General features: G+C 39.7%; 2 protein-coding genes and 1 long non-coding RNA gene across 4 annotated transcripts; 1 reads left to right on the top strand and 2 right to left on the bottom strand.

Moving 5' to 3' along the window:
* Positions 1 to 3,943: 3,943 nt before the first annotated feature.
* Positions 3,944 to 54,335, bottom strand: SLC9A6 (solute carrier family 9 member A6). 2 transcript variants are annotated; one of them, XM_019714667.3, is made up of 17 exons: positions 53,977 to 54,335; positions 44,559 to 44,758; positions 43,101 to 43,178; positions 42,743 to 42,819; positions 42,142 to 42,254; positions 39,776 to 39,881; positions 33,120 to 33,261; positions 31,453 to 31,558; positions 31,073 to 31,161; positions 27,911 to 28,024; positions 24,802 to 24,913; positions 23,441 to 23,594; positions 19,257 to 19,346; positions 18,039 to 18,069; positions 15,701 to 15,780; positions 10,204 to 10,309; positions 3,944 to 6,513 (listed from the first exon to the last, which is right to left on the bottom strand). In XM_019714667.3, the coding sequence occupies exons 1-17, from the start codon at positions 54,308 to 54,310 to the stop codon at positions 6,241 to 6,243; spliced, it is 2,205 nt and encodes a 734-aa protein (XP_019570226.2). In that variant the 5' UTR covers positions 54,311 to 54,335; the 3' UTR covers positions 3,944 to 6,240. The 2 variants fall into 2 exon arrangements, with proteins under 2 accessions (XP_019570226.2, XP_019570228.2); XM_019714669.3 differs by lacking the exon at positions 19,257 to 19,346.
* An 8,156-nt stretch (positions 54,336 to 62,491) lies between these two features.
* Positions 62,492 to 73,776, top strand: MMGT1 (membrane magnesium transporter 1). The gene is made up of 4 exons (XM_019714670.2): positions 62,492 to 62,807; positions 66,686 to 66,738; positions 68,980 to 69,083; positions 70,685 to 73,776. The coding sequence occupies exons 1-4, from the start codon at positions 62,729 to 62,731 to the stop codon at positions 70,842 to 70,844; spliced, it is 396 nt and encodes a 131-aa protein (XP_019570229.1). The 5' UTR covers positions 62,492 to 62,728; the 3' UTR covers positions 70,845 to 73,776.
* Positions 73,777 to 119,618: 45,842 nt separating this feature from the next.
* On the bottom strand, positions 119,619 to 123,596 carry LOC148754682 (uncharacterized). Its single transcript, XR_016019959.1, has 2 exons — positions 122,631 to 123,596; positions 119,619 to 121,243 (listed from the first exon to the last, which is right to left on the bottom strand). It is a non-coding gene; the product is annotated as an uncharacterized LOC148754682 (long non-coding RNA).
* Positions 123,597 to 124,075: the final 479 nt, after the last annotated feature.

The following is a 124,075-nucleotide window of genomic DNA, read 5'->3' as shown; positions in this document are numbered from 1 at the left end:
GGAATGTTTAAATATCCACCTCTTGATGCCCCTTAGAAAATGGAGCTTTGATTGTTGAGGGTTCAAGAACGTGTTAAAAAAAAAATCTGTAGCACTGTCAGGGGTCCAATTGCCATTATCTTGTGTTCTCACACTAAACCAGCTCTAAGATAGAAAAAAACAGGCATGGTCCATTATTTGACAGAAGCCTTCCAGATTTTTCAAATGAAAAAACAGCTCACATGCTTTTTGCCTGGTCCACATGGGAACACAGCTGTATAGGAAATTCAAATGAACAAAAGAAAAAAAAATTCATGCAATAAAGCCTCATGACTCCCAAAGCAACCGCGAATTGAATATTCTCAAGCAATTTTTGTAGGATTAGTATTTAAACACACCGTGAACCACTTCAGTTCCAACAAATCTGGAGAAATTAAACCTTGTTTCCAAGAAGTGCTCACAGTGTCCTCAATGCATTTTTCCATCACTGCAAAAGAAATAACATGCACAACTAAGCTGTGTGCCTTTAGTGGGTCCCAGTGCCCATCAGACAGCACCAAGTGGAAAATGAGCAGACCCGGTGTCCAGCCAGGACACCCAGGGCAGGACTCCCAAGCTGCAATTGCAGTGTGGGTGTATGGTAACGGAGAGGGGCTCTTTCACTCAGCAGACAGAATTGGCCAGAAACTCGGGTCTTATGGAGTTCAGACTCCAGCCATGACAGCCCCAGCTAAGCCAGTTCTCAGAGTTCAGTCTTTGCCATGGCAACCGCTTGGGACACCTCCAACTTGCTGAACCGGAGATTCCAAAGGAAAGCAGCCCAGAGTAGAAGCATGGTCTGCGAAGAGTTTTCCATATTTTATTTATATAGCACCTCATCAGCAAAACCTTACAGAATACTCAACCTGTTTCACGAGCCTTCTGAATCCTGGTCAAAATGCTTCAGTGTTCATCACTTCATCTGATCCTCTGAACAGGCCTGGCAGCTACTTGTGGCCGGAATCATAATCCAGTACCTACCACAGTGCTGGCACATGACAGTAGCTCAATAAATGTTTACTGAGTCAATGAACTGTCATCATTTTATAAAGGAAGAAACAGGCTCAGAAAGGTTTAAGTGGCTTCCTACAAGCATGCAGTGGCAGACAAGGCTGACTCTAGCTTATCACTCCTCCTCTGCTACCATGCTGGCCTTCGAAATCCAACTCAATAAAGGACAGGAGGACATTTTGCTCCTTTTTAACAAACATCTGTTGAGCCTCTACCCTAAATCAGACCTTTCCACCACTCTTCCTGTTCTCTGCCTGCCTGGCTTCTTCAAGCATTGGTTTTAATGTTACCTCCTGAGCAAGGCCTCCTGACTAGCCCTCCCACACCCACCCTACCCCCGCCTCCTACACCCATTACCCTCTATCACATTTCCTATTTTTAATTATCCCAATCCCTTATTTTATGTGTATTTGTTTATTTATGGTCAGCCTTCCCTGACTGGAATGGAAGCTCTATGAGGGCAGGTGGCTGGCCCAGAGTTTCTGGTAACAGACCACTGTAAGAAGAGGGGAAGGTGGCCACTAAAAAAGCAAGCCAATGTGGTCTCAGGCATATTTATAAAAATGTCTAGAACAATGGCCTTCTCGTGTGTGTCTGCAAGACAGGAAGAGAATGGGGTTGTTAGCCTGGGGTGGAAAGACTCCAGGAAGACATATCAACTCCTTTTTCCAAATGTCTGAAGGCTGCACCTCAGAGGAGGGGCATGGGCTTGCCTGAGAGGTAGTGGGAGAGGGCTGCAGGGGCAGAAGTTGAGGGGCAGGTTTGGGCTCCAGGTGCTCCTTGTTGATTGCTGGGTGCTACCTCCTTTCTTCCACGTGTGAGTGCCAAGAGTGGAGCCCGCATCTATTTATTCCTCTGTATATGGACATAGCACAGCACATGGTATGTCCGTCACTCAGTAACTATGTGATTGCATGCTGTGTGGAAGATCCATTGTAGGTGGAGAGCTGTGACTCTTCACTCTGCCCGGCGAGTTCCTCATCCTTAGTCATTCCATCGGGTTGCCCCTTTGCTTACTTTTGAGCGCTAAGCTGAAATATCACCTGATCAGGAAAATCCTCCCTCTTCCCCTACCCCCAGAGCGCAGTCCCCTCATGGCCTCTCGTAGTTTCCCATCATAGCCTTACGACTATTGTGTTCTAAGTTATTTGCTGATTATTTAAGACAGATATTCCCTTAACAGAAGGCAGTCTTTCTTGCATGAATGATTCCGAACAACCTGATAGCTGTTAGCATCTCCTGTAGAATATGCTGTGAGAGAAGGGGTTGTTGTCTGCTGCTATATCCCCTGTGTGTGGCACAAAGGAAGCACTCAAATATTCCTTGAATGAACTAACTTTACGGCAAAGTCAAGTGACTGGCCGATGGGACACAGGAAGCAAGTAGCAGAGTCTGGATTTGAACCCGGGTCTGTATAACGCCAAAGCCTGCATTTTTTTCTGCTACGCCAAATTATGTGGCCACAGAGCCATTGTTCTGACCACAAGCTCTGCCATTAGACATGGGCTCCGTGGTGAAAACATTGGAAAGCGGAGTGTGAAGGCGTGGTGCTAGCCAGGGTGCCCTGCCCACGGGCTCAGACACACAGGAGAAACTGAGAATTTGAGATACATCCCATCCGGGGAACTCGTGTCTGCAGGCAACAGTACAGCAAGTGGAGGGACAGAGTTGAGACCTCATGCCCTAACCTGGCCTGATGCCAAGCAGGTGGTGGGCAGGACAAGTCTGCAACACCCTTCACCAGCCTTGTAGGTTTCCTCCAGCTGGGTTAGCCTGGAGCCTGCCCCTGGAGCCAATACGGGAAGGGTGAACAGTCCAGTCTTCCGGTCAAGACTGGGTTTGAGCCCTGGCTGTTTCACTTACTAGCAGCGTGACAACTTCCCTGAACCTGTTTCCTAATCATTGAAATGAGAATAGAATGTACCCTCACGGCATGATTATGATTAAATTAAAATGGAGATTTAAAAATACCGCATATACACATTGTCTTATCTAAGGAGGGGCTCAAAAAAGAGGAACTACTGTTACCATTTCCAAGTTACTTCAAGCCTCATTCGTCATACTGCATCCTATCTGTGGGGGGGTACTTCCTATCAAGGACTTTCCGATTAAGTCTAAACATCACTGCTTTCACCTCCTTACACTCCTGCATTGAGTCAGGTTAACGAATGTACTTGCTCAAATCTAACGTAGCATTTGATCTGAGAATTAGGAAAGAGCGGTTTGGTCAAGAAAAGAAGCTGTGGTGTGCAGGCCCACCACCTATGCCCAGGACCACGAACGAGGAAGCTGGAGAGGATGGCAACGAAACAGTACGAGTGTGGTTGGTGCCATTACTAGACTGGATAAAATTACTGTCAGCAAACTCTAACCTACAAAACTTCTCATTTACAAAAAGAAAGACCTAGCTTTAACTTGGAAAAAGGACTATTTGTGTGATCATGCTTTCAGCCAAACTTTGAACTGCCTTTCTACCTAACTGGATACAGAATTTACTCTCTCCATAGAATGAAACTAACATTTTCATGACATTATCCATTACAGAGCTAACAGGCTACAAATCAATGCGACAGGATTCGACTGCTTTGAGTCACATTGCTGAAATGGTCCAATCGTGACCATAAGCAAATATATCCAGACTTACACATAAGCACCAAAAATTTGCCACCCCATAAGTTACGTTCTGTTAGGTTTCTGTTTGTTTCTTTTTTAAACATCAGTCTTCCTCCTTTCCCACTAGGTATATAGGTAGAAAAATAAATGAAGTCAGCAGATTTAGTTCTCACTAGAATAAACTGTGACTCAAGTACGGTGAGTGGTTATTCGCAAGGCTATAATTTTTTTTTAATGACAGATTTTCCTAAAAGAAACCACTATAACATCTGTCCAAGCACTCCAAGGGGAAACAAAAAAATACATAAAGATTAAAAGTCTATTATTTTAACAGCACATTGCCAAACACAGACAACTAGGATAAAATGTCAAGGAACCTCAAAAAATAACTTTAAAAGATGCAACGTTCAAGTCATTCAAACGTGTAGGGTCCACAAAGAACAGAAAAACAAGTCCGAGAGCAGTTCTACTTGTGCATGATGGCAACTCAGACTACTTCATGTAGGTTCATTCAGGTATCTAAACCCAGCAGATGGATGAGCAGTTTGGTTTTTACTTCTTTGCTTGCAGATGTGTGCACAGATTAGAGGAGAGGAGAATCTTCCAGGTGCTGATGGAAGCACGGCAGGCTTGGTTCCCCTTTGATAATGTATGAAGGCAGATTTAGTTGAGTCAAGCGTTATCAGTTTCCCTAAGAAACAGTCTTATGCATGCTGAAACAGACGAGTTACTGAATTTGTCATGCTAAGTATTTACAGTCATTTTCATAAAGTTAGCTCAGTAACCTGACAGAATAAAAAAGGTAGTTAATTTCTTGTATAACCTTTTACAACGTGAATAACTTCATGGGTAAATGACGGTGAAGTTCAAAGCCCCTCAAACATACATTAACAAGAAATTATTGACTGCATGAAGAGGCACACATCATATAAAATGCACACTTCACAGGTTCCTGCATAGCAGGAAAGTCGCTACCACTACATAACAAATGGCTCTGCCAACAGTTAGAGCTGCCACTCGAGGGTTCAACTGTAGAATTCCCTTAAAATCTCAAGGTGTGTTTGGAACTGCACAGATACCTTTGGGAGAATACGTACATTTTGGGGGGCAAGTTATTTTTCATTGGAAAATTTGAACATCATGTAAATAAACCAATTTTTGAACTGGGTACGATTTAAGGCAATGCTACTAAGACCCGAGCAGGGGGGAAATCCACAAAAGTTTCTGTTTTCCTCCTGAAACATTAACAGGTCAGAATCAACATCAGAAAGTATCCCCCTCCCAGGCGTTCAATGCCCCTTTAGGTATTTTCGGCATTACAAAATAGTATCCACTTTCATACTCTGAATATGAAATGGAAAACTGTTACGTACTCTTCCTGGAAAACTGTAAAAAACAAAAACACATGGCAGCTTAGGTATTTCGTATTAAAAAGTAACACAAAAATGAAGACAACTACACTGGTACGCAGACGCATCATGGCTCTCAGGATAAGCTCTCCGGAGCACAGAATTTCTCTTACGACAGACTTCAGTGTAGTGTGCAACGATCATGGATTCATAAATTAACTTTTAACATCAACTACAGACTAACAAATGACAATTAGACACAGTAAGTTCAAAATTTTTCCATTTTGCTCCTGTTGGCTGCTAAAGAGCAGCGATTTAAATTGATATAAAAACTTCTGACCACAAAGCTTACTATACAGATAAAATACAGAATCAAAAAGTAAGCAGCAATTGAGTTTCTTATTTAAACTTATCCGGTATAGAATATTTACATATTTGGGAAGAAACCTCCAAAACCGTCATTCTGTTTATTCCCCTCCTGCCCTCCCAGCCCTTCCAAATTGAAATCGGGTACCCTGAACTATATACACCTGTCCTTTGGCTAAGCTGGCTGGATGCGTCTCCTCCTATGGTCTTGGTCTGAAAGCAAAGAAACCAAGTCTTGGAAGTCATCTGCAGCCTTCTTTTCCCAACAGCAGTGTACTGTCATCAGTGGATCTGGTCTTTCAGAGCAGGGGGTGGGGAAAGGGTCCTGCACTCCACTCCCCAACCTGAACAGGGCAAGATCCGAATGCCATCAGCTTCTTGCGCCACAACAGGTCACCAGAGAAAACGGAAAGAAAAAGGTCATGACAAAGGCAGCAGCAATCAACACTGAGTTTCCCAACAAAGGAACCTCTCCCCGCTGGGCTCCCCCAGAAATAACACTCCCTCGTTCCTCTCCCCCGCCCTTCCCACAAAACAAAATTAATTTACATCACAAGAACATGGTACTCTGGTTAAGTGTCAGGTAAATACAACAAAGAGTGAATCTGTCACTTTTTATACTTTAACTGAGACATAAAGCTAATGAAACACACAACATCACTGTGAAAATAACTTTCTAAAACAGTGCAGCCAAGAAAACATAAAAAAAGAGTTTGTTCACAATCTGCCTTGTACAGGATATTTATATTCTTTCGATGCCATATAAATAGCATTTATATAGCTTAAACATTCAGAGACATGCACTGGGACTTTTTAGGTAGTACGAATTTCTTCACAATCACATGTGCAAATTTTACAAACCACTAAATGAGTATTAGTAAGTTTAGGCTGGACTGTGTCTCGTATTATCTAACAAATTTAATGGGGGTTCAGAATCATCCATAGGAAGAACCAGGCGTGTTCCCCGAATGACCAGTTCGTGGTCTCCAAATGCAACCTCCCGATCCAAGGCATCTTCAGAACTGTTTCCCACAAATCTCCTTGGGGCACCAGCTGTTGCTGATTCGGTGTTCACAGTGGAATCCCCATATGTCAAACTAATGTCGCCATCATTGAGAATAAGATCAGAGTCATCATCTTTCAATTGTTCCTGGTTCTAAAAGCAAATAAAATACGTTTTAAGAATTGTTGTGAAATTCAAGAAACATTTCCAATAGGAGACTTTTTAAAGACTCTCCATGTGAACCCCTCAGGGGAGGCCTTCTGTCCTCGGGATAGTCTAAAGTCCTTGCCTTGGCCTAAAAGATGCTGTTGACTTTGGCCTTCAGCTTCATCTCCCACCACAGTCTGCTTCCCCTACCCCAAGAGCCCCACTGTGTGCACGCTGGACTGAATTGCTGACAGCTGCTCACATCTCTCAAGCTTTCTCCTACCTCCTGTCCCTTTCGCCCTCCTCCACATGATGAGGTCTTGGCTTAAAAGTCACTTTCTCCCGGAAGTCATCCTTAATCTTCCAAGGCTCACTCAGGTGTCCCTCCTGTGTTCTCCCCTGGCATCCTGTACTTACCCATCTCCCTAGAGTGGCCCTCGCCCATGTACCATAACTGCACGGGCACTGGTCTGTTCTGTGTGTCCTGCCCTGGTACTAGGCTAAGTCCCTTCTATGCTCTAGTACAACAACCTAACAGTTTGAAGCATGCAGAAAGTATTCACTAAATGTAGGTTCAATTGATTATTGGATGGATTTATATAAATGAAGCTTTTACTTCTGTATTAACAATGCCTAGGAATACAATATCCTCCAAATACTGGGGGTGCCAAAAAAATGTATACACATGACTTGCATTCATCTTTTGTTACTGGTATACATTGAGTCTTACAATTTTAATATAGTTTCTTTCCTTTCTTAAAATGTGTACACATTTGTTTGGCACCCTCTGTATACTGAACCCTCAACTGCATACTTGTCTCCCAGCTTGATAAGCTTTGGTTCTAATGGAAACTTTATGGCCAAAAGAGTATAATTAAAGTTCTACAAAAGGGAAATAAGTCAAGAATATACAGTGCCATTTTGGTTAAAAAAAAAAAAGTATGTGTGCACAGAAAAGTGTGGAAGGCTATTCAACTAAAATGATTATAGTTAGCTGTGCGTGACAGGATTGCTACTGATTTTTATTTTCTTCTTTATGTTTCTGTACTATCTGAAATTTCATTATAATAAACACATACTATTTTTTAAAATCAGAAAGTCATTTTTTAATGTAAAGAGTGATAATGAGTCTAAACACTCATACTGACCGAGCAAAAACAGTCTGTGACTACACTCCTTGAGGGAAGCAGAGCTGATAGAAACATCTTACATCCAGCTCTCCAATCCTATGTGTGTTTGAACATTTTACATTTATCCAAGAGAGTCAAACAGACTGCGAAGACCATTAGATAAAAATAACAAAAACACAATTTGTTGTTGCTAGAAATTTGCTTCAATACTCAAACACATGTGAATTGCAAACTAAACCCATAACCATAATCCCTTCCTGCCCAACTAGTTAGAACACTAAGTGTAACTAGTGTCTGTCACTTGATTCATCAATACTCACAACAAAGCTCTGTGGCACCTTCACACGTCAGCAGGGGCTCTTTACCACCTTCTCATGTCTTTATTAAGTTTGAGGTTTGGGGCAACAGCAATCAAATTTTTAAATGCATATGCCTTTTCATCCAGCAATTTAACCTTTAAAATCTATTCTATACACCTTTATATACTTGAGTAAATTTATATGCACAAGGATATTCACCATAAACACTGTTTGCAAAAACAAAAAAGAAAAGGAAACAGCTTAAAGGTCTATCCATAGGAGACTGATGAAATCACTTTCGGTGTAGCCACACAGCGGGCCACTATGGAGCCACAAATAGAGAGAAGGTAATGCGTCTCGTGTACTCATAGAAAGGTATCCATTATCCATGATGTATCATTAAGCAAAAAAAAGCAAGCATCAGGACAATACACTGATTGTGATCTCATTTGTGTAAAACAATAATAAACAGCTGTATATACACATATAAGTCTGTGACCATAAAATATATCAGGAAGTAGCCACAATAAACCCTTAATAAAGACTGCGTCTGGGGGATGCAGGTGGGAGAAGGAGGGCAACTTTTATCTCTCACTGTACATTCCATATTGTTTGAATATTTGACCACAGCATATTACTTTTATAACTAAAAAGAGTCATTAACAACAAAAGTAACATTAAAAATTAAGTTTTATGGATGTCGTGAGTTACACTGTGTCCCTGCAAAAGACGTTGAAATCCTAACCCCCAGTACCTACGAATGTTAACATCAGGTCGTTAGCATGGGCCCTGATCCAATATGACTGACTGCTGGGTGTCCTTATAAAAAAGGGGAAATGTGTATGTACACACACCCACACACAGAGAACGCCATGTGAAGATGAAGACAGAGATCTGTGTGGTGCATCTATCAGCCACGGAATGCCAAAGCTTGCGAGCAAACCAGTAGGAGCCAGGAGAGGAGCATGAAACAGGTTGTCCCTCACAGACCTCAGAAGGAACCAACCCTGCCCACACCTTGACCTCAGACTTCTAGCCTCCAGAACTGTGAGACAATCAATTTCTGTTGTTAAACCATTCAGTTGTGCTACTTTATTACAGTAGCACTAGGATACTAATACAATGATGTTGTTTTGCTTTATTCCACAGGACACACAGTCCTTGTGGAACTCTTCTGGCTTTTTGTGATGGCCAAGTGGGTCTCTGGAATCCAAGGGCAAGCCTCACTGACTTACCAACAGAGCCGGCTGACCCCTCTGCACAGAGCCACGTGGGCTAACAGAGCAGAGGGAACGGAGAATGTGCTTGGGGGGAAGAGGGTGGGCGATGAGGGAGGGGGAGACAATATGGGGTGTTCCCCTTACCCCACCAGTACAATCTGTCGGAAATGCGCATGAGTCAGTGTAACACAAAGCTGTAGCGGACTCCTCCCTGACCCAGGGCGCCATCCCCAGTAAGTCCACTCTTCACCACACCTTCTGTGTGGGGTCTGCACTAACACAGCATAGAGAAGGTCGTAGGGAACTGAGGCGTGCAGGCCTACACTGCTTCACCACAGCCTCACCTCTCTACTCAAGGTGTTGCCTCAGAGTAGTCAAACTGGTGGGTTTTGTTATCATGGGCACTGTCTTTGATGCCAGATTACTTTTGAAGGTTGAGTTAGAAGCAAAAGTTTTTTAAAAAGAACTTGAAAAAATGTTCATATTTTAAAATAAAAGCTGGTTAGCATTTGTCATTCCTTTCTTTGTTGCAATACTTGCTGAATCACCAATCATATCTTGGTAGCTAAGAAAAAAATGTGGCATGTAGATTACATCTAGATATGCTCTCACCTCCCAGCAATGTGGAACAAAGGTAGATAAACCTTTCCTAATATCCAAAGATGGAAAGTATGAAATAAAAGACCATCTGATTAATAAATTGTTTTATTAATCCTCTCAATATGACTGTGACAATCCTAATTTATAGATTAAAACATGCACATATAGTACTGAGCTCAGGCACATACTGCAAATCAATGAAAACCAGCATGGAAACAGAAAAAAAAATCGCCAACAGCAAGATGAGGTACTATTCTAGATCTATTTTCAAATGATGTTTCAAAGGCTATGATTTATAGATTTCAGTGTATTTTCTGGCTGAGCAAAACATGGATTTTATACCTTAAAAGGCAAGCAAAACAAAAGAAAACAAAACTAGTAACCCAGACACAGAGCACATAAATTCAACCTAATCAAGAACTCAGGTTTTGGATAAAACCCACTTACTTCATAAGCCTGGGGGCTGGTTAGGCATCTCGCAATGGGTCCACAGCAGGCAGGCAGTGTTGTTGTAAGAGGAGGCCCACTGTGTGTGAGCAGAGGCTTCAGATAGCTGTGCTGGTTAAGGAAGAGCTCCGTTCCTTTCTTCATAAAAATTTAAAAGAACAACTCATTTGACACAGCGCATCACAGTGTATCAACCATTTCAGAGGACAGCAAAGGGCTTTCACATATGTTGTCTCATTTCATTACCACATTATGTCCGTGAGCTAGCACAGGGAGATTTATTATCTCTATTTCACAAGTATGGAAACTGAGGCTCAGAGAGGTCCATGATCTGCCTAAAGTCACACAATTAAGTAAATGAAGGACCAATACTCAACCCCAGATTGGTTTGATTCCAAATCCTGTGCCCTTTCCACCACGTCATGTTTCCTTTCTGGCTTCACTGAAACCAAAAAGACAAAACCTCTCCCAATTTAGCACTGAAAGAGATACGAAGAAAGTAAAGAATGATTAACAGTCAGAAAAGAGATGAAATATTCCAGTGGTATACAACACACTAATAAATGGTTTGAATCATTTATTGTGGATTTAGCTGGCCCTTTGCATGAGTTGAAACTTCAGTATTAAAGGAAATTAATTCTATTTTTAAAAATTATACAATATTTTAATTCTATATGAAACATAATATACACTTGGATAAGCTGGTTTAATTTCCCCAGTAGATAGTTTATAAATATTTGTTAAACTGATATAAAATACATACTATTTTCACTTTAAAAAGATTGTTTTATTTAATGTTATTTACATTAAATTGAATAGTAATATTTTAATTCATTTGCAGTTGAATATACAACTGTCAATAACTTATGTTGCTGATTATTCAGATTTAATATTTAGTGATTTAAAATTTTTAATAAGGCTTCCAGCCAAGATGACACAGCAGGTAAACGCTGTATTTACTTTCTCTCACAACCACATCAAAGTTACAACTACAGAACAACCATCATTGAGAAACACCTAAAATCTTCCTGAACCGAAGCCCTACAAGTTCAGTATTAAAGGAAATTCAATTCTAAAAACATTGTAAAAAATTATGCATCACTAGTTCCTCTATCATAGACCCTCATTTCAGTATTTGTTTATTCTCCAAAAAGTAAAAATAAAAATAGACATGATAATATATACAATACTCAGAAGAAAAAAAGGAGTGAATCACAAGAAAAAGTAAAGAAAGGGAGAAAGACACATATATATTCCCACTTTCTAAAATTACAACCTAAGGTTTTCAATTAAAAATGAGGAAGTCAGAGAAAATAATGAATTCCCGTATTTATAAATTCTAAGTAAAGATTAAACTACATAAATGCACTTCTGTTACTTTATAAAACATCTGGCCATAAAAAAAACACTGATAAAGTCCACTGGTGCACTGTGTATAGAAACTACCAGATCTTAGTCTAATGGTACTTAATAGGGTAGTAGTGAGGCTATCAAGCCTTGGTGTTTAACTCTATATAAACAAATTCCTTAAAAACCAAAACTTACCAAAGATTGACAGAAGAAGAAAAAAGAAAATCTGAATGGTCCTATATCTATTAAAGAAATTAAAAACCTTCTTATACAAAACACTTCAGGCCCAAGAGGCTTCACTGGTAAAAATTTCTCCAGCACTTAAGGAAGAAATAACACCAATCCTCCAGAAAATGGAAAAAAGAGAAAAATTCTTCCCCACTCATTTTATAACACCAGCATAATCTTGTTATAGAAACTTGACAAGACATTACAAGGAAAAATATCACAAGCCAGTATCACTCGTGAAAATACACAAAAATTGGACACAAAATATTAGCAAATTAAATCCAGTGTCATATAAAAAGAATAACACATCGTGACCAAGTGGGACTTGTTCTAGCAATGCAAGATTGGTTTAACATTCAAATAATCAATGAAAATCAGCACAATAACGTATTACAGGAGAATAAAATAAATACATGATCTCAATTGATACAGAAAAAGTATCTGATAATTATTAAATATCTGCTCATGAGAAAAAAAAAACTCTCAGCAGACTAGAAATAGAAGGGAATATTCTTAATTTGAAAAGGACATTTCAACAATCTACAGCTAATATCACACTTTATAATGAAATACCGAAAAATGTCCCCCTGAGGTCAGGAATAAGACAAAAATGTCCACCATCATCATTTATATTCTACACTGTAGTGCAGAGGTCCAGCTAGGATAGTAAGACATGAAAAGGAAATACAAGGTATTTGGGAAAGAAAGCATTATTATTCACTTGTTTGTATGTACAGAAACCAAAAAGAATCCACAAATTATTAAAAATAATAAGTGAACTTAACAAGATTGCTGGATACAAGGTCAATATCTAAAAATCCAACTGTGTATCTAAAATACCACAAACATGTAGGAAATAAAATAAAAAACCATTTGCAATAGCATAAAAATATCAAATACTTCGGGATAAATCTAATGAAAGATGTGCAAAGCTTGTTACTGAAAACTACAAAACATTAATGAGAGAAATTAAAGAAGGTTTAAATAAATGGAGGGAAATATTGCGCTCAAGGATTGGAAGACTCCATGTTGTTAAAATGTCAGTTCTCTCCAAATTCATTTATAGATTTAATACAAACCCAATAAAAGGTTTGCCAGTGGATTTATTTTTGTGTGTGTGAGTATATGGAAAATTACAAGCTGTTTCTAAAATTTAGATGAAAATGCAATGAGCCAAAAACAGCCAAAGCAATACTTAAGAATAACAAACCTAGAGGATAAAGTACAATAATTAAGAGAGTTTGGTATTGATGTAAAAATAGATAAATAGGAGTCCAGCAACAGATCCCCACTTGTATGGCCTTAGTGATTTACAACAAAAGCTCCTCTGCAATTCAGTGGGTTAAGGACGGTATTTTAAATAAATGGTACTGGGTCAGTTGAATACCCATATAGAAAAAAGCAGATCTTGACCCATACTACACACCATACACAAACTCAAATTTGATAGCTTAGAACAATCACATTTTTAGAAGAAAACAAGAAAATACATTCATGACCTTGGGATATAAAAGATTTCTTAAGACATAAAAAGTACTACCCATAAAAGAAAAAGTCTGATAAAATGAACCTCATTAAAATGAAGAATTTCTGTTCCTCAAAAGACAGGATTAAGAACACAAAAAAAATGCGCTATAGATGGGGAGAAGATATTTATGATACATATAACCAACAAAGAACCCATTCAGGAATATAGAAAGAACTTCAAATCAGACAAGACAACTCAATAATGGGCAAAAGAACTGAACAGACACACTTCGCAAGTGAGGATATTCAAATGGCCAAGGAACTTAGGAAAGGATGCTCAACCTCACTGGTTATCACAGAAATGCAAATTAAACCACAGGAGGTATCACCACACACCCATCAAAATGGCTAAAAATTAAAAGGCTGACAGATACGAAGTTTTCCTGGAGATGTGGGACAACTGGAACTCCCTTGGCTTGCTGGTGCAGGTGTAAATCAGTTACAACAACTCTGGAAAACTGGTTGGCAATATTTATGAAAGCTAAATACACACTTGCCCTAAATTCCACTCCTAGGTATCTAACTCAAGAAACGGGTGCCTATGTTTATCAAAAGATACATACTCGCACATGAATGTTTAGCTTTATTTGCAATAGACAAAAGCTGGAAACAAACCAAGTGTTTATCAACAGTAGATGGTTAAAAAAAAAACCCAACCCTGTTGTATATTCATACTATGGAATACTAACTAGCAATGAAAAAGAATGAATTACTGGCACAGGCAACAACACGGATAAATTTTACAATGTTGAGAAAAAGAAGCAAGGCATAAAATAATACATAATATATTATTGCATTTATATGAAGAACAAAAAGAGGTAAAACTAATCCATGTTGCTAGAAATGAGAATCGCGGTTTTCCTTTGCGGGTGGATGGGGAAGGCATTACTGACTACAAGGGAACACAGGGTGCTTTCTGGAGTGCTGAAAATGTTGTGTATACTTTATATGCATGGCAGGCACACAGGTGCATACGTAGGTCAAGATTCATTAAGCTGTACACTTAAGATTTGTGTACATTACTGTATTTAAGTTGTATCTCAATTAAAACAAACAATCTGGCTACACGAAGGAACTGTAATCTAGAATGAGGAATGCTTCATTCCACTAGAGCACTAGGTTTTAAAATTACCAGGTCGTAGTATTTAATAGGGTAGTACTGAGTCCAACAAGTCTTGGTGGTTAGTTCTATGAGAATACACAGAAAAAATGAACTATTATTCTACCCTTTCTCTACATTAGGATCATTTCATTGTTTTGTATATTATGCAGAAAATATACAGAACAGTTTATGCAGGAAACACTAAACAATTTTTGTTAAATCAGAGGCATGAAAAGTCCCAAGAGAGATGGGAGTGGCTTATACCCAAAATGCTGAAAATGGAGCCAAAAGTAATGACATAATCATTAAGCAATTTTAAAGAGCCAGGATCTCTTTCCCTAATGGGAGCCTTAATACCACAGATAGGCTTACATTTTTATTTCCATACAGTAATTTAATTTTGAGTACTGTAAAAAGTGAACATAAAATTCTATCCAACAGACTTCAGTAAGTAGTAGATTCTAGTAAGTTTCAAGTGCATTTTTCTTAAATATACAATGCTTTGATCAGAAAGGCGAAAGCAGGGGAAAATGTTGTGGTTGTCCCAAATTTGCTTCAATGGAACATAAACCAGGTTTTGATTCACTTACTGATAAGTCTGAGCCAGAACTCCATGGTACATTTTACTAGTTCCATTTTCAAATAAACTAATTTTAATCGTGTAAAAATGTTGTTGTTTTTTTTAAAAAGGCATAATTTAAACAGGTTATAGAATATAACATGACCCAAAGTATAGCTATGAAGAAGACTGTTACAAAGAACAATAAAGACACTGGCAAACAGTGAAACACGGGCGTTCTGAGTGGAGAGGAGAATCTGCCGGTTTTTGGAAAGGTCAGAGAAAAAAGGCCTATCGCTGACTGTTGTGGCATCTAACATTACGTGCTTTTTCCTAAGGCAGTCTTTCCTCTCTTATTCTAACAAGTACACTGACGAGAACTGACAAATAGTTTTTTTAGGATTCACTAAATTAGCTACAGGACAACAAATATTCAAGTTTGCTCAGTAAATAAACCTATATAGCAAGGAAAGTCTATCATAAGGGCTCCTGAATCCCCTTCACACAGGCAGCTTCTGCAATAACCAATCCCTACTGGTTTCTTGGGTTTTTCAGAGGAATTCATTTGTGTGGGTTTCCTTTAACGACCTTCTCCACTACACTGAAGGGGAAAGGGAAGACCAAAGGCAAGTTTTATAGTCTGCTTCAGGAAGGGAATGGCCAAAAGAGTCGCTCTATTGAACTATAATTGTCCATGTCCATACTAACATGTTTTTCTCAGTTAAGGATACTTATGATCAAAGTTGTACCATATCCGGAAGAGCCAGGCACTCTCCGCTTTGGTAGTTCTTCTTTCATTTTCAGGAATACCCTGCAAACAAATAATGAAGAAATCAATACATACACAAAGATAAAAACACATTTATTTAGAGTCATTTCTTTATAGAATCAGAAATATAACGCTTTATGTATGAGATACTCTCCAACATACAGAACACTAGAAGTTTAATAGCTTGTATATTGTGGTTTTGGAATAAGAAATTCAAATGTTTTTCTGAACACTTCCATCACGTAGGCTGCTTGCTGATTTGTGAGATTACCGTCATTTTAAAAAATCAATGTGAGATAATTCACCCTTTAAATGTGAAAGGTCTACACCCACAGTGTGAATTGCACCTTAAGTAGAAAACATCACACTGACAACCCTATCTTGGGGAGTTACCATGGGTCCCAAAAGTAATGGACGTTTTCAAAGTTGCTACTATGTTCTTAGAACTCTAGCAAAATGAAAGCAGACACATTCCATGGTAAGCCTGACTGGCTAGGAAGTTTGAAAACTAACATAGCAAGCAGGCCTCTTCAAAAACAGCTTCTAAAAACATCAGCTGGGTCCTTATCTGTAATATGGTACTGTCAGTAGCGGGGCAGTTAGGCAATCTGGTTCATCTGAGCTCTGACATGAACTAGTTAGGCAAGTCCCTTTCCCTCTGTGGGCCTGAATTTCTTCATGTGTACAATGTAAGGGTTAGAGGATTTCGAAGGCCCTTTCTAGCATGAATGTTCTATGGTTCCATGATTTTTGAAAAGCACAGAGTTTAGATTCTGGGTTGTGGGTCCTTCCTATCCCTCACGATCCTCGAAATAAATGACAGTTCCTTTCAACATGTATACATAATATAAAAATGTCTGAGAACACTTCATGGCCTTACAAGAGCCGAAAATTACCTGCATTTCCTTTCACATCAGCAGGCCCAGGTTTATGTTTCTGGCTTCTTGAAGATCAATTAATCTATAAATCTCACGATCCCCTCACCACATAAACACCTGCACACCCAACCTCCACACACTCCATTTTTACTATACTGTTTCTCTGTGCTGCCCAGTGGATACTCAAAATACTGAGTTAACAATATAACAAACCAAGACACTCACAGGGTTTTCAAGGCAAGGGAAAAATGTTATTTTTTTCTGTATGTCACAGGTGGTACTCAGCAACCTGGCTCTCTCCCTGTCACTCTATTTTCATTTCTCCTCTGTGGTGATAGCGGTGGCATATGTAGCAGGTGGAAACTTATGAGATAGTGATCCAGCATTTGTCTGGTGGGCTGCATGATAACTTTGCTTTTGTTTGGATACTGAGTGGGCCCTGACGCGCTATTACCGCCTGGGGAGCTACCCCCAGCAGCTCAGCATCATGGGAATTTAGCCAGCCTGGTTTGTTCAGGTATTTCAAGCCCATGGAATTACACTTTAAGGTCTGACCACAAAAGAGGCAAATAATACATCACATACACAACACATCACTCAACAGCTAACAAAATTTGTATTTAGGAAATGAGCCTGGTGAAGGTTTTCTTGCACCACACCCTGAACACAAATAGACCAGGGCTTCTTTCAGAGATGAAACAGAATTGTATTTCCAAAGAGATGCTTTCCATCTTCAAAAACCTGATTTCTGTGATTTCCCATCTAAAATCTAGGGCAGAGCCATGTATTCAGTGGTGCTCAGAAATCATTAAAAAGTGGATAGAAAATACCAGAAAAGAATGGTTAGTCTAGAGAAGGCACCGAGTCACACTGCGCTCGGTCTCCCAGGTCCAGGGGCAGAGGAAGAAAGTGACACACAGAAGCAGGCAGGGACTTGTGGGCCAGGCTGAGCACAGGGCAAGACAGTGCTGTCTCCTGAACAGGCACAGAAGACTGGCTGAGGAGTCCAAAGCTTCCAGGCAGTTTTCAAGGGCAGCTGCTGGTCATCCAACTTGAAAGCTACACAGGAACAGCAGCTGGAGCGGGGCTTACATCAGAGACAAGCCTTCATGCGCAAACCAAAGTGGAAAAAGGCTCCCTGTGCCAGAGAAGTCACTTGAAAACCCAGGAGTGCTTATGGGACTGCTCTCCTCTGTAGCCAAAGACCATGCTGGTCCACAGATACGAGAGCTGTCATCCCCGATAATGATACGCTGTCTAAAAGTTGGTTTTGTCTCTATCGTGCCATGAGAAAAGCCAGGAATGATGCTAGTTAAAAGCTGATGAAAATAGGACAGGGATCTAAATAATAGTGGCATGTTTTCTTTCCAAACAACTGCACATTCGACAGAAATGCCAGGGACAACACAAATGCATATTTACCAAATGTTCTTGGTCTGAATCAACGCCAACCCTACAGGAGAAACACAAAAGGCAAATGAGATTTTGAAGCCAAAAAAAATAAAGTCTATTTACATATGTATATTGTCAGGCAACGACTTTTTTCATTGCAGAAGCTATGGAATGGTTAATGTTTTCTTGCTTCTCTGGTTGTTGACATAAAATTTTGGCTCCTGCCACTTTCCTTAGCAACAGCTTGGATCCTCAGACAAGCAGGGTCTACTAATGACTCTCTTCTTGCAACCCCACTTCCCAGTTTCAGAAGAATACCACTTGCTTCTCTGAGTATAAGTCCACTGTAAGAGGGTTGGGGAAGGCAGCATTGCCCCAGCTATTGAATAAGAACTCCGGGTCGTTCCAAAAACAAGCCTGGCACAATGCAGTTCCAAGAGGGAGTTGTATGTTTTCAGATCCCTCAGCTCTCATGGTAACATTCTGTTGTGATGACTGAAGAGAGGGTCCAATTACAGTTTTGTTTTGTTTTCCCCCCACAGGCTAATGGATAGACATTAGCCTTGGTTCTTCACAATTCTTTTTCATCTGCTTAGAATCCCTGCTTTCCATATCCCAGGGAACAGCTTCATTACAAAGAAGTTCTCTTTGACTCCCCTCTATCTCCTCAACACGAGCACTCACCAACTCTGCTCGTTCTTTCTCTAAGCTCTCTCCGATCCTGTCTCCTTTCCACTCCAACTGCTCAGACTCAGGCCTCGTACTGACTCACGGGGTCTGTAGCAACTGGATATAAGGTTTGTCAGCTGCCAAGCTCTCCCCTAGATTTAGCTGTCTAAAGCACAGAGCTCACTGGATTATTCCCTTGACAAAAGACTCTGAGAGTGGCTTCCCACCAGGAGGGTCAAGTCTAAAGTCCTTTGTGTGGCATTCAAGACTCTCTACAAACCAGCACCTGGCCACTCCAGCCTCCCTTTCCCCTCATTCTATTTTACACACCCTCTGTTAACCATACCCGACTGACTACTCCTCTCCCAAATCTGTCCTCTCCCGACCCTCCATGCCTTCGCTCATGCTGCTTGGTCCCTGTATCTAAAATGCACTGTCCCTCATTTTTTTCTACTCCTTTTCGAGTTCCAAATGAACCATCCTATGACCCCTTCAAGCAGAATCATTTTTTTTTCTTTGTGCTTTCATCGCACTTTCTAGATTGCTCTTTATAATATTAAGCACAGTATAGTTATTTACCTGTCAGTCTCCCCAAATAGACTGTGAGCTCCTTGAGGGTAAAGGCCATGTCTCAATTCATGTCTGTATCCCCAGAGTCTAGCACAGTACCTGACACACAATAGGTGCTCAAATGTTTATCGATTAAGGTGACTACTACAGACAACACAGAAGAAACAGCAGTGTGAGAAGCTGTAGCAGTAGCATCCCAGAATACGAATAACACCGAAGGGAAGAAAATGATACAAAACCTCATCTGGAAGGCAAGTGAATCATGGTCAAGCACTTGAAAACAGATGGCCATGACCAGATTCGTAATTCCAAGAAAGGCTTATTTCTTCTTTGTTAAAATGGCCAGAAGCTGTTCAGTATCTTCTTAGCCACATTACACTCTAACCACATTTGTGCATCTAAAGTGACACCTAGTGGTCCTGGAGAGAGCACATCTGTAATGCTCGGAATAATGTAATAAACACTTAGAGAGCACTTATTATCTGCCAGGCACTGCGCTAGGCACAGGGCACAGACATGAATTAGACACAGCCTCTGCCCTCAAGGGGCTCTCAGACTAGTGGGGAGGCAGACACAACTGGAGCATAATCCATCCCCACGGGCTTTGCAATCAGGAAGAGCTGGGTTACAATCTGACCACAGCTCCTGTCTAGCTGTGTCAAGTTATGCAGCCCAATGAACCGCGATTTTATCACCTGGGAGATGGGGATAATATCCACCGCACAGTGTTGCTGCAAGGATTAAATGAGAAAATGCATCTAAAGATTTTAAGAGCGTCTGATACATTGTTAATACAAGTGGTCACTTTTAACAATATTGTTACAAATCTGATACCCTGTGTTAAACAAATGGAAGAGGGCAGAAAGGGGTATGCACTTGAGCTGTGTCATTTCTTAGGAGTGAAAGAGAATTCAGGCAGAACAGTAGGAGCAAAGGCTCGGAGACAGAGAAGTGCAAAGTATGTGTGGTAAATGACAGGGAGCCAAATGTGACTGTCACAAACTATGCAAGGATACAGGGATAACTAGCTGGCTGGTTGGCTCTAACTCACTGAGGATCCTTTGTCCACACAACAGCTGGAGTGCTGCTTTTACCCTGCAAAATAGATCATATCACTCCCTTGCTTTATAATCCTACAAGATTTCCAGTTGGATTTTCAAATCCAAACTCCTTACCATGTCCTACAAAATCTGAAAGCAGAGGTCCACAAACTACGGCCCACAGGACACATCTGGTGCACCTCCGTTTGTGTAAATAAAGTCTTGTTGGAACACAGCCACACCACCTGATTTACGTACTGTCTGTGGGGCTTTCTCGCTAGAGTTGAGTAGTTGAGACAGAGACCATATGGCCTGCAAGGCCTAAAATATTTGCTCTCTGGCCTTTTACAGGGCGCGCTTGCTAACCCCTGCCCTGGTAGGATTTTGCCCACCCCGTTTCCTACCTACCCTTCATCACTGTATTCTAGCTATGTGGGCTTTTTTCCTGTTCGTTAAACAGGCCAAGTCTATTCTTGCCTCCGGGCCTTTGCATTTGCTTTCCCCTCTGCCCGGACTGCTCTTCTTCCTGCTCACTGTTTAACTGGCAATACCTTGTCCATCAGGTAGGACTGAACTTAAATGGAACCTGAGAGAGACCGTTCCTGACCTCTCCTGACCTCTGCCTATAAAACACACTTGGGCCCCACTTACTGTCACAGTACCTTCTTTGTCATCACAGCATTTATCATCATCTAAGATTGTCGTTTTTATTTATTTACTAGTTTATTGTCTTCTCCCAGTAAAGTATAGACTTTTCGAGACCAGGGACCTTTTCTATCTTACTACTACCACTATACTTCTCTAGAGCAGGGTCTCAACCTTCGCATTACTGACATTTTGGCCCAGATCATTCTCTGTTGTGGGGGGCTGCTCTGGGCACTGCAGTGTTTAGCAGCACCCCTGGCCTCTACCAACTAGATGCCAGTAGCAGCCTCCTTTGATTGTGACAATCAAAAATGCTCCAGACATTGCCAAATGTCCCATGGGGGAAGGGCAAAATCACTCCCAGTTGAGAACCACTAAGTTAGAGCTTAAAACAGTGCCTGGCACATGGTTGGTGCTCAATTGGTATTTACCAAAAGGATGACGAAAAGGCACATTTGCAATGCTGTGCTAGAGCTTTACAGACATTAGCTCACTGAATCCTTACAACAACCCTAGAAGGTGGGTACTACCAAACACACATTACAAATGAGGAAACTGAGGCTTAAAAAGAGTAAAGAGCTTGCTTAAGATCACAGAATTAGTAAAGGAAGGAGTAAGAACTCAAAGTCAAGTCTAAGTCTGCATTAATCTTAAATTTTAAGGACTTATCAGCATCCTCAAAATTGTACTAGAAAAATTTCGGGGGAGGGAAGAGAAACTTATATTCCAGTCTTTCGTGGCAAAAGGGCCAAAATAACCCCAAAGAATAGCAACAAGAATTAACCTAAGACTGTAAGGTAATGTACATAACTAAGTACCAAACTACACTTACAGGACAGGCAAGATGGGGCCAGAAAGCTTGCAAAGCTGGTGAGGGGGATTCAACTTTATGTGAGTAGAGGGGTTTTGTGGGGTTCTTAGCGGGGAGTAAGAGTGGGTATTTTGTTTCGTTTGTGTGGAGGGCAGTTAGGGCAGAGAACTGATTCTACTTAAACAATGAGACTCCGTTTAAGAGTATTATTTTCCCTAAATCATCTTACATTTAATTTTGTTTTTCTTAGTAGAATAAGGAAGAGTCTTCATTTACAAGCTCTTGAGAAAAGGAAGGAGTTTAATACTTCCAAAATTTACTACCCTCGTTTCTTGATGAGGCTCCTCTGTCCACCATTTAATTGTCTATATGACCTTGAGCAACTTAGCAATTTTTTAGTATATGTGCTGCCGAAGCGAGCACAACTTAGTAACTTTTTAAGCCTCTATTTCCTCATTTGGAAAATGGAGCTATTGTGATTAAATAAACGTGTAAAATGCACTTAGCACAATGCCCAGCACATAGTAGGTGCTCAACAAATGTCAGGTCCTCCCTGAAATAATAATCAGGGTTATACGAACATTGTTTTATGTATTTTCGGTTATATACAGTAACAGCACAGAAACAGTGATAAAGGGATTTGAATAGTAAAAAGAGAAAAAGAGAATAATAACAAATTCAAAGTGTGATTTAGGGTTGGTTGGGCGTTAGAATGTTAAAAGAAAGGTATTACAGGACGAAAAAATCGAGAACAGATTCTATAAAATGTGAAATAGTTGTTTTCTCTAATGAACTCTACACATTTTGAAAGCTCAGTAGCTCTTAAGGTCTATGAAATTTCAGCCAAACACAGAACTAAAATCTACAAAGGCCTTAGCAACATAGGCTGCTGTATCCATGGAAACACTGCAGAACTCTTGAGATACAAGGAAGCTTTCCAATTGAACACATTAACTAGTGTGTATTTAAGATGGAGACCTTCCATTCTCTACGTTGGATTGGCAGGTTAGAAACTGTGCTGATCACAAAGATGAGAAAGAATGATAATATCTAGCATTGATTAGGGATGGGATAAACAGGACTGTCTCGTGGGCTTCAAATAAAAGAAAAAATTTTGATCCAATCTGGTGATATGGATCAAAAGCCTTAAATACATACATATTCTTTGACCAAGAAATTCCACTTCTAGGAATGCATTGTAAGGAAATAATCAAACAAATGCACATGGGGAATGCATTTACAAATGTTCACATTGTTAATGGTAACAGTAATAGCAAAATCCTCGAATGCTCATAGTGATAGCAAAATCCTAGAAACAATACAAAAGTCCAACGGTAGGGATTTGGTTAAATAAATTATGATACATCCAGCCATTAAAATAATGATTAACATAAATGTCCATGCTATATCATATTTAAAAATCAATTCACAACAGTACCTGTAGTGTTGCCCCTTTTTGTTAAAAAATATATATAATATACCGCAAGAGGTCTGGAAAGGCATCCCTCAAAGTGTTAACATTTTTTATTTTCCTTTTGCATATTTTCCATTTTTTCTATACTACATATTATATACTTTTTAAAAGGAAAAAAGTGAAAGATAATAGATTTGTCAAAGCTTAAAACTTTTTCATGATTAAAGAAAAATAACCTGAATTATAATTTAATGTTAAAATGAGGTCCCCGCTCACAACTTACCTTATATGCAAGCACGACAGCATGGCAGTGGTGCCACCCCCAAATACCCACACAGTAAAAAACACAATCAGAAGTGTCGTGCTGAACATCATTTGTCGGGCGTAAGTGGCAGTATCCCGAATGGCCAAGGCAAATGCCATTGCGCCACGAAGACCTAAAAGGGAACGGAAGAGGTATTTCTTTAGTAACTCATACCAATGCGAGCTTTGTAAACTCAGAGAAATACAGCACATTCTGAGAACTTAGAAGCATGTGAACAAATACGTAATATACCAAAAAATGAGTACCAAAAAATGTACACATTTTAAGAAAGGAAAACACTATTAAAATTGTAATACTATATATAGGTAACAAAAGATGAATACAAGTCACGTTTGACTTCTGCAATGACAAGAGATGCTCAAAGTGGTTCCCATCAGCGTCCAGACACTTCTGATTATGGCAAACTACTGCCGGAGTAACGCTGACCAAAGTGTCCACTTGTATACATTTTTTTTGGAACCCCTGGTATATCATCATATGTAAGTATATACAAATACACAGAGACTTAGTAGATAATACTGACATGCATTCTTTTAACAATATTTTGAAATTTATTTTTAAATTTACATACAGTAAAATTCACTCTTTCTGGTGTACAGTTCCACGAGTTTTGACAAACACACAGAAGTGTGTGACCACGACCACAACCAAGACACAGAACCGTTTCATTACCCGCCCCCCCCCAAATTCCTTTGTGCAACTTTTTAGTCCAACCTCTTCATCAAACTGCCAAAATCCTGGCAGTCACTGATCTGTTCTCCCTCACTATGCTTTAAAGTGAGGGACATTTATAGGACATTCTTCCTGAGAATGTCCTAGAAGAGGAATCACACAGTATGTGACCTTTTGAGACTAGCTTCTTTCACTCAGCACAACGCCCCTGAGGTTCATCCACGTTATTGTGTAGATCAGTTTGTTCTTTTTAGTGCTAAGTAGTATTCCATGGCATGACATGCCACACTTTGCTGATTCATTCACCCATTGCCAACACAGACAATTGGGCTGCTTCCAGATTTTCACAATTGTGAATAGAACTGCCATAAACATTCACATACAGGTTTTTGTGTGAAAATACATTAATCTTTATCTTCTCCACTTATGTGTGACATATTTCTGAACTGGGAATTTGGAACCAGCACATGAAAAAGTTCCCATAGAAAGGAATGGGTCACTCTAAAAAAGTTTTCTACTGGCAGTTGCAATTTCAATGTTTAAGGGAGTCTTATGTTACCAGCATATCATTTCCATTTAAAAGCAAGCTGGCATATGTATTGTGAGTGGTTTCTTGGAGTGAGCAAAGAAGGAAAGGGATAACTTACCAGCAAACATCATCATGTGTTGAAAATTTGATCCAATCTTACTTCTTCTACCCAAGTTAAGTAAGAGGGACAAGGGGTAAATATTGGCAGCTCTTCCCAAAAAAATAGCAATCTAAAATTATTAATAGGTTAAGGATAATTTCTTTTCACTATTAATATTATTTAGAGTCTACATTCAAGATTGTGAAAGACTACCTTAGGAAGCTCCGTTTCTAACACACAATCTTTTGATCCCACTGTCTGACACAGAGCAGTCCAATGGAACTTTCCGTACTATCCAACATGTTGTGTACCTGAAATGTGGCTAGTGTGACCAAGGAACTGAAAGTTTAATTTTATTTCATTCAAATTAATTTAAATTTAAATAATCACAAGTGGTTAGCTGCTACCAATTTGGACAGTGCAGATCTAACATACAGAAAACTCTGAGATGAAAGGAAATATGTTTAAAAGCAGAGCTTCTTTGTTGTAATCTTAAGATTATTAATATAATAAGCTAATTCATTTTAATTGTCCATGTTGGTAGGAGGAAACTTGCCTTTGCTTCCTCAGAACACAGAAAAGAACAGCTCATGTATACCTGAAACTAATACAATATTGTATGTCAACTGTAATTAAAAAATAAAACATTATTTTTAAAAAAGTAAGAAAAGGCAGCTCAAACACCTCTTATCACTGAAATTTCTGCTAGTCCCAATGTGTTCCTCTGAGTCTGTAACTTCCACCCTGCTTCAAAGGGAAGACTTAATGGGAATTCAGAATAGTTTTAACTAGAAACCAATGCTAGTGTCTTTTCCTCCACTTTGCTGTCTATAGACACTCCTATTTTACAATTACTATGTTTATTTCAGGGGTTACAATATAGCCTCCACCCCATTTTATGAAAGGAATATAAAGGAAAGTCTAAGATTAAAAACAAAACAAAGTGGAAACAGAGCTGTACCTCTGGAAATGGGTAGCATCTGTAAGAGTAAAGCAAAAGGAACTGCACATAAGCATTGTATGCTCTTTGATGAACTTCTATCTTGATTAAACCTTGGTTAATTTGGGTCTTTGTCACATTAAACTAAACACATATCCTAGCTAATATAGTCACCAAGAGAACAAGTCTCCCTGGTCAGGATAAATTTTCATGGTAGGATTTTTGTATTAAGGAACTTCAAGTCCTAACGGACTCAGAAACCTAGGGAGAATATTTAGCCTCATTCCCGGTTAAGTATAGTGGGTCAAGCCACTTGACTGCTCAACAATTTCTCAAACACTAGCAAGGTATATGAAGTTACTGATCTCATGGGAGTCTTCCAGCTAAGGTTCTTTTATTAACAGGGCTTTATCTTTTTTGCCTGAAGTTCATTCCCAGAAGACTAAGACTCTGCAGAATGGCATTTCAGTAATAACTCACTTTCTAACAGAGATCCTACTTAGAGTTTTAATTTAAAAAATATTTCTGCTATTCTCTTTGGCAGAATATGCATTCTTAGGTGGTTTTCAAAAATACTTCTTTTGAAAAGCACGAATTCAAACATCCTTCTTTCTAACCACAATCTCTCCTTTTTCACGTTTCGTTTTCTATCCCACTCACAAAATTATTCCACGTCACTGGGACCTCCAGTCCAAAGACCCCACTACTTTTCCCTCAGTTAGTCCTCTCCCTGCTTCACTTCCCTTCTTAGCCACATCTCAGTACTCTCCAATACCTAACATTCACTCGCCCCTCTCTGTGCTTTCTTTGTACCCAGTTGACAAAACCCCACACCTACACAGTTTTCTCCACGCTTACAGCTAAGTACTCCAGAACAAAGTCATCCAGCAGGGCAGACTGATTCTACTTTTAACAGCTATTCCTCAGACTCAAATGGGTCCCTAATACTGCTCAGCAATCCCACTGCATGTCTTTGATCAACTCACTCTCCCACTCTCTACAACTATTTCCAAACCTTCTCCTTAAAACTCCTGTCACCTGTGGAAACCTGCCTCCAAGATGGTCTCCAGTGACCCCTGCCTGCAAGCACTCATAGCCTTATTTAGTCTCTGCTTATACTGTACCGGGGTCTGTCTGCGTGACAGACAGAATACAGCAGAAGGGATGATGGTATATCACTCCCAAGATTAGGTTATAAAAGGCACATTGGCTTCCATCTTGAGGCTCTCTCAGCTCACTCCCTTTGGGGGAAGTTGTGTTGTGAGCTGCCCCAGTGGAGAGGTCCACGTGGCAGAGCTGAAGCCTCTAGCCAACAGCTGTGTGAGTGAGCTTTGGGTGGATCCTGCAGCCCCAGTCAAGTCTGCAGAGTGCAGTCCCAGCCCAGAGCATGACTGCAACCTCATGAGAGATCCTTGAGCCAGAACAGCCCAGCTAAGCTGCCATTGGATTCCAGACTCTCAGAAACTGTGTGAGATAACACATGATGATTGTTTTTAAGCTGCTAAATTTTAGGGCAATTTGCTACATAACAGATAACTGATAGGCCACCTGCTCCTATGTCACTTTCAGCAGATAACCTCACCTCCTACTTTGCAGATTAAAATAGAGGTTACAGAAAGGAATACCATCTCGCAAATGTACCTTCATCTCTACATAACCTGTCCTGCCCTGGAACCATGGTGGAGCGGTGCCTCCTCCCACTGAAGGCCAATCCCTCCTCGCATGCTCTGGATTTCATCTCCTCTTGCCTTCTCATGATGCTGGCAGTATTGATTGCTCTCTTTCATGTACTCAGCCTCTCCCTTTCAACCGGGTTTTGAAGACTCAACGAGAGAGAGAGAGAGAGAGAGAGAGAGAGAGAGAGAGAGAGAGAGGCAGCCTCCTTCCGCCTTTTATCATCTTTCAACTACAGCCCTGTGGCATAGACCGCACTGCTACTCTTTCTTCCGTTTAGTAAGAGAGGACAAACAGTTTTATCTTTTGGGGTTGGCACAATGGTAGGAGATTTTTTTTCTGTCATTTCAATCTGTCGGTATGATTTGTGCAATAAACAAAAATGAAAATAGAATAAATAAAACAGAGTAGGAAAAAACAGTTAAAATCCTTACTTGTTATACTCAGAGGAAAACACACCTGAATCTCAATTTTCAAAAAAGTTTTCAAAATTGAACACATAATAAAGGATACGAATGCTCCTACTATAAATGTTGGATTAAAGACATGGTTCTGAAAGGTGAACAGTGTCAGTCCCATGTAGGAGAAGATGAAATTCTCTGCCAAGAAATTTAGAAGCTCAAACAACTGGAACGAAATTTTAAAAGGTTAGTCCAGTAAATAAGTTACATAATTTGAAAATATGAGTATTACTAAGATAATGAAACACACTTCAAATATGTAAAGTTCATATACATCCCCCAAAATATATGATTCAGAGGGGAACAAATGTAGAGATGTCACGTCCAGTCCCACAGAAAAAGCCAGAAATGTTGCCTCTCACTTTCCCCAATCAGCTTTCCTTCTCCCCTCCCCATATCCAGTCATTCTTTTCCTCCTCCTCCAAAACCTGTCAGTTTTTCTTTTGGAACGTTCCTTGTTGTCCCTGCCACTGCCTTCGTCTCCCTTTCACTTCCCACCCATCGTGCTACAAAAGGACCCTAACTGGTATGCCTGCCACCCATCTTCTACACCCCATCCAATGAATAGCTCTAAATATGGCAGTTTCAAGGCACTTCCCTCTTCACGAGCTGTAAGATCCAGTTCAAATTCTTTTGTCCTGGCACAGAGTGCTTCATGACAACTCTCATATTGCCCCATCGCTGTGTGATTTCACTTTTTCCGTGAAATCTTAGCCCTCATTTAGGGAGTAAGGGCTTGTGCATTATTGTCTTGTGCTGTCCCCTGTCCAGCTGCCTGCTCACCCCCCACCCATTCACATCACTGCCTCATCAAGTGTTAGTAACAGGGCAGAGATATGAGACTTGATGAATGAATGAATTCAAGGACCCCGTGACCCGACATCCCTCTATCCACCAGAGTTATCTACCACTGCTCTTTAGCACGAGCCCTCTGCCCCACAAAACAGGGTCAGGAGTCAAAATGTCTTCTGCACTTGCTGTGTGGCTTTGGGCAAGTTAGTTAGTTAATCTTTATAAACCAGCGTTGCCTTATTACTGAAAACTGGGAATAAAAAATAAGTGTACATTTAATTTACTTTAAATGACTTAATATGCTATTATTACTTACTTATTTGTTTAATGATAATAGCTAAACTTTATCCAGTTTTTACTATGAGCCCAACACTATGCTACGAAGTTGACGTGCATTATCTCGTTTTAATCTCACAGCAACTCTGTGAGGTAGGTACTATTATCATCCTCATTTTCAAGATGACAAAACTAAAGCACAGAGAAGTTACGTAACTTGCCCCTGGTCACACAGCCAGCCAATAGTGGAACCAGGATCTGGAACAAAACAGTGACTCCTGAGTCCCTGCTTTAATCCACACGAGGGATCGGGAAACTTTCCTTGTGAAGGGCCAGACAGTACATATTTGAGGCTTTGCAGGCCACACGGTCCCTGTCACAACCACTCAGTTCTGCAGCTGTAACACAAAAGCAGCCACAGCCTATACATTACAAAACAGGCGTGGCTGTGTGCCAATAAAACTACTGATGGACACTAATATCACAATTTCATATAACTTTCACATCTCACAAAATATTCTTCTTCTTTTGTTTCCAACCACTTAGAAATGTGAAAACCATCCTTAGCTCGTAGACCTCACAGGGAGGCCTGGCTGATGTTTGCCAACCCCTGCTCTGCACTTCACTGCCTTCCATTCGAGAACGTTAGCTGCCTTTTTATTCCTGCTGGTACCAGTATTGTTTCCCCTAGGCTTTTCTGAATCCTTCCCAGCTTTCTAGGCTCACCAATTCCTCTACAATAACTTTCCAGCTTCTCAAGCTTCAAACCATTTCCCCCTTCTCTGACCTCTTATATGACATATAATCTGAAACACACAACTAAAAGTTCTATTAGTGTTTTTTTAATGTACACAAACTTCATATCAATGAGACTAAATATGCCTAGTTTTTTTAATTCCCCATCCCACTGCCTAGAAAAATGTGAACCTACCCCCACCAGCTGATTTTCTTCTCTATACTTATTGTACTGAATTAATTTGTAGAAGGGATTTGTAATCTCAATGTATATGCTTGAGGGGAGGAGCCTAATCTCTTTTGAGGTATTGAGAAAAAACACAAGTTATGCACTAAATTTGTGGCTACAGAAAAAAGAAAAAGTGGGCCAGCCCAGTGGCTCAGGTGGTTGGAGTGCCGCGCTCCTAACGCCGAGGTTGCCGCTTCGATTCCCACATGGGCCAGTGAGCTGCGCCCTCTACAGCTACAATGTGAACAATGGCTCTCCCTGGAGCTGGGCTGCTGTGAGCAGCGGGCAGCCAGTGAGAGCTGCTGTGAGCGGCTGACCGACGACTGGTGACCGACTGTCTCAGCCGGGGGGAGTGCAAGGCTCATAACACCAGCAGGGGCCAGGGAGCTGTGTCCTACACAACTAGACTGAGAAACAACGGCTTGAACCAGAGTGGTGGGGGAAGGTGAAAGAAGGGGGGGGGGAGAAAAAGCACCTTTGCTCCTGCTTTATCATGAGTCCTTTCCATGCTAATGTCACTGTGTTGTAATCATGTGGCAAAACTTAAAGCTTCTAACTCTAGATGTAAGCATAATCAAGTATGCACCTGTTTCTATTGCAGACATTACATATTTGTCATGTCTTTGTCCCATAAACCTCATAAGACTAGAAAATGCTATGCCTATTTCCTTTATAATTCCCTTCAGGTACCCTGCACGGCTGAGCATTCAGTACCATATGAAGCCCAACCACTGATGTTTTGACATTTCTGGAAACACAGCAGCTTCGAAGTGCCTGAAGAAGACTGAAGGAAGTTCATCTTCTCTGTTATCACCCAGCAGCAGATCTAGTCAGATCAGAAGTTAATCCTACCTATGTCACACAGCAACAGTTCTAGTCAGACCTGAGTGAGCTTCTAAAACATTCCTCTTAAAAGCCATTAGATTAGCAAAACAGGAAAGGAAGCTAACTGGAGCCACAATAGTAACAATAACCCCTGGCTATTCTGCTGACCTATGTCTACCCGAAAAGCTGTCACCCTTCAACCTGCCAATCCCATTTACTTCTGGAGTCAAAAGAAGAGGAGATGAAACGAGTAGACATCATTTTGAACAGATCAAGAATTATTTTTTCAGTATTAAAGGACTTCTGTTTTGCTGCAGGGAGGAAAAGTTTATTCACAAACTAGAACATTTCTCTTACCTGTTTAGTTCTATGCTGAGACTCCGTGGACAAATTATTATATGTATAATGGGCCTGTGTGATGCCACAGAACAACACTGCAACCACACCTATAAAGACAACGAGTTCGAAGTTCACATAAAGAAAGTTGCCGAATTTTCTACTGAGGCTCTTCTTTTACAGAAGTGGATTATTTACTCAGTGTTGACATTTTCAGTTGTGACTTACTTTGTTGAGAGGAACCACTTCCGTTGAAAATCTTTTTTACATTCTAAAGTGACAGCATAAATCCTAACCCCAACAAGTGTGTTCAAGTACTTGAGGAGTTGGTCCACTTGCAGAAAAAAATCACTGGCAAAGTCGGTATAAGGGTTTACAATCAAAAGGAGGAAGTAACCTACCTGTGAAACCCCATGCTTCGGCCAAGAGGAAGGTACTCCAGGACATCAAGAAGAACAAGCCTGTCTCCAACAACTGGAACTCCCGTAACTTGGTGAACTTTGTCACGTAAGACTGTCAAGGTTGGTAACAAGATCTCATAATACAGAAGTCTGACTAGAAAAAAATAATAGGCAAAGCAAGCCAACCATGAAAGCAAAAGAAGGGTTCTCCAGCCTCTAACACAAAAGTCACAGAATAATGGCATCAGAGTGAAGAAGCTCTTCAAATGAGCATTTTACTGAGGAGTGAGCAGCCATACCTACTAGAAGGAAGTCTTACAGCTTAGTCAATCCAATTGTTTTATGGATATCACAAGCCTTGCCAGAAACCATGCAGGAAAGGATGGGTAGAGATAGGAGCAACGATGAGACACACAACATGCCAACTCGGACTATAAATGTGTGACCCAAAGCAAGACAGCTTCCATAATTATAGCAATTTACATTTATTACAATTTCATTTAGATGAGATTTCACTTTTATTTGATCCACTAATAGCTTTGTGATGTGGAGCACTCCATAATGAAGAAACTAAGGCACGTCACACACTTACAATAGTCCAAAAAGTATTTTTTAGTTGACAGTGGAAGGCCCTGTGTCAAGCTGTGACAAATCTCGGGCTGAATTTTACATTCACTTCAACAACTGTGTCCTTCAACAAAAAGATTAATAAGATATACTTCCTACACTCAAGGAACTTGCCATCAGGAAGAAATACTGTCCTGGCTCCTCCTTCAGAATTCTTGATACTGCCGCTTTGTGCCTCAGTTCATCTGCAAAAAGTCATTAGACAAATCTCTTCCAGCACAAAGGTGAAGTATAGCAAACTTATAGATCCTTGAAAAAAGTATTTGTTTTATATGAAAGTATCCTAGAAGTTTTAGAGCTGGAAGTTCTTCAGAGATCATCCAGTTCCACTTATCTTCCCTGCTGTCCCTGCCCTCCACTTTCATACACCAAGGTCCCACGAGGTGAAATGTCAATGCTTCTATACTAGAAGCTCCAAGAAGGTAGAGACCATGTTTGTCTCGTTTATCTTTGATATCCAGAACATAGCATCTGACATGTAGCAGGCAATCAAGAAATGTTTTTTGAATGAATACAAGAATGAATTACCCAATATTTCAAATAGCAAACTAGTGGCAGTGCTTAGGACTCTGGAACAGAAGGTTAAAAATCGGTGAGAGCTGAGATGAATTCCCATCTTCCCTAACCCAGGAACCCTATCTTGTTCAGTTGGCGACATGGTCATGTTTTCTATTTGTCCTTTTAAACAAAGAGCAAAAGACTGCCAGGCTGAACAGTGGCACGGAATACACAGAGGCTCTTTGGAATATTTCTACCTTTATATCAATTTAGTCTAAAACCTTAAAATTCACCTCAAAGGGTCCCTGTGTCTAATTAGACTTTTGCAGTGAAAGTTTGAGGGCATGGAGCCCTATGCAAAACAATTAAATTATTTTATTTCTTGGTCAAGATGATTGCCTAATGTTTTCAAACCAAGTACTTGGCTATAAGGTTAATAATTATAATACAATGCCAATTATGGAACTCAGAGATATCATGGAACACAGCATTCAATTACTTTGTTAGGTTAACAAGAAAAGATAAGTATAATAGAAGGATATTAAAGCTGTCACCACTCCAGTAGCAGCACCCATTGCAAAAGATCCACTGAAGATCCCAAGGAAAATGCCAATGGACTTGAACATGGCTGTGACATCAAAGGTGTGGCTATTGTCTCCTGCTGGCTGGTACGCCACTATGGAGCTGCAAAACAGAGAATATGCTTTCACTTCTAGAAGCAACTTCTACTTTAAAAACATGATTTGAAAATAAGAAAATGAATAAATAAAAACATTATCTAGTGTATAGCTTAAAAGGTGAAACCAGAGGGTGGTAAAACAGCGAAACTTTGGATTCAAATTGCCAAAGTAAGCACAAAAGGTTACCAAAACACTCTGTAGTGGATCCAGCTAGCAAGAATATTCAGCTTTTACTTAAATGACAATTTCAGGAGGTAGAACATTGGAAGGTCCTTTATATGAAAGTTGTACTGAGCCTCTTTCTCCAGCCTCAAGATACTGTGCAGCGCTATTCTTTTGTGACTGTTTAAGATTTACTAGTACTGAGTGCCTAAAAGCCCTAACACATGTGAACAAGCTAATGAAAAAGTCCACTTGATTCCAGCACAGGCATAAGAATATAAAGAATATTGTTCAACACTCAACCCAGTCACATCTTGTTTTTTTTTCCTATGGGAAAAAAAGATGACTGAAGTACCCTTTCAATTTTTAGAACACCAGAATGGGCCCCATGCCTAATATCTATTCACTCACTGAAATGGACTTTGACAGGAAAAAGGGCTTGAAAGACCTTCCAAGGAATTAGAATCCACCGAACAGTACTGTTAGCATACTCAAATGGATCCTCCATCTGAAGCTTCTGAAAGAAAGTCACTCTGTAATAGGCCAAGACAGGCAATTACAGGAGACACTCTCCATCCTGAACTCACAGTTCAAACCTGGTCTAAAAGGCTTCTTTTAAGGTAGTCACCCCAGGAAATAGAAATAGCTGAGAAAATCACTGTTGCCAGCAGGTCTCCGGCAAGAGTGCCTACCGGAGTGATTACTAAATCAGTTCTCATTTCAGTTAATTGAGGTACCAGTGTTTTCATAAAAAGTCCAGACTCAAAGACATCACACAAGTCATGTCAAAGAAAAGAAGGAGAGAAAACACACATTTTTTTTTAATATAATGAAGTCTCCCTGTGGTTACTGCAATGTTTCTCTGATTCAAAGCTATAAAATGGGCTTGCTATACCATGTACACTAAGTTCTTTTCATACTTCCAAGTTAAAAAAAACCAACTAAGACCAAACTAAAATTTTCTAATTTTACCTATTTTATTAAAATATAGCACTAACATTAACTTCTGGTAATAGCATCCAGAAATTCCTGACATTTGATCTGCATTGAAAATTTTTAAACTTTTGCGTTTAAATGTTCAAAATAACCAGGTTGTTTTGGGACCAGTAGATTTGATATTGTTTTAATAAATACAAAATGACCTTTAATGTCAGGTTTTCTTACCTACACATAAAGGGTCCCACCACCATAAATGAGATCTGACCACATTATAACATGAAAATATAGCAGCTGGCTGGAGAAAAGAAAGGACATTGCTATGACAACCTTCTTTCTCCCTAGCAATAGTCTTCAAAATGCTGCCTGGAACAAAATATCTAACACCATGCCTCCTGACACTGCTTTCCCTAGATTAGTTCATGTAAATTCAAGATTCACACTATTCATTATTTTATGCTTTAATCACTAAAATCCATGAGAACACATGAAAAGCATGTGGGCTGAGAACAAATGCGAGATTTGTTTTCTTTTTTAGTCAAACACTAGCCTCTGGATTGAAATCTTAACTCATCTTTTCCACATCAATCAACATTTTATCTTGAGGCAGCAACATTTTTTATGACCACTTTTTTAAAAATTCTGAAAGTAATACAATGTGCAATTTGGGGGGGATCACCCCAGCATTCCACTACTCTGACAGATCTTAGTTTCCTTCCGTGTTTCTTTCCCCTCTTTTTCATGTTTAGTTGTAATCATAGTAAACATATGCTTTTGAATTCCGCTTCAACTATGGCATAAGAATTATTATAGTCTCTCTATCCATGGTGTTTCAGACTTCAAAAATGGACATAACAATGTATTTAACCATTTCTCCACTGTTACACATTTAAAAGCTGCTTTTTTTTTTTTTTTTTTTGCTCCTATTAATAACAGTGTGAAAGAACATACTGGGGGTGTCAGAAAATGTAGACAAGTGGACACTTTGGTCAACATTGCTCAAGCAGTAGTTCACTATAATCAGAAGTGTCTGGATGCTGATGGTAACCCCTTTGAGCACCTCTTGTAATTGCAGAAGTCAAACGTGACTTGTATTCATCTTTTGTTATTGGTATATATTGAGTATTACAAATTTAATCGTTTTTACTTTCTTAAAATTTGTATACACTTTTTTGGCACCCTCTGTATTTGTGCTTTTTACAAATTTTGGACTATTTCTTTGTGCTACATTCCTAGAAATAGGGTATTACTATACCTATGGCTCTTTTTACATGTTACACAAATGCTTTCAAATAGATCTGTATTACAGTTTTGGAGAGAAATATGATTATATCTCTCAATTTTTTAGTGATCACATCCATTGACTTAGAAATTCTAGTTCTAAAAAATGTGCAGAAATAATCTCAAGGATTCAGAGATTTACATATAAGTATGTTCACTGCAGTGCTATTCACAATAATATTACAAAACACCAAACATGAATCAACAAGGCACTGGAGATATAAGTTTGTAGTGCATCCTTATAATGGGATAATATAGGTATTAATATAGTACAATGTCCAAGTAAAAAAAGCAAGTTACAGGACAGTATGCATAGTACTCTTCCCTTTTAGCTTAAAAATTGTTAATATTTACATATATGTTACTATCCTAAAGGAAAAAGTCTAGATGAAAACCTTACTAGTGGTTATTTCTAAGAGCTGAAATTTCAAGAATTTCCTACTTTCTAAGCCAAATACTTTGAATTTTGTTACAAACATGTATTAATTGCATTATCATAAATAATGACAAAAAATAAAATATAGAATAGTACATAATACCAATTTCAATGTTAACACCAACATACAAGTGATCTTGTTTTATGATACCAGGGTTTCTCAATCCTGGCATTGGTATTTGGGGCCAGCTAATTTACTTGTTGGATGGTAGGTGCTGTCCTGTGTATTGAAGGATATTTAGCAGCTCCCCTGGCCTCTACCCACTAGATGCCAGTAGCAATCTCCTCCCATTCATGACAACCAAAATGTTCCAAGACATTGCCAAATCTCCCCTCAGGGGGACAAAATTGCCCCTAGTTAAGAAGGACTGCACTAGACCATTACCAGCAGTAACTACTTTCATTAACAAAATTGTCTTATTAACAGAATCGGTAAAAATGGCCACATATTTTAACATGTATATCTCTGGTAACTAGTAAACTTAAACGGTCTGTCATATTTGTTTATTCACTGTACTTCCTCTTTTACAAAATGTAAATGACCCTAAAAACATATTATAAACTAGTATGAAATTAGGTCTCCAGGCTAATTATGATATATCCATTCAGCAGAATACTGTGAAGCTTAGGCTTTATCTCTAACTAGATATATATACTACACTGTATCAGTACAGATAGATCTACCTCCTACAGTGATGTATAAGGGAATCAGTTTAACTCCACCCTCTCACCATATTAAAAGTATTAACATTAACAAAAAAGTACTGCTACCGTATTTCCCCGAAAATAAGACCTAGCCGGACAATCAGCTCTAGTATGTCTTTTGGAGCAAAACTTAATATAAGACCTGGTATGATATCATATCATATCATATCATATCAATCATATCATATCATATCATATCATATCATATCATATCATATCATATCATATCACACCCAGTCTTATATTATAGTAAAATAAGACCGGGTCTTATATTAATTTTTGCTCCAAAAGACGCATTAGAGCTGATTGTCTGGCTAAGTCTTATTTTCGGGGAAATGGTACTCTAACAGGTCAAGAAACAAACAAAAACAACTTCCAACATAAATTTCAAGACGGGCTGCCTTAACCTGTTCATTGCCAAACAGAAGTACTTCTGTTTGGGGTTCCCCGCTTTGTGCAAGGCTACTTCTATAGAGTATATACATTAGAGAATCATCAAACTAACAGAACTCAACACAAAGTAGACTAGCTCTACCTAATGTACTTTAAAAGGCAAATGAAAGATGATGATAAACATATCACTGAGCACTCCAGCTAGTAACCTCCTACAGCCAGCAACACAACTGGTTTCCCTTCGCTGTTTGGGCAGGAACTCATTTGCTCACCTCCATTAAGACACACAGTTAATAATTTCCCTGATATGATAATCTCTAGACGCAGTCCTTCTCATCTCCACTAGAGTTCCACCAAACTATGTAATGAGTTAACTCATCTCTTGTGAATCTAGAATAATACTAGCTATGCACCATCCTTAGGAGAATTAGAAAAGAATCACTCGAATCATTTTCTATAAGGCTTTTTCTCTCACAGAACCCCGTTTGAGAAAGGCTGCAATAGACAGACGAGCATGGTGTTTTGTGAGAAGTGTTTTGGGAAGGGCATTCTCTTTCTAACACATTTATCCTTCACTAGCACTAATATGTATACCCCCAAACTCAAAATTTTTCAGTGAGTTATTTTTCCTTTAATACTACTTAACTGTTTTTGAAGTTACAGAAAGTAAGTTACTTTACCAATGGAAAAATTAAGGCACAGGGCACATCAGTTTAAGATAGAACCAGAACAGAGATTTTTCTGACTCTTCATCCATTAGGGCAATGAGGAAGGAACACTTATTAGTAAGATGAATAAGTAGCAGAATAATTATTTAGGATGGGGAATTGATGATAAAAGTAACTGCCTGTACTTTTTTCTTTTCATCTGATAGCACTGGTGATCTTACATGTTCCTATGTGCTGAAAGCTTCAACAATCTTTGTAGCTTCATTTTTTTTTATAATACCTGAGTTACAACTACACTATCCATTTCTTCCTCCCTTTAAGTAATATAAAGCTTTTACTTTGTACCTACTGTCATTGAAGTCACATGTGTTCAGTATCAATATTAGTTCTAGCCTTTAGGCTTGATTTCTTAAATCAAATTTACATTAGTTGTAGATAGCTACAAAAAAAGTCAGGCAATAGATATGACAGAGGGGATGGAATTTACATACATCACATTCACAAAAAGGATTTGACCTTTTGCATCTCTTTATATACAACATTTAAGAGATTAGTGTTACATCTCAGAAAGTATAATTTTTCACTTGGCAGTAAGACAATGGGGGCACCCAAGCTACGCAAACCAGAGTCAGTGACTGATTACTCTTTTATAATTAATAAAATAGAAATTAAGGAGAGAAATAAAACTAAAGAGAAAATGTGAAGGGCTTTTTACTTTTTATCCTCATAGAAAGTTCTGGCATGGAGTAAAGGCAACAGAGTTAGATATTTGCTTAGTAGGAGTTGGTCAGCAGGATTGAGCCCCTCAGAGGTTGAGATCCCTTCTTTCACCTGCAAACACCTTCTATTAACTTGTATAGTAATCTTTATAATTAGATTAAAATATTGCTCATTTCAATTGTCTTTAAAAAGTATTAACACTTCTAAAAATTAAAAGTTTCTGAAATGATTATGTTAAATAACAGAAATATGAATTAAACTACAATAAGATATTTCTCAATCATCAAATTAGCAAAACTACAGAAGTCTGACAAATATTCTGTTGGCAAAGCTGTGAAGAAATAGGTACTCCCATAATTCAGTGGTTTCAAGTGCAAAATGGTATAACCCCTTTGGGGGGCAATTTAGCAATGTCTAACAAAATTACAAATGTATTCACTGCAGCATTATTTGGATTGTTTCCAACAATAAGAGACTGATTAAATAAGGTATAGTTCAGTTCATAGTGTACTAGTACGTAGAACACTATGTAGCTGCAAACAAAGAATGAGAAAACTCTCTGTTTTGATATGGAAAGATCTCCAGAATACAGTTATGTGAGAGAAAGCTAGGTATAGAACACATATAGCATGCTACTTTTAAAATAAGAAGTGGCAAATAAGGATATTCATTTATATGTGTGCTTTCATTTGAATAAAGAAATACTAGGATACACAAGAAACTAACAAAAATGGTTACCTCTAAGGAGCTGGAGGGACAGGCCAGGAGTAAGGGCAGAAGTGGATGAGGACAGGAGTAGGAATCTGACTTTTCAACATTTACCTTTCTATATAGCACTGAGTTTTGAACGATGTGAATATATTACCTAAAAAAATTTACTTTAATTCAAAATGTTCATGTTATGATAGAACAGAATATAAAATTATATGCTACAATAACAATCACTTAAAAATACTATGCATAGAAAAAAGAATATAAGGAAATGTCTTAGAATGTTTACAGTAATTGTCTTTCTGTGTTAGGAGTACATTTTTCCCTTCTTTTTTCTTCCCTGCACTTTCCATGTTATTCGTAAGTGTGCAATTCTTCAAGAGTAAAAGAATGCCTCATTCTTTTGAATGTTTGAGTTCCTAATACACCTCATTCAATAAGTGACTTTCAGTTCCTAGTACCCTAACATTCAACATACAAAATATAGTAAGAAAACAAACACTTACGAAGACAGCACTATGGCAACAGCATCATTGAGGACACTTTCACCAAAAAGAAGTGCATAGAGTTCAACATCAACTTGAAGCTCGTGGAATATGGCAAGAACAGTCACTAGCAAGTAGAAAGAGGCAGAGGAATATTTAGACATTACAAATATAACATATTCCACTCCACAGATGATTATAATAGTTATTTAGAAATTCATTTCTTTGTCTCAAAATTCAATCTTAATAAATAAACATTCTCTTACCATATGAAAGATTCAGTAATTTTATGTATTTTTCTTTTCCCTAAATGTGTACAGGTAATATCTCCTTTCTCCTACAAACAGCTGAAAATAACCTTGGAATACTGAGTTGGCCTATATTCTTCATGTGAATGCTAATAATCTTGTCTTGTACCTTTCTTTTCCATAAAGAATGTATTCAGAATTTATTACAGACCAGGTGATCATTCATCTTTGAAGAAGAATATTATGAAAAGCATTTCCTGCTGCAAACTTCATTTTTTCCTTGGAGCCTTATAACTTACTTCTATTTGACTTGCAAATGTCAAGCACACTGGTTTAGCAAAGACAGTAGGAAATGAAAACACAAGTTTGGTTTTTGGTTGGGATAAAATTTATGACCAAATTACAGCTGCTATATTTAACTTAAGAAGAAGCCAACTATCAAGCTATTACAGCTTAAGAAAAAAACAAAACCCTTCTTTTAGGAAACAATTATATGAGAATTCTTAGAAAAGCAGATGAGATTGAAGTTGCATTATAACCTTAATTGCTGAGTCACATACAGCTCACTAAATAAACCCAAACAGACACAATAGATTATTATAACCGGAGATGGGAGAGCCTCTTCAAATGCCAACCAGAAAACAGGAAACTTACATTTAAAAGATATAGTTTCTACTGCAAAGCATTTCATCTGGAATATGCTGATACCAAAGCTTACCAAGAGAAGGAGAAAAAGAGGGCATGAGCAATGCCGCAGAATTTTGAAGAGAACCTATAGCTCACCCTTCTATCAAGTGAACAATCGCAAAATAAAAGAATTCTTATACAGGCAAATGCCTTTATAATTCAGAAGAGATATAACTTCCCAACTTTATCTAAGCAAAAGATTTTTGCTTGAGCCATTCAGGCAATACTTCTACCAAAACAAAACCAAAAGGTTGAAGCAATGTAGCCAGTCCTATTGACTTAAGATTTCTCATAGGCTTTCAGTCAAGGAGCTTGCTTCTAGTGAGAGGACTCAGAAAAGAGAGATCACGGGCTCCTTGCAAAAGCCATCCTGTCTTCACATTGCTAATAGGAGCATCTGAAAAAACAGTGGGGTAGTCTTGATGGTTTTAAGGAAGCAATCTGATTTTCAGTTTGAAAAATGCTAAACTACACAAATGCCTCTCTAAAATGTCTTCTGGTCTTTTCAAAGCATTTCTTATCGCGTGTAAAACATCTTTTCCTACTTCCTATAATGCCCTCTGCTATCAGAGTTAACCCAGAAATTGAGAGATAACCTTAGGATCCTACCTTTAATTGTGCTGGATGGCAATTAGAGAAGGTAATTAACTTACAAGGTCAAAAGGTACAACAGAATAAACCTTTACCAAGTGCTAAAGTCTAGTTAAAGAAAACGCGAATCCTTAGTTCAAAAACTGCAGTCTGTGCTCCTATCCCTTTCTCTTCAGCCTATATATTCTCTAAATGCCTAATGTGAATGTATCTGTAAGCCCACCAATACTATATTTGGAAAACTACGACCTAACTCAGTACAATTAAATTTACTCTCCAGCTTTGTTAATACCCAAATCATTTTATATTAATAAGGCAAATTTTAGAAAAACAATCCTTTCTTGTATATGAAAGCCCACCAGTGACCCAAGTCACACTTGCAGTAGCACAACTGCCTTCTAACAATCATTTAAACACTTCTTTTCTTACTCTTAAATGCAGATAGCTGAATGCAAACAGAAGATTTTTAGGGAACTGGTTTTCTTGAAACCTGAAAGGAAGTATATTGTTATCACTCATTTTAACTAATCTAGTTCATCTCCTATACCCAATCCCTAGAAATAGAGACCAATCTAGAATTCTGAAGAAAATACCTTATAGCATGTATCTAAACAGCATCAAATTATGAACCAGTAACAGGCAAATGTAATAAAGTTAAAGACAAAATAAAGACAAAATAATGTGTGCTTAAACCAAAAGGAACCATGAATTTCATTTTTTCCTCTATAACTGGAAAGTACAGTACTATGGGAAGTACCCAGTCCTGAAATCTACACATCAGATGAAGAGTTACCCACATGTGCTTTGCTGGCAAAACACTGTTCCTTAAGTACTTAAACCCCACTCTCATGTAAAACATACCTGGGTCAGTTGCTGATACGATGGCACCAAACAGCAGGCAATCTGTAAAGTAAAAATCTCCTGCAAGTTGTCCTGTCACTTTCATCAGTGTCACACAGCCGTACATTATTGACCTGTTCAATAAATATATTTCTACTTTAGAAAAACATCAACTGTTAAAGAAGTCAGAATATAGTAAGAATAATGAGGGTAAATGGGATCAAATATATGGTGATGGAAGGAGAACTGACTCTGGGTGGTGAACACAAGATGTGATATATAGACGATATATTTCAAAATTGTTCTCCGTAACCTATATAACTTTACTAACCAGTGTCACCCCAATAAACTTTTTTTTTTCTTCAAAAAAAAGGGACTAGGAAAGGAAAAAAAAGAATACAGTAAGAATAAGATGTGTCTACTTTGTGACTAATCCCAAATTTAATTCATCTCAGTTATAAATATGGTAATACCTTGGCCTTAAGGAAAACTCAAACGACTTCTCTATGTTGAACGCATTTTACTGACACATTCAGGAATACAATACTGCATACATCAAATATGCATTATTTTAAAACCATAATTTGAAGGCTAAAAAGTGTTTTAAACTTCAAGTACTTACCCAATTACGAAACAAGAAATTGCTGTTCCAAGAAAAGCGTATGCTAGAATAGACCCAAGGTTTCGAAAGAAATGTCTCTGACAAAAGACAAGGTTACACTGTGTTAGAATGCTTACCAATTATTTGAAAAAGAAAAGGTTTTCTATTCTACTGTGCTGAACTAATATTAAATGCATTATTCATTAAAGGAAATAAGAGCGAATTTTTGTACAGGCATAAATTTCAGCATCTAAAAAGGATAAGGAGAGGAAAAGGAAGGGAAACCTGGAAAGAACTGCCTGTTTCTAAAAGTGTCAAAGATGATAAAGCCCGTGGGGTTTCAGGTTGTTGAAAGTATATGAAATACAAAAGCACTTACTCTTTTTAGACTATATCCTGCATAAAATATGATAGGAGGAAGTAATATGTTGAAAAATACTTCCGGATCAAAAGTAACCTGTTGAAATAAAGAATTCTTTTAGATGAATTCCCTTAGAAGACCTCATATTACATTATCACGTTATCAAAAGGAAAAAAGATGAAATGTTAAACTGGTGAAAGGTAAGAATCTTATAGTGGTAACTGAAAAATGTTTCATATAGGATTTGCTGTTGTTCTACTTCTCAACCAAACAACAAGGAGATAGATTTGGAACAACCAGTTAAGTCATATCTGTAGAAAGTGTGTTAAAATACTATGATATTAAAAATAGGAGACAGCATGAACATATCTTTGCATTAAATAAGAGACCCAAAACTGGTAACATAAAATTGTGGGATACGACATTATTGTTGGCAAGAGGACACAGTCCTTCTTCTTGCCCACGTAACATCTCTAAAGGTATATAATATAATATTATGGTAAAAAGTTTCTGCACAACTCAGATTTCTAGTCCGGACAGCCCATTTCTTTCAATACTTACTCCCTAGAATAATACAGACACCTCTTTCTGTTCGTAAGGCAGTAGTGTAGGATTTGACATAAACACAAAGCAGCTACACACATACCCATGCTAAAAGTTCATTTACTAGAACTTTTAAGGAACTGGAATTTTCCACAGGTGGAAAGAACTCTTGCTGCAAAGTAAACTTGAAGTTCATATGAAATTTTAAAAAGCATTCAAGATGGCCAGGAACACAATCAAGTAGTTATAAAAGCCAAGCACTGCCAATGTAGAAGACAGAAATGGAGGGAAATGGCCAAGGGTGGGCGGAAACAAAGAGACCCTGAGAGCCTTCAGCACAGAAACTACGAGGGAGACAGGGGAAAGCAGCTCCAACAATGTCTGGGAGCTGGTAAGACTGCAAGCCAACCTCCTACACAAAGTTTTACATACAGCATGGTACAATAATTGGTACTCAGACTGAGCCCCTGAAGCTGTGCCAGATTATGAATCAAAGAAAGATTAAATTGTCCTCGGTACAGAATACCATCAAGGCAAGAAAGAATTCAAAGAAATATTAATAGAATATTTTAGGTATTATCAAATAAACTCAATGTGCTGAAGTACTATAAAACTCTAAGGACCAGCTGCAAATTGAAAGAAACACTCATAAATTATGCTTAACTCAATACTGGTCACCATTTATTACAACTGCAAATATCACAGAGTGAAACTAAAAGGGTTATAGTACTTAGCCTCAGTCAGAAAACGAAATGTACAGACATGTCCATTTCCTTAACATTACATTTGGTGAGGTTTTACTCCATTTAAAAGACTAATTATTTTTAAGTATCATTAAAAATTCGTTATTTACTTTTTCTCCTGAATCATTTTGCTGCTAGTTATATATTAAAAAAAAAAAAATCCAAAGACTTCCGTTAACTAAGAACTTACCTTTCTAAGCATTTCATTATCCTGAACGTTATTGAGTTCATGTGAACTAATCTCTCCTTTCAGCGTATACTCATAAAATTTTCCACTAACATTGACCAATAAGGTAGTCGGGCTTGACTGCACTTCACAGCTCAGGGTCACATTATTTACATCGCTTGGAACATGGATGCCATATCGAAGCACAAGGCCCACCAAAAGACCTAGGAATAATAAAAGAACAATATTAGCTCTTCTTTTGGACAGAAATTACTTCTTTTGTACCCCACACATACCTTTGGGTTGGTAACAGAAAATCTCTTATGATAGCCCCCTGTGGTTCAGAATCAATTTTTATACAGAATGCAGTTACATTTTAAAGGATTATTAAATTCACAAATCTAAGAGTCCAATATTCATATAATCTAGTGAGACAGGAGAGAAAAAATATTCCCTAGGGTAACAACACATATCATTGCATTTCTAGATCAAGATATGAATAAATGATTAGGACGGTAACAAAATGAGAAAATACCTTCAAATCATCTGTACACAGAACATGCTCCAATGTGTCCCAACCTGACAGTGTAATCATGTTAGAAATGTGTTTACCACCTCCATTCATCAATTCACAAGACTGTTAAACACACACATGTCTCAAGTTATTCCTAAAACACATGGCTGGCCAAATAATACACATTTAACAAATTAGAAAGTCAACAATATTTGTAGATGAATTGAGCTCTTCTACGCTGAAAAGGTCAGATTTTAATTTAAAATATATGCTTCAAAATCAAAACATGGAATAGAAGTCTTGATTCTGGAACTATAATATCAGTACTTTGCCATAATTTTACCTGGATCCTCATAATGATATTCAAATATGTATAATGTTCTAAGTACTATAAACCCATATTGACCAAACTGTTTACTAACAGCTTTATTGAGATATAATTCACATACCACCAAGTGTACCCTTTTAAACTGTATAATTCAGTGGCTTTTAGTATATTCACATAGCTGCATACTGATCACTACTATCTAATTCCAAAATTTTCATTGCTCCAAAAAGAAACCCCAAATCTATTAGCAGTCACTCTTTCCCCCACCTCAACTCCCAGCCCCTGACAACCACTAATCTACTTTCTCTATATATAGTTTTGCTTATTCTGAACATTTCATATAAATAGAATCCTACAATATGTGACCTTTTATGTCTGACTTCTTTCACTCAGCATAATGTTTTCAAGGTTTATCCACGTTGTAGCATGAATCAGAACTTAATTCCTTTTTTTGGTCAAATAATATTCCATTGTATAGCTATACCTCAACTGCAAATTAAACTCAAACTTCTGGAACTTCTCCTTAACTCCAAGATGCACAGATACTCCCATTAGTTACATTTTACCTTCCTGTCTACTTTCACTCTAACTAGCCAGCCATTCTTTTAATATATGTGAATGGAGCACTACGCTAAGTAGGCCCCTAGAGTTCAGAGTTGAAAACAAGTATCCTCTTTCAAGTAGCTCTCAGATCAAATAAACAATTATAACATGATATATATGTATACAGGTGTTCTAAAAACAGAAAAGAGGTACCTAAGTAAGCCTAAGGGAGTGGGACATTAGGGAAGTCTTTCCAGAGGTGTCACCTAAGCAGGTAACAAAGTAAAAGGTTTTCCAGGTAGGAGGAATAGTAGTACATATCCAGTAAAAGAAGAGTGAGAGAACACAACCCATTAAGGGAATTACACGGAGTTTGGCATGGCTGGGGTATAAAGTGACAAGAGTAGAAGTGCAAAAGGTCGGCAGGAGCTAAATCATAAAAGACCTTGCATGTTGAGAAAGGGAGTTAGACTTTATCCCAAAAGCAAAAAGAAGTCATAGAAGGGTTATAAGCAGGGGCTTGACATCAGATTTCTACTTTAGAAAGACAGATCTAGACTGAAGAGGCTTGAAAAGGGCAGATAGAAGGCCACTGCAGTCATTCAGGCACTAAGAGTTTCGGGCCTAATTTAAGAGAGTAGACACAGGGAGATAGAGATTTTTAGAAGGTATTATCCTTTAGAAGGATTTAGTAACTAAGAAGACTGGGAGGAAGGGAGATGAAAGACTAAGAGGAGCCTAAAATGCCCTGGGACCTAGGCAGGTAAGCTGGCCTGAGCAACCAGGTGGACAGCAGGACCATTCAGTGAGACAGGGAACAGATCTGCAGCTCAGTTTGGGACACACTGAGTTGGACGCACCCATGACACATGCACCGTGGAGTATGTGGGATCTGGAGCTCAAGGAAGGGGGAGGGTGTCTCAGCTGGAGACACACACTAGGCAGTCAGAAGGTGGCTGAGTCAGGTGCAGATGAGACTACCTGGGGAGCAGATAACATGGGAAGAGGACGACAGATATAGGACTGGGGTTTTAGTCCAACATTTAACAGCCAACACGAAGGGGCTGGTAGAGGAGGAGGAGCTGATGAAAGAGTCTACAAAGGAAATGCCACAGGAATAAGAGGAAAAGAGGAACAAGTGAACACTAGCAAATACTCCAGCAGAGTTAATGTCAAGGAAGACAGACATTAAGTCCATTGGGGTGGGCCACACGGAGGTCCTAGGTGACTTCGGTAAGAGCAGTGTCAGCGGAACAGTGGGGGCAGAAGCCAAACCAGTGTGGGAAGTGATGAAACAGAGACAAGGAGTTTAAGAGCAGCAGTTGGTCAGGAAGCGGGAAGGGAGTGGGGATGACTTTTAGTCACCGTATAATCACACATGTTTTTAAAGTGAGCAGCAATGATTAACTGATGAACAGCACAATCACATCAACTTTTAAAAATCTTTTAACAAAGGTTCATATTTAAAATAAATGAAAGATACACTTTGAAAATATCTCACCTACAACAAAACAAAATTAAAAAGTGACAGCTGGGTATCAATTGTGTTTGATAAACATAACTTGAAAGAGAAAAGGCTATAGATCTGGTCATTGTGCCTATATGACGTACAGTGTTTCCCCTGAAGTAAGACCTAGCCAGACAATCAGCTCTAATGTGTCTTTTGGAGCAAAAATTAATATAAGACCCGATCTTATTTTACTATAAGACCGGGTATAATATAATACTGGGTCTTATATTAATATTTGCTCCAAAAGACACATTAGAGCTGATTGTCCAGCTAGGTCTTATTTTCGGGGAAAAAGGGTAGTAACAGCTGTTTTCTCTACTACCCCATAAGAGCTCCTAATTAAGAGGCTCAGTAAAAGTTGTCCCCTTATATATGTGCAGAAATCACAGTTAAGCTAATACAAACATCAATAACAGCAGCAAAAATTCTCCCCACATCCCCAAGCCAAACTGTGTAAGGAACAGTGCTCACTGGTTCTACTGTACCCCAAACTGATGCTGAAACATTTCTGGGTACCCTGAGGAGGGCTCGGCAATTGGACAAATTTGAGACATACACCATGGCAGTTAAAACATCAAAAGGAGAATCATTACTTAGGTTGGAAAAAATCAAGATCCTTTTATTACAGCATCAGGCATCTGAAAAATCGGTATTTGTTTCAATCAAATTAATTTGGGTTCTGTGAAAGGTCAAATCCTAATCATGGTATTACAGCAATTCTCAGTAAAGAACAGACGTACACAAAAAGAGAATTTGGTTAAGGGGACAAGGCAGAAACTTCTAGCCTCCTACACAGGCAGAGGCACAAAAAACACTGATATCATGAAATTCAAAATGACCACTAACGGGTAACAAAGAATACAACCATAAAGGGCTTTCTTTCACAAAACAGAGAGGTCCCACCCCGCCGACATATTCCCGACCCTCTTGTGCTGGAAAGCCTCCTGGGGACAAAGAACTCAGTGTCACCCAAGGCCACACCACTGTATATGAGTTTTATAGTTAGTAGAAATTGGTTTTCTAATGGATTTCAGCCCATACTTCCAGCTTATCACACTACAAGCCTCTGATAGTCAAAAATATGGAAGGAACAACATGGGGGTATTGAGTGTGGTTAAAATTGATAACATTTCTACATATTGAAAAGTATGTGAGAAATATACATATATATATATATATATATATATATATATATATATATATATATATATACACATATATACTATATTTATGTATACACAGAGGGTGACCAAAAATGTATACACATTTTAAGAAATGAAAAAAACTGTATTAAAATTTAATACTCAATATATACCGATAACAAAAGATGAATACAAGTCATGTTTGACTTCTGCAATTACAAGAGGCGCTCAAAGTGGTTACCATTAGCATAATTTTAATATAGTTTTTGCCTTTCTTAAAATGTATATACATTTTTTGGGGACCCTCTTTTTGGCACCCTCTGTATGTGTGTGCACATATATCTGTGTATGTATATCATGCTGTTAGAGTCTGTCTTAAAAGCTTATCCAACTTCAAGATAGCCAAAAGAGTCAAAGCTTTTGCTGACATCAAGTTGCCATGTTTCCCCGAAAATAAGACCTAGCCGGACCATCAGCTCTAATGCATCTTTTGCAGCAAAAATTAATATAAGACCCGGTCTTATATTATAATATTATATTATGTTAATTATATATTACAGACCGGGTCTTATATTATATTAAAATAAGACCGGGTCTTATATTAATTTTTAAAAAGACGCATTAGGGGCCGGCCCAGTGCCTCAGGCGGTTAGAGCTCCGTGCTCCTAACTCTGAAGGCTGCTGGCTCGATTCCCACATGGGCCCGTGGGCTCTCAACCACAAGGTTGCCAGTTCGATTCCTCGAGTCCCGCAAGGGATGGTGGGCTCTGTCCCCTGCAACTAAGAACATTGAACATGGCACCTTGAGCTGAGCTGCCTCCCGGATGGCTCAGTGGGTTGGAGCACGGGCTCTCAACCACAAGGTTGCCAGTTCGATTCCTTGAGTCCCACAAGGGATGGTGGGCTGCACCCTCTGCAACTAGTAATGGCGACTGGACCTGGAGCTGAGCTGCGCCCTCCACAACTAAGCCTGAAAGGATAACAACTTGACTTGGAAAAAAGTCCTGGAAGTACACACTGTTCCCCAATAAAGTCGTGTTCCCCTTCCCCAATAAAATCTTTTTAAAAAAAAGACACATTAGATCTGATGGTCTAACTAGGTCTTATTTTCGGGGAAACATGGTAGTTTTACACGTACTTAATCATCTCTTTGTCTCCTACAGCGCCTCCAACCTTTACGCTCTTCTCCAGTCCTCAATCTCATTGACTATATTTCTGAGAAGCTGGAGGCCATCTGATACAAGCTGCCTCAATTCCAAGCCTCTCCATCTCAATATGAGCTCATTTCTCTTGAGCTCCCCTCAGGAAAGATCAACCTGTTTTCCAAACGGAATCCTTTCACCTGGGACTTTGAACCAATCTCCATCCCAATTGTTTATGCATATGTTATTTTATCATCATAACCTTATGAAATAGATACTATTATAAATTTCTCAGTCATTATTTCCTCATCTACAACATGGGAATGAATGACTTGCCCAACATTATTGGGCATTAAGTGACAAAGACAGGATTGAAATCTGGGTTTTCTATTTCCAGACTGACTCTATAATTTCCTAATCATCTCTTTGCTCTTACATCAGCACTAACTTCTTCTCCGGTGGTTTAGGTCTCCATTCTCTCATAGCCCTCCCTCACAATCCAGTCCAAAACCCCTGCAACTTTTAAGTATTATCTCCCTACATGTGTTATGTTACGGCATTTAGTATATAGTATGGTGAAGGAGTAAAAGCACAAGTTTGGAACTCAGATAGATGTATGAATTCTGGCTCCATCAAGTTCTAGTCTGTGACCTCAGGTTAAAAATCCTCTCAATGAACCTCAGTTTCCTCAAAAGTAGTTGATGATAATACCAACCTGTTTTGTCTTCCTGGTTAAGTTTTACCATTTCAACATGAGGCGATATATAGTTAGGGGTTAAGAGAATGGGGCTTTTGAGCCAGACTGACAGGGTTTGAATCCTGGATCACTAATTCCAAGTTATGTGATGTCAGGCAGGTCATTGAAACTTTCTGTGCCCTGATTTCCTCATCGGTAAAACGGGCAAGATAATAGTACCTATTTCACAGAGTAGTTATGAGGTTTAAATGAAGTGATACTTGTAGAGCGCCTAGCAGTGTCTAACACATTGTAATACTCAATAAACATTACCTATTAAGTCACTAGATCGTAAGTGCTTTGTGGGCAGGGATGATGACTCACATCTGTATTTCCCATCGCTCATACATCAAAGGCACTTAATAAATACTTATTGATGAATCACATTAGTTAAGTCTAGGACTCCAGATGCTGAAAATTTAAGGCAAAACAAATATTTCCTCCCCATCTTGCTTTTTAGACCATCTGTAAGCACACTGCAGTGAGTGAGCACTATTCAGACTTAACTACCCTAACAATTTTTACTACCAGCAACTCACCTTTACGTTTCTTACGCAAGCTAGCCAATGAACAGATTGCTTGGGTGCTCTGACATTGTAGAAACTGACCACATTGGCAATTTAATATATATATTTTTTTTCCACCCTTGCTTCTCAAAAAGATAAATGAGAGGCTTATTTCTAAATAGCATTCTTTCCAGGATTTAGGTAGCTAAATGAACATCACAGAAATAAAATCATCAGTGGGCTGAATCTTGGACGTCTGTACATTCTCAGAGCAAGAAACCTTTTCATCTGGAAGTCAAGCTGAAAATAAAAGTCTTAAAATCATACATTACCATAATAGCCACAATGGTATAAGAGTTGTAAGAAAAGGTAAATGGCAGACAGTAATTAGGATTAGAAAACATCAATTTCCATGGCACTGAACCTACTTTGACCCAATCCCATCTATTTTCAGACTGGACTTGGGAGTTAGGAGGCTGTCTGTCCACAGCCCCCACTACACAAACTAAGAAAATGGGATAGTCTAAAGAATGCCAAGTTGTGGCAAATCAACCGCTCTTCCACTTTATATTCCACAAGAGATACCCTTGTTTTTCCTTCACAAAATACTAACACCAAGGTACCCCATCACTTTTTATTAACTTAGAAACATCAGGAAATGCAATCACTAATCCCACTTTTTGACTTCAGCCCAAGAGGTAGATGAGGTTAATGATATCAACTACCAAAGAGCAAATATTTTCACGGCAATTCCAAGTCTCTATTTGATTTTTGTTTTTAAATACTGTTTGCCTCTTAACTTATAAGACTGAGCAATTTAAAGAAAATTGTTCTGAGCCTAACCTGAGAAAATGCAGTTATTACAACAGCAAAAACAGTATCACAGTTATCATTTACTGAGCATTTACTTAGGAGTCAGGTACTAAGCTAAAAACATTTGTACCTCACAATAACCCTACTATCATTGTTCCCAAGTTATAGATGACAGTGTAAGAGAGTAAGGCACTTGCCTAAGATCACACAGAGCTATTGGGACAGTGGCACAGGAACCCAGATCTGACTCTAAAGTGGGGGTTGGCAAATGACGGTGGAAGTCTGTTTGTATATGACCCAAGAGCTAAGAACCATTTTTATGTTCTTAAAGGGTTGTAAAAAGAAAAAAACAAAACAAAGAAGAAAATGCAAGAGACACAGAGACCTAGGTGACCCACAAAGTTGACAATATTTACCATCTGGCCATTTGCAGACCTCTTTGTACCTTTTACCACTACATCATACTCTCTCTATAGGAAAGAGGTTTCTGTGATTGGTTCCTTATTTTAACACCATAATACTCATTTGGCATTTAACCAAATTTAAGAGGCCATTATTTTCTTTACACAACCTGTCTACCCAAAAAGGTTAAGTTCCTCAGAGGAGGAATCTTATATTTCTTTGTATTTTCTGGGCATAATACGTAGTAAGCTGATTAGCACATGTTTGTTGAAGACAGTAAATACACCACACAGTCTTATCTGGAGAAATTATATAGAGATGCATAGCTTATCTGGCCAATTTAGCTTAAGGAGTGCTGCAAGTCAAATGTAAAAAAAAAAGAAATATGAAAACCATCTAATATGTCTAAAAACTAAGAATCCTAGGAGCAGAGAGGCTTAGGATGTAATTACCTTAAAAATGAAAAATAAGCCCAAGTTCATGTATTTTCCTGATGCACACAAATGCCTTTCCTTGCTACCCTTGAGATGCACATTCCAGAAGTCTGTATTTACTGGAGAGGGGTGGAGGTGGTGCATGGGGAAATGTCTTTTTGTGCCAAGGCTTCTTCTACCTATCTGCAAGTCTGAGAAACAAAGCTCAACAAGCTCATCAGTTTAAGCCTGTTTCAAATGAAGATAATTTTCACCCATGTACTGCACAGAAAAGACCGTTTGCCTGCATCTCTTCAGTCATATATACCCTCACAGGCATCTTAGACTAAGACAGTCAACAACACGCATCTTTTCCTCTCATGAGGCCCCAGCACAGGCCAAAATGCCTCTGGAGCCCATGGTTTTATTTGCCCGTCTCGCCTCATGACCAAAAAATAGAAATAAGTAAATAAATAAATAACCTCAAAAAAAAAAAAAAAAAAAAAAAAAAGCACACCAAGACCCAAGAATAACTTTATGCCACCAGCAAGTCACACTGCATATGCGTGGGGCTCTTAATTACTGCTTGGCCGGACCTTGCTGATCACGGTATAGTACAACACACTGCTTGGAAGGTCTTTAACTCTTCCGTGTCCTCGCCTCTGTACGCCTGAATTGGAAGGGTCGACCCTACATATGCATATCAGATATTACAAACATAGTACAATACATCAGAACGTCATTAAACAATGTCTAAACCCTCTTTAGCTTCTTTCGCATTGGGGTTTTTACTTGGGCTAAACGGGAGTAAGGTCTTCATTCTCTACCTCGAAAGGACAGGGCGTAGCAAGAACTGGGTGATGGGTAAAGGTGGACTCCGGTTCCAAAAGAACGCCAGGTTCCGAAGAGTAAAGATACTACTGCAGCTTCAATGGACCCTAAACAAACTGACATCCCAGAGAAATGGATCGCTAGGCTGTGTTCCCCTCCCCCAGTCCCCAGCCCAATCCGAGACACCGCACCCACTCCCTTCCGATCCTCAATCCCGGGTCCCAAGCTTAGGAGGCAGAAGCAGGGGGGTGCGGAAGAAAAAAGGGGGTGGGGTCCAAGGGAAAAAAAAAAGGTGCGGGCAGGCAGAGGAAAGGGGGGGTGCGAGGCAGGAAAAATGGGGGCGACGCTGAGAAAATGGGGCGAGGCAGAGAAACGGGGGGCGTAGCAGAAAAAAATGGGAGCGAGGCAGAGAAAAGGAGGTGGGGGGAGGGAGAGACAGAAAATGGAAGAAATCAGAAGGGGAATCCAACGTAGGCTGAGCAGGGCCAGGAGAGGAGGCGAAGCAGCGGGCGGGCAGAGGAAGGGGGAGCGCCAGGGGCGGACGTGGGGGTGAGGCACTTGCCATAAATCATAGCCAGGCCGGTTTCGTGCAGGAAGCGGGCCCGGCGGTGCTTGAAGAGCCAGATCGTGAGAATGGTGAGGGTGAGCAGCAGGATAAAGATGAGCAGGTTGGCGCTGTCCTGCCGGTGGCTCTCCTCAGCTTGCTTCTCGGACACGATCTCCTCGTCCATGGCTCTCGCTGCTCCGCCAGCGCCGTCTGAAGCCCCGGCCCAGCCAAAGACGCCCACTGCGAGGAGCAACCAGAGCGGCCGCGTGAGCCAGCGGGCCCGGGGGCCGCCGCCGCCGCCGCCGACACCGCGGCGGAGGGGCGCCCGCAGCCAGCCGCGCCGAGCCATGACTCCTCCCGCCCCCCACCCCGCTCCTCACCCGCCGCCGCCCGCGGTCGGACCACTCCCCGAGGGATCACGGGAAGGGGGCGGGGCCCTGGGGAAGACGGCCGAGCGCGCGCCGCCGTTGCCGCTCTTAAAGGGGCCGCGAGACTGCCAGCTCGTTCTGCTGGGTTCCTTCACCCTTCTGTCCTCCTCCGCTCCAGCTACCCCCAGCACCTGACCCACACACTCAGGCGCTGCTAGGAAATGAAAGGCCATCAAATATAACCCACTGCCTTCTGGAAAAGGAACCTCAGTTCAGTGTAATCAAGCAGCTGCAGATTGCGCTAGGTCTACTTTGATCCTATTCTTGGAGCTCTCAGGGGAATCCATCTTTCATAACCCATCTCAATATTGACCCCCAGGGTCTCTTAACAGGATAAGAAGTTGTCCCCTTGGGAGTGGCCTAAATTTCCATGTCTGTAATTGAAATCGGATTCTCCTTGTTCGTCCTCATGGGGAAAAAACAACACTGTAGTAGTTCATTAAATGGACTCAGGCAAGGATTATGCATGTGGCTATGTTCAGTTTTCTTTACATGTAAATACCTGATATAAGTCTTCTCTCACATCGGGAACCTGTACAGAGAAACTCATCAATCTCGCAAAGAAGATTCAATCAGTCTGTGTTCAAATTTACCCATGGTCCAAACACGCCCTTCGAAGATTTGGTGTGACCGGTCTCTTCCTCTCCTCTGGCTCCTTTGTCCTGCTATTTTAAAGCAAATCTCACCCGCTCAGAAGTGTCCACCCTGAGAAAGATATCAACCAGGAAGAACTGGTGGGTAACTGCGCTCGAATTTGAAAACATAGCCTAGCAACCATTTCTAAACAGGGACCTCTCACTGCAAGCCACCTGCCACTAACATTGAACAGTTTCTGCCATCTGAGCCAACCCTTATAAAGGAGGTACTGGAATCATATTTCAACCAATAGGACTGAGCCAATCCCTGTCCAATTAGAGCTGTGTAGCTATAGCCTAATTATCATTTTTGCCAACCAGTCAGGACAGTGCTTTTTGGACCAATCAAACTGTGAAGATTTGGAGACTTCATTTGTTGAGGTCTGGCCACTCAGGAACCAGGGTGGGATGAGCTCCCCTCTGGCTGCAGAGCTCTCTTCCCTTGTTCACCAAAAACTGAAGGTTGTGTTTTTCTGGCAGGCAGAGCCAAACAAGCGTGTAATCAGAGAGAGGCCTCAAGCTGTTTGCACTGAATAAAGTTTCCTTCTCCAGCGCACCTCAAATTGGGGATTCCTGTTGATTTTGAACTTGGCACCAACGACCTTTGGTTAACAAGTCACCTTTGACACCATCTTTCCCTTTCCTTCCTCAAATAATATTTTCTCTGTTCTCAGCCTCTCAACCTAGCACACCAGAATTTTCAGTTCTCACCTCTTTGAGAATAGTGGATCCGATTTCCCTCATATTTCTGAGATCACTCCTTAGTCTGTGTGGGCTTTTGTTTTCATTAGACTTTCATTTCTACCTCTACATGAATGAACTGCAAATTCCAAATGTGGGGACAGAGCCCCAGAGAGCAGTTTCTAGGCTCTCGGCCTCACGTGGAAAGATGCTGGCTCAGGTAGTAAGTGGCCATCAGCTGTGGCTAGTTGGCCGTCAGCTGTAACCAGTGAGCCATTGGCCACTAATATAACTGCTGTGGCTATGCTAGCAGAAAGATGGGGGCTAGCAAGAAGATGGTGGCTGAGCCTGCACGTGGAGCAGTGAGGGTTGCGAACAGTGTGGCTCCTGCTTCCTGTGTCTCCAACCCAGCCGCCAGCGAGAATATAGTAGTATGACTTCCCTACCTACGGCTCCATGGGTGTTCCTTTTTGGCCTCACCATATCTTGCGTTCTTATGTGGGGAGCGGGAACAAAGACCCCGCAGGCCGCCCCGCATGACACCAAACCTTGACCTGCAACCCTCCCTTCAGTCCTCTACCTGTTGGATACTGGGTATATATCCTGCTCTGTCTCCTACCATATCAAAAACTAAAAAATTTTTTTTTAAATGAGCTCATTATTTTCCCCTACAAACATGTATTTTTTCTCAATTTTTTTCATACTATCGATGATACTACTATCTATCCAACTCCTATCATTCTGCCTAGAATTCATGATTCTCAAACATCTTCATCTCATGGCCATATAATTTCCTAGCTAAAACAAGTAACATTCAGGCAACTCCAAGCTGTCCTGGTGTAGATTCATTCCCACTAACCAGCTCTTTAAGTTCTGTGAAGACAGGTGAGTTTTAAAACAAAAAGTGGGGTGGCCAGATAGCTCAGTTGGTTAGAGTGCGAGATCTTAACAACAGGGTTGCTGGTTCAAGTCCCACATGGGCCAGTGAGCTGCGCCCTCCACAACTAGACTGAAAACAACGGCTTTACATGGAGCTGATGGGTCCTGGAAAAACACACTGTTCCCCAATAAAAAATAAAATAAAATCCTAGAATGGTGTTTAACTCCATGTTGGTCAAGAACTGTCCTAGTGACTGTGAGCCCATTCTCTCCTCTTAGTACGTGGGTCTGTCTGTGGCTTCCCAAAAAAACCTTATGGCCACTTGTCCCCTGTGCCCTGACTCCAGCCTAACCACACTACCCTGTTCACACAGGGATGGGCTTTGTATATGCAAGAACCCCAGGTGAGGATCCTTCCCAGCCCCAGCACTGCCCCCTTTCCAGACCCATCTTGGTCACCCCAGAAGACTAGCAAAGGAGTTTCCCTGGTTCTTCAGGCCTAATCACCCAATCCAAGGCTGTTTTGCCTCAGCACGAAACCATTTTTCCTTCTCCTAGTGTTGGAAACTTGAAAAAAACGAAGTCACAGATTGCTTGCCTGACTGGTTGGCAAGTCTTCAAGCCTCAGATGCTACCTCTGTTTATGTTACCCCAGCAATTTAGTAGGCAACCCAGCAACCTCTTTATCAGAGTTCCAGGAGGAATACTGAGATGGCAATAATTCTACCAAGTGGGCCAATCCCCATGAGCCCTCAGCTCCCCTCAGAATATACTTATCTCTCAACCCAACACTGCTTTATGCTTCTGACTCTCGCCTCCCAGTTTCTCCTCTCACTACTGCCCTCCCTACCAAGCCTCATCGTGTGCTCTCTGGAATGCCCTCCATTATGAACAAAATATTCAACCCTCTCAGTTGCTGCGTTGATGCTTCCTCCATCTCCTTTTACTAGTACCCGAATCTCGTCCAGGACATCACATGCTCTGAAGTTGTTTCAAGTGGAGGATGCTCATTTCCTCACCACTCCACTGTCCTACACACACACACACACACACACACACACACACACAACTCACACCCTGTATCATGTGGCCTGAAGAAGGAGTTGGCACTTGACTCACTCCCCATTGTCATTCCAAGCTCATTACTCTTCCACCCTTCACTGAAGCTCCAACAACCTCTCCTGTCCTTGGTGCAGTCATCTAATGTCTTCCTGGTCACTCCCACACTTTCACAGAGGACTTGGGCATATAGTTCAGCTTCCTCTTTCCTACCCACCTCCCTCCACCCCAATCTTGTCATCGTCTTGGGTGACTTCCATACTAATACAGACAAGTCACCTGGAATTCGAAACTTGCCTCCTTTTTCACTGGGAAAATCAAGATCCTCAAGAAAATAGTCCTCACCTTCATTACTCTGCAATCTACTTAAATATCCCATCAGTGCCCATCCTTTCTTTCTCCCCTCTGGGCTTAGTGGAAGAGGTTTCCTCCTCCCTATGAATCTGACTCAGTCTGTACTCTGCAGTCCATCATCTCCTTCCTGCCTCTGCTAGGATCTACTCCAACAATCGTCTCCCAAAGAAAAGAGGGTAGAAAAAGAACGAGTCTTAGGGCAGTAGTATGGCGAATGACTGTATTTAAGAAGTAGAACAAACAAAAACTAGGTCACAACTATCAGTTAGAACCCAGCATAATTATGCTGGAGTTTTCAGTTTATTTCCTAAACATACCAGCCCAATGTGCTAAAAAAGCAAATAAGATTTTCTGTGTCATTTTCGGTATCAAGTCTATTTGAAATGAATAATCATATTAACCTCAGACAAGTAACCTAGGATACTTTGTGCAGATGTGGTAATGAAACCCAAGAGAGATATTAGTAAATCTGGAAATGATCCAGAGGAGAGCAATTAAAATAATCAGGGGCCGGCCGGGTGGCTCAGGCGGTTGGAGCTCCGTGCTCCTAACTCCAAAGGCTGCCGGTTTGATACCCACATGGGCCAGTGGGCTCTTAACCACAAGGTTGCCAGTTCGATTCCTCGAGTCCCGCAAGGGATGATGGGCAGCGCCCCCTGCAACTAAGATTGAACACGGCACCTTGAGCTGAACAGCCACTGAGCTCCCAGATGGCTCAGTAGGTTGGAGCGCATCCTCTCAACCACAAGGTTGTCGGTTTGACTCCCATAAGGGATGGTGGGCTGTGCCCCCTGCAACTAGCAACGTCAACTGGACCTGGAGCTGAGATGAGCCCTCCACAACTAAGATTGAAAGGACAACAACTTGACTTGGGAAAAAAAAAAGTCCCGGAAGTACACACTGTTCCCTAATACAGTCCTGTTCCCCTTCCCCAATAAAATCTTTAAAAAAAATAATCAAAGGGGAGCAGCAATGATGTTTTAGGAAAGACTAAAGGGATAAAGAAACTCTTCAGTGTGGAAAAACAACTAGAAGAGTCAACAGCAGCAACAACAGCAATAATAATAACGGTTAACATTTATTGAGTGCTCACTATGTGTACGATTATTCTAAACAGCTTATTTGTATCGTCTCAATCCTGACAACAATCTTATCAGGAAGAACTATTATTATCCCCACTTTACAGATGGGGAAACTGAGGCACAGTGAAGTTAGGTAACTTATCCAATCTCCCAGACATAGTAAAACAGAAGCCATTATTCAAACCAAATCTGATTTAGAGCATATGCTTTTAGTATGCATGGTAGTATGTACCTTACAGCAAACAAATCTTAAAGATATGAATCAAGTAACCACAGTTTTGTTTACCAAGATTCAAAACTCTAAATACCAAGAAACCACTTGATGCTTTAAGAGAAATACATTGTTTTGTCGTTTGAATTTCTTACATTGAGTACATGTTACTTTTATAAAGAAAAAAATTAAGAGGATGCAATTTCAATATAAATATTGAAAATACTAGTTTATTCAAAAGGTAGTAAACTTCCAGAATTTGTTACCCAGGGAAGTTGTCATAAGTATAAACAGTTTTGAAAGAAAGCTTTAGTACTCACAATAGACATATTCCTCTTATGGATATCTATCATAGTCAGGAATGTGTTCCTAAGGAAAGTGGAGTTTTGAACCAGGTAGGAAAGAACAGAGTGTGCTAGATGGAGGGAGAATCTGTATGGAAAAGAGAGATGGATTAGTGGTGCATAAAGTTACTCGTCTAGTTGAGTGGCATGTAACAAAGTTAATTAACTTGAAGACAATTCTGGAATTGCAGTGGTTTCTCTTTTCAACAGACTATTCTGGGAAAAGCAGATGAGTCTTCATAAATGACATCTGGGTAGGAAACACTTTAAAGATCATTATCCCCACCTTTAACAACACCCACAACATTTATCCATTGTGCATATGGAAAATGGCTGTTTCTCTGGGAAAACTAAAAGCACTTCTGGGGTCACCTAGGAATTTAAAAGCTCTTTCTCATGAAGTTTGACTTTTGTTCCAAGAGCTCCTTAAAACAGTGCTGCCACTAGCTTTATCTTGCACCTTTGAGATGAACTCTGACCTAGACAACAGTGTAAGAGTGGACCCAAGGTACTTATTTGAATGATACAGTCTGTGGTAACTGTAACTACAAATACCTTGGCTTCCCCTTAGGTTGGAATCCACAAATAAGACAATTAAAATCCCACTCCATGAATATGAGTTAACCACTTACTTCTAGAAAATGTGAAACCAGCCTAGTTTCTTTTATCCTCAGTACATGGGTAAGAGATTCAAAGGAAGAGAGTGGGGAATGCACTTTAAGAGGGTAATGGAGAAAATAAAATCTAATGCCTGGACACAGGTCACTTCCCTGAAGAGTAGCGTAATGTGTTAGTCGCCTATACAAATATCAGATTCCTTACTGGCTCTCTCTTTTTTTCTATAATCTCATCTTTTGAAAAGAAAGGAACAAGATCTTAACTCTTTTAAGAAACCTCCTAATCATTTTCTGCTTCAGATAAATTAAGATTAAAAAGGGTGATTTAATAGGGTACCTGAAAAGACTAATTTCAATTTCACCATTATAAAAGCTAAAACAAAGTTTTAAGATTTTTTTTCTGCTCAACTATCTTTTCTATCTTGTTACCTCCCAGGGGTGGAGAAGGAAGTACTTTCCTGTAAAGTAGAGAGAGATTATTTCCTGGTTCTCCCTGATTGTGAGGTTTATAAATAGAACTACATTTGTAAGGAAGACATTATACTATACTTGACATTGACCAAGTGCTGTGTCAAATCTTCACTTAGAAGAAATTGGAGCATCTCCACAGAAAAATAATGACCATAATTAATGGTTGGAAAATGAGATCCAGGACAAAAACTATATAGATTAAATTGAGGAAATCTGATCATTCTTAGAGGTCTTCTTTATTTTCTATTTTTTCAGCTTTGAGTTAGCTCAAGTATATCAGAAAATGTTTATCATCAATCAATGGGTTATAAAAATTTAAGAGAGCTTACAAGTCCATAGGGATTTTTGAACCCAATTCAAATTAATGGAAGGACTCTATAGAGATCCTTTCAAACAAGGGCACACCCCTCCTCCATTCTTTGCCATAATTTATCAATTCGTTTAGCAAACACTTATTTGTATGCCTCTCATACGACAGGAAATGTTCTAGACATAGACAGAAATCTGTGTCTTGCAACTTACATTTATCAGTGGAGTAAGAGAGACAGTAAGCAATAATAACACAACAAATGCAATAAATAGGTAAATTACAGAGTATGTTATATGTTGATAAAAGTGGATCAGAAATGGGAAGATTGCAAATTTAAAAGAGGTGGTGAGGATAGGCATCTTCAAGTAAGTGAGTGAGCAAATTGGTGCAGCTAAAACGTAGAATTCTGACAGAGGGGAAAGAATGGTGATCACATTATGCGTTTACCTTGTGATACGCAGTTTACAACCCTGTGCCAGTCAGAGAGCACTGGAGGGATTGGTGCAGAGTTTGGGGGAAAGGGACAAATTCTATTTTGGCCATATTACGTTTGAAGTGCCACCGGATAGAAATAAATGGCCAGCAAGTAGTCGGAAATGCAGATCTGGAGCTGAGGAGAGATTAGAGATAGAGATGTTGACTTGGAATCACTGTGATATCTCTGATGACTGAAGCGGTGGAAATGAATAGGTGAGCTCACCGAAGAGCAGAGTGAAAAGAGGTCAAGGGGTGAACCTTACTATTGAATGTCTACATTTTAGGGGATGAAAACAAAGAAAAATTTTGAAAGAAGTGTGCATTTTATTCTAATCAGAGAGAGAGAGAGAGAGACAGAGAGAGACAGAGAGAGACAGAGACAAGATGGGCCCGAGTTGTTAGCATCCTTTTATTCCTCCCCTTTCATTTCTCCCTAAAGTAAACTGATTCTTTTCATGACAAAACACTCCCGCTGCGCTACACCCCTTTGGGCGCCAATCCTTCTTAAAGACCTTTTGAAGGTAAGGAGAAGGAAACTAACTCTTGCTGTGAGCATCCCCCCTAAGCGTGCCACGTGTTTGAGGCTCCAAATCCCAGGCTGTTTTCCTTTGCTTTCACATTCTTGCCTCCTTCAGTAGTGCGGGTTCCCAAAGGACTGAAGCATAGGAAAAGCCAACAGAAAACAAAGAACACAGCTTGGGGGAAACGCAAAACAAACAAACGAAAACCCCCTGCCGGGGACAGAAACCCAACACCCATGGCCTTTAAACCAATCCCTCCAGCCCCCAGCCCCTCTGCCCCACCCGGACCTCTCCGCAGGCCCCGCCCATGCCTCTCCATAAGTCCTGCCCCTTGCCCCGCGGCCCACGCTCATTTGCTGGCGCCTTTCCTCTCCGCTTCCCCATTGGTCAGCTTTCGCTTCTTCTTTCATGCCCCCCCCAACCCCCCCTCCCCTCTCAGCTTCGCCCCCTCGCAGAGAGGCAGTGCGGCGCAGGCTCGGCTTGCGGGCACTCGCGGACCTTTTTCAGTGTGCTTGTCTTTTCTTCCCGGCATTCCTGTTTCCGTTTTCTCTAGGCTCTTCGGATTTTGCACCTCTGCGAGGCACTTGGCGCCCAGGGGTCCAGTGACGTCATCATTCTGCGCGGACACCCGCCGGTGAAAGAGGGAACTGCTTTGCTGCCCTACACTGCTTTTGTTGGGCTGCTGTTCGTCCGGAATCATGGCGCCGTCATTGTGGAAGGGGCTGGTGGGCATCGGCCTCTTTGCCCTAGCCCACGCGGCCTTTTCCGCTGCGCAGCGTAAGTGCCTGGGGGACGCGGACAGCTCCTGTGCGGGACTCCAGGGACGGTGTGTGGGCGCACCCCAGAGGGAGTGTCAGACCGAGTGTCCCAGGAAGGGTCATTCAAGACCTCAGAGTTTGGGGTGATTACGAGAAGCGATGCGGGGCTCCCCGGTGGAAGATTGAAGCAGCGTTAGAAGGGAGGTGTCAGGGATGGCTCAGAGCGAGACGGGCGGGCTGCAGGGTGGGCAAAGAGGGAGTCTCTGGGAATCCAGGACAAGTGATGTCAAATCCACCGCGGGGCTGGTCAGGCATAGTGTCAGACTGAGGACCTTGGATGCTCACGGTCCCATGACAACTAGGTGGACAGCCTCTTGGGCACTCCTCGGCTGTCCAGACAGTGACTGAGAAGTTAAGTGACCGTTTGCCTCAGGGACTGTGGTACAGGGGAAGGAGCTCTGGACTGGTAGTCTGGAGGGCTGGTTCTTAAAAACTTGCTTTGCCACTAAATCTGTGTGACCTTGGGCAAGTCATGTCCCTTCTCTGATGCTTCACTGAGGTTGATTTTAATTCTTGCCCTTTCTATGTCACAGAGTGATTGCGAAGTTTAAATGAAAAAAAAAGTGGAACTACTTTTATCATACAGATAAAATTGTATTGTCAAGAAGAGTCCAGCAGCAGATGCAGTGCAGTCTTGAGACGGCTGATCTGTTGATGTCTTCCTTCTCTCCTAGACCAAGGGTCAGCAGAGTCTGGCATGTGGGCCAAATGCAGCCTCCCTCCTGTTTTCATAGTGAGCTGCATAGTGGGCTGCATTTTAATTTGTTGGGGGGGGAAAGGCAAAGGAATATCATTTTATCATCCATGACAGTTGTATAAAATCCAGGTTTCAATGTCCATTAATGAAGTTTTTTCACAGTCACACCCATTCATTTAGGTATTATCTGGCTACTTTCTAAGGGCAGAGTTGAGTAGTTGTGATAGAGACAGTATGGCCTGCAAAGCCTAAAATATTTATTATCCGGCCCTTTAAAGGTACAGTTGGCTGACCCCTGTCCTAGCTTACAGAACTCATGAGGGCAGGGACAAGGTATGTTTTTTATTTATTGCTGTAATATCAGTGCCTAGGATGGTTTTCCCTACAGTAGGTACTCAATAAATTTGTTGAATGAAGGATGTGAATTCAAACTTGAACTTTATTCTCCTTTATTTGCTAGATTACTTTTCCATCTTCAGGAGTAAAGTAGAAAATGAAATGTGAATTGCTTCAAAGCTCCCATTTTTTTCAAGTTAAATCCTTTTGTTCTGTTTATTATATGTAATTAAAATGATCCAATTATTTTAACTGCTTAATACATGCATGTATCATGACATTGTCTAAAGGAAATGCCACTTTTTTTTTAAAGGAGGGCACAGCTCACAGTGGCCCATTCTGGGATCGAACCAGCAACCTTGGTGTTATTAGCACCACGCTCTAACCATCTGAGCTAACCAGCCACCCCAATGCCACTTAGTTTTGAATACATTTTTATTTAGAAGTTTTAGATTTACAGAAAAGTTGCAAAGATACTATAGAAAGTTACTGTATAACCTTTTCCCAGTTTCTACCATGGGTAACATCTTACCATAGTATACTTTTGCAAGTCAGAAACTGACATTGTTATATTATTATTAATGAAAGTCTAGCTTTTGTTTGGAGTCACCAGTTTTTCCATTAATGTCTTCTTTCTGTTCTAGGAATCAATCCCTGGTATCACATTACATTTAGTTGTCATGTTTCCCCAGTCTCCTCTGTTCTGTGCATGTTTCTCCAAAGCTCCAATCTTTAATGATAATGATAATAGTTAACATTATTAAGTACTTACCTAGTGCCGGGGACCGAACTAAGCACTTTACATGTATTAGGTTGGTGCAAAAATAATTGCGGTTTAAAAGGTTAAAAATAATTGCAAAAACCGCAATTATTTTTGCACCAACCTAATATTATATAATTCAGTCCTACCAAAATCCCTGTGAGGTAGCTATTATTGTTATTATCGTCTTTGAAAGATGAAGAAATTGAGACACAGCTAGAAAACTTGCACAAAATTAGAGATGAGAAATGGTGGGGCCAGGATTTAAAAGACGAGCAATTTGACTCTAGAGCCTATGTGCTACACTGCTTTATAGAATTTAGTCTTGGAGAATTGGTTGAAATTGTGTGTGCTTAGGTGTTAGAGGTACAGTGATGCCCTGAGGGAGTTCAAAGGCAAGTGGAGAAACAAACGGATCAAGAAATAATTGCAATAAAGTGATACAGATGCCACGCTGAAAGTATGTAAAGCTACGAGGAGACTGGCTTAGTCCTAGATAGAGCCTTGCTACTCAAGTGTGTTCAACAGACCAGCAGGGTTGTAATCACCTAGGAGCTTGTTAGAAATGCCCGCACCAGATCTGTTGAATCCGAATCTGCATTTCAGTGAGAGCCCCAGGTGACTTGTGTGCGTATTCCTTTGAGAAGCACTGCCCTAGGGGAAGGGAGGATTCTGTGGAGTACTGCGGCATTTTCTACAGTTAGGGTTCAGCCGTAAAATTTTAAGGTATTGGAGCAAGATCATTGAAGTCCAACCCCTTAGGCTTACGAATGAGGAGATGCCTGGGTAAAGACAGTGTTAGAGTCCGATTAGGCTTCATGCAAAGAAGAAAGCTAGCTGGGAACTGCACAGATAGTAGGAAGTTAGCCAAAACCTATTTTTGGTATTGGTTTGATTTTTTCTTTTGCACTTGTCCTTATGATAAACCCTGTAAGAGAAAACTTCAGAAGTGTCTCTAAACACATTCTCTTTTAAGAGTCAATACACATCCATTCAAACAATTTGGTTTTTTTTGGTTCACAATACATTATTAAATAGGGATAATGCAAGGTTCCTGTAGAATTAGGATTTTGTGTTTTTGTTTCCAGTGAGATGAAAATGCCTTGTGACATTTCACTGCAGTAGGACCTCTTTATAATGCTCATGTTGGAAAGAGACTAATATTTACCTGTGAGGCTAGTTGTGTAATGTCAGATTGTGGCAGCAGATAGCATACAATGGTGATGAACTTTATTACGGCAGAACATGTATCAGGTATCTTGTCTAATCCTCACATTATTCCCCTTTTACTGTTGCAGAAACGTAGGCAGTGAAAAGATAGCTCCTGTATTTCTTTTATTCTAAGACACACTTGCTCTCCCACTCCTCCATTGTAACACTCTAAAATTGAGCTACATGTTACATGAGGATGTCTTACATTGAATGAGATAATGTCAGTTACAGTAATTGAAGACCTGGTTTTTATGATCCAAGCTTATCAGCTTCCAAATCCTGATCCTTTTCCTTCATACCTTGTTGCTTCCTGAGGCTAATAAAGCAGCAGCATTATAATTTAATCACAGAGACAGAAAATGATGTCCTGGAATTTTTCCTGTTCCACCAATGCCCCCAGCATATTCTCTCAGGAAAAACATTTCCATACCAATTCTATGTGATGGTGGTGCTATTTCAGAGCTGAGATTTTCTGTAGGCTTATTAATTTTTAAATGATTGTGATTTCTGTGACCAGTTAGTGAAAGAAATGGTTTGTTTCAGAGGATTCTATTAATAGTTTTCCTGTACTAATATGTTTAGTTATTTCTTCCTCATACTTGCTCACCTTTCACTCTTACCCGTTGCATAGGTGACAAAGCAGGTCATGATGAAAATAAAATAGTTCAAGATAAGTCTGACAGCCTGAGAAAATGGAGGTATTTGAGGAATCCAGGATTAGCGTTACTTTATGTAGCATACATCAGCTGCTCCTTTGGTATATTGATTTGCTTGCATTTTAAGAAAGAAAAATGGGTTACAATTTCCTTAATGGTGTGCTTCTGGTTTATAGATCGTTCTTATATGCGATTAACAGAAAAGGAAGATGAATCACTGCCAATAGATGTAAGTTGGTCATTTATATTCTATTAACATATGTTTTAAAAATTAGCCGCATAGCTTACTTGTAGTAACATTTTTAATGGCTTTTATTCTCTTAAAATTTTACAGACATGAAATTACATCTGTTCTCTACTTTCTGTCGCTCATTGTAAAACCCAAAGAGTTGGAAACAAAAGATTTCTGTTTGTTTTCTAGAACTGTACTTTAAATAGTCTTTCTAGAAGTTGCTCTGTCCGTAGTCTGAGATGGATTTAAAAAGTTGATTGACTTTATTTTTTTTGAAAAGTTCTTTTTTGTATAAAGTTTAAGAACAAGCAAAACTAACAAAACATTGTTTAGGGACATATACATAAGTGGTAAAACTAAAAAACAAGGAAGTGTTTTTTAATTTAAAATGATATGTGGACTTCAGTCCCAATTTTTATCTTTATTGGATTTTAAATTAAAAAATAATAAGTTGTTTGTAACAGAATCAAACAGTAACTATACAAAGGAAAACTGATGCCATAATAACAACAGAAAAATAACCTGACCCCATTGCTCAACAATTCTACTTCTATTCTGAACAGTTTGGAGTGTACCAGTAGTTCAGTTTTCTTCCTGTGCATAAAGAACATTATCTTTATTTATATCTGTATAGTTTTACCTAATCAAAACATGCAGAATTTTGCTTTAAAAAGTTACTATGCATCTGTATATGTGTATAGTTTTATAATTAGGTTTTTTGTTACCTGGCAATCTGTCTTGATACATTTTCATGATGACTCATAGATTTACCACATTCTTGTTAATGGTGCCCATGATTGCAGTATATGAAATAGATCTTGCTGCACTGATGGTGGGAATGTAAACTGGTGTAACATGACATCTGGTTTTAATTTAGAAAGTTAGAGTAATAGCTTGTGGCTAATTTTGAGTTTAGTTGTCTATGATTAAAGATATGGTCGATATGGCTATTAACTTCATTTTCCCATCACCTTTGCTTTGTGGTAGATACACACACACACACATTCATTTATATCTGTTTAAAATAACTTTCTTCAGTTTACGAATTGGAGATTTTAAAAAATAGACAAAATCACAATTAAGAAAATAAAATACACCTGTAATCCCATGTTGGTTAATATCAAGCATTTATTGCAAGTTTTTTCTTGCACAACCTCTTTGGAAAGCAGCTTAGTATTACTTAATGAAGTTGAACGTGCATCTACTCGACACCTGTGATTCTACTCCCATGCACCAGGAGACAACACAAGGCTATCCGTGTTGACGTTGTAAAAGGAACACACAGGAAACAGCCCACATAACCATCAACAGTGGAATGGATAAATCGTTTTATTTTCATATAATGAAATATAAAACGTAATGAAAATGAATGGACTGTAACTACCGCGTTTCCCAAAAATAAGACCTAGCCGGACAATCAGCTCTAATGCATCTTTTGGAGCAAAAATCAATGTAAGACCCGGTCTTATTTTACTATAATATAAGACTCGGTCTTACATAATGTAATATATAATATAATGTAATATAATATAATATAATATGAATTATAATATAACATAATACCGGGTCTTATATTAATTTTTGCTCCAAAAGACACATTAGAGTTGATTGTCCTGCTAGGTCTTATTTTCGGGGAAACACGGTATATACTACAACAGGGATGACTCTCATGAAAAAGTTCAAAATGGGGAAAAGTAAGCAATATATGTTTTAGAGGTGCATACGTAGCTGGTAAAATTATAAAGCAAAGCAAAGTACTGATTAACACACAGTTTGGGACAATAGTTAACTTTGAGAGGGAGGGTGAAGGCTGTAAGTGCAGAGGGACACATGAGATTTAAAAGGTACTGGTAATGTTCTGTTTCTTAAGCTGGGTGGTAGGTAAAAGGTATTCTTTTGATAGTCTGATATTTAACAATAATACATTAAAAAATTCTTATTTGCTCTTGGAAGCAGGTAATAGTTGATAACTGAGTTTTGAATGGCTCAGTATTTTTTTTTTTTTTTTTTTTTTTTTTGCTATTTGAGCAAACTGCATAAGTAATTTTGCAGCCAATCCACAGAATTTATAGAAGATTTTATTGTATCTAAGTTCAAATCATTCAAAATGAGAATTGACTCCTGGATAGGATCTGGGAGAAATACCTATTAGAGGTTAAAAAGAGATGGGGAGAAAATTGTAAATTGTTATAATAATATTTGTATGTTATTTAGTAATCTCAATCTTTATACTCACAGATAGTTCTTCAGACACTTCTGGCCTTTGCAGTTACCTGTTATGGTATAGTTCATATTGCAGGGGAGTTTAAAGACATGGATGCCACTTCAGAACTAAAAAATAAGTAAGTCTTTCCCTTTTTTGTATGCATTTAATTTCTTGGGGGGTTTGCTTCATTTACATGATGTTAAGTGTATATATTCTGGTACATAAAAGTTGGTTTTGTTTTTACATTTTGATTATACAGTCTGCATGAGTAATGCAGTAAGAATATTGAGGCAGTGTTTGAGATGATAGGAAAGATGGAAATTGAATGGCACATTATTGACATTAGCATAAGATGTTATATGTGGTTGCTTAAAATTATTAGTTGGTTGGGTGGATGGATGGGTGGATGGAAACGGGTATATAGGAAGATATAAGATATTCCCTCAGTACTTTTTCCCTTCCTTCCTCCCTCTCTCCCTCTCCTTCCCTTTCTTTTCTTGCTTTTTCCCTTCCTTTTTCCTCTTTTTATCTTGTCCCAGCTTAGTCTTTGGAAGAATAAGGGGTCTTCTGTTTCCTCTGTTATTTGAACCTAGTCTGTTATATAAACTCTGTTCTTAGGCCCTTTTCTATCCCTTGATTAAAATGTATTTGTTATTCTGCTTTCTTTTTTCTCCCGTACTTCTAAGCTATTTTTTGTGAGCTTTGCTTGCTTTTCTTTGTCATATTTCTTACTTTCGTAAAATCACCCTTTAGCTTTGTTCACTTCCATCTCTGGACTTTACCCACTTTCTTGATCCTGGAAAATTTAACCCTTTACAGTATTTCCTTAGGAGGATTTGCAATAAACATTTATGTGTTAGAGGAAACTCACCCTCTTTTTACTTTTACTTTTTAGTTTGTATTTCAAATGGTCATATCTCAGCCTTCTTGTTTTATGTAGGGGTATGCTTGGATTTTTAGCTGGGCTGAGTTTGATATTGGAGTTGTTATCAAAGGAGGAATTTGTTTTTTTTCCAGGAAAATAATATTTGAAAACAAAATCACCACTAAAAGCCATACACTTAGGTACACATAGTTTAAAAAGAACTTTTTTAAAGACTATGTATCTCTCACTGGAAAAGAAGGAAGGATACTCCGCTGTCACCACCCACTACTGTTCTTACAAAGAATCTACTAAGAATCACAGGCAAGGGGCCAGGAGAGAAAGAGGTAAAACAGAATGACATTAAGTGGGTGGTAGCAAAATATATGAGTTTGGACAACAGCAGGTACAGAAGGGCCAAAGCAATTTTTTCATTGTACTTGAAAGATTCTTGGAAAACAGATCTGTGAAATGACCATAGGGCTTGAAGAGTGAGGGCCAAATGAGAATAATCAAAGGTACAAACTCTGTACTGGTTTTTAAAAAAGACTATTTGGCATGGGCTAGTGTTAGATCTACAGAGGTGATTAAAGTTGAACGATTACTTGTGTTTTTCATAGGCATGCTGGAAAGGATGGCTGAATAAAATATTTGAGTGCTGTATGTTGTGTTGCTTTTCCAGGTTTCCCATTTTCCTTATACAGGAAAAAAATGACATACAGTGTAATTACTATTTATAGTCTGATGTCATGGATTTAACTTAGTTTAAAATATTCATAATTCATCATTCAGATGCATAATTCATCAGAAGCCTGAATATTTTCAAATAGGCCTTTATAAAGGTTTATCTAAAATGCATGCTTTTTTCTTTTAAGGACATTTGACACATTAAGGAATCACCCATCATTTTATGTGTTTAATCATCGTGGTAGCGTGCTGTTCCGACCTTCGGATACAACAAATTCTTCAAACCAAGATGCATTGTCCTCCAACACATCGTTGAAGTTACGAAAACTTGAATCACTGCGTCGTTAAGATTTTTACAAATCATAACAACAGGACAGCACACAGAGCTGGAATATTGGAGTTTGGGGTATAAAACACTCCCCCCCCCATCAGTATTTATATTGATCTTTCAGACCTAATTAAAAAAAAGCTTATGGCCCTTGTTTGTAAACTGTTAATCATTGATGCAGTATAAATTATCTGTGAAATGAGTCTTTGATCTTTCATAGAGAGAATTCTTTTTGTTTGTTTAAAACAAATTCTCATCTTTTGTAAAAGTCACTGTTTTGAACACAGTTCTTTGAAAAAATGATGGTTTTGTAATTATTTATTTTCTTAGATTTCTTTTTCTTTTGCACTACAATTTTTAGGATCCTTTTGGAAATAGTGTGACTACTGCATTTTGCAGCATGAATGATAGTAAAATGTTCTTCAGTGCTTAACAACAAATGGACTTCTCTAAAGAGATTTTAAAAGGTGACTTAATCGGGTTTTTTAATGCCCCCTAAAATGGCTCTGCTTCAGCAGATAGTTGTCAGTTTTTAATTTATCCGTGACTTTTCACCCCACCGGACTCCCATATACCTTCTAACATCAGCTGTCTTGTTTCATCACTTCTCTGGGGTTCTGTGCGCAGTGAGCAATTTTTATGTCCTAAATTCTTTGTCACAACAAATATGTTTAACAAACTCAACTTGCTGTAAAAGCTACTTGTGTTCTCTTCTTTTATCGGTAAGAAATTTCCCTAATTGATTATGTAGTATAAGAATAGTTGAAGATAGACCAAAAAGACCATTTGTGATTTAATTATCATGCTTACCTAGAAAACTAGTAATCACTGAGGAAAACTGATTTTTCATTAGGCAGTTTAACTTATTCAAAGTCTGTTATTTTATTGCATACCATGCTAGTGAATTAGTAAAAATAAAATTCTCATAAAAAGTAGACTTCAAAGGAATTGGGCCAAATATGGTCTAAATATTTGAAACTAATATCTTTAATTTTAAAAAAATTAAGGTGAAAAGAAATTAAGAAATTGTTTTGTAGCTTCTGTCTTCTAGCAGGCTTAGGGTTTTTCATCTCCATTGTATGTTGCTGAAGATGAGGAAGTGGATACAGAGTAGAATATTTTTAGAAACATTAATTTTAGTTTTAGGGAAATTTGGCTAGCTCTTTGATCTGCAGAAAGCTTAACATTTCTTTGTAGAGAACATTGCTTTTATTGAATTCTACAGGTATGAAAACATTGCTTGTGTTGAATTCTATAGATGTAAAGGGAATAACTACAGAGATTTGAAGAGGAAATGTGCTTTAGGCAAGAATCAGATGATGCCTTTACACTTGATGGTATTAGAAATGAACCTCAGCTCTTCTGTTCTGCCTGGTAACACAGCCCCAAAGCAGAAGATGATTTATTTTGTCATTGGGTTTTTATTGTTGTTTTAGTTTTGTTTTGCCAACCTAGTCTGTCTGTGGAACACTGACTCTGCTTTCTAAGGAGAACAAAGTTAGCAATCTTCTGATAACCCGAAATCATTTAGACATGAGTTAAAAATGTGAAGTCAGGGGTTGAAAGTGGTGATGATAAAATCAAAGTAGTATGGCTTGTATACTGTTTTCTCAGGTATGACATGATTTGTAATAGCCTTTTGCTTGCTTCTCTCTTGGGGATGTGTTCCTTTCCTAATATGGCTTTATAAGGACTTTAGTGAGATGTAATTCACATACCTGACAATTTACCCATTTAAAAGGTACATTTCAGTGATTTTGTAATATAGTCATAAGTTGTGCAACCACGCCCACAGTCAATTTGAGAACATTGTCATCATCACCCCAAAAAGAAACCCTGTATCCTCTAGCAGTCACATCTCATTTCACCCCAATGCCTCCCAGTCCCGAGCAACCACTAGTCAATCTACTTTTTTTTTATCAATCTACTTTTGATCTCTATGATTGGCTATCTCGTCTGGTCATTTAATCTAAATGGATTTGTACAATATCTGGTCTTTCATGACTGGTTTCCCAAATATGGTTTTGTTCTATGTGGAGTGAGAAATTTTTCTCATCTTGGGAACTAACTGTGACTGCTGTGAAAGGAAGTGGTTGGTAAAATCACTAGATGTGAGGACGGAGGGTCAGATACCTAACAGTTTAGTTTCTCAGTTAATCTTATGCCGAGTAGTTTTTCCTCATAACCAAACATTCGTGACATACTACTACTTATAATATTTTGGCTAGTCTCTAGAATGGATATTGAAATCTTTGCTTACCTAGTCAGGAAAGTCCTGCTAAAAATGATGCCAAATAATTTGGCAAATAATTGGCATAGCAGTTTTCAGTCGTGTCTCACTTTGCTAGCAGTTTGTATACCTCGGGCCAGGTGAGCTTCCCAAATTTCTCCGTAATTTCCTCCAGTGAATTTCTGCTCTTTTTCAAGTATGTACCATAGGATTAAAAGAGATTTGGGTATATCATAACAGTTCCAAATGGATTAAGTTCAGAATTTATAATGTTATGAGACAGGCCATGACTACCTAAGGCAAGTCCCCAAAATGGAGTGATGTGAGCTAGTTCAGCCGGCAGTTGACAATGATTCCAGGGGCGTTCCGACATTTGAACTATTGAAGGCCCTCTAGAATATAGGAAAACTCATTTTTTAACCAGGGAACCAGCCAAATGCTATGGGCTGTTGGCCCAGCTGTGGAAAAAGCAGGTTGGGGGAACTGGAGGCTACGATGCTCTGTAGCTCCCGAGTGATTGTTTCCTAAGCACTGTAGCTTCTTTTTCAGTGGCATGGCAGCATCTTCCTGGTTGTATGTGGCCTGTTTCCATGATGTATTGAGTAGCGTTTGTCGTGAGCATCAATGCCTGTAACACCAAGCTAAACACAGTCTTTTGGATATGTTTCCTCTCTTTAAATGGCCTTGCCCTGTCTAATAAATAAATGATTGTCTGACCCTCACCCTGTTTTTGGTAGTGTTTTTTTTTTCTTTTTTACTTTTAATCTCTTTTTTTTTCTGTTTCTCTGTCCCCAGAAAAATGTAACAGCTAATTTTATGACTCTTTTTTTTTCCAGTGTGATGCTATTTTACTAAATTCAATAGATACTTTAATTTTTATTGTATATGTAAAGTCTTACTGCAATTTTATGTTTTTGGGAGTTGAAATAGAACGTGTAATCTCATTTATGTTTATAAATTATCGAATGACCTTTGGGGTATAAGAATTTTAGTCCCTGAGTAGCAGTGTCTGATCATTCCATCACAAATGTGTTATATAGCCAAACTGTCATTACAAAATGTCATTTTATACTTAAGAGGAAATCATGATTAAAGCATTAAAGGGCAAATCTAAAGATTAATGAAAATCCAAGGGGAAGTTATGGTTTGCAAAACTTGACACTTATCCACAGTATTTTAAAAAGTAACACTACCGATATTTAAATCTATCTAGGGATATCTCAAAATAAACTACTAATCAAGGATTCTTTAAAGAGGAAAAAAGAAAGATAATATATGCGTATGGCAAAAAAATCAGATGGTACAGAAAGGCATGAAATGAAAACTTGCTTCCTTCCTACTCCTAATACCTCTTTCAAAGATAACCAGCTTAAAGTGTCTCGTATATTCTTTCAGGAAAAAAATTATTTGCCAGCAAATATGTACTTGAAAAAAAAAGTTTACATTAATGGAATCAGATGGTATCCAATTTTCTGTACCTTGCCTTTTTGCTGTATTATAAGATCTTTCTGTACCAGTATATACAGAAACACGTCATTCTTTTTAATGACTGTGTGGTATTCCAATGTATAAATGTGTTATACATGTTTAATCATTTTACTATTGTTAAACCATACTGCAGTGAACATACCATACTTGTACATATAATGAGATTATACTGACGGTTCATTCCTAGCAATAGAATTGCTGGGTCAAAGGGCGTTTTTCTTTTCATTGCAGTAGTTATTGCCAAATTGTTCTTCAGAAATCTTTGCCCAGTTACAGTTCCTCATATAATGAATAAGAACATTTTTTTACAAGGCCCGTGCCAGCATTGGGTACTAAACTTATTAAAATTTCATCATCTGAAAGTGACTAAATGGTATCTTTCATTTTAATGAAGCTGTAATGTATTTTAACGCAGGAGATACCTAGAACACATTTTCGTGTTATTGGTTTCTTATATTTCATTTTCTGTGAACTGTGGTCATGTTCTGTTTTCTATTAGATGATTTGCTTTTTATTGATTTGTATGATCTCTTTGTAAGCTATGAATATCGGTGCATTGTCATATGTTTAATAATGTTTTCCTGAGTTTTATTTATTGATTGATTGATTGATTGATTGATTGATTGATGTAGTTAAACTTATCAGTCTTTATGGCTTCTGGGATTTGTGCCTTGCTTAGAAAGGCCTTTACATTTAAGAATAAATGTATTTTCCCAATACTTTTAAGTTTTTTTTAACCTGTAAATCTTTGATTCATTTGGAATTAATTTAGGTAGAAGGAGTGAAGTAAGGATTCAACATTTGTCTTCCCCAAATAACTATGTGGTTATCCAACTCCCTTTTATTGGCTTTTTTACACACTGATTTGAAAAGTCATCCTTATTCATACATTGAACTTCCATTATGTATTTAGATCTGTTGCAAAAATTACCAGTCTTTTAATTATTTTAAGTTGTTACCCATTTTCATATTTGGCTTTGCTAGTCCATATCTCATTATTTTCAAGATTTCTTCCTAGTTATTCTTACATGTTTATATTTCCAGATGAGCTTTAGTATCATTTTGTCCCATTCTAAAATCCTGTTGATATTTTTCCTAAAATTTTATTTTGAAAAATTTCAAACTTACAGAAAACATAAAAGAATAGTACGATGAAAGCCATTATAATTTCATTTGGAGTCACCATTCCTAATATTTTGCCACTTTTGCTTTTGTTTTCTCAAATGTGCTTTTTTCCTCTCCTGAATTATTTGCCGTAAGTTGCACACTTCATCATCACACTTCATGACATTATGACAACCCTAAATATGTCAGCGTGCCTCTCCTATAAGAGTGAGGACATTCTCCCATTTAACCACAATACCATCCTCACACTTAAGAAAATGATGAACCATCCAATATTATTTCATATTCAAATTTCCCCATGTGTCCTCAGAATGACTTAGAGCTGCCCCCACCAAGGTTCACAAATTACATTGGTGAGTGCATCTCTAGTCTGTTTTAAACAGTTCCTCTTCCTCTTTTTTAAAATGGTATTTTCTAAACAACTGTTTTTATAACTTAGATTTATAGAAAAGTTGGGAAGGTAGCACGCAGAGTTTCTGCATACCTCCATGCAATTTTCCCTATTATTAACATGTTAGAGTGATACATCTGATATAATCAATGAACCAATATTGATGTTATTATTACCTACAGTTAATGTTAGGATTTCCTTAGTTTTTACCTAATGTCCTTTCTGTGTTCCAGGATTTCATCCAGGATACCACATTACATTTAGTCATGATGTCTTCTTAGGCATCTCTTGACTGTGACAGTTTCTTAGACTTTCCTTGTTTCTGATGACCTTGACAGTTTTGAGGAATACTGGTCAGGTATTTTTGTAGAATGTTCCTCTATTGGGATTTGTCTGATGTTTTTGCCATTTATTAGACTGGGATTACATGTGCCATTATTATACCAATGGTATATATTTATTAACGACATCACTGTTGATGTTATTCTTGATCACCTGACTAAGTAGTGTTTATCATGTTTCTCCACTGTACAGTTACTCTTTTTTCCCCTTTCCATACTGTACTCTGGAAGGAAGTCACTATGCACAGCCCACACTTAGGGAGTGAGGAGATAGGCTCCACCTACCTCCTTGAGGAGGAAGTATCTACATCAATTATTTGGCATTGACTGCACAGATATGTTTCTTCTCTCCCACTTATACATTTATTAATTTATGTCATTTATGTGAGTTTGGGCACATGAATATTTATTTTATACTTTGGGTTATCCAATACTACTTCATTTTTGTTGTTGAAATTGTTCCAGTTTTGGAACAATTTCATTTGGCTCCTGTGTCCCTCTGACATTCTCCCATTATTGTGGATTTTTTTTGGACCACATCCTTACTTTCTGGCACTACAAGATGCTCCAGGCTCATGTTGTGTATTTCCTTCCCCAGTCCTAGAATCAGCCTTTTCTCCAAGGAACCCGGTTCCTTTAATTGAATAATGGCATTAGAAACCAAGATCTGGGCCCTAGTTGTGCTCAGTGATGCTGGGTTTTTGTTTGTTTGTTTGTTGTTGTTTTTTTTTGTTCGTTGTTTTTTTTGCTTTGAGGCCCTTTCAGCTAACAGAGCAAGGAAATAATATGCGTGTATACTAAACCTGTGCATATATACTTATGTATCAGTATTTCTGTGTGTAACATCTATATTCCTATTACGTGAAACACGAGTTAATACTGATGTTTGAGCCACCACCACATAAATCATTCTAAACTTCTCCCCTTGCTTATCTGTAAACTCCCACTTCAACGTTGAGAAACCTGGATCCCACCATCTGCTACCCATGTACTTAAGTTGTTTAATTCCGGAATATATGTAAAGTGGTTTCCGAATTGTTAACCCGTACTCCCACGGGAAACAACTTTTTCAACTAGAGCACAGTGATTATGTAGGTTTTCTTGCATTCAGTTTTACAGACTCCACTGATTTCCAGTTACTTAGGTCAGCACCTTCCCCCCCCCCCCAGTATGTTTATTTCATAAATTTCTAATACAATTAGATTGTTTTGTCACATTATGCATTCTATCCTGGGATTCCCCTGACCTAAATGATTTTTCAAAAATTTCGTGTACATCAAGGTTCACTTTTTTAAATGAAAATTTTTAAATTGAGGTAACATTGGTTAATAACATCATATAAATTTCAGGTGTACACCATTATAATTCAATATTTGTATACTCTATTGCATGCTCACCACCAAAAATCTAATTTCCATCTATTACCATATATTTGACCCCCTTTACCCATTTTGACTTTCCCCTATCGTCCTTCTCCTCTGGTAACCATCATTCTGTTGTCTGCATCTATGAGTTCGTATTTTTTTTAGTTCATGTTTATTTTTCTGTTTTATATTCCACATGAGTGAAACCATACAGTTTTATAAAACTCAACAGCAACAACAGAAACAACCTGATTAAAAAATGGGCAAAGAACTGAAAAAAGAGAACAATTCCTTTAACCCTGTAGTGCTGTGGATTGTAGGAACATACAAAGGAAATGACTTGCCAACTCCTCTCTTTAGGAAGCCATAGCCTTCAGAAGAAATTGAAAGTAAGACATTTTTCTCAGCGTTGGTCTGTGGCACCCACTGCCCTTTCCAAGTGCATGACTCCCAGGGTTATGCAAATACAAGGTTGAATCCTGTCTTTACTTAAAATGTTGATATTGTGTTCATCATGGAGATTTTGCATTAATTTTTTTTAAATGACAGTAAACTATTATTTATCTTGATTACCAAGTGCTTTGGCAGCCCCTAAAATTTTGCACCTGGGGTAACTGCCTCACTTGTCTCAACCTAGTCCTGGCCCTGCTTTGCCTGCCCCTGTGAACTTCTGATTGTGTGAAACCCTGAGCCATCCCTGTGCTCGGGAAGGTTTTCTGCCAATGCAGCCAAATGCACTCCTAAATTACTGACCTCCTGAAGTGTAAGATGCATGAGGTACCAGACCATCTGATCTTCTTCACTACTGTCTCCCCCAGTGTCTACCAGAGTATCCAGCAATAGAAATCCCTCAATAAACATTTGTTGAATGAAGGAAACATTATAATGAGTGTCTGTGAATTACCTTAAATTCCTCATAGAAACTGATTTGTTTTCCAACTAAGTTATTTTCAGATTTTAGAATAAAGGTATTACAGAGACACACCACTCCTGTGGCCAGAGAAAGCCATCTCCCCAGACAAGAATGTTCAGGCCACAAGGACTTTAGGACATCATCTATTCTGGGATCGTTATTTTAAAGAGACACAAATGAGGCCCCAAGAAGGGAAGGAACCATTTCAAGTCATAGGCAGCCAGTGCCAGAGCAGAGACCGGAAACCAAGTCTCCAGACTGCGGAGCGCACAGTGCTGCTTCTTGCCTAGTTCCAGGAGCACCACACATTTGAAGTAAATGCCCCTCTGCTCACTGGGGGCTGTATTTCTTTAAGCACACTCTAATTTTGTGCCTCCACTATATTCCTCTACTACAAAATATGGTTTGGTGAGCCCAGAAAGAGAGTTTTCACCAACTGCTCTGATAAATTAAAAGTTGCTACAGAAGTAATACGAATAGTGTGCTTGTTTAGGAACCTCACCCCCATTTTTCATCTTTAAAACACTATGCAAAAACCTGCAATCAACAGTAAAATCAACAGTAACAGTAAAAGGGTCTATTTTTAACCCTAAAATCTAGGAAACTGAACTACCATTCTTGACAGCTCATGTAACAATGCAGATAATCTTGTCAGTTTATGTTAAGAAATGTAAAATTAAATCTTCTACAAGGCCTCACCTAGTGCTAGTTGATAAACGAACAATAGGAAGGTTAAATATAACTGTTATCTGCATTAACGGCTCACCTTCGTCAAATCCCCACCGTGGCCAATTCCACCTAGTCATAGGATGGGTATGTTTCCAATGAGGTTGGTGAATACACTCCCCCTTACATGTGCCTGTTTAACTGCCTGCTCTGGAATTTCTTCTCTGCTGCAGGAATTCCACCTCTCTGCTTTCACACAATGGCCATTTGATGCCTTTGTCATGTGACAATGTGGCTAGGTTGAGCTACAATTTCCACAGTCCTTATTCTTGTATGTTTCTGAATAGAAGTCACAAGGGAGATTCTGGGAGATGTTCAGGGGCAGAGGGAAGCACTGACCATTATGTGGCTCACACCCGATGCTGGTCTGCTGATTCACCTGATTGCTGTGAAGCAGCACATATACCTGCAGTTGTTCTACATTCCTCGTATCTGCCTTCAGCCTCTCTGACTTCAGGGCCAGGAATGTGTGTTCGATTCTGTTCCAAAGGATCTCTGCTTCTGCAAGATACCCTTTGTCTCCAAGGTCAGAGGCAAGAACAGCTCTGGGCTTCAATCAGTCCTCATGGAGTTCCTGCTGGTGCTGGCAGGAGCTAGCCTGCTTATGCTCTTCCCTTCCTGAATGTTTGCCCTTCTTCAGCATTCTACGAGAGACAACAGCCTTACAGAGACAGAGACATTGTACCTACTTCCAAATAATTTATAAGGCCAATTCCATGTAACAATTCCCTTTATTATATGTATTTCATATATATTTAATTTTGTATATTTTAAAAAATATATATATTACATATAAACATGTGTTATATGTGTGTGTACATATATATATATATATATTATATATATATAATATATATATATATATAATATATATATATACTCATATATATACATATACACATATACTAGGTGTGATAAAAAAATACGGTGAATGCTGCCGAGTGCCAGCCAACAGAAAGGCAGGGATCTTCAATATGGGAAGTGGCACGTCGAACCTTAGTAACAGTGTGTGACAAGTTTCAACTTGTTTGGTGTAGTCACTAGTGTGTGTGCTATGGTTGAGAGAAGGTGTTTTGTTTTTTTTTAAATATTAGTTTTAGGTGTATAAAACAACATAATGATTATACATTTACACCCCTCACCAAGTGATAACCCCCAAGTCTACTATCCCTCTGACATCCTATAAAGCTGTTACAATACCCTTGACTGTATTCTTTATGCTATAACTTTACATCCCATGACTACACATATGTATGTAAAAAGAGTTACATTTTGGGGCTGGCCCGGTAGCTCAGGCGGTTGGAGCTCCGTGCTCCTAACTCCGAAGGCTGCCGGTTTAATTCCCACATGGGCCAGTGGGCTCTCAACCACAAGGTCGCCGGTTCACTCCCGCAAGGGATGGTGGGCTGCGCCCCCTGCAACTAGAAAACAGCAACTGGACCTGGAACTGAGCAGCACCCTCCACAACTAAGACTGAAAAAGGACAACAACTTGAAGCTGAACGGCACCCTCCACAACTAAGATTGAAAGGACAACAACTTGATTTGGGAAAAATGTCCTGGAAGTACACACTGTTCCCCAATAAAGTCCTGTTCCCCTTCCCCAATAAAATCTTTAAAAAAAAAAAGTCACACTTTTAATTTCTTCTGAAGGCTATGGCTTCCTGAAGAGAGGAGTAAGCAAGTAATTTCCTTTGTATTTCCCTGCAATCCACAGCACCACAGGGTTAAAGGAATAGTTTGATTTCATTAAAAATATCTATTTGTGTGTGTGTGTGTATATATATATATATATATATATATATATATATATATATTATATATAAATATATACATATTTAATTATTGTTGACATTCAATACTACTCTACTTCAGCTTCAGGTGTACAGCGCAGTGGTCAGGCATCTGCACAATCTATAAAGTGATCCCCCTGATAAGTCCAGTACCCATTTGGCATCTTACATACTCTGAGAAGGTGTGTTTTAAAGTATGCAATAAATCATCCTCCATCATGACAACGCTCTGTGTTACACATCGTTTCTGGTACATGGCAATTTCTGTCAAATGAAAACGTTATGTTGTGTCCTCATCCACCTTATTCACCTGATCTGGCACCATGGGACTTCTGGCTCTTCCCCAAAGTCATGAAGGGTAAACGTTTTGAATCAATTCAGGACATTGAGGAAGCCATGATAGTGCAGCTGAAGACACTCATGAAAGAGGACTTCCAGAACTGCTTCAGAAAGTGGCAAGCATGACGGGATAAGTGTGCTCGAAGCGAGGGGAGTATTTAGAAAGGGTTTAATGGCAATGTGTTTTTTACTGTAATAATTTTTTAAATTTAAACATTCACTGTATTTTTTTTTATCATACTTCCTATATGTGTATATACCCTTGACTGGTTCTGCTTTCTCTGAAGTGTGGCTAATACTGGATTGGTTCTGGGTTTTCTGGAATATCTTTTTAAAATCCCATTAGATTTAAAGGCATTAGTGCCCCTTTTCCAGCGGTTTTTTTTTTTTTTTTAATTTTATTTTATTAAATTTATTGGGGTGACAATTGTTAGTAAAATTACATAGATTTCAGGTGTACAATTCTGTATTACATCATCTATAAATCCCATTGTGTGTTCATCACCCAGAGTCAGTTCTCCTTCCATCACCATATATTCGATCCCCCTTACCCTCATCTCCCACCCCCCACCCCCCACCCCCCTTACCCTCTGGCAACCACTAAACTATTGTCTGTGTCTATGAGTTTCTGTTTCTCATTTGTTTGTCTTGTTCTTTTGTTGTTTTTGGTTTATATACCACATATCAGTGAAATCACATGGTTCTCTGCTTTTTCTGTCTGACTTGTTTCGCTCAGCATTACTCTCTCAAGATCCATCCATGTTGTCACAAATGTTCCTATATCATCTTTTCTTACTGCCGAATAGTATTCCATTGTGTATATATACCACAACTTCTTTATCCATTCATCTATCGAAGGACATTTTGGTTGTTTCCATGTCTTGGCCACCATAAACAAAACTGCAATGAACATTGGAGCACACGTTTCTTTATCTCTAAATGTTTTCAGATTTTTTGGGTAGATACCCAGGAGAGGGATTGCTGGGTCATATGGCAATTCTATTCGTAATTCTTTGAGGAACCTCCACACTGCCTTCCATAACGGTTGCACCAGTCTGCATTCCCACCAACAGTGTATGAGGGTTCCTTTTTCTCCACAGCCTCTCCAACATTTGTTATTTTTTGTCTTGTTGATGATAGCCATTCTGACTGGGGTGAGGTGATATCTCATTGTGGTTTTGATTTGCATTTCTCTGATGATTAGTGATGTTGAGCATTTTTTCATATGTCTATTTGCCATTTGTATGTCCTCTTTGGAGAAATGTCTCTTCAAGTCCTCTGCCCATTTTTCTTCTTTTTTTTTTTTTAATTTTATTTTATTAAATTTATTGGGGTGACAATTGTTAGTAAAATTACATAGATTTCAGGTGCACAATTCTGTATTACATCATCTATAAATCCCATTGTGTGTTCATCACCCTGAGTCAGTTCTCCTTCCATCACCATATATTCGATCCCCCTTACCCTCATCTCCCACCCCCCACCCCCCGCCCCCCTTACCCTCTGGCAACCACTAAACTATTGTCTGTGTCTATGAGTTTCTGTTTCTCATTTGTTTGTCTTGTTCTTTTGTTGTTTTCGGTTTATATACCACATATCAGTGAAATCACATGGTTCTCTGCTTTTTCTGTCTGACTTGTTTCGCTCAGCATTACTCTCTCAAGATCCATCCATGTTGTCACAAATGTTCCTATATCATCTTTTCTTACTGCCGAATAGTATTCCATTGTGTATATATACCACAACTTCTTTATCCATTCATCTATCGAAGGACATTTTGGTTGTTTCCATGTCTTGGCCACCGTAAACAAAGCTGCAATGAACATTGGAGCACACGTGTCTTTATCTCTAAATGTTTTCAGATTTTTTGGGTAGATACCCAGGAGAGGGATTGCTGGGTCATATGGCAATTCTATTCGTAATTCTTTGAGGAACCTCCACACTGCCTTCCATAACGGCTGCACCAGTCTGCATTCCCACCAACAGTGTATGAGGGTTCCTTTTTCTCCACAGCCTCTCCAACATTTGTTATTTTTTGTCTTGTTGATGATAGCCATTCTGACTGGGGTGAGGTGATATCTCATTGTGGTTTTGATTTGCATTTCTCTGATGATTAGTGATGTTGAGCATTTCTTCATATGTCTATTTGCCATTTGTATGTCCTCTTTGGAGAAATGTCTCTTCAAGTCCTCTGCCCATTTTTCAATTGGGTTGTTTGTTTTGTTGTTGTTGAGTTGCATGAGTTCCTTGTATATTCTGGATACTAGCCCCTTATCGGAGGCACTGTTTGCAAAAATCTTCTCCCATTCAGTTGGTGGCCTCTTTATTTTGTCAATGGTTTCTTTTGCTGTGCAGAAGCTTTTAAGTTTCATATAATCCCATTCGTTTATTTTAGCTTTTACTTCCATTGCCTTTGGAGTGAAGTTCATAAAATGCTCTTTGAACCCCAGGTCCATAAGTTTAGTACCTATGTTTTCTTCTACGCAGTTTATTGTGTCAGGTCTTATGCTTAAGTCTTTGATCCATTTTGAATTAACTTTGGTACATGGTGACAAATAGCAGTCCAGTTTCATTCTTTTGCACGTGGCTATCCAATTCTCCCAGCACCATTTATTGAAGAGGCTGTCTTTGCTCCATTGTATGTTTTTAGCTTCTTTGTCAAAAATTATCTGTCCATATTTATGTGGTTTTATTTCTGGGTTCTCAATTCTATTCCATTGGTCTATGTGTCTGTTTTTCTGCCAATACCATGCTGTTTTGATGATTGTAGCCCTGTAGTACAAGCCAAAGTCAGGAAGTGTGATACCTCCATTATTGTTCTTTTTTCTTAAGATTGCTTTGGCTATTCGGGGTCTTTTGTGGTTCCAAACAAATCTGATGATTTTTTGTTCTATTTCTTTAAAATATGCCATTGGGATTTTGATGGGCATTGCATTGAATCTGTATATTGCTTTGGGTAGAAAATTCCCTCAGCTTCTGTATGTCTGGAAAGGTCTTTATTCCTCCTTCATATCTAAAGGATATCTTTGCTGGATATATTATTCTTGGCTCATGGTTTCTCTCTTTCAATAGTTTGAATATTTGGTTCCACTCCCTCCTGGCTTGTAGAGTTTCTGCTGAAAAATCTGATGCTAATCTAATGGGCTTTCCTTTGTAAGTTACCGTCTTCTTTTCCCTGGCTGCCTTGAGGATTCTTTCTTTGTCGTTGATTTTAGACAGCTTCAATACAATGTGCCTTGGAGAAGGCCTGTTGGGATTGAGGTAACTAGGTGTTCTATTTGCTTCTTGGATTCGAGGGTCCAGTTCTGTCCACAAATTTGGGAAGTTCTCATCGACAATTTGTTTGAATATATTCTCTGTTCCCTTCTCTCTTTCTTCTCCTTCTGGTATGCCCATTATTCTTATATTGCTCTTTCTGATGGAGTCACAAAGTTCTTGTAGAGTTCTTTCATTTCTTTTAAGTCTCAAGTCTCTTTCTTCTTCTATTTGTGTCATTTCCAGGTTTCTATCTTCGATGTCACTGATTCTTTGCTCCATCTGGTCAACTCTACTACCTAAGCTGGTTATTTCATTCTTAATTTCTTCTATTGAGTTCTTAATCTCCAGAAATTCTATTTGGTTCTTTTTTAAGATTTCAATCTCTTTCGTAAAATGCTCATGCTGTTCTTTGATTGAGTTTCTGAGTTCATTTAACTGCCTATCTGTGTTTTCTTGTATCTCGTTGAGTTTTTTCAGAACTGCAATCTTGAATTCTCTGTCATTTAAGTCACATATTTCTGTATCTTTAAGTGCCTTCTCTGGAGATTTTTCACTTTCTTTCTGAGCTATCTTGTTGCCTTGGTTATTCATGGCGATTACTGGTTTACTATTTCTCTTCCTAGACATCTACAGGAGTGACTTCTGCAACAGGTTGATAGAAAGCGGTCTTTCTTTTGTTTGCCAGTACTTGTTGGTAGAATGTTTTATTATTTATCCAACTGCAACTTATTTTTCTTCTCCCACACGGTAGTGCTATGTGTTCTCTGCACTATTCCAACTTCTCACACAATGGGGGGATTCCCTGGGAGACGGGCTTCTCCTCTGTTAATAGTTCATCTAGGTCACAGCGCGCAGTGTCCCGGTGGGTATGCGGAGAGTTTTTGATGTTCCAAAGCTCTTTCAGCTCCTTATTCAGAGCCCGTATATTTCAGCAGTTCTTTTTACTCCTGCAGGGATCTGCCCAGATAGGTGGGGTCAGGGGCGGGGTGAGTTGTGAGAGGTGGCCCAGAGCAATGGCGGCGACCACCACCACAGCCGGTCCTGCTTCCACAGCTCTCTCCCCTTTGCTGGAACTAGTTGGGCTGTGAATTTGTGTATGCGGTCCACAGTTCTCAAAACAGCAAATTTTCTGTTGTTTTGATCTGACACTGCTACTGTTTCGCTTCTAGCACCGGGCAGGTGGCGGCGGGGCGAGCTCTGGGAGGGGAGGGAGGGGGCGGCTAGTCTCAGTGCCTAAGGCTCCATTCTCTGCTCGGCAGTGAGGGCTTAAACCACCGTTTTCAGCCTTTTTCCCTCAGTCTTTTCTCCGAGGTCTCTGCCGTGAGCGTTGGGTTCAGCCGTGTTATACGCTGTCCCCTCAGCCCTGTGGAGCCCTGGCGGAGCCCTAGCAGTCCGCACTCTTCCCTCTCCCGCAGCTGAGATAGTTCCGGGAAGCAGCGAGCTCGGCGCACTGAGCGAGGTCTGCGCGCACTTCTCCCTTTCCTCCTCCCTCCACTCACGCGAATCTCCCACCTGTAGGTGATTTCAGTCGGTAGTGGGCCTCTTCGTCTTGCCTGTCTGCTGTGCAGGGAGTCCTTTGTGGAGTTTTTGTTGTTCGATTCTTTGTAAATTCCAGGGGAGCTTTACAGAGGCTCACCTCACGCCGCCATTTTTCCGGAAGTCCCCCTTTTCCAGTGTTAAAGAGACTTTTTGTAATGTGTGGCAGGAAGTGGCAAATAGAGTTATTTATTTCATAAATTTTATCTCTCTGTTATCACATGCCTATAGAAAAACCAGGCTCTGAGTCACCAAATATTTGCTACCTTAGAACATTTTAGTCACAATGATAAGTATAAAAGAGTTGGTTAGTTGCTTCTTATATGTGTTTGAGAATTAGGGGGAAAAATGATGACTTCAAGTTCTCACATTCTCAGGTCAAAGGCCAGAAAGGACCTGCAATATTCTCTAATTGCCTTCAAATAAATCATTAGCTCCTGTAATGCTGAGATTTGGGAAAACCAAATCCAAAGTATAATCCTGTAAGGGGCTGGATGTCTAAATTTGGCTGCTATAACAGAATACCAGAGTATGGCTTACACGACACACATTTATTTCTTACAGTTCTGGAGGTGGGGAAGTCCACGATCAGGATACCAGCAAATAGGGTTCTGATAAGGGCTATCTTCTTGGTTTCCTCACCTGGCAATCCATTCATGAGGGCTCCATTCTTATGACCTAATCATTTCCCAAAGGCCCTCAATCTCCTAATACCATCCCATTAGGGGTTAAGATTTCAACATATGAATTTTGAGCGAGTACAAACATTCAGTCCATAACACTAAATTACAACACATTGAATCCCACATTCAGAAGGTATCTTCTATTAATATTAGAACACTGATTAGGAAGAAACAGAATCTTGAAATTCATAATTGCTTACTTTGACCACATAAATTCTGTGAGATTTCTCTGCCCATAAGCATCCTCCCACTCTCTTAATTTCTTCTTTTTCTGAAGAACCTGAAATGGTTCGTCTGAGCTATTTGCCTTTCAGGGTACTGTAGATTGTCCTCGGGAGCTGCGCCTTCCACCCATCTACGCTTCTAGAACTGTAACTAGACTCAAGTCCCCGCAGGCCCAAAGAGTGAGGTACACACTGCCACCCACTGTGAACTGTGATATAACAGAACTACATGCTTTTCCCCCCAACACATATAGCCAGAAACCTGGGGTATTTGTCTGGGAATTGCTCTTAGTGATGGAGTACAAAGGTGGAAGAAGTATAAAGTTTGATCATACCAAATTTCTTAATGTGGGCTTATTAAGATGAAGCTTTTGCTTTTCTGGCTGGCTCCAGTAATATGCTTTATTGGTTGACTGAAATAAGGACCAACTGTGGCCTACTCTAAGGAGAAATGCAAAAACTTCCTTGGTGTACTGTAGTGAGAGGTATCCAAAGGCTTTGGGAGATTATGTTAGAGTGGATTTCTCATGTGAGACCTGCTCATCCACCTCTGGGTGGTTCAGAGGACACACCATTCACCAAGACTATAAAAAAATTAATTTATGAAGGGAGCCCCAACATCTTTGAACAGCTCTGTGGTAGCTCATGTCTGATGGTCAGAAATTACTACAGAAATGTCCAACATCCATAAACACAATGGACATGTGTCGTGCGGGGCGGCCTGTGGGGTCTCTGCTCCCGCTCCCCACATAAGAACGCAGGATATGGTGAGGCCAAAAAGGAACATCCATGGAGCCATAGGTAGGGGAGTCATACCACTATATTCTCGCTGGCGGCTGGGTTGGAGAAACAGGAAACAGGAGCCACACAATTCTCAACACTCATTGTGCCGCTTGTAGGCTCAGCCACCATCTTCTTGCTAGCCCCCATTTTCTGCTAGCCACGGCAGTTATATTAGTGGCCAATGGCTCACTGGTCACAGCTGATGGCCAACTAGCCACAGCTGATGGCCATCCAATCACAGTTGATGGCCATTTACTACCTGAGCCAGCACCTTTCCACATGAGGCCGAGAGCCTGGAAACTGCACTCCTGGCTCTGTCCCCACACTCCACACCTACAGGGTCTCGCCTCACAATCTATGCAACAAGCATCTTCTGCGAGGGGCCCTGTGTGAGGAGCCTGGAGGTGAATGCAATATCCTGGACACAGCCAGGTTCTCTGGGCACAGCCAGGGTGTCGTGCGGGAGACCCGGCAGGGCATCCAGAGGGGTCTCTGCTCCCACTCCCCACAAGAGAATGCAGGACATGGTGAGGCCAAAAAGGAACACCCCTGGAGCCACAGATGGGGGAGTCATACCACTATATTCTCGCTGGTGGCTGGGTTGGAGAAACAGGAAACAGGAGCCATACAATTCTCAACCCTCATTGCTCCGCTTGCAGGCTCAGCCACCATCTTCTTGCTAGCCCCCATTTTTCTCCTCTTCTCTTTCTGCTAGCGTAGCCACAGCAGTTATATTAGTGGCCAATGGCTCACTGGTTACAGCTGACGGCCAACTAGCCACAGCTGATGGCCATGCAATCACAGTTGATGGCCATTTACTACCTGAGCCAGCACCTGTCTATGTGAGGCCGAGAGCCTGGAAACTGCTTTCTGGGGCTCAGTCCCCACACAGGGTTTCTCAGGGCACCACCAGTTCTTCTGGGCACAGCCAGACTTCCTGGGCTCAGCCAGGGCTCTCAGGGCACTGCCACTCTCTCTGGGCTCAGCCAGACTTCCTGGACTCAGCCAGGGCTCTCAGGGCACTGCCACTCTCTCTGGGCTCAGCCAGACTTCCTGGGCTCAGCCAGGGCTCTTAGGGCACTGCACCTCTCTCGGGACCTCTTAGGGTACTGTGCTGGAACATCAGCGGCTCACAGTCAAGGTGCTTACATATTCTTGACGGCGGTCGGTCAAGACACAAAAGCAAACATCCGCCAGTTCCACTACATGGTGGTATGTTCCCAATCAAACAGTCAAGCAGTCCATTAAATTAGGGATGGAAGGCAATTCCCATAGTCCATAGTCATTCTCCAGGGCTGTCCTGGGGGTGAGGGACGACCTTGACCTCACCCTCATCTCCCAAGGAGGACTCAGCAAGTGTTTCCTCCTGGGACTACAAGTCCCGCATCTGGGCTGCCTCAGAAAGCACTTCCCAGCCCAAAGGGCCGCAACAACTTTCGCTTTCTCCAGCTTATGCTGGTTGGGGAACCATCCACGTCTTCCCACCCCTCCATGCGGTTCCAGCTCTCTGGCAGCTGCTCCTCCTGGTCTTCCTGAGACTGAGTGTTCATACGCACAAACTGCTCCACCGCACTTCGGAGAGCTTTGGCTGGCACTGTACCCTGCTCGCTGCGCCATTTGTTGTGCGGAGCGGCCTGCAGGGTCTCTGCTCCGCTCCCCACGTAAGAATGCAGGATATGGTAAGGCCAAAAAGGAACACCCACGGAGCCATAGGTAGGGGAGTCATACCACTATATTCTTGATGGCGGCTGGGTTGGAGACACAAGAAGCAGGAGCCACACAATTCTCAACCCTCATTGCGCCGCTTGCTAGCTCAGCCACCATCTTCTTGCTAGCCCCATTTTTATGTTAGTGTAGCCATGGCGGTTATATTCGTGGCGAATGGCTCACTGGTTAACAGCTGACGGCCAACTAGCCACAGCTGATGGCCATCCAATCACAGTTGATGGCCATTTACTACCTGAGCCAGCACCTTTACACGTGAGGCCGAGAGCCTGGAAACTGCGCTCCTGGCTCTGTTCCCACAACATGATTGGAAATTTGGGAAATCAGGACCAAGTGGCAGCACTGAGCCAAATAAAAAGCAGGCATGGTTCTCACAATGAATAGCAGAGCCAGGATGATAATCAGAGTAGTGTGACTCCCACAGACCTTTGGCATTGGTAGTTGATCGTGGAGTCCCTAGAAATGAAATAGATATGCAACATACTCAATCCTTATTTTATCAGTTTAAGTGGAAATATTCTACATCTAGGACTAAAGACATGAGTTTAATTCCTGAAACAGAGAAACATGGTTCCTCAGTCAATGGTAAATTTGCAAGATAAATTATGACATGAATAGTTGGTATTTTCTTGAGATTGTCTGACACATTTATGTCTTTCATATTGCTTTGTGGTCGTAATAGTAACCATCCTATTTTGAATTTAGTAATACTAATTAATTTGTTTAGGAATTGTACCAGATGGGCCAGGTGTCCTGGCAGCAGACACGAATATGGAATTAAATGTACAAAATCTGTTTCGGGGGTAATGTCTCTGAAAGATAAAGGGGAGGGGAACAGGAGTAAGCTGGGAGAGCCTTCAGGCCACAGTGCTGATCCAGCGCCTGTGAGAGGAGGGAGCAAGGAAGGAAGAGTGGGTATGAAGAGCCTCAGGCATTGTGTAGCTGGGAGAGAGTCTTGGCCAGCCCAACAGGGACCTCTGGCACCAAGATTTCCCATGGAGGAGGTCCACATTGGGCAGAAAATCCAGGCCCTAAAACCACCCCCACACACACCATTCTCAGTCACTGGCTGGGGGCAGCCTGGGAAGAGCCTGGCCTCGGCTCAAATGCTGCAGCAGATCCCTGAGGCACTGCAGCTGGAGGCTCAGCTAACTGCACTCCTCGCAGGATCAGCCATTGCTTCCTGGAGGGAGAGCCCAGCAGCTCATCTCCGTGGCTGCCAGAGAAATGCATCTAGATTACAAGCAGTGGGGCTGCAAGGCTGCTACAGGCATAAATCTCAGGATTTGATGTTTTAAGTGACATACTCGTAAAAGGATATTCCCAGTGGCTTTAATGCTCTGTGGGTGTATTAGAATTCAGAATAAGGCCAGCGAAGGCAAATATTCTACTGGGAAAATTCTACTGTAGTCGATTGTATTGAATATAGAGTCCTTCACTAAGACGTTAAGAGGGTTACTTTTTAATTACATAAATTAAAAACCTCAGGAATAACTGAAATTATTTGCTTTATTTAAAGCAGGATTTTAATCCTCTGACATGCAGAAATGCTTATTATATTCCATACAGTGGTCTTTTAGACCAGTTAACTAGAGGAAGACCCAGTCCACTGATAACAGGTAAGTTTTTGTGAATGACTTTTGTTGATTAATAAAATCTCAAGTCTGACTTACACAAGGAGGTTTATTGCACATAATGAGTTGGTTATTTGGTGGTACTTTAATACACAGAGTGCCATTTTTTACTGAATCCCTATTTCTACTCAGGCACAAGTTTACATCTATTAGAGAAGTGAAGTTTGATTAGCACACACAGTCTACTTACCATGCTTATGTCTTAGTCCTCAAAACAGCCACTGGAACTAGATGCTGTTTTTATGTACATGTTATGGACATGAAAACTGAGAATAGGAATTTAGATAGCTTGACCAGCTTAGTCAGAAGTAAAACTAAGTCTGTCAAATTCTGGAGACTGCATACCCAAACACTGTTCTGTAGTATCTTTTATGAGTCCAGTAGAGAATCCTTCATTTGCAGGAAAATAATGAACCTGATAGTACCCAGGATAATTTGTGTTTGCTTAAAATGTCTTCACTTGCTCTGTTCTGTTGTTAATTTTAAGTGGCCTCATCTGTCCACTAAAAGGAGCATATCTAAGCCAGGATACCCCCGTGAAATTGTGTACCAATTGTTGTGTATAAGGGTGTTTTTCTGTGAGAAGAGTCAGTACACAGTTAAATTCTCAAAGATGATAAGGTTCTCTGGATGATAAGAGACCACCACCACAGTGCGAGGTTCTTCCAAATGCAAAATAGGGATGGTTTTTTTGAGTTGGTATTGTATAAGGAAGGTCAGTCCATTCTTGATCCTGGTTTGAAGGGCATGGGAGTTGTTTTAGGCTTAGTGATCTGAGCCTGGAGTAATAACTTAGATAAAGGGAGATTATTCTAGATCTTACCATGTTTCCCCGAAAATAAGACCTAACCAGAAAATAAGCCCTAGCATGATTTTTCAAGATGACATCCCCTGAACATAAGCCCTAATGCATCTTTTGGAGCAAACATTAATATAAAACCCGGTCTTATTTGTGGGAAAACACGGTAAAACATAATGGTGCAAGATGCAAGATTTCAGACTGTGTTTGATGTGGAGAAACACATTGTTATGATCACGTTCTCTGATAAGGACCATGCGCTTCAGCTGGAATTGGTCCAACATGATCTCCCCGCCAGCTGTAGCTTGTTGATTACTCTGCAGACTGGTGTCGTGTTGGGAGTTCAGTGTTTGTCTGTGCTGCTGCCAGATTGCATAGTCATCAATAACTGTAGTGAGATTGACCTTGGTAAGTGGAAGGCCATGTTGAAGAACATAACTTCCATCCCTGCCACCTTGGGTGCTTTGTTCTTGAGCTCATTGAGTCATGGCACAAGTGCAGGGGGACAAGGCTGATTGCTATCTAGATAATGGGTACACTGTCCACCAGATTATTAAAATTCTGTTCCGCTTGAATCACCCTTTCCTGATCACTCTCAGGAGACTCAAATGTCTTCACATTCTGTGCTCATTTGGACAAGTCTAACCACATACCTCTGCCTCATATTTCTTTGTCACAGATTTTCAGTGGTGTTGCTTCAAAGTTTCTGACCATTCAGCCAATCAACTGGACACAAAGTATGCATCAGTAAAGACTCATGCCTCTGGCCATCTCTCCTTTCAGTCACACACCCAGCTCAACTTTCTGCCTTCTGGGAGGATTTCCTTTAACAATTTTCCTATATGGCTGTCCCAGAGTGGGACTGAAGTGCTACATTTGGCCTCTGTTGTTGGCAGGATTCTAAGTATGCTCCTTTAATATTCCAATCTACTGGTTATTCAAACATGAATATGAGTACTCTGGTGGATTTTGCATATATAGTATATGTGGAAGTAAAATGCTAGAGCAAGTCAGGCAGTCTGGAAGGTAAGATCATGAGCACATTGACGTTGGATCCACTTTAAGAAAAACAGTATTGTGAAGCTTTTAAAAATGTTTATAAAGAGGTTTATGTTTAGTCATATAATTATGTTTTTATTAATTTGCAAATATTTAGTGGACAAAAAGATGATGATATTGCATGCATAAATTTTTATATTATCACAAGTTCATCAATGGTGGAGAGTTCTCTAGTTGTGACTTTCTTATGCTTTATTATTCCTTACAAAAAACAAAAACAAAAACGCTGTACCATTTTCTTTTAAAAAATAATTTAAGATGAGAATGTAAGGACTTAAATCTGAACATCACTCAGTATCAACAATGATATTTGTTCATGTTGGTTCAAAAATACAGAACTTAACAGCAAGGAAATTTTGCATATGGAATTCAAATAAGCCCCATGTACAAGCTATTAGCACAGAGGAAAACTACACAACTCTATTAGCATGTGGTATAATGAGGCTTAATAAAACTAGGAGATAGATAGATAGATAGATAGATAGATAGATAGATAGATAGATAGATAGATAGATGATAGATTTGTTAAAGGAAATAGGGCTAAGACAATTGTGGAAGCTGGTTAAGCAGTCTCTATAAGGCTGTTGTCACCTCAACAGAGGGTGGGGGGGCGTGTAACAAACAGGGTGGATCCCACAAACATGATCTAGAACTCTATAAGGACAGATTGAGATGTGTTTGTTTTTGTTGCCTCTGACCTGGGTGATGAGGGTATCCTGCAGAAGCCAGGGAGGGCTCTTTGCATGGAGCTAAACAGACACACGTAACCCAGAAGACAAAGGTGAACCAGCAGATCAGCAGCAATGTTTGGTAGCTACAAAATGGCTGCTGCTTGCCTTCAACCACCATCCCCAGTCTTCAGGGAATCTCCCTGTGGCACACTCTAATCAGATGTATACCAGAAAGGGAATTGTGGGTAATGCAATTTACCTAGCCAGTTTGACGCATTACAAGCGGTACCTCTTGTCAATTTGCTACATGCATATCTCTTTAAACAATACTTAGTCTCTAAGTAGAGAATATAACAAAGTCATACTTCTGCCTACCATGATACAAATGTCCCTGCTTACAACTGATAACATGTTGACTCTTTTCCAAAAGAAGATACAAAGTCCAATTTTTGTCTTTAGTTCTTATTTATTCTGTTGCAGCCTGATTCACGCCTTGTTAATACCCTGTATCTTAAATACTGAAAGATAAAGTTAACTTAATTAACACATCTTAGGTTACCAGATAAGGGTATGAGAGAGGGTGAAATCAAAGATATTTGGTCAATATGAATGTAAACATATTCACATCAAAATAAGAAAATGATACACATATTGCAGTCCTTATTTCTGCAAATGGTCATATGGTCATTTCTTCCATTACCCATTCCATATTCCCTTTGTCCTCAGCAAGCACCTTCCCTGGAGATAGCAGTTTTCCTGATGGGGTGATCCAAAGTTTCGTTCCTGTGGTTCATGGCCATTAACAGTCCTGAATGAATTAGGTTGTTCTAGTTTTCATTGATTCTAATCACTGGACATAGGAGTACTGAGAGGTGCTCTACGCAATCCACTGCACTCCAAACATGTTTGTCCTTACTCCCAAGGGGCCTTGAATCAATTAAATCCCAGACTTGACCTAGTCCACAGATCCAAAATCTCATGAATGAAGGAGAAGCCTCTTGAGGAAAGACCCTGTGGCAGAGCAAAAGTTTATACTGTTTATCTTTCTCCCGGTCATACCCAAGAAGAACTGTATCCATTTTTTTAGGGTACTGGTGCATTGTGGAAAGAGAAATGATCAGTTTCCCAATGACCACGGGACCTAAGCTCTGCAGAGGCACTAATATCCTAGAGTTACAAATGTCATTTTGGTACTTTAAAGAAACATTTGACTTGCTGCTGGGCTTTAGTAGACACTGAGTGCTTGATCATGGGACATCAAGTTCCCACACCACCTCAGGTGCTGAATCTGACTTGGGAGTTGTCTGACCTACCAAGTCATAGCATTCAGTATACACAGAAGCACCCATTATCAGACAGAATGTATGTATGAGATCAGACTACAGCAGGTACTGAAGCCAAAAGTAAGTTCCATGAAGATGTGGCCAAAATGCTCATGGATTCTGTTTCTGCTACATAACCGTCTCCATCTATGCTTGACAGTATTCTAAGATGGTCCCTCTATGACCTTTGTCACTTGGTTATATTACATAACATGATAAAAGTGATTTTGTAGATGTAATTAAGGTTACTAATCAGTTGACCTTAATGTATGGAATTATTTGGGTGGGCTTAACCCAGTTTCACAAACCCTTCAAAAACAGAACATTTCTTTAGCTGTTAGCATAAAAGGACAAGGGAATATGAAACACAGTAAGAACAGAGATGTGCTATTGCTAGCTTAAAGATGAAAAGGGCCACATTAAAAGGACCTAATAGCAGCCTCTATGAGTTGAGAATGATCCTCAGCAAACAGCTAACAAACAATCAAGGACTTCAGTCCCACTTGGCAAGGAACTGAATTCTGCCAACATTATGAAAGAATTTCAAAGAAAATTCCACACAAGATCTTCCAGGTAAGAATACAGCTTGGTCAAAACCTTGATTTCAGCCTTTTAAGACTCAAAGCAGAGAACCAAGTCAAGCACATCCAGACTTCTGAGCTGCGAAATTCTGAGACAAAAAAGTAATATAGATGTGGTGTTTTAAGCCACTAAGTTTGAGATAATTTCTTATGCAGCAATAAAAACTAATATACATAATCTCTGATTCCACACCATATCCTTACATGAAGTTCACGATAACCAGTAGATTGAAGAACCAAATTCTGCTCATAGATGGTTGTGCACAATATATAGGTGCCACATATTAGTCTTTTCATAGAAGAAAAAGAGAAACTCTGTAAATAATACACAGCCTAATTTTGGGGATTTATAGTTAGATTAAAATGTAACATAAGAGGCACTTTTGGATTGATGGAGTAGGGACTTCTGAAGATGCACTATTGCAAAAAAGCAATGAGAACACTGGCAAATGTTGTCAAAATAAATGTTTCCAGAACTCTGGAATTAATCAAAGTGTTGCAAAAATTCTGAACAGATTTTTTTCAAGAAAAATGGCTAAATCACAGTAACAGGAAGCTCCGCGGTGTTTTAAATTGCTCTCTTCCCATCCTTCTCTCTTCTGCTCCATGGTAGCCTTCAAAATTGAGACTCACAACTATAGTTGCTCTGAAAAGCAGCAACCTATTAACCATTAAAGGGGGGAGGGGGAGAAATAGGTTTGGAGTTTCCCAAAAGCTTCATTCTGAGAGAATTGTTACTGTTTAACATGCCTGGCAACTCCCTGAAAAGCACCATTCTCATGAATTGTCCATAATTCAACAATCTGAGAGCTTGCTGTGTGAACAGCCTATTGACTATTTTAAGGTGCAAGGCAGAAATTCCTGTAATGCAGTGCTGAATAGAAATGATGAAAGTGGGAATATTGCATTATTTTGATTTCGCGAAGAATGCTCCCAATTTTTCACTACTACAAATAATGGTGCCTTGCAGGTTTCCTGTAGATAACCTTCCTAACAAATGCTTTTAATTTTTCCTTATGAATATTTGTTCCATTTTATTACACAAGTTTTCTTTATCAATTGTGATGATCATATAATCTTCTTCCTTTTCTATTAATATAGTGTGCCAGTTTTTTAAAATTTATTCCTTCTCAGCTCCAAAATCACTCTTCTAGCCTGCTCTGTGAAAATGGTTAGGGTTCCTTTAATTTTTTTTTTCTTGTGGAAGTTGACACAAAAGATTGTCTGCAGGGAGCACCAGAGACACTACAGGGGGAAAGTTTTGCTTCTTGGTTCTGGGTTGCTGGCACAGCCAGCTCCCGCTGGACACCAGGGTCTGCACCTCACATGAGTTCTCCAGGATCTGGCTTGTGCAGGGCCGTGTGGCCAACAGCACTTCATGGCCAGCAGCTTCCCTCTTAGGCAGTGATATATGTTAGATTGCTTCTGATGAGACACGTCCTCATGTACATAAATTCCCAGACACCCTAGAGGAAATATTTCCAGCAACTCCCATTGGGTACAATATCTAGAGGTACCTGTGAAGCATCACAACTTTACTGCTATTTTCTGAGCTGCTTCCAGGTTCCTCTAACAAGGTCCAGATTTTAACACTTGGAATGTGGATTGTTTGCCCTGGGTGCTATATCTCTGCCCCAGGAGGATGTCTCTCCCTTGAGTGTTCTCAGTCTAGGGTGTGGTACTATTCCTGGGTGATATACCTCAGCTCTTTGGAGACACTTCCTTGGGTGCTGATCTCAGCAAGGAGGAGGTATTTTCCTAGGGCACCTTATTTCAGCCATGCTGGGAGAGGGGGCTCTCTTTGTCGTTCTATCTCAGTTCTGAGAGGATCTTTTCCTTGTGTAATTTTCTCAGTGTTGGTGACAGGACTCTTTCTTGGGTGCTTGTCTCAGCAGCAGTGGTGGGAGTGTTTCTTGGCTCCCTAAGCACTGTGAGGGGAACTTTTCTTTGGGTACTCTGTATCTGCCTTGGGGTTGTGGCTCTTCCCTGGGTGCATAACCTCAGCCTTTGGGTTACTCTCCCTTGGGGGTTCTCTTAGCCTGTGAGAGACTCTCCTTGGTGCCTAGCTCAGCACTAGAGGGACCCTTTTCCCTGGGTACTCTATCTCAGCTATGATAGGGGCAGGTTTTTCTTGTGCTCTGCTCGTCCCTGGTGGGGATTTAGTGCATGCGCCATCCCAGTCCTGAGGAGACTTATCATTGGGTACTCTGTCACAGTCCTGAGGGGGTGCTTTTCCTTGGATTCTCTAAGACTGAGGTGTGAAGTTCTCCCTTTGGAGCTCTCCCTCAGCTGTGGGTGAGGTAACTTTACCTGGGTTCTTTCTCAGCACTGGGGGTTAGGGCTTTTTCTCAGGGTTCGCTCTGAGATCTGAGGTGGCTGAGACTATTCCTTGGAAGTTCAATCTCTGCACTGGAGGGGGATTCTGTCTTGGGGGCTCTTTCTCAACCCTAGTTGAAGATGTTTCCTTGGGCACTTCATCTCCCTTGTGTAGAGGTGGCTACTCTTCCTTAGGTCCTCTATTTCGGTTCATGGCTGGGAACTCTTCTTTGGGGCTCTGTCTCTGCCTTAGGGGGTGGATTCTCCTTAGATACACTGTCTCAGCCCTGGAGAGGGATACTTTTCCTAGATTTCTATATCTTAGCCTTGAGGGAGTTCTTTCTAAACTTTCAACTATAGGAATCTGGGTCCAGCAATGCATGAGAGTTCCAGAGTACCATATACTCACAAACACTATATAGTCAGTCTGTAATTTCAGCCACTCTGGTGAGTATGCAGTGATCTCTCATTATATCTAAACTTTCATGTCTGCTGATTAATGAGGTTGATTTACCATTCATATATGTCTTTTTTTTTAACATATATATTTTTTTCGTTTTAAGATTTTTATTGGGGAAGGGGAACAGGACCCCACTGGGGAACAGTGTGCATCCTCAGGACCCCTCTCCAAGTCAAGCTGTTATCCTTTCAATCCCAGCCGCGGAGGGTTCTGTTCAGCTTCAAGTTGCCGGAGGCTCCCTCAGTCCTAGCTGTGGAGGGCGCAGCTCAGCTCCAGGTCCAGCCGTCACTGCTAGCCGCAGGGGACACAGCCCACCATCCCCTGCGGGAGTCGAACCGGCAACCCTGTGGCTGAGAGGACACGCTCCAACCAACTGAGCCATCCGGGAGCCCAGCGGCAGCTCAGCTCAGGGTGCCGTGTTCAATCTTAGTTGCAGGGGGCGCTGCCCACCATCCCTTGCAGGAGTCGAGGAATTGAACCGGCAACCTTGTGGTTGAGAGCCCACTGGCCCATGTGGGAATAGAACCGGCAGCCCTCGGAGTTAGGAGCACGGAGCTCCAACCGCCTGAGCCACCGGGCCGGCCCCCATATATGTCTTTTGTGAAGTGATTTTTTCAGGTCTTTTACCCATATTTTATTGAGATATTTCTATTTTTAAAATTGGCTTGTAGTTTGACATTTATTCTGGGTTCCATTCATTTTTTGATACATATACATATAGTTAAATACATAATTTTGAATATTTTCTATACATCTGTTTTCCTTTTTCACTCTCTCAGTGCAGTAACGTTTTTTGATGAATGGAAAACTTAATTTAATGAAGTCTCATTAATTAATTTATTCTTTATGCTTAGTGCTTTTTCTCTTTTAAAAATATTTGCCTACCCGAAAGCCATGAAGATAATACCCTAGGTTTTCTTCTAGATCTCCTATTCATCTCAAATAACTTTTTAATAGAATGGATTGAGGTAAGAGTTAAAGTTTATTTTCCCCCTGTAGTTATCAAGTGGACTTATTAAAAGGACTATCATTTCTACAGTGATTTGCAAGCCCCGTTGTCATAAATCTAGCAATTGTATATTTATTTCCAGATTGGTTTCTAGACTCTCTGTCCTCTTCTGTTGGTGTATTTGCCTACCCTTGCTCCAATGCCACATATGTTTCATTATTATACCTTTATAGTAAGTCTCATATCTTATAGTGTGTGTCTTCCAACTTTTTTTTTTCTTAGGGTTTGTCTTGGCTATTCCAAGCCTTTTGATATCCATTTTCTTTTTATTATCAGCCTGAATCTTTCCCCAAAATTAACATGGTGGAATTTAAATATGATTGCTATAATCATTCTGAGGAGAAATGACATTAATGACTTAAGAGATTTTCAATCCATGCCAAAAGTATTTCTTTCCATTTACTGAGGTCTTTAATTTATCTCAGTATTGTTTTGTAGTGTTACCTGTAGTGTTCTAGCACGTCTTTCATTAGATTTATTCCTCAGTATTTGATGTTCTTGATACTGTTTTCAATTGCATTTAAAATATCTTTTTGTAATTGTTTTTGTTATTATACAGAAATACAAGTGTTTTTTCTTTTTTATTATTGCCCCTATACCAAGTAGCTTGGCTACATTCACTTATGAACGCTAATCATTTTATTATATCCTTTTGGATATTCTATGTACAAAAATGTGGTTTGTGAATAAAGACAATTCTTCCTTTCCAAACTTTATACCTATTTTATTTTCCTGGTGGAACCTCCACACATTTTTGATACATAGTGGACATCCTTGTCTTGTTTACAAACTCAGGGAGACATTGTTTGATATATCACCATTAATTATGAAGTTTGCTATAGGAATTTTTTGGGTAGATACTCTCTATTAGGATAAGAAAATTGCCTTCTATTCTAAGTTGCTAATAGCTTTTTTTTTTTTAATTTTATTGGATAATATTGGTGAACAGTGTGTTTCTCCAGGGCCCATCAGCACCAAGTCATTGTCCTTCAATCTAGTTGTGGAGGGCACAGCTCAGCTCCAAGTCCAATCACCGTTTTCAATCTTCAGTTGCAGGGGGCGCAGCCCACCATCCCATGCGGGAATTGAACTGACAACCTTGTTATTGAGAGCTCGCTCTCTAACCAACTGAGCCATCTGGCCACCCCTCCATAACTTCTTTGCTGATAACTTTTATTCATGAGTAGATAGGTGTTGAACTTAGACCCATCTCCCCCCAAAAAAATCATGCATTTTTTTCTTTTTTTTAAAAAAATATGGTTAACATTGATTTTTTTTAAAGCAACAATGAAAAAAATGTATTTTAAATTGAACTACCAATCATTGAGATACATGCTGTATTCATAAGGTAGAAGCACTGGAATAAAGTTTTAGCCACAGAATTATGAAGTTTTAGATGCTTATGGATTTTTTTTATTAGTTTCAGGTGCACAAAACAAAGTAATAGTTAGACGTTTATCATTTATATCCCTCACACTGTGTGAACCCCCCTCCCCCATCTACTACCCCTCTGACATCGCACAGAGCCATTACATTTCCACTGTCTCTGTTCCTAATGCTGTACTCCGCTTCTTGTAATATATATATATATATATATATATATATATATATATATATATATATATATATATATAAACTTGTAGTTGACATTATTGTTCAGCTTCAGCTTCAGGTGTACAGTGCAGTGATCAGACATCTACATCATCCCTGAGGTGGTCTCCCTAATGAGACAAGTGTCCATCGAATACCCTACAAAATCTTTACAACATTATTGATTACATTCCCAAAATTAACTTTCATAACCCCGTGGCAATCTTGTGGTTGCTGACTGCTTTCTAATCAACATTGATTTTTGAATTTAAACCAATCTTGCCTTCCTGAAGTATACGACACCACGACATAATGTATATCTTTTTTTATCTGTCTTTTTTTTTCTTTTCATTGTGAATCTTTTGTTTAGGATTTTTTGTGTTTATTTTAGAAAAGAGATCTTGGCTTACAGTTTTCCTATCTTCTACTGTCCTTGTTAGATGTTGATGTCAGATTTATACTGGCCTCACAAAATGAGTTGGGGACTAGTCTCCTATTTTATATTTTCCAACAGGGTTTGTATTATTTCCCCATAAATGTTTGGAGGACTCATCAGTGAAGCCTTCTGGATAGGAAGGTTATTAATTGTTTGTTAATTGTTTTACTAGATACAGCAATACTCAATTTCTTGTTTGGTAAATTTTGGTAACCTTTGTTTTTCTATAAGTGTGTCTATTTCATGTCAATTTTCATATCTGAAATAAAGTATCTAATAGTATTCCCTCCATTTTTCAAACCTTTTCTGGATCTATGGTTATGCTTCCTTTTCATTCTTAATATTGTTTATTTGTTAGGGTAAACTTTAGCTTGAGCAATTGCATCCAAAGTTCATCTGTGTTGTTACAAGTGTTTCCTTCCCCCCCCCCCCCTTTAATTTACTAAGCTACAGACTTTCATTCGGATTTTATCAACTTTTTCACTAATGTCCTTGTTCTGTTTCACGATCCCATCCAGGATTCCACATTGCATTTAGTTATCACATCTCCTTAGTATCTTCCAATCTGTGAGACTTCTTTAGTCTTTCCTCGTCTTTCATGACCTGGACACTTTTCAAGAATACTAGTCAGTCATTTTGTAGAATATCCCTCATTTTGGGTGTGTCTGTTGTGTTTTCATGATTTGATTGGTAGTGATGCATTTTTAGCAGGAATATCACAAAAGTTATGTACCCTTCTCTGTGCATTATATCAGGGGGAACATGATATCCACATGCCTTCTTTCTGCAGATGTTAACATGGATCATTGGGTTAAGGTGCTGTCGTCTAGATTATTCCATTATAAAGTTATATTTCCCCTTTTGTAATTAATGTATATTTGGGGGAGATAATTTAGACTTCACAAATATCCTGTTTCTCCTCAAACTTTCCCCCACTAATTTTATCATTCATAGTAGATCTTGTCTGTAACAATTATTATGTCTTCAGATTTTTGTCCATTTTCTTTTATTTATCCCCCTCAATGTTAAGTTTTAAAAGTTTTTTAAAAAATATTTATTTTCTGGATGCAGTCCTTTGTCAGAAATGTGGTTTGTAGATATTTTTCTTTTATGGATTGTGCTTCTTGGTGTGGTATCTACCGTGTTTTCCCAAAAATAAGACCTAGCCAGATGATCAACTCTAATGCGTCTTTTAGAACAAAAATTAATTTAAGACTTGGTCTTATTTTACTATAATATAAGACTGGGTCTTATGATATGATTGATATGATATGATATGATATGATATATGATATGATATGATACCGGGTCTTATATTAATTTTTGCTCCAAAAGTTTAATTAGAGCTGTTTATCCGGCTAGGTCTTATATTGGGGAAAACACGGTAAGAACTCTTCACCTAACCCAAGGTCACAAAGATTTTCTCTTCTACTGTTCTCCAGAAGTTTTATAGTTTAACACTTGACATATGATGGTCTATGGGCCATTTTCACTTAATTTTGGTGTGAAGTGTGAAGTATGGGCCAAGGTTAAATTTTTTTGCACATTGATCATTTCACCATTTATTGAGTTAGTTTTTTTTTTTTAATATAAAACTTTTCCCCCCTCAGTTTTAAGTTCCCATCTTTAAAATCCTTCAGTGGATTTCCTTCACCTACAGTACAAAATTCATGCTGCTGAATATAGGAATTCAAGGTTCTGTATGATTGACCCCTGCTCACAACATACCTTTAGCCTTATTTTTTGCCTTCTCCACCTCTTAGTTTATCGTCAGTAACCGTGAATCATTAGCAATTCCCCCAAACACACCAGCTGTTTCTGACTTCACATATATGATCATACGTGTCCCTCTTCTTGGAAAACACTGAAGAAGTGGCTGCCCCCATCACCCTTAACTCAGCTTATGAGGAATAATTCAGTTTATATGCAACATTGTTTCTTCTGCTTTTTTAAAAATTATTTGTTTACTTTTTCAGTTACAATTGACATTCAATTTGTTTTATATTAGTTGCAGGTATACAGCATAGCGGTTAGACATTTACATAATTTATGCAATGATTGCCCCCCCCCCATTAGTCAAGTACCAACCTGGCACTATACATAGTTGTTGCAATGTTATTGACTATATTTCCTATGCTGTATACTATTAGGTTGGTGCAAGAGTAATTGTGGTTTTTGCAATTATTTTTAATGTTTTAAACCTCAATTACTTTTGCACCAACTTAATACATCCCTGTGACTATTTTGTAACTAGTTTTGTGTTTCTTAACCCCTTTACCTTTTCACCGAGGTCCCCAACCCCCATCCCATCTGGCAAACATCAGTTTGTTTCTGTATCTGTGAGTCTGTTTCTGTTTTGTTTGTTTATTTTGTTCTTTAGATTCTACACATAAGTGAGATCATATGGTACTTGTTTTTCTCTGTCTGACTTATTTCACTTAGCATAATACCCTCTAGGTCCATCCATCCATGTTGTTGCAAATGTTAAGGTTTCATTCTTTTTTATGGCCAAGTAATATTCCATTGTATATATGTGCTACACCTTCTTTATCCAATTGTCTATTGATGGACACTTGGGTTGCTTCCATATCTTGGTTATTGTGAATAGTGCTATATACAATGAACATAGGGGTGCATATATCTTTTCGAATTAGTGTTTTGGATTTTCTCGGATAAATACCAAAAGTGGAATTGCTGGGTCAAAAGGTGGTTTTATTTTTAAGTTTTTGAGGAACCTCCAAACCCTTTTCCATAGTGGCTGCGCCAATTTGCAATACCACCAACAGTGCACAAGAGTTCTCTTTTCTTCGCATCCTTGCCAACCCCTGTTCGTTGATTTATTGATGATAGCCATTCTGACAGGTGTGATATGATATCTCATTATGGTTTTAATTTGTAGTTTCCTGATGATTAGTGATGTTGAGCATATTTTCATGTCTATTGGCCGTGAGTATGTCCTCTTTGGAGAAATGTCTATTCAGGTCCTCTGCCCATTTTTTAATTGGATTGTTTGGTTTTATTAGTGCTGAGTTTTATGAATTCTTTATAAATTTTGGATATTAACCCCTTATTTGATGTCATTGGTGAATATCTTTTCCCATTCAGTAGGCTGTCTTTTGGTTTTGTTGATGATTTCTTTTGCTGTACAAAATCTTTTTAGTTTGATATAGTCCCATTTGTTTATTTTTTCTTTTGTTTCCCTCACCTGAGAGACAGATCAATAAAAATATTACTAAGAGCAATGTCAGAGAGTTTACTGACTATGTTTTTATTTCCTAGGAATTTTATGGCCTCAGGTCTTATGTTTAAGTCTTTAACCAATTTTGAATTTATTCTTGTACATGGTGTAGAAAGGTGGTCCAGTTTCTTTTTTTTTTTTGCATGTATCGGTTCAGTTTCCCCAGCACTATTTATTGAGTAGACCATCTCATTGTATGTTCTTGCCTCCTTTGTCATAAATTAAATGATCGTGTATGTGTGGGTTTATTTCTGGGTTCTCTATTCTGTTCTATTGATCTATGTGTCTGTTTTTATGCCAGTACCATGCTGTTTTGATGACTATAGCCTTGTAATATAGTTTGATACCAGGTGGAATGGTACCTCCAATTTTATTCTTATTTATCAGGATTGAGGTGGCTATTCGGGGTCTTTTATGGTTCCATATAAATTTGTGGATTATTTATTCTAGTTCTGTGGAAAATGTCATTGGTATTTTGATAGGGATTGCATTGAATCTATAGATTGCTTTGGGTACTACGGACATTTAACGATGTTAATTATTCCTATCCATGAGCATGGTATATGCTTCCATCTATTTGTAGCTTCTTCAGTGTCTTGTAGTTTTCTGAGTACAGGTCTTTCAGCTTCTTGGTTAAATTTATTCCTAGGTATTTTTCTTTCTATTCCATTGCAAATGGGATTGGTTTTTGTTTTTTGTTGTTTTTTTTTTGCTAGTTTTTTTTTATTAGTTTCAGGTGCACAAGACAAAGCAATACTTAGACGGTTATCATTTATATCCCTCACACTGTGTGAACCCCCCTCCCCCCATCCACTATCTCTCTGACATCACACAGAGCCATTACATTTCCACTGTCTCCATTCCTAATGCTGTACTCCACTTCCTGTAACCATATACATACATATATATGCATATATATATATAAAATTATAGTTGGCATTCATTATTGTTCAGCTTCAGGTGTACAGTGCAGAGATCAGGCATCTACATCATCCCTGAGGTGGTCTCCCAAATGGGACACATGTCCATCAGATACCCTACAAAATCATTACATTATTGATTACGTTCCCCAAATTAATTTTCAAAACCCCATGGCCATCTTGTGATTACCGACTATTTTCTAAACCCCTCACCTTCCCCCTTATCCCCACCCCCCCGCCCATCTAGCAACCCTCAGCTTTTCCTCTATGTCTCCAAAACTGTTTCTGATTAGTTCATTCACTTATTCTTTTCTTTAGATTCCGCATATAAGTGAGATCATATGGTATTTGTCTTTCTCTGTCTGACAAATGGGATTGTTTTAATTTCTCTTTCTGACAGTTTATTATTTGTGTATAAAAATACAACTGATTTCCTAACATTAATTGTTTATCCTGCTTTATTGAATTAATTTATCTGTTCTAACAGTTTTTTAGTGCAATCTTTAGGGTTCTATCTATATAATATCATGTCATCTGCAAATAATGACAGTTTTAATTCTTCCTTTCCATGTTATTACTGTTTCCAAATAACCTACTTCTGCTTTTGTTGATCATCTCTATTGTTGTTTTCTTTTTTCATTATTAGTTTTAGTTTACTTTAAAATAAAGCTCCTTCTTTCTACTTTCTTTGCATTTGTTATAATCATCTTCTTAAATTGACAGAAATTATTAATTTTCAGACTTTTTTCTTGTCTAATATAAACATGGGAAGCTATACCCCTCCCTCTATGTTCCACTTGAACTGCATTCCACAGGTTTTGCTATGTAATATTTTCCTCATGGTTCAATTGTAAATATTTATTTAGAAGTGTATTTAAAATTTCAGAATGCTTTTTCTTGTTGCTATTGACTTCTAGTTTAATTTCACTTTAGTTAGACAACATTCTTGACATGAAACTAAATATTGTATTTTGTTTTTCAGAATACAGCCATTTTTGCATGAGAGGAATGTTTGCTTGAGAGGAATTTTTCTGATTGTTGGATACAGGTTTTTATTTGCTGCCACAAATCAAGATTATTAATTGTATCTTTCAATCTGCACATTTACTATTTTTGACCTAGGCTAAACAAATCAGCACATCCTAATGCCCCTTTTACCACAATAATTGGTTCAAGTATGAGAATGTGAACTAAAGAGTACAAACACAGTGGGCCAGCCCGGCGGCTCAGGTGGTTGGAATGCCATGCTCCTAACACCGAGGTCGCCGGTTCCATTCCCACATGGGCCAGTGAGCTGCACCCTCTACAACTAAGATTGTGAACAATGGCTGTCCCTGGAGCTGGGCTGCTGTGACCAGCTGGAAGTCGGCGTGTGCTGCCGTGGGCTACCGTGTGCTGCCAGGACTGGCCAGCGAGAGCTACTGTGAGCTGCTGTGAGCAGCCGACCGATGACCAAGGACCGGCAACTGGTGACTGACTGCCTCAGCCAGGGGAAGTGCAAGGCTATTAATACCAGCATGGGCCAGGGAGCTGTGACCTACACAACTGGACTGAGAAACAGCGGCTTGAACTGGAGTGGGGTGGGGGGAGGTGGAAGAAGGGGAAAAGAAAAAAAAAGTACAATCACAGTAAACATTAGGACTTCTTCTGGGAATGCTAGGACAAAAATATAACCACTTTTTCCTGCTAAATATGACTGAAGTAGCTTGTAACTCATGAGGAGGAGCCAGAACTGGAATGAAAGTGGCATCAAAGAAAGCAGAAAATAATAATGGAACAAGACTAGGCTGTTGGTGATATTATTGTTCCACTAGATTAAGCCTCACCTAAAGCTAATTTTCAGTTGTGTGTTAAGTTCTCGTATCATTTAGCCAAAATGAGTGGAGTTTTCTGCTCCTGCAATTGAAAGCACCCTATGCAAACAGTGTTCATTATGGAAAGTAAAAAGAAAAAAAAAAAGATACGTTTGAAAATCACTAGTCATTCCACTACTCAGCAACAACCACTTTTCACATTTAGTATTATGAAAGCCTGGAGACAATTTTTTATATGTATACTTTTACCTTAGTGTGAAGAAATTCTGTCTACCAAAGTTCCCATATGGTGCCAAAACTCCACTTTTTATTAATCCAAAGACTGGAGTGTAGCTGAGGGAGAAGAGTTCCCTTCTGTATTTCGATAGGCAGAGCCGATGTGAGGTCCCAGGTGGGAGTATTAAGAAACCAAGGTAGTAATGGGTTCCTATGGGCTGGAGCCATGTTTGAGTATGGTTTAGCCTCCTATACTTCTCAACCTTCAAATGATCACTTTTATCCAGGCCCTGATCTTCAACATTTTGGATTCAAAATGCAGTTTGATTAGTTTCCTAGGGGATGATAATTCTCAGAAGGATGGTGTGGGGACAGAGCCCCAGAGAGCAGTTTCCAGGCTTCGGCCTCACGTGGAAAGGTGCTGGCTCGGGTAGTAGATGGCCGTTGGCTGTGGCTAGTTGGCCATCAGCTGTAGCCCGTTAGCCAATTGGCCACTGATATAACTGCCACAGATGCGCTGGAGAGTCTAGTTGAGACAAGGGGAGTCAGTCGGTTGGCAGAAAAGCGGACAGCAGGTCGCACGTCGTATGAATCCAGCCTCCAGTGAGACTATAGTGGTCTGACTCCCCTACCTATGGGTCCGTGGGTGTTCCTTTTTGGCCTCACCATATCCTGCGTTCTTGTATGGGGAACGGGAGCAGAGACCCTGCAGGCCGCCCTGCACGACAGGCACTACCATTAATTTCTCAGCCACATTTGACACAATTGTTCACACTCTCCTTTATGGAAACTTTCTTGGATTCCCATACTCCACAATCTACTGGTTTTCTTCTCCTTATTGGCAACATTTCATTCCTCTTTTTTTCTGTTTTTGTTTTTTTTTTAATTAAATTTATTGGGGTGACAATTGTTAGTGAAATTACATAGATTTCAGGTGTACAATTCTGCATTACATCATCTATAAATCCCATTGTGTGTTCATCACCCAGAGTCAGTTCTCCTTCCATCACCATATATTTGATCCCCCTACACTCATCTCCCACCCCCCACCCCCCTTACCCTCTGGTAACCACCAAACCATTGTCTGTGTCTATGAGTTTTTGTTTCTCATTTGTTTGTCTTGTTCTTTTGTTTTTGGTTTATATACCACATATCAGTGAAATCACATGGTTCTCTGCTTTTTCTGTCTGACTTATTTCGCTCAGCATTACACTCTCAAGATCCATCTATGTTGTCACAAATGTTCCTATATCATCTTTTCTTACCGCCGAATAGTATTCCATTGTGTATATATACCACAACTTCTTCATCCATTCATCTATCGAAGGACATTTTGGTTGTTTCCATGTCTTGGCCACCATAAACAAAGCTGCAATGAACATTGGAGCACACGTGTCTTTATCTCTAAATGTTTTCAGATTTTTTGGGTAGATAACCAGGAGAGGGATTGCTGGGTCATATGGCAATTCTATTCGTAATTCTTTGAGGAACCTCCACACTACCATCCATAGTCGCTGCATAAGTCTGCATTCCCACCAACAGTGTATGAGGGTTCCTTTTTCTCCACAGCCTCTCCAACACTTGCTACTATTTGTCTTGATGATAGCCATTCTGACTGGGGTGATGTTTTTTTTTTAAAATCTCCTCTAAATATTGTAATTATTCCTGAATGCTAACATCACTTTATCCCTCTAGTACACACTGCTGAATTGTTCACCAAACTACAGTAGCTTTTTAGCTTATCTCCCTGCTTTCAAACTTGTCCCTCTCTAACTCGTTTTCTCCCCTGCAGCCAGAGTGATCATGTCAACATGGAAATCAGATCCTGCCGAATCCACCGTGCAAACCCACTATCAACTTTCCAATGCATTCACAACAGAATCTGAACTCCCGACTCTAGTCTGCAGGCTCAAGACGACCTGGCCCTACCACCCTCTCCTAACATGTGTCCTATCCATCTCCTCCTTGTTCTCTCTGCCTCTGTCCTTTACTCTATGGTTTCAGCTGGAGCCCTCCTAGGGGCCCTGCGCTTGTCCTTGACGCAGCCTGGAGCTCTTCCTCTCTATGTGCACAGAGCCGGCTCTTTCTCCTCTTCCAGGCTCTGCCCAAAGGACATGTCCTCCGAAGGCTCTGCCTGACCCCCTGTCCATTGAGGCTCCCCATCTCTGTCATATCCCTGCTTACCTCTTTCCTAACATGAATTCAAATTGTAATTATTTTGTTTGTTCATTTTGCGCTTACCATTTGACTTCCCCATGAGAATTTCTCTTTGGCCTATCCCCTCACTACAAAATAAAAAAAGAAAATTGACACTGAGGAGCACATGGATATTCATATGGGATTGATATAACACACCTAATTGCTACTCAACCTCTAAATTGGTTTCCAGATGCTCCCAACATTCACAATATTCATGAGAAGGAGAGAGAAAGTGGTTAAATGTCACCTGATGGCTCCTTATCAAAATCTTTTTCACTGGAGCTTATGAATAAGGCAGGAGATGGTATTCCACCCAACCAATTAGATTCTCTGTCGGATGACTTAATCAGTCTCAGCAGAGGTGGGGTGATTCACAAACCTGGTAGTAATGCTCTTGGAGGAGGCATCATTGCCAGCTATCTCTCCGCAGATGGCCCAAAAATCATAGCAATGTCTGGGTTGGGAATGATGTCGAAGAAATTGCCATCAACTCGATGGGAAACCAATGCTGATGTAAAACATCAATTAAGGAAGGAAATTCGAAAGTTTGGACGAAGTAAGTAGTATAGCATTTTTAATCGATTAAACCATGAGAAGTCTCTCTCATTCTGTGATTTACAGTAGATTCAACCTACCTACCTCTAGAGGCTCATCTGTTGCCAGAAACAGGTTTTCCCATAATTTAGGATAGTTCCTCTTTACTTGGACTAAAATGTCACAATATATACTTCCCCTCTTTTTTATTACTTGGTTATTGTTTACAGGAGTTCTGTTGATAGATATGTTCAGGTGTCTTGATTTAAACATTTAAAGGACTGTGTAACATTGTAGACCTTGAATGATTACTAAGGTAGTGGATACACCAAGATTGAGTTTTTCCTCCTCTTCATATTTGAGAAATACTGAAAGTTTATTTTTTAAAATATCTTCAGAACATGAAAGGGTCTTCAAGTTGCTTGAACGTATACAAGGACATCTAGAAGTGAAGAAGCAAATAGTTGAATTTGCCATCAAGGAAGCAGGAAGGTGGGTGTAAAGAGGAACTCTCCAATTTTTTTTAACAGTTGGTCCCTATGCATTGCTGGGGTGAGGGTTGGGTACAGGCCCTGACTTACTTTCTCAAACCTTAGTCTTCACTCAGAGTTAACATTGTCTCCACGGTTATTTAGGTTGATATTATCTGAGTCTGTCTCATTCTTCCAAGGTCAAGGTTGAGGTGGGTTTTGACCCTGAATTGACACACTTTGTATTTGCTAGATTGTCTCTTATCTTGAAGGTACATTTTGTATTCTCATGTAAGCTTCTCTTTCCATTCCCTGCAGTGCTTCCTGCATCATAGGTGTTTGTTTTTTTTGTTGTTTTTTTTTTGCATATCTTTTAGCGAATGACTTGTCTTTTTATTTCTCGATTTAAAAGAAGACACTTAATTCAGAAACTTGAGAAGGTACTTGAAGAAATACATTCTGAGCACCTTCTCAACAAAGATAAGCTAACCCCAAACACATAATCCTGTTATCAAAATGACCCATGAGAAACAAGAACCAGATTGCTGTATTCTAGAATGGAACAGGATATTGTTGAAGCCTCCTAGCATGTTAGTTAAGATAATTGTCCTCCACAGGTTAAGAAAAATATTTAAAACTTTAATGTTATAAATTTCTGTTAGTAAAAGTTGGGCATTTGCCCTAATAAAGCATATGAAAGGATCGTTTGTTTGCTTGTTTTCCCACCTGAAGTGAGGGATATTATTAATGCATCATGTTACCAGAAAACAAAACAAGTTTGTCTGCTCACTGCTCAAAAGCTAATACTTGAAAGACAAGTGTTGCGTGAAGAGGAAAGGTTTTATTCAGGAGACTGGCAGCCTGGAAAGATGGCGGACTAATGTCTAAAGACCATCTCTGAAGTTCTGGGGACCCAGCAGAGGAATCTTAAATGGGGGGAAAAAGAGGAGGAGTTGTAGGGAACCGAGAGAGAAGTCTGTTTCTTTAGTCATAGGTAACACTTTTTCACATCAGACTCCTGGGCTCCAGCAGCTGGTTGCAGCTACCTTGGAGAATTCCCTCCTGCAAAACAGACTCGTAAATTCTCGAGACCCTGAAATTACCTCCTCCTGCCCCACAAACAAACAGCACATCAGCAACACAAAATTATCCTGTGAGAACAAAAGAAGTTGAGCAAGAAGAGCAGTTAACATGTGAACAAAGGCCTAATTAAGAATTAAACTGTTTAATTCTAGCTGCCAAAAATACTAGGAGCATTAAAGTCACAAGGGGCTCGGCTACAATCAGGTTACACGGTAGTCCTAGTTCTGCAGCAGGTCATAGGGTTGTAGCTGGTATTTATGACTATCTTCTACACTACCCATTGTGCATTCTTTTTGCCTGAGACAAACCTAAGCTGCTGGAGGGCTTGGCCTGGGGAGATGATTCAAACTTTAACTACCAATGGATCTGGACCAATAGATGTCCTGCCTAAATTGATTGTCACAATTTTAACTTTGATTTTAATCACAAAACATGAGAATACTAGAAGAACTCCAAACATTCCAGACATATTCCTCTTTAGTGCTTTGTGTAGTTGCAACCCAATTTTCTTTAATAGTTAGGTTCCATCTCCCTGACTGTACCCCATTATTGTGTGCTGATTGAGAGAGATGAACAATCCAACATGACCAGCCATTAGTGTCTACTTCCATTTCAGTCATTGTTAGGTTTCCTGTTGAAAAGTGTTCTCCTTTGGAATGAAGACCTCAAGTAACGTCTAAAATTGTGGGGACATGAAGCAAAATCTTGCTATTGGGTACCTAGGAGTAATAGTGAGAGGAAGCCCTCACATTGCCGCCCATTCATTAATGAAAATGTGAATCATGGCTATAGAAGAAACAGCTCCAAATACTGGATGCTGAGATAGAGCATTGCTGCCTCCCAAATTATATTGCCCCAACCCCACAAGGTATTGCTGCCAAATTAGAACCATAACTGTGGCTTCAAAAGATCATTCTGTTGTTTCATTGAAACTGACACTTCAGTATGATGGGGTAGATAATAAAATCAGTGAGTTCCATGAGCATGTACCCTGAGGATAAGTTCCTTGTTTATAAGTGATGTTGTGTGGAATAACATGATGGTAGATAAGGCATTTTCTAAGTTCACAAATGTTGGTTTTCTCAAAGTACTATGAGTGGGAAGAAAGATGCGTATCCAGACAAGTGTCTATTTGAGTACAAACAAAAGCTGCCTTTCCCCAATGGAAGCAGACCAAAATAATCAACTAGACACTTGATATTTGACTGACAGCTCTAGGATATGGTGCTATATCGGCTGCTCACTGTTGGTCTCCCCTGCTGGCCAATTGAGCAGCTAGCAGTGTGTGTAGCAAGATCAGTCTTGGTGAGTAGAAGTTCATGTTTGTGGCCCATACATAATCTGCATCCCTGCCTCCATGACCATGATGAACTATTACTGCTTGGAAGATGGAGGGGTGCACCTAAGGAGGTATGGGGGTGGTCCTAGGAACTCATAGTGGCCTCAGCTGGCACAGCAATAAAATGGGGAACTCAGTCCTACAGCCTTAAGAAACTAGACATGCTAATAACCTGAAAGAGCTCAGAAGCAGTTTCTTTCTCTGAGTCTCCACTTAATGACTGACACTTTGATTTTGATTTTGTGAGATCCTAAGCAGAGAAGCCAATCAAACCAGCCTGGACTTCTGATCTACAGAATTATTTGATAATATATTTGTGTGGTTTTAAGCTGCTAAATTTATGTTGATTGGTATGCAGCAATAGGTGCCTGCATGATGTGAAGTAACAACTGAAAATCAGGCAAGATGTTTTTTAAGTCAGCTGGTCACAGGGGGCTCCCCATGAGGCCATAAGTTCAGGACCAGATAATTTTCTCTTTTCCTGGGCCCCACTCTAAGCCAGCAGGTTTTTGGATCACTTGTCAGTGGGTACCACATGCCAATGAGTTATATGTTACAATGCGCACCTAGTAGGTTAATGTGTTGCTGTGATTCTTTTTTACTGATAAGAAAGACAAGATGTTGGAACTTGCTGTTCACTTATGAGCACTATCTTGACATTTTCCAGACTACTAGATCACTAAAAATTTCACTAGTTTGGAAGATCCCTTATTTTATATGGGAATTATTTAACATGTTCTGTCTTTCAAGTGTGTTGTCAGTGTGTCTATATTAGTTGCTACTTTCTTCTCAAACAGAATAATGCTATCAATGCAAAAAAAAATAGTGCCATGTCTAGTGTAAGGGAAAGGTGATCAAAGTCTCCAAGGACTAGAATATGACATAAGGCTAAAAGAGTTGATGTAAGTCTAAAGTAAGAAGTGATGGAGCAGGGGGGATTGATTTTGGACAGGAGTCCACCATCCTCACAGAATGCCAGCATTTTGAATAGACCTGCAAAATCTTCTTTACACACACACACACACACACACACACACACACACACACACAAAGTGATGGTGCATTGTTGACCTTTCCAGCTGAAGCCAAATTCTGGTGATATTTACTGATAGGGGAAAAAGCGTTTGCCCAATCAATACTGTATACCAGGTACCTGGAGATATGTTGATTGTTAAAACAACAAAACCACATGTAGAACAACAGCTGCAGTTGGAATAATCATGTGGTTGGGATTATTATAATTGGCTGTCATTCTCTAAGATCTGTCTGTTTCTGTATAGGAAAAACAGGTAAGTTGAAAGGCATGTCATAAAGTAACCACCCTGTACTTTTCATTCTTCATGGTGCCACAATTACTCTAGTCCCTCCAGGATGAAATATTGGTTTTGGTTTACTTTCTTTATAGATAGGTAGTTCTAGTGGCTTCTACTTGGCCTTTCCTACCATATTAGCCCTCATTCGACAGGTCAGAGAACCAAAATGGGAATTCTGTCATTTTCTGAATATGTCTATTCTGATTATACATTCTGTATCTGAGGAAATAACCAGAGGGTGAATTCAGAAGCCAACCACTGAGATGGACATGCAGTAAAAATATATTGGTCCAAGGACATGCATAAGTCACTTCTCTGGCCTGTGAACTACAGTGAAGTTTTAGTTCTCCAAACATTAGTTGAGCGCCAGCATCAAATAATCTCTTAGAATTCTGATTACTTAACTTTTCACCGTTGCTCATCACCCTAGTAATTGGCTGCAGGTTTGAATAACGATTAGCAGCATAAATATTTGGCAGTGTAGCATGGCCCTTCCTTGAGGGCAAGCCCACAGTAATTTCTGACCAATAGAGAAAAAAAGAGCCAACACAGAGCTCTTCAAAGATGCCTGGGCTCCCCACTAGAAAGCAATTTACCGCAGACTTGGTGAAAGTTGAATCTTCTGGCCTGAGGTGAGTGAATACATCTTATATGATAAATTCACTCTAAAGTTCCAATCTCCTTAAGCCTTTGGATTTCTTCCTCTGAAGTGCGCTAAGGAAGTTCTTGTATTTCTCCTTAATTAAGTCCTTTGGGACTTTTTTTCAATCAACCAACTACAGTAGACTAAAATGGTTATGTCCCTGTGGGGGCAGAGCCCCAGAAAGTAGTTTCCAGGCTCTCGGCCTCACATAGACAGGTGCTGGCTCAGGTAGTAAATGGCCAACTGTGATTGCATGGCCATCAGCTGTGGCTAGTTGGCCGTCAGCTGTAACCAGTGAGCCATTGGCCACTAATATAACTGCTGTGGCTACGCTAGAAGAAGAGAGAAGAATGGGGGCTAGCAAGAAGATGGCGGCTGGGCTGGCAAGTGTGGATGGCGGTTTGAGAACAGTGTGGATCCAGCCTCCAGTGAGAGTATAGTGCCGCCAGAGAGAATATAGTGGTATGACTCCCCTACCTATGGCTCCGTGGGTGTTCCTTTTTGGCCTCACCATATCCTGCGTTATGTGGGGAGTGGGAGCAGAGACCCTGCAGGCCACCCCGCACGACAAATGGCACTGTGAGCAGGGTCTCCCGCATGACAGTCCCCCTAAAATTCATGTTGAAATTTTAATGCTCAATGTAATAGTATTAGAATGTGGGACCTTTAGGAAGTGATTAGGTCATGGGAGTGGAGCCCTCATGAATGGGTTTAGTGTCCTTATAAAAGACACCCCAGAGAGCTCCCTTCCCTCTTCCACCAGTGAGGACACAGCAAGAAGACAGCTGTCTATGAACCAGAAAGCAAACCCTCACCAGACACCAAATGTTCTGGTGCCTTGATCTTGGATTTCCCAGCCTCCAGAACTGTGAGAAACAAATGGTTGTTGTTTAATCCCCCCAGTCTATGGTATTTTTGTTAGAGCAGCCTGAACGAACCGACCAAGCAACTACGAGAGGCTTCCCTAACCCCTGACGCAAAAAGGTTGAATCCAGAGCTATTAGAGCTCATATCAGCAAGTTTGGTTTGATTCAGCTGTATTTTCCTTCTACCCTCATACCTCACCCCAAATAACTATTTCCACACAAATTCCCTAAGATTTTGTGTATATACATTTTAAAATTGTACAGTTCTTTTTGGCGAATTCTGTACCTCTGCAAGGGTCATGTTTTACCACTTACTTTTTGGCATGTGGGAACTTGATGCTTGTTACAGGATTTTGAAGGAAAGAGAGGTGGTGGATGAACCTTCTGAGGAAAAGCAACTGTGTCCTGCAAGGCTTCTGCTTCAGGCAAATATTACAGATTTTTCAGGCAAAGAGGAAATAACCTCCTCAGACAGGAAGAAGTTTTGCTTCTATTGGCAAATCATTTCATGGAATTTAGGGGTTCAAAGTCCCCAGCTTCATCAGAGTCTGCATCTATTTCCCATTCCAATTTTCAGGATCCTATTCATTCCTAATCAGTGACCTCACAATAACTGTAGAGACCTTGAGATTTTGGAAATTCAACTTGTGTTGTAATTCAGCCAATCACAGGATTGAACTGGATTTCCCAAATTTTGGCCTTGTAGCTACAGGAGCTAACAATAGCCAGTTCACAGAAGCTTTCGGTTGCTTTGTGTGGACCTTGAGCTTGGACTTTAAGGTCCTGAGCACATTATTTTCTTCCCTAAGTTCTCCAGCACTTTAGAGCAATCAATCATCTCTATTATACTCCTTATTTTGACTTAAATGTTCACAGGTAGCATGTACTTGCTCATCTATACTCTTGTCTTTTATAGGGATTTGGTTGTAAGTATCCAAGCGTGATACTTTGATAAACTTATTTGCCACTTCTTGAAAAGGACTACCAGTCCCCTTTAAAAATTGGAATAAATGTCACTAATGGCTTTAAATCTAATCAGATTAAAGAAGGAATTCGAGAAACTCAGGACAATCTCAGAGAACTCATCTTTAATATTTGTTCTCTAGAACCTCTCTCAGTACCAAAATCTTTGTCACATATTCTGACAATATATGTTCTGTAGAAATTTTATCTAAAATAATTGGTTTAAAGCACAGGCAATATCAATATTTTGCAACATATCAGAATTGTGTTTGGATCTCTTCAAACTGCATCATGAATTTTCTTTGTGCAGTCGTATCCAAAGTTACAAGTAGACTTGAGACTTTTCTTGAACAACAAGAGACACGGTGACATCCTGCACAAGAACTTTCAATGGATGGACCTTGAGACTATTGTGCTAAGTGAAAAAGACAAATACTGTATGATCTCACTTATATGTGGAATCTAAAGAACAGAATAAATGAGCAAACAAAACAGAAATAGACTCAGAGGTATAGAAAAATAACTGTTGGTAGGGGGATCAAATATATGGTGACGGAAGGAGAACTGACTCTGGGTGGTGAACACACAATGGGATTTATAGATGATGTAATACAGAATTGTACACCTGAAATCTATATAATTTCACTAACAATTGTCACCCCAATAAATTAAAAAAAAACCTGTTGGTTGCTAGTTGGGAGGAGAGAGGGGACGGGGGAAAGGGGGAAGGGATTAGAAAGAGCAAATTAGTAGACACAATATGGTCATGGGGATATGAAATACAGAATGGGGGCATATAATCAGCAATGTTGTAAAGATTATGTAAGATGCCAGATGGGCACTGGACTTATCAAGGGGATCACTTCATAGATTGTGTAGATACCTGACCAATGCACTGTACACCTGAAGCTAAAGTAAAGTAATATTGAATGTCAACTATAATTAAATATATATAGTCACATAAATATATATATAGTCATATATATATATATATATATATATATGTATTCACAGGATGTGGAGTACAGCATAGGGAAGTCAATGGTATTGTAAGAGCTATATAAGATGTCAGAGGGGTAGTAGCTTGGGGGAGGGGGGTTATCACTTTGTGAGGGGTGTAAATGTCTAACTATTATGTTGCTTTGTACACCTGAAACTAATAAAAAGTGATTTTTAGAATATGTATTTCTAAAAAAAGAACTTTCAGTAAGCTGAAGTTAAAAAGCATTATAGGTCATCACTTGGCAAAAGAAATTGTCACACATGGCAGTTCTCTATTCAAAAACAATTATCAGCAAATAAGTATATTTTGAAAATATGATTGATGAGTTTGCTTCCATTAAAGCCAGAAAATAAAATCATAATAAATTGTTTGGGGTATAAAAATATTCAAATTGAAAAATAATATTGTGAGTTTGGGTACACCTACTTTTCAATTTTTCTATGACCGTATTTCCCCGAAAATAAGACTGGGTCTTACATTAATTTTTGCTCCAAAAGATGCATTAGGGCTTATTTTCAGGGGATGTCTTACTTTTCATGTACAACAATCTACATTTACTCATGTACAACAATCTACAGTTATTCATGTACAACAATCTACATTTATTCATTTATTCATGTACAAAAATCTACATTTATTCAAACACAGTCATGTCATCTTCTTCTGGAACATCGTCATAACTCTCCAAACCCCGAATTCCGGCTTGAATTTCTTGCGACTCCATTTCCTGTAGAAACATTGGCCCCAATCTCTCATGTCCAACAATAGCGCTCTCCTTAAATGAGCACTTCTTGTCCACGTAGCCCACTTGTAGTTCATTGACAATACAGCTGTATATACACAATGGAATACTATTCGGCAGTAAGAAAAGATGATATAGGAACATTTGTGACAACATGGATGGATCTTGAGAGAGTAATGCTGAGCGAAACAAGTCAGACAGAAAAAGCAGAGAACCATGTGATTTCACTGATATGTGGTATATAAAGCTGTCAGTGATTTTATCCCATGAATTCTTCACCCTAGTCCTGACCTCTTGCAGGCTAGGCTTCACAAAGTTTCCACGCTGATTTCTCTCCATTCTATTTTCAATGTAGTCATTGATTTCCATGCACAAATGGTCCTTGAATGGCTTGTTTATTGCCATATCAAGAGTCTGGAGATAGGCAGTCATTCCTGTGGGAATCATTATTTGATCTATTCTCTCTGCAAGGAAGTTCTTCATGTCTTTAGCGCGGTGAGTGCTGGCTGAATCCCAGACTAGAAGACCTCTTTGGCCACCTCGCAAAACAAGTGGCAGCATTAAATGGACCCACTTCTGTCGGAGCCTGCCGACGAGACGAACGGTTCCTGAAGTGGGGAGTGAGGATTGAGAAAAAAATAGACAAGAGACAAAGATGGGATCGGGAGGGCGAGCAGTTCTAATTAGACTGCAGCGCCTACTTTATTTTTCAGCTTTCTTTTAAACACACAGAAACAAGAAGGTTACATAAAGCGGCTGAGGCAGCAAGTACAGATTAGTTATGTTTTCTCAAAGTTTGGCCCTGACTGTTCTTAGACCTTTAGATATTTTCCCATTCCCAGGGCAGCAGGTGTCTGTTTGTTCTTTATGCTTATCGGAGTTCCCCTTAGTGATCCTCCCAAACTCTGCTTGAAGTTACATTTTCTTAACCCTTAATGCTCCGGCTCCCTACATATCCCCCTTTTTTATTTTTTTTTGAGATCGTGTCTGGCTTAGGTAGTCAGTACAGACATTCTCACTTACCCGTCATTGGATATCGATCATCAAAGCGATCGACTCCTGTCTTAGGTTGTAAAAACGCTTACTGATCATTACCCGTCATTGGCTACCGATCTCCTTTGGGGTTAGACAGGGGCAGTGGCTTTTGGTTTATTAGCCATGTGGAGCCTTATTTTGTGAATTTCTCCATAAATATCTGTGACTATTCCCATCACAGCTTTTGTGATGCAGGGGAGGAAACACAGTATCAGGAGGATCACAACAAGTGGAATTACAAGGGGGGCCATAAATTGAAGCATTGAAGAGAATGATGGAAATCCATTGTGAAAGCTAGAGACAAGTTTGTTGAGAGTATCAGCTATATCGGTGTTTAAGGGAGAGGTCTCTTGCAGTGTCAAGACCTCTTTATGAAACTGGATAAGGTCAACAGTAACATTTTTTCTTACACGGTCTGTGAGACTCATACCTCATAGCAGAAAAATGTTTATTCCAATCACCCTTTGTCTGTTAACAGCCGAAGCATAAAGTCCCATGATGTCTTACCTTCTCAGGGTCAAGTCACTCATATTGTAACAGTTCTGTTGAGATAAGTGGAGAGAACTGATCTTCATTGCCCTCATGACTTCTCTCACAATCAGGTGAGAGAGGAAAGCCAGAGACAGCAATGGCTTTTGCCAGGCAGGGGGAAGGGGAGGAAAGGCTCCTTTTTGGATCTTCTAAGGCAGCTCATTGGGGGTCCCCACTCGGTTCGGCCTGGCTTAGGTTGTATCTCCCGTGAGATATCTTACCCGTCTTTGGCTGCAAACCATCTTTTGGGGACCAGACAGAGAGACATAAGGTGTAAACACAAGGATGGAACAGAGTCCCAAAAAGGCACAGTCTTACAGACTCTTCTTTCCTTAAGGAAAGACAGGGGGGACAGTCGGCTAGGCTGTTGTGTGACTACATCTCCCCCTTTTTTGTTTTTGAAGCATGAGAAACACAGAACGTGCAGTTGTTTCATTTACAGCCCGTTGGAGGGCTATTTGTCCACATCTGAGGACTATGTAAAACAAACAGAACAATAAACAGAATAGCAATATCCCCAGCAAACCCTCTACCCAAAGTCTTTATCCATTTAACAGGGTCTGAAGTGGAAAGTCCTTCTGCAGCTGCGGAAAGTGAGCTTTCCCACACCCTAGGGGCGTGGATGGGTATCTATAGATGTCTCTTCTTCTGTGGGCTGTCGCTCATGGTATGGTTTAACACCGACCAGGAATTCACAAAGGTTTTTCTTCCGGACCTGGAGAAATACAAGCAAAGCCTCTTCCCCCTGTTATCTCGCGGGGAGAAGTAGGATCAGCTTTCCCACGTAATATTTTAAACAAAGGTTGTAATTCACCGGTTGTCAACCGCAACTGAGGTCTAATCCAATTAATGTCTCCCAGTAGCTTTTGGAAATCATTTAATGTTTTTAAACAATGTCGCCGGATTTGTATTTTTTGAGGCACAATGGCCTGAGGCATTAAACAATATCCCAGATAAGAGTAAGGAGGCACTTGCTGAATTTTTTTGGGGGGGCTATAACCAGCCCATAATCGTGGAGCTTTTTTGTAAATGAGCAAAAGCAGCAAGCAACTTTGGTTCACAAGAGTGGGCAAGAAGTATGTCATCCATGTAGTGGATGATGTAAATATCTGAAAATGTCCTTCGGGTAGGTTCTATAGCAGCTGATACAAATTTTTGACATCATGTAGGGCTATTAGCCATTCTCTGAGGTAGCACTAGCCAATGCTATCTCTTAAAAGGTTTTTGTAAATTAACAGAAGGAACACTGAAAGCAAATCTAGGGCAGTCATCAGGATTTAAAGGTATAGTATAAAAACAATCTTTTCAGTCCAAAACAATTTTATATGTGTTTTTTGGTGTGGCTGCAGGACAGGGCAAGCCTGTCTGTAAGGCTCCCATTAATTTCATGGTTTTATTAACTTTTTGTAAATCTTGTCATAATCTCTATCTACCAGATTTTTTCTTAATAACAAAAATGGGAGAATTCCAGGGAGAATTGGAGGAAGCAATGTGTCCCTTTTTAAGTTGCTCCTGTACTAGCAGCTTGGCAGCTTGAATCTTTTTCTGTTGATAGGGGCCTCGGGCAGTGGATCTAGCCCTGCAACTACACTTGGAGGAGAGCTTCATTGTAACCTAGGCTTCTATTCTGATTGAGCTTCTAATAAAGGCCCAGTCTGTCGAGCCTGAACTAACTGCATTTGAACAGAGAGGGAAGTGAGTGCAGCTTGTAATCTTTGCACCTCTGCTTCCAAGGGGGATCCAGTTTGGGTTGGTCATTTTTAGAGTATCTGATTCCTTTATGTCTAGGATCGATCACATCCCTAACCAAATTCCATAAGGAAAAAGTGTCTACTGGTACTTCAGAGGGTCCATGAGCATCATAATATCCCTGCAAATGCTCTCTTACTTTTTCCCAAGTTTCTAAGTTTAAAGTCCCTTCTTCTGGGAACCAGGGACATATTTGTATTACAAACTCTAAGAATCGAAGCAACTGTGCTTCACTGGTTTTAATTCCTCTAGTTTTTAGCATGCTCCTTAATATGTGGGTAAACAGCCTTTTACTGTTCCCCTGTCCCATTTTATTTTACTCCCGACTATGGTATCTCACCGCTTTCACCAACCTTATTCGACGCGTCTCATTTGCAAGCGGTGTCCTTCACTGATTCCCCAGTATTCGGGTCCCTGTTCGGGCGCCACTTGTCGGAGCCTGCCGACGAGACGAACGGTTCCTGAAGTGGGGAGTGAGGATTGAGAAAAAAATAGACAAGAGACAAAGATGGGATCGGGAGGGCGAGCAGTTCTAATTAGACTGCAGCGCCTACTTTATTTTTCAGCTTTCTTTTATACACACAGAAACAAGAAGGTTACATAAAGCGGCTGAGGCAGCAAGTACAGATTAGTTATGTTTTCTCAAAGTTTGGCCCTGACTGTTCTTAGACCTTTAGATATTTTCCCATTCCCAGGGCAGTAGGTGTCTGTTTGTTCTTCATGCTTATCGGAGTTCCCCTTAGCGATCCTCCCAAACTCTGCTTGAAGTTACATTTTCTTAACCCTTAATGCTCCGGCTCCCTACACACTTCCTTATAACTGCTGTGTGCACCAGGCTTTTTCGGTTTCAAGAACATAAATGCCTGAAACACGTTCAACCTTATCTTTCTTGCCCTTAGTGATGATTAGAGGTGGGGCTTTCTTTCTATCCAAATGAATTGCCAAAATACAGGTAAAACGTGCACTTTCGTAACCAGTGGAGGGAATGTAGATTGATGAGGCACCCCTCTGATCAATTGTCGTTTGAGATCCTTGGCCCATAAACACTGCAGTTTCATCCATAGCAATCATGTTGGAGAGTTGGTATTTAGAAAAGTCGGTGCCATCAACAAAGGACTTGAATGCAAGTGCACATTTAATAACTTCAGTGTCTTCCAGCTTGAACAGTGTTGTCGATCTTAGAGACAGTTCATATCGCTGAAGGAAGCCATTCAGCCAGTGTTGTGATGCTTTGAATTCTTCTGAGGATATTTTTAACTGTGGTGCCATTGCAAGGGCAAATGCTTGAATATCAGCCCTGCACACACCAAAGCCTTTGCTCTCCTACCAGCAATCCATTCACAGATGATGTGTTCCAGCTCAGGAAACAATGGTTGCCAACCTGATCCACACTTGTGCTTCTTAGCATTTCCCTCGTCCACTTGTTGACTGAGGTTATCGTACTCTGCTCACCATTTTTGGACCATTCGGAGATCCAACTTCTTCTCCTTGCAGAAAGCTGTATGATTCTTGCCCTGGGAGTCCTCCACGATTCCTTTCTTGTACTCGACGGAATAGCTCTTTCTTTTTGCACTCATCTTGTCTGGGGGTCAAAATATTATTCCCTTTAAATCTACCATTAAATCAAGTGTTAATTGAAGACTTACGAGACAGGAGTGGCAACCAAAATGATGACAGTTAAGAATGATGGTTCACACAAAAGCGACGAAAAATTGCAGGCAGCAAAATTCAGCAAATGTTTCTTTATTTCACACAAATGCATTAAGTACGTTGGTTACAACACATGACATATTGAATT

The sequence above is a fragment of the Rhinolophus sinicus genome, chromosome 18 (genome assembly GCF_057876585.1).
Source record: "Rhinolophus sinicus isolate RSI-liver-muscle chromosome 18, RSI-T2T, whole genome shotgun sequence".
Lineage (NCBI taxonomy): Eukaryota > Metazoa > Chordata > Mammalia > Chiroptera > Rhinolophidae > Rhinolophus > Rhinolophus sinicus.
The sequence above is the reverse complement of the archived record's forward strand: the minus strand, read 5'-3'. Positions and strand labels throughout refer to the sequence as shown.

Bases quoted from the DNA above. Each gene is read 5' to 3' on its own strand.
- MMGT1 (XM_019714670.2), top strand. From the start codon at position 62,729: ATGGCGCCGTCATTGTGGAAGGGGCTGGTGGGCATCGGCCTCTTTGCC. The intron at 62,808-66,685 runs GTAAGTGCCTGG...TCTGGTTTATAG, and splicing joins GGCCTTTTCCGCTGCGCAGC to ATCGTTCTTATATGCGATTA. The intron at 69,084-70,684 runs GTAAGTCTTTCC...TTTTCTTTTAAG, and splicing joins ACTTCAGAACTAAAAAATAA to GACATTTGACACATTAAGGA.
- SLC9A6 (XM_019714667.3), bottom strand. From the start codon at position 54,310: ATGGCTCGGCGCGGCTGGCTGCGGGCGCCCCTCCGCCGCGGTGTCGGC. The intron at 39,882-42,141 runs GTATGTTTTACA...TCTACTTGCTAG, and splicing joins CGTATCAGCAACTGACCCAG to TGACTGTTCTTGCCATATTC. The intron at 19,347-23,440 runs GTAAGTTGTGAG...ATTGTGTGTCAG, and splicing joins CTGTCGTGCTTGCATATAAG to GTACTGTGCTAGACTCTGGG.